Source organism: Ochlerotatus camptorhynchus, unplaced genomic scaffold (assembly GCF_037179485.1).
Source record: "Ochlerotatus camptorhynchus isolate MF236.1 unplaced genomic scaffold, CSIRO-AGI_Acam_v1.1 ptg000008l, whole genome shotgun sequence".
NCBI classification, from domain to species: domain Eukaryota; kingdom Metazoa; phylum Arthropoda; class Insecta; order Diptera; family Culicidae; genus Ochlerotatus; species Ochlerotatus camptorhynchus.
Genome location: NW_027040500.1, coordinates 3,637,870 through 3,770,539, shown reverse-complemented (window position 1 = coordinate 3,770,539; position 132,670 = coordinate 3,637,870). Strand labels below are relative to the sequence as shown.

The following is a 132,670-nucleotide window of genomic DNA, read 5'->3' as shown; positions in this document are numbered from 1 at the left end:
CCGTGCAAATCAAATGGAGAGTCACCTCACACGAGGTGACTATTGTCACCTCACCGGTGAGAGAGAGTCACGTGACTCGCAGAATAGGGGGGACTGATTTATGGATTTTATATTTTCAGGTATCTTGATTGATTGGATACATTGTCGTTCATTGATTGATTTGCCTGACGTACTGGTCTAGATGCGCTGGGGGCTGGTAACGCGAATCGGGGTAGGCAAAATTCCGACTGGGAAAAAGCAGAGGTTGACACATCCAGTTAACCGCCGCTATGCATAGTGCCATCTCGCAACCACCTGTTGGATGATGACTCTTTTACATCAATTCGATGCAATTCAATAAAAAAAAACTGCGGGGGAATGCGCTGTTCCCACCTCTTCCTCTGCCACTCTGCTGCAAATGCAGATTTACACAGATTGGCCATGACTCCAGGGGTTTTTGTCACCTACTTTCCTTTATTTTTTTCGACGGATATCCGTCGCGGGACACGAAGCTGCCGTGTACAACCTGGAGACACCGTTATCGTTCGTTTGTGTTGTTCATTTCCGGGTTTGTTTGCTCAGCGGCGTTACCTTCGCGATTCGCATCAGGTTCCTTCTCCTTTGATGGTGCGGCCGGTTCTCCATCGCCGTTGGTAGGGCTAATGCTTCTTGTACTGTAGGCGCTGCTAAGGTCGGTGTTTTCGTCGTCACTTCCTTCATGGCCACTGCTGTTGCTTTAGTCCGCTGAGTATTCGCTGCCGTCGTCATCGTGGCCCGTGGCAGCATCGACGTCGTTAGGCTTTGCTTCTCGCTCCGGTTCACGGTCGCTCGAATAACCCTCACGGTCTTCTTTCGGCCGAACGTACTTGCCGCTGTTTGGCATTGCTCGAACTCTGCGGTGATATCGCGGGGGGTTCGAAATGTAGCCTGCAATTGTGGATGCAACAAATGTCAGTAAAAAAAATACCGTAAAGGAAGTGATTGAAGAAATGTTATGCACTAGATTATACTGGTGAAATGTGTGCGGTAGTTTTTGCAATGAGGGGTCGTTTTGAAACGATTATAACAGATTTTGCAGTTTTAACAATGGCGTCATTTTAAAGTAAATGAAGCCGACTTAGCAGTTTTTTTTTTTTCGCGATAGCATCGTTTTGAAACGATTAGGCATATTGGCGTTTTTGTAACGGCGTCGTTTTGAAACGATTGGGGCAGTTTTCGCGGCAATGGCATCGCTTTGAAACGATTGAGGCACATTTGGCGTTTTTTTGTAATAGCGTCGTTTTGAAACGATTGAGGCAGCTTTTTTCTAGGCATTGGCATCGCTTTGAAACCATTTACGCAGATTTGGCGTTTTTTTTTATGGCGTCGTTTTGAAACGATTAAGGCAGGCTTGGTGGCTTTTTTCTCGCGATGGCATCGTCTTGAGACGATAGGCAGAATCGGCGTTCTTTTTTCCTCTGCAATGTTCTTTTTGCAATGCGTAAGGGCTGCGGTTATTTTAATCTGCTCGCTATTAGCGTGGTTTCTTTCAGAAAGAAAACCAAATCAGCTAATGTATAGAAGATTTTGTACGGCTTATTTGAATCTCCTGGCAGGATCGCCAATGTGTGACTTACCTCGTTGAGAGATGGTCCGAAAGTGAGGAGTTGTCCGTGCGTGTTCATTGAAGCGTTGCCATCGAGCTCGCCGTATAACTGGTATAACGGCATTGAACTGTAACGGCGCTGACATCGACGAGCTGGACGCACGGCTTGCTGACTAGTTAAGCGTCAAGTTAAGACCCGCTTACACTAGCTCTAACATATGCCACACAGTACCCTATTCTAGTTGAAATTCTATTACTACACTATGTTTGTTTTGATTCGCTATGAAAGTTTGACAGATAACATCAGGGGTGTGTGGATTCATGCAGAACATGCAGGGGTGAGTGAAATAGCTTGGGACTGCTTGGGACCGTTGTTCTGGTACTGAGTGAGCCAAAAATAATAATGATTTTCTTCGGGACCCAGTGGTCTTAGAGTTACCTCTATGATTGTACCACATGGCAACACTAAATGTACTAGAATGTTTTGGTTCTATCTCTGTCACTCTACTCTAAACTGAAATGCATAAAAAATTGACAAATTGATACACTCTTTGCGCCACAAACGAAGTGACAGACGACTAACTGGCGAAGAAATCCATTAAAATAATGTGGTTCACTGTAATAGAATTTTCTTGGAAGCTTGTGCCATCATCCACCAGATGGGTTAGTTTTTTTGTTTTGATTTGAACAAAGTTGATTTTGTGTACAATGATTCTTTGACAGTGTGCAAAGAGTGTATCATTTTGTCATTTTTTTATGCATTTCAGTTTTGAGTAGAGTGAAAGAGATAGAACCAAAACATTCTAATACATTTGGTGGAAATGCTAGTACAATCCAGTAGTAGTGTTGCGTGAAAACGCATCGGCTCACCCCTCACCAAGAACATCGCATGAGTCTAAGTGCACTATAGTCTATAGTGAGTGCTTTTTGTTTATAGGTAAGGAGATACCGTGCTTTCGCTACGATGACAACCTAAATAGAAGTGATATGGTAATTAGAAGCGAAAGTACGGGCGTAGTAAATAAGTAACTAATTGCGTTACTTATTCGCTATGAATAATCACTGAAGATGTGAGTTCTTTAAATTATAATTATCTAACCTATTATTTATAAGACCTTAATAAATTTTACAGCTTTACAGCGTTGGGCAACAGTAGGAAACTATGCGTTTTATTATTTGTCCCGCTAGAAGAATCGGTGCCCGTATCTTCGAAGCTTCTATTTTCAATACTGTAAAGATCTTCAAACGTAGCATGGAACTGTATGTAGAAAGTGTCTATAATTACACCAGCGAACTTAGAATGTGCTCAAAGATTCACGTTGCTAGTGTGAGTAAATTTACTGACCAACAGTTCCCATATTGTACCTGCTTGACCGCATACTTAACCTAAATCCTGCGGACCCAATGACGATCACACAGCTCATTGGATCACAGACACCGAAAATACGCACTCAACTGTGGTTTAATCATTACCTACACATCGAGGGATTGGACTCAACGGGATCCTGTGACAGCAATTCATCCAACTCAGTCGATCTACTCGCAACGTTTGAATATAAGCAACCCAGTGATCCTTGTCTCAAAGTTTCTCGCGTGTATATTACTTGGTTCAACAACACACTTGATGTTCTTCCGTCATCGATCTAAAGGCTGAGTGTTAACGTTAATATTGTTCGCCGAATGGACTGGTAAAACTTCGTGATGTTGAAGTGTTACGGGAGGGAGTGTTGCGTGAAAACGCATCGGCTCACCCCTCACCAAGAACATCGCATGAGTCTAAGTGCACTATAGTCTATAGTGAGTGCTTTTTGTTTATAGGTAAGGAGATACCGTGCTTTCGCTACGATGACAACCTAAATAGAAGTGATATGGTAATTAGAAGCGAAAGTACGGGCGTAGTAAATAAGTAACTAATTGCGTTACTTATTCGCTATGAATAATCACTGAAGATGTGAGTTCTTTAAATTATAATTATCTAACCTATTATTTATAAGACCTTAATAAATTTTACAGCTTTACAGCGTTGGGCAACAGTAGGAAACTATGCGTTTTATTGTTTGTCCCGCTAGAAGAATCGGTGCCCGTATCTTCGAAGCTTCTATTTTCATGTTGCCATGTGGTACAATCCAGTAGTAGTGGTGTTGCCATGTGGTACACTGAAAAATTGAAATAGCAGGTTAGTCACCAAAGTTTTCGAGCCGCTCCGTCTGTCACTTCGTTTGTCATATAACCAAGGGGGGGAGCTGGCTGTCAAATACGAACAATCGTCGCCTACCTCGCATAACTGGTTCCAAACGTAAACAAGCCATAAGAAACCTACAGCGTTTGTTTACGTTTGGAACCAGTTTCATACAAGATGATCAGTAGGCTGATTTGACAGCACATCCCCCCCCAGCATATAACCGATTACAAATATTTTACGTTCGGTTCGTTAATCGATTTATCGATTATTCGAATGAAAATCGGCCATCACTAGATGAATGTGAAACGTCATTTCAAATATAAGGACCGTACATTAATAATGAAACAATTTGAAAGGGACCGGGCTAATCACAAATTACGTCCCCACGGTAACTGAAATAAACACGAGTGTTCACCGGTTGGTACAATCCAGTATAATATAATAACAATTTACTATTTTTCTTTAAGATAATTCGACGAGATCACTGATTATAATGATTTACTACAGCCGTTAATTTATTTCCTCGCTAGAAGTCATTTGAAGTTGATGCAGAAGTCCTCTGTTGCCAAGTTAAAAGAAAGGGAATCTTTCGAAAACCGTGATGCGAGTTCAACTGTTTTTCTCTTGGCGTGACTCATTATACACCGACTCTGGTGAGAGGAACTCAATTTTGGGCTCATATTTTTCACCGTGTATGCAGCAACTCATTATTGTTAAAATAATTTACTCATTAATGAGTAAAGCCACTTTTATTGAAAATGGGTTAAATTTTATTCATAAAAGGGAAGTTTGTTTTCGTTTTGTTGTTTATTTTTATTTATATTTTTTTAAATTTGTTTTTACTTTTGAATGAAAGTTCTTACAGCAAACAAAAAATTTCTCACAACTAACAAAAAATTGTCATCTCACTAACACAATCAATCGCACCACCCTAATACACAAATACCATAAACGAACTGTATCCACGATGGGTAAACTATCCCACAAATGGTTTGGATGATACCCCGAGCACGTCGTTAAGCTATCTTTTATGGTTATTTTTATTTGGGTAATACGAACCCGCTTACAAAGTTTTTTTTTTTACAAAAGCGGATAGGCCTTTCTAAATTGTTTGTCTAGAATGTTGCAAATTAGCCGGTTAGCACAAGCTATATTGCTTATACAAACCCACCAAAACGTCAAAATTGTCTGCAGAAGAGAAGCCATGACCATCAATTGAAAAAGGCCTATCAGCTTTTGTAAACACAAATTTTGTAAGCCATTTCCTCATAAAAACTAAGCCACTAAAGCAAATAAACAGCATCAAAGGAAAGGGAAAACATTTCTCTACACGACGATGCCATTAATTTGCGTGAGAAGCATTCGGTTTGCGAGGGAAGGGTTTTTCCAAATTTTGTTTACAAAAGCTCATAAGCCCTTTTCAATAATTCAACTGACTTAGCCTCAGAAAAAGTGAAATTTTTTCGATCGGGATTAAGCATCAAGCACAGCTGCAATATTTTCCATTTATTTTGCATTTTTCCATTGCAAAATTTTTCGAATCATCTCCGTCCGGGTTCGGGGATCATGAGTGCAAAAAAGTATCTTAAAACGGTGCCTCCACAGCCACCAGCTCAACCTGTGGTCAAGACCGAAAAGGAGGAGCAACTCTGGAACGCCCTCAAGCGACACATCATGAGGGAACGCGAACGCAAGAAACAGGGTTTGTATTCATTCAAACGGGGAGAAAATTGCGTGTTTGAACTTCTATTTCCGCGATGTCCTTGCGTGTGTTTATTTTCAGAGCTGGAAGCTGAAGTCGAAGAGGAACGTCTCCGAAAAGAACGAGAGGCTCGTGAAAAACAAGACGTCATGACCCTGGGTGAAACCAAGGAGCAAATACAGATGCTGGAAAAACAACTGCAGGAGCTGCGCAACGAGAAGCAGCAGCTGTTTCTCCAATTGAAGAAGGTCCTTAACGAGGACGACAATCGGAAGCGTCAAATGAAAGAGTCCGTGTAAGGGTCACATTTTTGTTTTGGGAAAAATGGTGATGGGCAGTTTATGATTGTTTTCTTTTTTTCGGTAGAGAGATGTTTGCAATTCATAATATTCCACAACCGCAGATTTTCCTGCCACAACGGACGCCAACTGCTATGCCTCCTCATCAGCAGCATTTGATACACAAGGTCTGAACTAGTAGTCGATAACACGGAGGCAAAAGAATTTCATAAGACATGACTACATTTTATATTACTTATTTTAAGTTTCATAAGCCAAACATATGATTTCCTTTAGAAATCCTATTGTCGAACTCTAAACTGAGGCAAAGGAACGTCAGAATTCATACGTTTGGCTTATGAAACAGAATTCATAAATTAGCTTATGAAATTAAAAAAAAAGTAATTACATAAAATGTAGCATACCGGAATCGAATCCTGGAGTGTTCAGATTATTGACTCCGTGATTTGTTCCCACGTCTATCAACGCTTAGGAAATAGAATAGGTTAAAGGTGTATAAGAACCACTCGTAGTACCTCATGTATTTCGATAATCATTTATAAGTAAGGTTCATACGTCATGTTTTGTGGAATTCTTAAAATTATTTTGCCTCAGTGTACGATTGGGTTTGCATTGATGTGATGATGGATTTACTTTTAGAGCACACCACCGGTAAATGTGGCCAAACGCACGCACAGCCCTTCGTCGCAAGGATACTACAAACAGTCGAACGCTAGTCAAGCGTATCCACCCCAACAGCCTCAGAGTATGTATAACTTCCCTTGTCCCTTCTTACAATTTAGTTGCAATCGAGCAATACTGGTACATGAATGAAGATTTACTTATGATTGTAGAATACTTTTCGACAGCATTTTTCCTATATCAAAGATAAGACTTTGTTTCGGCTCTCGTTTACGATTCTCCCTCATTTTGTCTAAATTTTTGCAATCTTCTTTACTATACTAGTGTATACCTGATTTGAAAACTTTATTATATATTTACTTCTGCAAATCGTTTTCCTTCTTTTCTCGAATCCAACAAAATCATAAACTATTACATTAAACAATTTGATAAAATAAAACAGAACTCGAGGAGGGCAGACGAGGCCCGGGTGAAGTGGCCCGTGCCGTTCTGTGGAACAGTGAGTTGACTTTTTTTTGCTCTTTTTCTACCTTTACTTTCAATCTTTCTATGTAATATTGCTCTCATAACCCTTTTAATCTCTATCTTACCGATCTTACTACTCGTGGTATCTTGCTAATATTAAAACTGATTTACCTAAACTCTTGTTTGCCTTTCTTACACTGTTAGTTCGTTTCCTTTCGTCTACTGGCTATGTTTACTACCTATGTATTTATGTCTCTAGTTGAACGATAATTCTTTAATGAAGTGGTTTATTTCTGTATGTTGTGCACTGTTTTGTATAAAAATATGTATTTTAGTTATTATAATTTATAATTTTGTGATGTAGGGGAAATGGATGTAATGCCGGCCTAAATGCCCCTAAATTGGGCCCATACATAAATTCAGCAATCGACTAAATTTTCAATAGCGACCAAAAATATCCATTAGTACCGTCCCAATAACGCGTTCATCTAGATAACATTGATCAACAGCAGATCTTTAGCGATGGGGCCAATCTTAGATCCATAGGCCAACATTAGAGCCATTTCCCCTATGTGATCACTGCACTGAAGGTACAGGTTGTCTTTGCGTACAAACGATTAGATACATTAGAAAGGGAAGGTTTATAAGCACTAAAGATTGCTCCTTCAATTTTTTTTTAAAGTTCTTTTTTTTTGTGAACCTCTTAACGGAATCCCTTTATGAAGAGCTTTGAGTGTGTTGGTTTATTTCCTTTTAATTCCGTTATAATTGCTTATCTTTTGACAGATACGCGTATTTCGTCTACTACGTGCAGACCACTGGCGTTGAGTACTTTGCACTGATGAAATCTGCAAGTAGTAGACGAAATACGCGTATCTGTCAAAAGATAAACAATTATAACGGAATTAAAAGGAAATAAATCAACACACTCAAAGCTCTTAGTTATTTTATTGTTTACTATATTGTGTTGCTATTTGTTATCAGAAATTTTAGTCAAATTTTATTTCGTAATGTCAACCGCTGGTTACGTAAATTTAGTATCTATTCCAAGAAGCAATATTTATAATGGTAAATTCTTATCGCGTTCCCTGTGTAAATAGTTAAAATAAGTAGAAACAGTTGTGAATGCCTTGAACAGAAAGTTCCTTCCTCCTAGCGAACGAGTAACTAACCAAGCCGCAAACATTTAACAGGACAAAAAGGCTTTCCAAACCATAACGAATTTGTCGTCTATTCTGCTTCGCTCGTTCTTTCTAAAAGCTCTGTGCAAATGACTACTCTCGTTTATGTATGTTTTCAGAGTCGCAGTATTGCCCTCCGGGAACGCTTTTCTATCCGAGCAATCCGCCACCCCCGCCAAATCCGCAGGACAATCGTCAACCACAACCGCAAATCATCTATCCGCCCTATCAGGGCAACTTGGCGATGCCGATTCGTCAGTCCTATCACGTCGATATACCCCCACAGCAAGGTCCTCCACCTCCTGCTCCACAAAAGGCACCCGAGTTGGGAAAAGCAGGTCCTGGTCCAGGTAACGTGTATCACATTACGCTCGACCAGCAGGGAATGCCTCAGCCGCCACAAAATCCGGGGCCACCACCGCAGCTGAAAGCTATCACCATTGAAAAGATTTCACAGGATCGTTGTGTTCCATACCACATCGAGCTGAAGCACGATGATCGTAAGGATCTGCGTCAACCTCAGCCACCTCCTCAACAGCCGCCTCCACAGACGGGCCATTTGCCGGAAGGAATAGTCTACAATTCGGCTCTCCGCCCGGGAGGTATTCCGATGCACGCGATCGCTTCCAACCAACAAGTAAGCGCTATTGATTTAACGAAATATTGCTAGCATGGCTGCTTTCATTCACACGCTCATCACCTAATGCTTCACCATCACTGTAATTGTATTTCGCATCACCTTCCAAATGCAACGCAAAATTTCAATCCTGATTTATTTTTCGGTTTTGGGCTAACCAACTCACACCAATCGGCGAACATCCTTCAAACACCCGCTTTCAAACTCATCGCTTTTTGGCATTTTGCGATAAACTAGATAAATACGTTACTTACACATCATACCAAACGAGAACCGTGTATTTTGTTCTTTTGTTTTCTTCCATTATTAATCAACTTGAATGTACTTTTGCGGTACACTCAGATGCCGAAAGGTGGCAGCATTACACAGGGTTATCCGCCAGCTAGACCGCCTCCAATCTCCAATCCACAACAGCCACAACCGCCGCAGATTCACTATCAGAGACATCGCTACTAGATGGTAGGCCGAGGGCATGTGTGGTAGCATAAGATTAAAGATTATAGAGGTATACAAACGGACATTCGGATTTGAGACAATGATTTTACTAGCTAAGTGTCACTTTCATGGAGATTTAATGAATCGTGATTTTTCCTCCATGCATTCTAAAATTTCGGTTTCAATTGTTTGGTTAAAGATGACGTATCCATTGGGAAATCCGTGGAAAAGGGAGGTTATAACTTGAGAATAAGTTGAACAGTGAGAAATACCGAGCGATCGCAATGTGGCCTAAAAAGTGCCTTTCGCCGATCATCGTTCGCCGTTTATCGCCGATTGCTAGATTTTTGGGAAATTATCAAGTCTGTTTTGAGAACGGGCGCTCGACACTTGAGATCGGTCTATTATATTATCATTGCCATTTCATGTAACTGGAGCGATATGAGCAGTGCTGTAAAACCTCGACCATACACAGCGATATTGACAATACAGCTTTCGTTATTCATTCAAACTATAAATATTATCTTCAAGGAATATACTTAAGTGCCCTGGGTACCTCCAGTGCACACTGGGCCAGAAACGCAATCTAGCGGAGCAAAATTAATAACTCCGAAACGAAGCATTTCCGTGACTTGGTGTCCTGGGTAAAGTTTATCATCATAATAAAGACCATCTATTGACATAAACAAATAGTTCAAAACTCTTCCGCTAAGATGGCGCCACAATCTAACTTCTTTCTCTGTCGTTTTGGAGACTTTATGTCTTCAGCAAAGTTGTTTGCCTTGGCAAAATAAGCAACTCCTTTGAAGCCGTAAAATTTCCACAGCCTACTGATTCCAAGTTATGTGGACGAAAATATGGTTTTTTCTTTATGTTTCGGTTTTTTTTTTTCTGACAACCATATAATTTTATATTTTTCTCCTATGTAAATGCATTAAATAAATAACTTTTTTGAAGAAACATACTGGTTTAAGCTAAAAATTTTAAAGATATTGTTGAAAAACCGAAAAAAAAACAACAATTTTTGAACTTTAATATCTCCCAAAGTTCAAAAAATCGCAATCTGATATTTTCAGCAAAAATTAAGCAATACTCGATAAACAAAATATCAAAATTTGAGAGAGGTATGTTTTGGTGTTTTTGAGATTACATCATTTTAGTGGAGCATGTATTTTTTTTCTATAACTTTTTTTTAATGCATTGAAATGGCGTTTTGACGCAACACCAAGGCAAGATTTAAATAAAATGCTCCATTTGCAAAATAAAAGCATTTTAAGATTGCACTCGTATACTTCCCCGTGGAAAATTTTAAAACCAGCATCACTTTTATAGTTCTTCTATCCTCCACGAGTGCCAACTTTGATTTGCCAATAATGGGATAGTTTTTTCGATTGCCTTGCTATTGTACAGCAAAGTGGCCTTGTGGCAGTGTGCTCTCCCTAATTGGCAAATCAAAGTTGCCACTCGTGGAGAATAGACGAACTATGAAAGTGATGATGGTTTCAAAATTTTCCACGGACAGGTATACGAGTGCAATCTTAAAATGCTTTTATTTTGAAAACTGAGCATTGAATTTAAATCTGGTTGTTGCTACAGTTGTAGGAAAGCTGAAATCTATGCATACACCTAAAAATCTGAAAAGAAATTATTTTTTCTATATTATACATCTATTGAGTAGTCCTTAAGTTTTCTACTAACGTAGCACTAACCAGATTTAAATAAAATGCTCCATTTGCAAAATAAAGGCATTTTAAGATTGAACTCGTATACCTCACCGTGTAAAATTTTGAAACCATCATCACTTTCATAGTTCATCTATTCTCCACGAGTGCCAACTTTGATTTGCCAATAGGGTGGGGCATTTTTGCAACTAGTAAAAAGTTAAATATTTTTTTTTATATATTTTTTTTTTCATAATTATTTTTTTGAATGGTTGCTCGCATACAGGGAAACAAAATATTAACAACTAGTAGTTAAGTAAATTAATCATGAAGGTTATTTTAAAGTTTTTTTTTCATTTTTAAGCGATTGTGCACCGCTTTTGCGCAACACTTATGGCGTCTTCGGATGCCTACGTTGCGCGAACCAGATACTACCAACCGTCTTCAAAGGACCATGGGTTGTTTTTTTTCGGCCCAAAAATAAACCTTTGAAAACTCTCGACATTACGAGAGATTTGCTGCGAAAGTATCCGGGAATCTTAGTACACGTGGATAATTGTGTAGTTTAGAATTATGATTTAAACTATGAATTTTTTTTCTAAATAATTGAGTCTAATGGCTGCAAAATTTGTTTCAAAACTATTGGAATGTGGCATCACACAGGTACTACCTTTGAATTTGGCCGCCATTGAACGAGTGGCGATTTTCTTTTCTTTAGATCAAGACGATGAAGTTTTGAAGAAGGCAACGATATTAACTATCTGCACGCTGGATCAACATATAGCCATGATAGAGCGATAGAACATCATTTTATTTTCCTAAAAACAAAACCATCATAACAAATTATCAGCAAAACGATGTAGACGGAAGCGGTCGATCGGCGGATTATTGGTAAGAGGTGGCTAATAACAGAAGCGCGATTAAAACAGCCACAAGATTGTTCACTGTAATGGTGGAATCATAATACGAAGACTCGGAAGATACTCTCAGCGGTTCAAGTTAACCAGTGCCCTCACGGAGACACCCTTGACGAAATAACTCTTGGAGTTAAAAGTCAAGTAAATGTTAATGCCTAGCCTCAGTGATTCAAGTAGCAATGATCAACTGAACATCCCGGATTACATTATAGCACAAACGAAGTGACAGACGACTAACTGGCGAAGAAATCCATTAAAATAATGTAGTTCACTGTAATAGAATTTTATTTAAAGCTTTTGCCATCATCCACCAGATGGGCTAGTATTTTTTGTTTTGATTGATTTTGTGTGCAATGATCTTTGACAGTGTGCAAAGAGTGTATTGCGCATTTCACACCAAACTGGACTAATAAGCGCGTTTTCACTTATTAAAAAGTGTGATTAAAGTGCGAGCTTCCGTCTTGGTGTCTTCGATGCACTTATTTCTTATGATGCAAGCAATAAGTGCCCCGAAGACACCAAAATGATTTGGCTCAAAGGTGCACTTTTATAACACTTTTTGCATTTTTGGGGCCGTCCAATTTCAGATGCAATCAGCAATATAATTTTGTCATTTTTTTTGCATTTCAGTTTTGAGTAGAATGAAAAAGAAAGAACCAAAAGATTATAGTACATTACAAGAGCAAATTTTCATTACGTCGATAGTAACAAAGGTAAACAAAGTCGAGCTATCAGTGTCAATCGATTCTCCTGCTATTACACTATATACTGTCCGAATATAGGATCAAATCCCATTTTTAAATTTGTTTACCAGTCAAATTGCTTTTTGACGTAATCACCTTCCGATCAAAATAGTTTTCGATGTTACTTATGTCACCCAATTTCTATGGAGATGCCGTTTGACTTAAGTAACAGCGCTGAGAAACCCGTGAAAAGTGTACGTTCGTCGTTTCGCTTTCTCATTATTAAAGTGAATTAATCGAACTGTTTGTTGCTAAGATGATTTCGGTGGTCCTAAAATGATGAATGGGCTGCACGTAAGGAGACGTAATTGATAATTCTCCCGAATATCCTGGTAAATACACTTTGACTTAAGTAACAATAGGGGCCACCAAACGACGTATAATAACTTTTGACTCAAAAACCAGTATTTTTAGCATGAAAGCTAGCGATTTGCATTTGTATGATTAAAACCCTGCTAAATATGTTAAACATTGCTATCACTATGAGATTATATGTGTTTACTTGGAAATAGGAATAACTTTTCGGTCATCAAAACAAAACTTTATTTTTTCTCGGATTGGTGCGGAAATTTGCTCTTGATTTAGTGTTGCCATGTGGTACAATCCAGTACACAGCAAAAAAAAATTGTAATATCGATCAACGTAATTCAAGCTGATGTATGAAATAATGATGTAATAGAAAAAAGCAGATTCAATATTACATCAATGGATGTCATTTTGTTCGCAAAATCGATGTACATCGTACAATGTGATATTACACAACCGATGGATTGACCTGGTTGCAGCAGTTTCGATGTAATATTCAACAACTTTTTTTGCTGTGTAGTAGCAACAATCAATACGAAACTAACGATTTTAAATTGGCTCACTACTTGACTAGCCTATTGGTCCCAAGCAAACGATTAACGTACCCCATTCTAGTCGAAACTCTGGTACTACACAATGTTTGTTTTGATTCGCTATGAAAGTTTGACAGCTAAAATGAGGGGTTAGTGGATTTTCCTATGTTTCGAGGGGTGAATCGATTAGCTTGGGACCGAAGATAGTACCAGAGCTGAGCCAAAAAGTTGAGCACGTTATTTCGGGACCTTCTAGTCTTAAAGTTACCTCTATGGCTCGCTCTATGGTTATATCATGCCGATATAAGCATTAACATCTCCAGAGGATCATCACCGATCGTTTCAAACATGTGCTGCACATTGGTGGAAAATGGCAGCACAGTGACCAAAAAATAATCGATTCGTTGTTAATCGAGTAATTAAAAAATTGGACATCTCTGATTTTGGTGTGTTTGTTTTGATCAAAATGAGCGCAAAATTTCATTTCTACCGAGGGGGCAGCAAAACCACAAAATTACCTTGAATACGGGGGGTATTCATTGGATGAAAGGGACCGTGAAAGAGGACACTAAAATAGAAAGTTTTTCTTCCGACAGTTTCATCTTAGTATTCATCTTTGGTAGTAGTGCTTCCATTTATTAACGTCCTTTTAAACGAACCACCTTGAAGAGGTGGAAAAAGTTCATTCAGGACGAGGGGGGCGGCACATCTAAATCTCAAGTTTAGATGCTCAACAAATCTCACACTAGCGAATCAATCTTCGAAAAATCTTCTTTCATTTGTCGCATCTACTTGCATCGCCCATCATCTTCTTGCAGGAAATCTTCAGAATCGTCAACAATCTTCTTTCTATCTACTCAGCGTGCGTGCAGCTAGCCACAGCATAACACAATTTTTTCTGCATCGTAGATAGAGTCGTCCCCCTCGATTCAGGACGGCCAAGTCGCAACCAGCACCCAGCCGATTAGCATCCCCAGGTAGCGATAATCACAGGCTACTTCGAATTGGCTATAACCTATTTGCTCTATCATCGTCATCACCGGCACTAGCGACTTATAAACAATAGTACATTAGTGACAACAATGATCCCCCGTTCTTGTTCGCATTACTGACGGCAAATATCACCGCCAGCAACCCCACCTTGCACCGCGTGGAGGTAAGAATCGGAGTTCAGCTGCACAGGGGTCGCAAATCGCCGGTCAGGGCAGAACCCAACAACCATTGAAAGGCGTTCTTATGCACCTGCTTTACCCGGCCCAGTAGTAGCATAGAGGTAACTCTAAGACCAGAAGGTCCCGAAGAAATGTGCTCAACTTTTTGGCTCAGCTCTGGTACTCTCTTCGGTCCCAAGCTAATCGATGCACCCCTCGAAACATAGAAAAATCCATGAACCCCTCATTTTATCTGTCAAATTTTCATAGCGAATCAAAACAAAGACAGTGTAGTACTACAATTTCGACTAGAATGGTGTATGTTAATTGTGTGCTTGGGACCAATAGGCTAGTCAAGTATTGAGCCAATTTAAAATCGTTAGTTTCGTATTGATTGTTGGTAGTAGTGTTTCCATGTGGAACACTGAAAAATTGCAATAGCAGGTTCGTCACCAAAGCTTTCGAGCCGCTCCGTCTGTCACTTTGTTTGTGATTAGTAAGTATACTATTTTGATGTAGAACTACGTCTTTATCGACTATTCTGGGGTGCAAATCGAAAAATATGTGTAGGGAAACAGTCTTAGGTTTTGAACGCATGTAACTTTGTCATTTATAGATGAAATTAAAATCCAAATACGCTAATCGATAGGATATTACATAACAAATCAGATGAAACAATTTCTTTTTTTTCTCAATTTGTGTGTGTGTGTGTGTGTGTGTACAATCTAACCCCCACTGTCCGGCAGTGTTATTATGGAAGAAAACTGCTTTTTATTACCCTTAAATTAAAGCAGGTTTAGTCCGGGAGTTAGAAGGTGTTAGCTCTATTGCAGCTCCAGTGACCCATTTCAGAATGCCTGGTAATTCACCACCACTCCGAGGTCACTTTTACTTACAATAAGCCCCGCATGTTCACTCTACCTTTATCAAATGGATAATGGTATCATAAACACACTTCCAGATTTAAAAAAAAATTATTTCCAAATCTGGCACGTATATAGTTTTGAAATTTGTTCAACTGTATTAAGTCGATTTGAATGGACATTTCTTACCAATTTTGTTTCGAATACTTCTTGATTCATCTGCTGGCAGCACTTACTGGCCCTTACCGGCGACCAACTCGTATGCCCGCAAAAGCAACAACGCCTAAATCTCAAAGCTCTCCGGACGTCCCCTCGAAAATGCAATCGAGATATGTATAAGAACAATCTTCAACTGGAACGTACTCACCAAATCAATACACCCGGGAGCACATTCCCGATGCTTATTTTTCTCTCGCATGCCCGTCGTCGTCGAACGGCAAAAAAAGGGAACTCGGTGAGCAATTTTGTGATACGGAATTTTCACTGAACATAAACCGCAAATTTACGAATTTCACCACTCCCAACTGCGAAACACGTTCAGAAGCACTTTTGGTACACTTTCGATCAATTTCTTTTGAAAACAAACAAAAAAAAAGTTGCAATCGAGCCAACATCAACACCGATTGTGCCGAACTCTTTCATGCACCTTGCAGCGCGTAAATAAACTGAAATTAAAAATTATCACTCGCGATGCCACTAATTTCTGGTCCGGAAGAAAATCATCTTTTGATGCTTGGAAACGTGTTGAATCACAATTCCTTTTTTCTCAATTTTCCGTAAAAAAAACTTTTGAAAAATGTACAAATGCTTATTTTATCTCTGTTTTCATGAAATAAACGTTTTTCCCAAACCCAGTCGTCATAATCGAGTACCACTTGATGGCACATCGTTTTGCTTGAATCTGAAAAGATAAAAAACAGCGCTGCTGTCGTGCGTCTGCTCATTATCGCTTCGGACGGTGTGGCACTTGGTCATCTAGCAAGCAGGAGCAAGTCAGCGGTTAAAGGTGGATCACGGCGTGATCACCTTCTCACAACCAGCGATAAGGCTCCTCCCCCATATAACGGCAACCCGAAAAATACATGTACTTTGACGATCACGATGATTAGGAAGGACAAATATCATCAACATCACCCAACGGTTCTTTCCGAACAACAACATTAAACGGCCCTTTCAAGGGCCACAAATAAAATTGAAATAGTTGATTTTAAAATTTAATTGCATATATGTAATGGAAATTCGAACAGTCATTTCTACGCCAAAATATATAACGTCTTGTTTAGGACCCCACATTTGAATTTTCATAATTTATTACATTCCAGGAAAAATACTTGAACCACCCTAATAAAAATTGTATGGTTAATTTGCTTAACGACGTGTTCTGGGTATCATCCAAACCATTTGTGGAATAGTTCAATGATTTGGGAAATCGTTCGTTTATGGTTATTTTTTATTAGGGCAACATTGAACACTAACAAAATTTCAAAAATTGTTTTTATGTGATCAACAAATGATATCTATGTGTCGGACACATACTTAATATGTGTACATATAAACACTAAAGAGCCTAAATTTATAAAGAGGCGACATGTCAAAATTGGAACAATCGATTGTTTGTCAAAGTCATAGGAAAAGTCATTCCAATCGAGCAGAAGACCTGTCAAATGGATAAGATGTGGTCTCTTTATAAATTCAGGCTCTTTAATAAAAACCATGCATGACCACACATCAGTGCTAACATTTGAAAACGGCGCAAAAGCCATTTGTAAACAAATGGTTTGTGGGCCCTTTACTCGCTACCCGAAGAACGCCCACGCAAACCAACAGCATCGTCAGGAAGGGGAAAATTTCCCCTACCCGATGTTGCTGTTGTGTCGCGTGGGTGTACTTCAAGTAGTGAGTAAAGGGCCCACAAACCATTTGTTTACAAATGGCTTTTGTGCCGTCCCTAATAAAAAATAACCATAAACGAACGATTTCCCAAATCATTGAACTATTCCACAAATGGTTTGGATGATACCCAGAACACGTCGTTAAGCAAATTAACCATACAATTTTTATTAGGGGTTTTCAAATGTTAGCACTGACATATTATTCATTTGACGTATACGTTTCATGTGTACTTCTGAGTGGATTCTGTTTATGTGTGGGGAAATAAAAATCATGTGGAATTTCACATGGAAATTTGTCAATAAAAATGTGTAAATTGTTTTGGGTGAATCATAACCCTCGTCATAACCGAAACATTGAAAAACTTGAAAAATTTAAGATGAAGTATAACAGTAAAAAATGCATGACATACATCAATTTTGCGTGGGTTTATTTATGTCATACTGCGGTCGTGTCTAGGACACAACCGTTTAATTTTTTGTCTCTTCACCCTAGATCATCCAGTATCCCCTCGATTTGTCAGCTTATTCAGCCCACCATCGGAATCTTGCAGGGCTTCCTACCGATGACATGGACAGTTGTATGCATGGGGTGCGCAATGACATAAATAAACCAAAATAAATATGGCAGCGCGGCATCGATCGTATGTATACAACACACTCTATTTTTTGTATGTATGGCTATTATAGGTATATCTACCTACAAACTGTGCGGGTGAATGAGAATGCGACTGAAGAAAAGTCATCCAGAGCAAGTTAGGAGGGCAACACATTCGGTACAGTAGATTGCCATAAAGTTGGAAATATTTTGTGAATTTTTTAGAGTTTTCAACAGTTAAACTTTCTGGGACGCAACCCAAGTTCGAAGTTTTCAGTGCTTGCAAAAGAGTGAAGCAGTTATCCAAAGGAAGTTCCCTCTCCAAGTGTGGAATTTATTTGAATGAATGAACTAATCATTACACGACCCTAAGGAATAATCGTCATCATAATAATGGAAGGTAAGGCAGGCGCCTCTTTTATTCCTGTTTCATCCTTTTTGTTGAAAATGATGTCATACTATTGTTTGGTATGCAAAACATCTATCTTCCCATTCAAGAATGGCAAGGAAGTTGCAGATAAAAATAAGGTGTTTTTTTTTGCATTGACTAATTGCTCCATCACACTGCTGCATTCGAATGAGCCCCTGCAAGATCATTCACTCTCGAGACGGTAGCAAAGCACAAGATAGACGGATCGATACATAGAGACGACCGAATTGGGCGCGGGAGCAGAGTGGGATGGGTCATGGGTCGTACAACTCCCATTCGGCAATTTATACACTCTGTATCGAGCCCGACAGTAGTTTAGTTGATATACTCTCTGCCGTGCACGCGTTAGGGGAAAATGCGTATGTTTACCTTTGGAAAGTAATTTCGGTTTTCCTTTTAAAATAAACCATCGGGATTTTCTAATTTTAACAGCTACGTTTATCATTGAAAGAAATCAGTGCTTGCCGTCGTCTGTTGCTCCGGTTGGTTGGTCCACAAGTGCATCTGTTTTGTGGTGATTAGTGTCGGCGATGGTTAGAGTGTCGAATCTCTGGTGGGTTGTGTCTGTTGTTCGCTGTTTAAATGATGTAATATTTTGTGTCTCGTTTTTCGATACAACGTAGTATTACTATTTTATGACCTCATCGATGTCGATCTAAAAGTAATTGTAACTGTCGTTCTTGATTATTTATTTGGCAGCAACTAAGTTAAACAAATGATTAATTGTCGGACATAGCTACATGGCTTGATTGGTGCTATCGAGTGGTGTTGTATGAAGCCGAGGGTGGATCTAATGACATTCAGGTCTCATAAGTGTATACGAAAATAATAGGTAGCTAGTTAGCATAATTTGTCCTCTAATATCAGTTATTTCTTGTGACTACGATGCGGTAGTCTGTATTAAAGTTGTCATTTGATGACATTATTCCTAAGGTACTACGCTGCCGTTATACGCATACATATTAACATCTCCCAAGACGGCCCACAAGGATTGCATAGAACAGTTATGCGTATAACGACAGTACGTCCTTCAATGAGATTTTACCTACTACACAATGTTACGCCGGTTAACTAGGTTCGTGACCGCTTGTCTTCCACATTTTCTACATTTTTCTTCACTAGGTCTAACCAGGTGCTTCTTTTACCTGCCGAATTCGAGGAAAACCCCATATTTATGTTAGGTATTGTTTTCCGACATTCTCACAACGTGTCCCCCATTGCAATATTCCAGCTTCAACGGCTTTCATTGTTCTCTTCCATACCTCGCCAAACATGGCCCTAAACACGTTCGAAAACTCCCAGTGCATCTAGGACCTCTTTTCGTGTCCGTATAGAACCGGTCTTGTCAGCGTTTTGTACATGGTACACTTAGTATGGGGATGAAGTTTACCAGACTTCAATGTATCGTGGAGTCCGTTGTACGACAATAATTCGTCTATTATCACATGTCTGTCTATTCGAGCTACATTGCAGTCGGTTCGTCCAGCCAACAGTAGCCTTTATTTCCGTTTTAGACCGAACCGGATTTTCCATTCAATTCATTTTTTCTGTAGCTATATTGTCATATATATGGCTAACCCGTTTCGGTAGAGTACGGTATAGATGCGATTTTGTATAGGACCTATTCTGCCGCTCTTCGCCTGTCGATCCCATAGTCGTTTTTGTCAAAACTGAGTTTTTCAATGCTAATGGTAGCTAATTACGCATAGTTTCATAATACTGGATGAACTCATCAACTTTTTTCTGGAAAGGATTGGAAAACAGACACATTGGTTGCCCCATCACATAAGAAGCAATTGGTGTTGACGGCGACTCTGTAGCTCTTTACTCCTATGGTAAAATCTAAAGAGCCTGAATTTAGAAAGAGGCGACATCTTATCCATTTGACAGGTCTTCTGCTCGATTGGAATGACTTTTCCTATGACTTTGACAGACAATCGATTGTTCCAATTTTGACATGTCGTCTTTTTATAAATTCAGCCTCTTTAGTAAAATCCAAAAGCAAACGTCAGACTGTACGTGAAACATGGCGAACTTTGTATTATCCTTTCACTCCACCGAAAAATCCCATTAGAAACTCCCCCTTATTCTGCGAGTCACGTGACTCTCTCTCACCGGTGAGGTGACAATAGTCACCTCGTGTGAGGTGACTCTCCATTTGATTTGCATGGAGAGTCACCTCACACGAGGTGACAATTGTCACCTCACCGGTGAGAGAGAGTCACGTGACTCGCAGAATAAGGGGGACTGTAAATCGTTCCTAGAAGAGACGATTTTTCAACGGTGCCGTCAAAGCCAATGGTACGAAGCAACCTTAAAACGCGATTTTTTCGGCTTGCCGATTTTCGCTATGGGACGGGCATGCGAAGAGCGGCAGTATTCATCTTTAACACTCAGAATACCAAGGGTGCAAACTGAGTGTCAATGCTATGTGCAAGCTCCCTTCTCGGCAACGGGGCAGGCCTGCTGTGTCACTACATCGACACGCGGTTTGCACTCTTGGCATAGTGCTGCAAAATCTCGACAATACACGGCGGTATTTAAAATTCTGCTTTGGTCACTCATTTGAGCTAACAGTCATCGTCAAGGTAAACCATGTCAATTGTCAGAGACAATGCTGTCAGTGACGGACATGTGCAGATTTTTATTAGCTAAATGTGAAACTAAATTAAATTACTTGACACAGAATGCTCGAAATAAAACTTTTTGTTACCAGGAGAATCTTTGTCAGTGACGAAAATATGAATAAGAATTTACGCGATTCTCTTTTTTTTCGATTTTGTCCTTATTTAGGATAAGTACAGAAATGTCAATACAGTAACGCCTGGTAGATTACCTTTTCGTAGTGCGTTACTGGCATTAAGATCTACCACCGAAGCCTAGTGCGAACTACTTCTTAACAGGTGTGGTCGTAGGTACTACCATAAAGGTAACTCTAAGACCAGAAGGTCCCGAAGAAACGAGCTCAACTTTTTGGCTAAGCTCTGGTACACTCTTCGGTCCCAAGCTAATCGATGCACCCCTCGAAACAAACCTCACTCCACGAACCCCTCATTTTATCTGTCAAACTTTCATAGCGAATCAAAACAAACATAGTGTAGTACTGGAATTTATACTAGAATGAAGTACGTTAATCGATTTGCTTGGGACCAATAGGCTAGTCAAGTAGTGAGCCAATTTAAAATCGTTAGTTTCCACCGGTAATATCAACAATCAATACGAAACTAACGATTTTAAATTGGCTCACTACTTGACTAGCCTATTGGTCCTAAACAAATCGATTAACGTACCCCATTCTAGGCGAAACTTCAGTACTACACTATGTTCGTTTTGATTCGCTATGAAAGTTTGACAGATAAAATGAGGGGCTAGTGGATTTTCCTATGTTTCGAGGGGTGCATCGATCAGCTTGGGACCGAAGAGAGTACCAGAGCTGAGCCATAAAGTTGAGCACGTTTCTTCGGGACCTTCTGGTCTAAGAGTTACCTCTATGGTACCACCAATGGTAATGTCGGCCTACATGTCCCTAATTTGGGTCCATACATAAATTCAGCAATCGACAAAATTTTCAATAGCGACCAAAAATATCCATTAGTACCGTCCTAATGACGCGTTCATCTAGATAAAATTGATAAATAGCAGACTTTTAGCGATGGGCCCAAATTAGGGACATGTAGGCTGACATTACCTACATTTCCCCTATCATTTATTTATATATTTTCAATGTTTTAAACCTATTTTCATACATGCTATTTTTTCCTTTTTCAAATCAAGTTAAATATTTTTGGTTCATCTTCTGAATTAGAATACCTTTTTGCCGCTACTTTGTCACCAGCTATAGACACAAAACTGTGGAATTTCTGTGTGCCAGATATTGTCTTTGTGTTGTCATATAGTTCTTCAAGTTCTTCTGACATTTCGATGTACTGTTCAGTGGATATGTACTCGAAACGTAGTTTTGTGATATTTTTATCTGTTTGTTCAACTATAATTCTCGTGGAGTTGTTATGGTGTTTCCATAATCTCGAGCAAGGCTAGCTTTCTTTGCCATTCGCTTGAGAGTGCCACCAATGGCATCACAGGGACCTTTTCCATGAGACGTTGCAAAAAAATGCCATTCTGCTTCTAATCCATGCTTTGAGTGAAATCTACACAGACTAGCAAAGTTTATTTTTTTATTTTTGTATTGTGATGCTGCCCCATCTGACATAAAAGTAATTTTAGAAAAATCTATCGATTGTTAAAATCTATCATTTTTGAGATGAACAACTGAACTGCAACTGTATCGTGAGTCATTACTTCTGATATGATAATGAAGCTAACATTTTCAAGTTTATTGTCTTTCTTATAATAAACTTCAAATGGATGTATTGTTGCTTGAGAATTATTCCAGTGATATCCTTGAGCAGCGTTTTGGCTAATGAATGAATAATTTTCAAAAAAATCACAAATTGCTAGAATTTCGCCTTCTTTTAATGATTCTTTTTTATTTCTTAGTAAAAATGACTGTTGTTTGTAAATAAAGTCATGAGTTCTAAGTTTGTTAATTTTATCAATGATATACGGAACAAATTCATCAACAGGCTTGATAATCGTTTCCAAATTACAGCGATCAGTATTCAGCCACTGTTGAAACACAACATCTTGTTTGTTATTTGATTCTAATAGCAAAGTAAGTTCCTCTTCATTGGAAGCACACTTTTCGCAATCACGGAAAAAGCAATCAGTTGTTCTAGTGGAAATATTACAAAGCATTTTTTCTATTATTGCATCTTGTGACATAATTCTTAAACTGTTGATCATTAATTTTACATTTTCATGAATTGTACAAATACATACATTATGTATACCAGTAGAATCAAACAAAATGCAATGTTTTGGTCGCAATTGTGTAAATACAGTGAACAAAAATCATGTACGCTTCTTTGAGGGACATCATTAACAGGCGTTTTTGAACGTGTTCTTTTCGTCCATTTCTAAACTCGGAAACAAAATCATTTGTTCCGGGCATAGGTCTACTAATATCATTGTCATCAAAAAATTCCCTAACTAGCCCACTTCTTTTGTTGGGTGTGCTTAGAATACCCTGCTCATTAACAAGGCGCTTCACCTGCCTCACCATGTACGTTGGTGCGTTGAATTCTGCTACAACTTTATTCACGGACCAAGACTTTGGCAATACTGATAATACTGTTATCTGATCTTTTCTGTCAGCTGTAGGGGAATTGAACTTCTCCTTTAGCTGCACAATCATTTCTTCGTATGCCTCTACTTTGCTAATGTCTGCTGTATCTAGGCCAAATATATTTTTTCGCACTGCTTGTGTAATTTCTAGAGATTTTATTGAACGATAATCCATGCTCCTCATGTTCCTCGATGAAATTGGAGATAAATTCAACGTTTCCACAAAACCATTAAACTTCTCAACATTGTATGGGCGTTGCAGATCATCTGCTGATGGAATTGACTCCAATGATGGAACCGATGGCACTGTATCTGAAGGAAAGAAGAAGAAAAAATAATTAATAAGTGCAATTAGGAGGTTGCAGTTAAAAGTTGATAGAATCATCAGGATGACTGTTCTTACCTAGCTCATCTACGGATTGATGGCCACTCATTGATGGACCTGTATCATCACTATGCTGCTGCCCACTAGTTGACGGTTGGATATTTACTTCATTTCCAACCGATCGGCGTTTTTTCATAACTGGACTTCTATTATGAGATATCACGCTACGGCATGACTCATTTGTGAAAGAGCATTTGTGCTCATCGTTTCATCAATTTCGTGGTTATATCCCATAGAATGTATTTTTTCTACCATCATTGACGATATGGCCCGTAACTTATTTCGGTTGCATCTCGGATTATTTATATTTGCACAACATTTCAATCCTTTGAGCCTTAATTTACTACTTTGGTCCATGATAATAATTTTACTACAACTTGTCTTCACAACTTTCGTTATCAGATTGACTGCTGCTTGTATGAAATCAACCTAAGTTTTATAGTGCTCATAGGTAGAATGAAGTGGTAGGTATGTAATGTTAATGGTTTAGGTATAAATAACAGAAGGGCATATAGAATTATGATGCGATACGTTGACTTCCCAAATCGTTGTTGATTCGAAAGAAGATCTCAATTTAAATTTTATTCATACCTAATTCTTTATGCATAATTTGAGCTAAGAATTCTAAGTTGCTATAGGAGTATCGGATTTTGCCTCAGTAGTAGACAATATAATCAATTATATTATTTTCTAATGATATAAGCCCTTTTCATATGGAATTCTCGATTAATCCAAGTGATTAGTTGCTGATTAGACAAAATTGAATCACAAATGGAGCTTCATTGGGTTCTGAGATTATTTTAAGCTTCATTGGTTTAGTTTTGTGTAAAAATGGTACGTTAAAAAATCAGTTCAGACATGAAAAAGTTTTTGTAAGAAAAACTTTTTTTTCCTTAAAAGTGCCCATCTCGCGATGTAAAAATCGGCAGAAAAAATTTGGCCCTTCTCAAATGTTAGTCTAGATAAATTTTGAAAAAATGAGTATGCAAAAGTGCTTATTTAGTCAAAGTCTACACATCCAGAAAATTTTATTGAAATCTGAGAGGGTGCTGCCAGCTTCGATTCGATTTGGCGCGAAATGCGTCATAGTGGTATTGGTTTGCGTAGGCGTATTTCGGATCGCGTGGAAAGTGCCTCACAACTTTTGTTTACAAAAGCTTTTGTGCCGTTTCCAAATGTCACGCCTGAAATGCTATTTTCGTTTAATTAAAAAAAATGTATTGATCTCTACTTCTGCTGCAGATGACAGAAGTTTTTAAAAACCAATTACATTTTCGTGTTCGACTGAGTCTGACAGATCCTACGTCGTTTGATTATTCACCTATCAAACGACGTAGTGTTAAGTAAGAAGCTCATGTGAAATTTTGTTACTTATGAACAAATGAATCTAAACAGACCAACCCTATCTCAGAATCCACCACTTGTATACTCCTCCACCCAGAATTTAATTTTAAACTTCTCCCTTTTTTGGCTACTTGCCAAGTGCATAGAATTGTTAGCACCATGTGTACCATCCAACCAACCAAACACTTTCATCGGCTGTTATAAATTGATTCCGCACGGTTCACTAATCATCTAATGTCCTATTTTCTTTTTCCCACAGCTGACATGGATGAAATCATTGCCGGTTTGAAGAACGCCACCTTGGAGAAAAGTTCCGAGAGGGCACTGCCTCTGCTAAAACAGATATCTGATGCGGAAACCAACCTCTGTGATAAGTACGACATCAAAGCCGATCTACTTGATTTGCTCTCACTGGACAATCCGGCCGTTCGTGTTCAGGTGGCACGATGCATTGCCGAGGTGGCCAAAACCGAAACTCAGCGGGATAAGTTTACCAAAGAAGATATCATCCGGAAATTGATCTCATTTCTTTCGAGTGACAGTGAAAACAGTAAGCTGGACCTGAACATCCAAGTTTGTCGAGCCTTGGGCAATATATGCTACGCAAACGACGACGCTCGTAGTGTCATCAAAGCTATAGAGGGAGATGTGCAGATTTTCTCCCTGTTAGATCTGGATGTGGACACGGACGAGGAAGACAAGGATCAGTTTGTGAGGGTGAGATGTGGATTGATTTCCAACTATCTCCTCGGAACTGATGATATTGCGGAACGAGCAGTCGAGCTCGGAGTCATCGGTAAGATTGAGAAGATTCTTGCACGCTGCATTGCAGATGTGGATAAGTACGAGGATCTGCTGCTAAACACACTACCACCGCTGAGTATTCTGACTGAGCAGGTCAGTGATCTGTACTTTGAATCGACGCTCAACAAGCTGATTGCAGAGATATTGGCCAAATGTACAAATCCGGACTTGGCCGAGTCGTGCTTGGCCCTGTTGCACTACGAGGCGCAGAACGATGACGTAAAGCTGCTGCTGGCAGAGGAAGGTTTGTGCGAGACGATATACAAACTGCTGGAGAAGTACAAGACTTTCGCCAATACCGATGAGGCGCGGGTACTAATGAAGCTGGCCTGTGATTTGATTGTACTTATACTGACTGGAGGTAACTATGAGGATTTATTTGAGGATTCGTTTTGACGTGTGAGGGTTGGGGTAATTTTTTTTATCTTCTGGGGGAATTCCTAGATGATGCATATGTATGTGAGATACGTTTGAAATATAATACAATCCAAACTGTTAGTTTTGTGGTTTGATCATTCGCGGATTCTAAGTCAGGTTTAGCATTATTCTCAAGGCATTCTGTATTAAAATTGTTTGAACCATTCTAGATATTATATTATGTCAAGTTCTACTACTAATGTGCATCGAGGCTAGCTTGCGATGACTATCGTCATCGGATGAAAAATGGCAGACGAGTTTTTTTAGTAAGTCGTAGACGGTCGACTTGAATGACTCTTTCCAATATCAAGATTCCGACCAACTAGAAGGTTACTGTCTTTTTTCGCCAAAGTTAATCAGCAGACCTATTGACATTTCAGTTGAGGATTTCCACACTAGGCGGCAGATCTTTTCCTGGTGTGTGTGCAATTTGGCTTCCATTTGTTTGTTATAACTTGACATCTCGACTAGATAGAAGATTGCGGTCTTCGGCAAAGTTGTTCAGATAGATAGGCTGCTCATAAAAGCATAATTTTTGCACATCTTTTTTGCTTTATTAGAAAGGGTTGGTTCATCTCTTATTTATTTAAGATAAAAAGCCTTCTCTTGGTATTGGTATTGGTATGTTTCAAAATAAAATAAGAGTGACTTGCGGCCTATCCCGCTAGTACTACACCTAAATACAAACACCCATATTCTTGTTTTCGTTCGAACCGTATTTTCCATAAAAAAAACCTTTTTTTTTTGTATGGAAAATACGGTTCGAACGAAAACAAGAATACGGGTGAAAGTCAGTGCCTTCACATAAACGTGTTGCGACATGGCTATCGAATAGTGTGATACTGCCACTAGCGGCTAGAACTTTGGTTCTCTCAAGCCATGGTTCATCAGAGAAGGAAGGCTCACTAATCCACAACGCCCGCCCATGACGGCACACTGCCACGACATGAGCTAGAGATGCCGGCTATAAACCAACCGTCTCCAACGCCCCATTATGACAAGAGATTAAGCCATCCCACCAACGTCAAGGTGCAAAAACTAGCCATGAGGAGGGATATCAGACATATGTCGCAATAATTGACATTAAAATGAGTTTTCAGTATGATAGGAACTGCAAAGTTTAATATCGATTTGCTTTTATTTTGTTAAACAACTTTGCTCCGGTTTGCTACCCTTGATATCTTGACTAGATAGAATGGAGGTTTGGTAGGGTTAACTTCCGCAGATCTGCTGGTTCGTCTCTTTTCGGAAATTGGGAACTTTTATTGTACTAGCATGTCACAACATCATGTCGACGTTCGCCTTACGCCACATGACATCAACATGATGTTTTGACATGTTATATAATGCCTCATCGCCGGCACACGAGTGAACACCTGACCTCAGGGTAGGCGTTGGTTAAGGAGTTGATGGGTGGCCACGATCAATACAAGCTTTTTTTAAAATAAGTACGAATCATTAACCACGCAAGGAGGGGCGAGGATCTCAAGTCTCGCAATGCCGGCGAATATGTCTGTAATTAGATTAAATATAGTGAGTATACTGAAAAAAGCCTTCAACCAATTACTTTTCAGATAAATCGATGCATTACCTTTACACAACTCCGCTGCTAAAATATATGGAAGATTGGCTGGATTCTTACGATGTGGAACTGTTGACGACCGGTGTACTGGCACTTGGAAACTTCGCTCGTTCAGATAGCCATTGCATTTACATGGTGGAGAATAATATTATGCATAAATTGCTATGTAAGTAAGCTAAACATACATTATGCTTTGGTTTTACGTGAGTAAGCAATTTCTACTGAATTCCAGCTATCTTGGCTAAGAACAACGGAATCGACCACCAGATGACTCTGCAGCATGCACTTCTAAGCACATTGAAAAACCTAGTCATACCGAAACCGAACAAGGCTGCCGTCATCGAAGCCGGTCTGGTGGACATCATTTTGCCCATGCTGGAAATTCATCAACCGCCGGTAGTGTTTAAGCTCCTCGGGACGCTTCGAATGACCGTTGATGGTCAAGGTACGATTAATGTGCTTTGGTTGGCATTTTCTTATCTGTAATTTGATAAAATTTGTATTTGTAGAAAAAATAGCCCAACAGTTGTTGCAAAATGAGAAACTCATCAAACAGTTGGTACACTGGAGCAAGACGTCTGAATTCACCGGAGTACTCGGCGAATCGCTCCGGTTGATGGCGTGGTTGATCAAGCACGCGTACCATGCCAACAAGGATCTCACCGCAGCGGACGATACCGGATTGAGACGGTTTGTAGCGGTTGATGGCGCCGTTGCCAGTATGGTTGGTATGCTAAATTCCACTCATTTGGTTATGCAAAACGAAGCACTGATTGCACTCAGTATTTTGTCCACAATCTTGCCAAATAAATCCACCGATGGTGCGAAGCTAGATGAACTGCTTGTCAACGCAAACGTAGGGGAAAAGCTAGCTGAACAGATTACCTTGAATGGCGAAACAATGACGAAAGAGATTGTGGACAACTTACAAACATTTGTCAAACTTCTCAAACTGTCGCAGGCATGCACAGAAAATCTAAAGAAACATAACATTGACGAACTGTTGAAGTCTATTCCTAGTCTTGTAGAATACTGTACGCTTTAAGAGGGATTATTTACTTAGTGTTCAAGTACTGATTAATTTGACTCCCATTTGATCAGTATTGTTTTAAATATTCTCTGCCTCTATTTTGGCTTTCTATTGGTTTGGCCGCTGAGTATTTTAATGGGAAACATGGATTCCATCTACCTGGATTCGATCATCTGGCATCTGGCTTAACCTTGCCAAAACTAAGTTTCAGGATGTTTAATCCCAAATGTTGTTTTGAGCAGCATCCAAATCAAAATCGATCGGAAACCCCTGATGAAATCACTTCATTCTGCTCGTTGGCTACAACATTTCAAATCCGCAGTTTTATGCCAAAGTAGTGCAAAAGGGGCTTCAAATGAGAGCAGATAGCATTTCTAGTGATTTTTTGCAAGCAATTTTAGTGGTTTTTAATTTTGAAATTAAGATAACACATGCAATTACTAGTTTTAGTCATTGGCTGTTCGATCCTTTTGTACGTGATTTGGAAAAAAAAAATTCACATTAGTGTTCCAAGTAAATTTCAAAATAGAAAGAGATAAATAAAATACTACCGATAACTTAAAACAATCATTGAATTAATTAAAAATATGTGCAAAGAATTCAAAAACACTAGCTAAAAAAAAGATCTACAGATTCTATTTTGAACAAAAGACCCTCTCTCTAAACATAAGACTTAAATCTTTCTTTCCTAAACAAAAAAAAACACCACTCTTTCTAAATCGTGATGAATGCGAGAATGCACTTTCTTGTAGGACGGAAGAAAAATGCACAAACATCTTTTCTAAAATTAATCATACCGACTTAAAATCTTAAAGAAACATGTTGAAAACATTAAAAACCAAATATAAGCAATGTTTTTCATATTTACCGATAAGGAAATGTTGAAAAAATCTATTGAACAGTTCATGCCGCTCTAAAGCAAAAAGAGAAAATGGATCATACAAGATTGTTATTTACACGGACGCAGGAAGATACACAAATAAATAAAAATAAAAAGTTTGCTTTTACCGCATTCAACGAAAGGAACAAATCCTTTCAAGATGATAATAAAACGATTGAAACATCTGCGAATCTTAAACTGAAGGTATTACAACATACATTTATCATGCGCAAATTTCTATAAGTCTTTAAAAAAAATCAGATTACCTTTACCATACGCCAACGCATTTATATAGAGAAAGACAGAGCGCTAACGGCACATCGAATATTAGCGACATGATCGCAATGGGCTACCACGGACGGTAGCTGCCTAGAAGAACCTACCTAACTACACAATCCCGTAGATGATTCTGAGGCGTACACACAAATCAGTTTATTCGCATCTCTCAAACAAAATAGTCGTTAGCACGTATTCAACCGGATTTATGGTATTGATATAGGAAAATTTTGCAAAATAAAAATGCTCTGATTAATAGAGCTGTGTGACCTGCTAATCAACAATGAAAGAAATCCCTATTAATCATCTTTGGACATGCACATCGCACAATATGTACAAATCTAGATGAATTAACATTTTCAATACGGCCTATCTGCAGTAATCGACTTAACTGAAGTTTGATTAAAATGAGGTCTTATTTATTTATTTTGTGAATGATTGTTTGAACCAAGGTTGCAAATACTCATTTCAGCAATGTTTTAACAATGTTTTAACAATGTTTTTTTTTAAATTATGAAATAATTAAATGCTATGATCATATTTTGAATAGGTAAGATACAAGAAAAGGTTGCAAAGAATGTGTTTGACATATTAAACCTGTTTATTTCACTTCATGAGAGTCACAATCAGCGATTTTTCACACACTCACTCACTCACTCACTCAGCGATCAGCAAATCGCTGATTGTGACTCATAGAAATCAAAATATACAGGTTTTATGTTTCAAACGCATACTTTGTAACCTCTTCTTGTAAGTAACAAGTAAAACATGCCATCATACCATCTTTTGGTTTTATTATTCCGAAAAACATTATTTTAGCTGGAATGAGTATTTGCAACCTTGGTTTGAACGAATAAATTAAAAACAAAGGTCGAATGAATAAAATACATATACTAAAAACCAGTGTTGGCAAAATCAGAAATCAATTGATATTTTTCCGCTCTCATGCGCTCGCAATATCACGCGTGATATTGGAACAAAATATCATGCTTGATATTGATTTTACAAGCTCCTTTGATATTGCGAGACTATTAAAAATGTGCAAAAATCAAGCTGAGAATTGACTCTACACAAAAATGATTCCATTGCACATCGTTTTCTTAGAAAGAGAAAGCATAGTCAGCTATCTCTTTTTAATCTTCACCGATGGCAGGCGCGAAGGGACTGCTGCAAGCCGTTATGGAAGTTTCAGCTGCATTCGGGTGTAAAGCAAAAATCATTAAACTCAATCTCACCACAGTTTGGTGAGATTTGCAGCTGGTGAGTTTTGTTAGCTTGATATTCCGAGCTGCGATATCACAGCTTGCAAAATCAATCGCAGTTGTTTGCTTGTTGATTTTTGTCTACGAAAATCAAGAGTGATCTTGGGCGTTGGTGAGATTTGGTTTTTTTTTTTATATTTTCTCAACACTGCTAAAAACACAATCACTCTCGGTTTACAGCACCAGAGAAAAACGAAGCAAAACGCTGGCGAAGTTATCTGTCTTGGCAAGTGGAAGTCGAATATCGAAGAAACACGATTGAACATTCGCTGTAAACCGCCGATGCTAAACCTATAGCTTATTGCGACCTTGCGACGTAGTATCAATCTCAACATAACGGTGTTACCACAGGTGGTGTTACGCAGCACTCGTGGTTGGATGTTTACATTTATCTGCCCTGTGAGCGGTGCGAAATTAGAAGAGCCCTCGAAGTATATCTACAAATTTTAATAGGTTCTAGATCGATAGAGAAATTACTTATTATAAATTAGTACCTATCATAAATTAAGATTTGCTGGTTTACCAATTATTTTGGCTCATCCTGTATTGAGGCTTCGCTATTCATGATTCAGGGTTGTTGCAACTGGCGTAGAATTTGCGTTCGGCGTGTGTTTTTTTTTTATAATGCTCTGTACTGCCGTTATACGCATGTCCCATATTCTATGCAATCTTTATGTACCGTGGTCCTCATGCATATAACGGCAGTGTAGCGCTTAAAAAATTAAATCATTGTAAATTGTATTCATCAACTATCAATTAATCTTTTATTCAAGTGGTCATACCTATTAAACGTTTGTTGTTTAGCTCGGTTTAGCTTTATGATCGATATTGTGACGAATAATGAGTAATATTTAGAAGTTAACACATCTTTAAAAACTATTTTCGTTGATTTTTATTTTTAGATTCTTACAGCCACATTGTTATAACAGTTTATAACTATCAATATATCTCATCTAACTTACTAATTTCATTTAAAAAAGAGAATTGTTTGGACTATGAATAGTCAAAGATAAACCCTTGCGCTGAACTGGCCGGCTTGACTTGCCGCAAGGGCTCAGTAAGGGTTGCTAATTGTAGAGACCTGAAGCTAAGTGCTAGTTCCACAGTGTCAATATCACATAATTAAGTTTTCCCAAATTGTTGTACCACATACATCAATAACTGATAAAAGTTGATTGAATATTACAGTCATCAACATGATTTGTTCTCAAATTTTATGTACATCGTACAACGTAATATTAGAAACGGAATGACTAATGTGCAGCAGTTTTGATGTAATATTCAACAACTATTTTTTTGGGAATCGCCAGATGTGGTATGTGTCTCCAGTGGGATGCCTTGACCACTTATCATTTTCAAGAGCTGACATCTACTAACTAGATGTGAAAAAGAACTGGCATCACTGATAAAATTGAAATGTGGTGGCTTGCTTCAGTGGCGCCACCATGACAAATGCAAGCACATTCCCAACTAAAACATTATTTGCGATGAATGTGATTGTGAGTGTTATGTCTGTGGTTGTACTGACCCTTCATTTCGATGACTGTATGATTGCCGAAATGATACAGAAATGGGTTAATGATGTGATATTGTTTATAAAGGGTGATACGGTCAAAATTTGGTCAAGGGAAAACGCGTGTAAATCGGTGAAATCGTTTATTTAAAAAATCAAATTAAATTTCTTTTTCAAGTTCAATTAGTATAAAATTCAGGAAAAATATTCAGTTAGGCTTCCGCTTTTCCAAATCCGAATTGCCGGGCCTTACGCTTGACCCCTGCCATCAGATTTTGTACAGCCACCTTGTCCACCTTCTTGCCGCAGAAAGCCAGTTTGCCTTGAACTGCTGCTCGCCCTGAGCAGTTTTTTGGTCTTCTTTAGGTTCCGCTTGACAATAGCCCAGTATTTCTCAATTGGGCGGAGCTCTGGCGTGTTGGGAGGGTTCTTGTCCTTGGGAACCACCTGCACGTTGTTGGCGGCGTACCACTCCATGGCCTTTTTACCGTAATGGCAAGATGCCAAATCCGGCCTAAACAGTACGGAACAACCGTGTTTCTTCAGGAAAGGCAGCAGACGTTTATTCAAACACTCTTTCACGTAAATTTCTTGGTTGACAGTCCCGGAAGCTGCTTTTCAAGCCACAGGTACAGATGGCTTGCCAAACCAGATATTTCTTTGCGAACTTTGACAGTTTCATGTGCTTGAAAACATCTGCTACCTTTCCCCTTCCTTTTGCCGTATAAAACTCCTGTCCCGGAAGCTGCTTGCAGTCAGCTTTGACGTAGGTTTCGTCGTCCATTACCACGCAGTCAAACTTCGTCAGCATCGTCGTGTACAGCCTCCGGGATCGCGCTTTGGCCGTCGTATTTTGTTTATCATCGCGATTTGGAGTCACTACCTTCTTGTAAGTCGATAGTCCGGCTCGTTTTTTGGCTCGATGCACGGTTGTAGACGATACACCCAGCTTATTTGCGGCATCTCGGAGAGAGAGGTTAGGGTTTCGCTTGAAACTACCGGCAACTCTCTTTGTCGTCTCAGCGGCTTCCGGTTTTCGATTTCCCCCCGATCCAGACTTCCTGGCTGTCGACAAACGTTCCCCAAACACTTTAATTACATTTGTAACGGTTGATTTGGCAACTTTTAGCGATTTTGCCAACTTTGCGTGCGAGTAGCTCGGATTTTCGCGATGCGCGAGCAAAATTTTGATACGCTGCTCTTCTTGCTTGGACGGCATTTTGACAACTGAAGAGTGAATTCCAAAATCAAAATAGGAGCAACATTCTACACACACACACACCTTCAAAATGAGGGGTGTTCAGGTTTTTTAAATGCAAAATTGAAAGAAATATGTCAAGTTGATATTGACCAAATTTTGACCGTATCACCCTTTACAAGCTGAGCAGTGCGTGGGGTCGTTTGATCGAGTCTCTTTATCGATTTGGTCCTTTGTTAATAACTTTGCTATAAAACCGTTTCTTTTCGTGTTTTCCGTTTAATGTGCTAGATAATAGCTGCACACATCGAACTGTGTGCTGCAAATGGCTGAACATGTCTTTTCATGGCCGTGGGGATGCAGGGAGAGGATCGATGAAGAGAGTCTGTCGGTATCGCTTGGGATCTTATGCAGTGTTCCGCTTGTATTATTTTCTTTGTTTTATTGCTAATATTACGGTATTCTCTTTTTGTTGTTTTCTATGTCACATTACAAACCATATCAAATGTATAACGGACCGAGCGCTCTTTCGGAGAATTTTGTGTTCAAAGCCATTGTTTACGTTTGGTTGTTCCGCCTATTTCAATTGTTGGTCTTTGCATTACCTACACACCTAATCGCATTCTAAATGTTCGGTACTTTTTTTAGCGGACAATACTCGGCAAAACTATTAAATTGCTACACATTCGGTTATTTTCCATGCTTATACCGAAAATAGTAACGTGAGTTGCTGAAGAACAGTATTTTCAAAAATCATTTAGGGTAAATGACGGCTTCGGCAATACCTTATTCTATTATCGTCAGGGGTAAACAACATACTTGATAGCTCAATTCTGGCATGTAGATACATTGTGTTTCAGAGCAGCTATTGGCCAAATTTGAGTGCTCTAGGACTTTGTTTATCCCCAGAAGATAATAGGTTAAGGTATTGCCGAAGCCGACATTTCCCCTACTGTGTTTTGCTATTTTCATTACTGATATGTTCTGTAGACCTAAATTCCCCCTTATTCTGCGCCGCGATTGAGGTGAGGTGACAAAAGTCACCGCGAGTGAGGTGACTCTCCATTTGATTTGCACGGAGAATCACCTCACTCGCGGTGACTTTTGTCGACTCACTAGTGACAGCGAGTCACCTCACCTCACTCATGGTGCAGAATACGGGGGATTCTCCCCTGTGACCATCTATTTCGGTATTAACTCTTACTGACTTGTCGGTTATCATGCTACTTTTACTGAAATAAATACTAAATACTGTTGGTATTTATTACACGTGGAAAATCTGTCAAAAACTTCAAAAGCGCACCATTTTGTATTGATAATTTTTTCGTACGCAGTGAAAATTGAATTGTCTTCAAAGTTGTTTAAAAGTTTTCATTGATCTTCGTCTAAATAAAGTGAAAATGGGCGAAATTTTCGAGCGGATCGAACAGTGAGATGTCGGAGCGAAGGAAATTCTTTGTATGTACATTAATTTTCATTATATTTTCTCCGTAGAATACTGAGGCGGTAGATGATAGCATAATCTGTTGTTTTTTTTTTCTGCCGGCGATTGGTTCCCGGATACTTGGACGGCTGAGACCTGGGCTGGGACACTATATAGTCGCTATATTTATAGTCTGGCGGATGAAATTATGAACTATCAAAAAGCGGAACCAATTCATTATATTGTAGACCAACAATTGAAAAGATACAATTTTTCAACTTCAACTTCAAACGACTGGAGAGCGGCTTATGCAAAGTATCGAATAGTTAATTCACAGACAAACAGACGTAACACTTCATTGTGTATCTTCGTTCACGCATTTAACGGTTGATTAGAATATTATCAGTTCCGCGAACTACTCGTCGCAGCGCTGGCATCGGATCACTTTGACGTTTCTATACATTCTATAGAAATTTTATGCAATATTGTTTGCGAGTTAGCGAGCAAGCTTGTTTTCCGCGAGAAGCCCGAGAGATGTCGTTACTTAGGTCCTATGTTTTGAGATACTATGTTTTCAAGAAAAACTTTTTCAAAGAGTTACGTCTGTTTGTCTGTGGTTAATTCCTGGATTTGCTTTCATTTCGTTTGTTTGCCATGATAAAAATGCTTGTGTTTGTTAATACAATAAATAGTAAATATAAAAGTTAGTAAATAATAGTAATAAAAAACATTCTGTAATTGCTGAACTTCATAAAAAAAATACTGGGTTACTCAGCTATCGAATTTATATATTTTTGCTTAAAGTTTTTCAAAAAAGTACTGAGATGTCGTCACAATAAAGCAATCTTTTCGGTTATATTTGAAAGCTCGCAAGAGTGCCTTGATTACCGATTGCTCAGCATCTGTTGAAATTACCGAAACGATCACCTGGCGCTCAGCTCTTCTAATCTCGTCAAAAAATATAATGAGTTCGGTAAAAATAAGTTAGTGTGTACGTCGATGTTTCCAGAGAAAAACGCAACAATAGTGCATTCAAGAACGCATTGATAAATTACCATCTAAAATGATCACCCATATTTTTGTTTTCGTTCGAACCATATTTTCCATACAAAAAAAAAAACCTTTTTTTTGTATGCAAAATTCGGTTTGAACGAAAACGAGAATATGGGTGGATATCATTTTCGTTTGATTTAACTATCGCCGAGACTATCGTACGATAACAATACTTCCACCACATTGTTCCATGCAGTTAGAAAACGGCATGCTCGATTGGCTGCGGCAAGTGACAGTTCAAATTGGCTGCCGCCAGACTATCAATATAGTGACTATACTGCGACACTATATTTACTGAAAATCAGAGCGTCAACGTGTACTATAAAACACTTGCTATATAGAAGCTAGCATTTTACACTAGGGGAAGGTCCATTAATTATGTCACGCAAATTTCGCCCATTTTCAACCTCCGTCCCCCCTTTGTTACATTTTTTGTATGGACTTTAATTTTTTTGTATGGACTTTAATTTTTTTGTATGGCTCGTCACAGTTTCCTAAGCCCCCCTCCCCCATAAAGTGTGACATAATTAATGGACGATCCCTAGGGTATAGGTCTCTTTTCTTCATTCATTTTGTTTTCAAAAATTAAATGTCAGGATTACCTGGGATTTCTCAAATAACGTAAATATATACAAAGATGACACGTTTTTCAGAGGTGCTGCCAGGTTTTCAGGCAATGTGTTATTTTTGCCCCCTTATATGTAGTTGTATGTATGTCAGGGAATAACAATAACATTCCACAACCTTTTTTGTCTGTGTATGAATCAAATTTTGTTCCATGTTTTATTCCATCAACTCGGCGATTGTTCCGATTGTGCCCCATATTCCCCGTCGTTCAAAACATACGCCCGTCAGCACCAGCAGCGCTGTCACCGAGCGGGTGCGGTGCTACCCGTGGCCACGTAATGTTCACTGTCAGTTTGAGATTTTTCGCGTTCGGTCGTCATCTCGCCCGCAGTCGTTCGTCGTCGCGTAGTTTTTTCTGTTCCGTGCGTGCCAGGAAAAGTAGCCTAAAATCGTAAAAATTGTCCAAATCCGTGTCCCGGTTCGAGTGTTCCTGATCCGCTGAGGAAGGATACAATGTTTCACAGTTGATTGCAGCTTATTTGGTGCAAAAAATCAAGCGCAAGCTCGCAGCAGAGCGAGCCAGGAAAAAAGTTATCGTTCAGCCTTTGTGCGTTCTCTTGATTGAGTGTTCCGCAGTCGTGGTTTTTCAGTTCGTCCAACATAGGAAGAGGTGAGGAAAAATTGGTGTCCTGGGAGTGCAGAATATCTTGTATTCCGACGGTTATCACGTAGTGGAAAAAGAAGCAAAGTGTTTGGAAAATCATTATCGTAAAAAAGCTGCACAGAGGCACCGTTTCCCAGGTGAACCGAGGGAATTGAATCTCTGTTTTACGTCAAATAATGTTCAGCAAGTGGAAGCACCAGTGCCAGCCAGTGAATAATAATTCTCGAAGCAAACGTCATTGAGCAGGAGCTCCCTCCGTTTCATCCATCATCCGCTACCTGCTAAGTTTACACTTCTTACCACGAGAGTAGTCGAGCACGAGATTGTAAGGGGCAATAATTTACCTTGATGGAGAATATTCCCCTTGAATTGATTGCGTTGCAGTGCGGAAGTGGGATTCCCGGTCATTAGTGGAAAATCGAAAGTAACGAAAAAGTATGGGTATTTTTGGTGGTCTGTAGGAAGATAGAGTGCCTTCGTTAACGGGTTGAGTTGAGAGAAAATTTGGGTCAATATCAGGTGTTTCAGTGAAGGTACAAGTGTAAGGTATTACGTAGAAGCAAACCGTATAAATAGTACATTCCACGATGGAAGAAGATTGGATACATTCGTCAATGTAACTGCATTGCGTGGCTGTTGTTACGAGAGTGGTAAAAGGTGGCAAAGAAGAATATGTTACAGCAGACACCGATTTACGGTCATTTTTTTTTAGCTTTGTATGGAAGCAGGGTGGCAGATAAATGTAGTAGCAGACCTTGACGATTGATGCTTATATTGGGCTCTAAAAACTAAGTTGAAGAACAGACAAACCATTTTGACTGCAGTCATACCTGTAGAACGGGGTAATCCAGTTTGAATGATGTATTTTTATGCATCTTTGTATGATTTTCGCTCGCTGAAAAATCAGTTTTTGGCACACGTCGACCTTGACCTATTATTGTGTTCATGTGAACGTATAAAGTAGCATGAATTTTATTTATAATGTGACTGGATACCCGAGCAAAGTCTGAGATCAAATTGAAATCTAAATTTGATGTTGTGATTTCGCTGATAATGATTACTCATGTCGTTTTCGTTTTTGCGGTGTAGCTACACCGGTGCTACACTGCCGAACACCGAAAAAAATTAGGGTGTAGCTATCGGTTGCACCTTTGTTTACAAACAAATGATGATGAACTGTCAATGACTCGCACTTATTGCTGCTTACACTACACCGGTGTAGTGTAGTAAAAACGAAAACGACATCAGGTTGCTGTCGTTTTGGTCGTTTTAACGGTTAAAATATCAAAATTGAGAGTAAACATATCTTCCTGTGACATCACATTGAAAACTATTTCTGCTATCAGTGAGAGCAAACTGAAAACCAAATTTGATATCAATTTTTCCTGTTGATAACATAACAAGTATTCAATTTGAGGTATTGCTAAGGCAATGAAAACAAACCTGCAACAACATATTTTTGAAGAGCAAATGTATAGCAAAATGAAAACAAAATTAGCTATCAAATTTGTCAATTGCGTAAACTGAAATCAAATTATGATTTCAGTTTGATGTTGATATCAAAACTTGATTTCAATTTGCTGTCAATTTGATGCTGGATCTTGCTCGGGTATACCCCCCTCCCAAGTGTCCTTTATTACTTTATTTTTTTCTTATTATATTTTGTTGTGCTAAAGGATATTATTTCGGTTCTACGCTCAATCGTAATAATTGAACAGGCTATTAGTTCAGATACAATTTTATTCGAAAGAACCCATCGGTAATATGGAATAATCTAAAATCGTCATAATTTTGCAGGTCACTACACGTAATCAATACAAATCAACGTCTTCATAAATTATGCAAAAAGGAGGAAGTTATCGTTCTCTGTGATGCTCTAGAATACATACCCACGAAAGGAAGACCTTTGAAAATATAATCCAAAACCATTCAGTGTGTATAAAGAAACTTTCAAGCGTTTCAAATTCTTGATGTCATAGTTAACCAGCGTCCAGGTTTCACAAGCACAAAGGCATGTAACGTATCAAACGGTTGATGTCGGGTTGAAGGTCTTTGTTGATCATTACAGTTTATTGGGAGCAGAGCAACGGGTTGAAACTAGCATCCCCATGATTTATCAAGCCTGCTTGTAGATGAAATCGTTCAGACATCGACATTTGCTGATATTAGGATAGCATCTTAACAGGATTTATTCTCAGTGATGAAAAGCTAGCTGCTATGTTCTCGAACGTATACGTTGGTGTGCGAATATATCTTAGCTTGGTGCTCACCAATCGTTCAGGTGGGAAGTTTTTTCAACACATTAGCTTTGATTAGAAGCAAATTGAGGGCATCAATGACTGACAAAACGCTGAGCTTTCTTTGTTTGCTGAACATCGGAAGTGATATTCTTATCAGCGATTGGTTTAAAAAAACGTATAAGGGTCTTTTCTGAAGTTTAAATGTAGAAGACAATTACCGTTTAAAACCTCTTTAATGAAAAAAAGTGCAGGACTGTCATTTTATTTATTTATTTATTTATTTATTTATTTATTCAATTAAATCTTCAAGATAATGTTGTACAGATATTTTCTAGGCAAGGTGTCGAATTCTATGTCTGTAAGTAGACTTACTAATGTTAAAATCATATACATCAAACGTTTCATTAAACACACGACAGCACAAAGTCCACGGTTCGTTGAATCCATAGTTGGTCCGATGGGTAAGTTGCCACAGAAGCGTTTAACTACGTAGAACTCTGTGAGGAGCATTGATGTAGATTTGGCTCACAAGAGAGTTGCAATCCACGTCACCGTTAAGCAATCCAAACACGAAAAGTCGCTGAAGTAGTTTCCCCCTTGCTGCCAACGTGTCCAGGTCAATCAGCCTGCACCGTTCTTCGTAAGGCGGCAAATTTACCGAATCGTTGCAGGGCAGAACACGTAAAGCGTATCTTACGAAGTTTCGCTGAATGGCTTCGATTCTGTTAGCTTGAATAGCGTTAAAGGGTGCCCACACAACAACAGCATACTCTAGAAGACTGCGGACGAGAGCACAGTATAGTGATTTCAGCGCGTAGATGTCCTGGAATGCGTTTGTGTTTCGTTTCAAGAAACCTAATGTGGCGAATGCTTTAGCAGTTATCATGGAGATGTGCTCATTGAATCTGACTTTAGAGTCGATGATAACACCCAAATCCTTAACTGAAGAAACGAAGAGCAAACTACTGAGTCCTATCCTATAGTCATGTCGTAAGGGCTCGCGTGAACGGCTGAAAGATATTGCGCAGCATTTTGTGACATTAACCTGCATACCGTTCAATGTACACCAGCGCAAAAGGGAATCAATATCCTTCTGGAGTGCGCAACAGTCAAGTCTTGACTTAATATAACCCATAAGCACAAACGAAGTGACAGACGACTTACTGGCGAAGAAATCCATTTAAATAATGTGGTTCACTGTAATAGAATTTTCTTGGAAGCTTGTGCCATCATCCACCAGATGGGTTAGTTTTTTTGTTTTGATTTGAACAAAGTTGATTTTGTGTACAATGATTCTTTGACAGTGTGCAAAGAGTGCGTATCATTTTGTCATTTTTTTATGCATTTCAGTTTTGAGTAGAGTGAAAGAGATAGAACCAAAATATTCTAGTACATTTGGTGAAAATGCTAGTTCAATCCAATAGTAGTGTTGCCATGTGGTACAATCCAGTAGTAGTGGTGTTGCCATGTGGTACACTGAAAAATTGCAATAGCAGGTTAGTCACCAAAGTTTTCGAGCCGCTCCGTCTGTCACTTCGTTTGTGCCATAAGTAAGCTATTGGCATATTTATTTCATTCAACTTCAAAAACATAAGCGTACGCTTGCACCGTACGCTTAACTCCACTCATTAGGTTCTGTACAACATCTGGCTGCAGTTTCTTCTGTACGGAAACCCACTTTTTCTTCATGTCTTCCTCAGATTTGACCTCCTTGGGATGCTTCCGTAGTGCCTGCTTCATAATACCCTAGTATTTTTCGATGGGCCTTAGTTTCGGTGCGATGGGAGGGGGGGGGGGGTGTTCATGTCCTTGGGTACGGAACTGACCTCGTTGGTTTCGTACCACTCAAGAAAAGTGGTACGAAGCTAGACCCGACCAAAAGATGATAGGGAACTCGTGTTGCTTCAACAGAGGAAGCAGACGCTTCTGTAGACACTCCTTGAGGTAGATCTCCCCGTTTAAGTCCCGGTAGTCACGAACTCCGTTTGCCACATGATCAGAACGCTTGCCAAGTCATGTATTTCTTGGCAAACTTTGAAAGTTTCTGCTTCATTACTTCCTTCGGAACATCTCTCTTATGCTGGGCGATGAAGAACAGTAGCCTCGGAAGCTGCCGGAAGTCCGCCTTGACGTAAGTTTCATCATCCATGATGAGACAATGAGGCTTCGTCAGCATCTGGGTCAGTGGCGTCGCGTAACCTCACTTTTTACCTGTTCAACAACTTTGAAAACGTTATTTAGGGTCATGTTTACATTCAAATCAGTTTCAAAAGGCTTAGGGTCTTCTAGTTTCACTGTTTTTTATCCATTGAAACCAATATTGTTTCGTTTGTTTATGTTTTGAGAGTTGTTGAACAGGTAGATTGAGGTTAGGGCAACGCCACTGATCTGGGTGTACAGTTTCCGGGCCCGTGACTTACCCAACGTATTTTGCCGTTCTTAACGATTTGGACCGTTCTGCACTGTGTACGTATGCAGTCCCTCCCGGTCCTTCACTCTCTGAACGAAAGACTTGGACAAATCCAACTTTTTGGCCACATCCCTGACCGAAGCATTGGGATTCCGCTTAAACGCTTTCACGACACGCTTGTGATCCTGATCACCAATAGAGCATCAATTCTGATCGCATTTCTCCTTCCGGTCGATGTGCAGAGTTTCGTAGTAACGTTTAATCACACGACTCACCGTTGACTTCACGATTCCGAGTTGTTTTCCGATGTCCCGATGAAAGAGTTGAGGATTTTCCAGGTGCTTGCGCAAAATCAATTTGCGACGTTGCTTTTCGGTTGACGCCATTTTTTTCAACTTTCGAAAAGCTGACAGCGATAAAAATACAGTGTAAACTATACACTCTAAACTACTTCTACTCAAATTTTCAAGAAAAAATACCCAATGGGTAATTTTCTACAGCGTTTATTTCCGTGATGCAATTTGATGTGGGACACCCTGTAGGGTCTGTTCCAACAACAGAGTTTGACAGTATACAGCATACTGCATAAAAATTTTGAAATAAGATTCACTGTGATCAGTGGCGTTGCCCTAACCTCAATCTACCTGTTCAACAACTCTCAAAACGTAAACAAACGAAACAATATTGGTTTCAATGGATAAAAAACAGTGAAACTAGAAGACCCTAAGCCTTTTGAAACTGATTTGAATGTAAACATGACCCTAAATAACGTTTTCAAAGTTGTTGAACAGGTAAAAAGTGAGGTTACGCGACGCCACTGACTGTGATAGGTATTTATTTTAAAACAAATGCAGTCGATCATATTTTAGTTTTCGGACAATCATATTTACTGTAAGATGCAAAATCATTTGAAACACATTTTTATCAATAGATTTCATAAACTGTGAATACATTTTTTTCGAATATAAATTGCAAAATATTTCTAATGAACATAATTCATGTTATATTTTTCAATGCAGATTTTTGCAGACCTTCTGTCCATAAGTTCAGATTTCCTCAATGTGTATTTAAGTTATTGTATCGTATTTTTTTTAACGTTTACAGGCAGTTTTGAAGCCTCCTTTTTAAGCCATTTTGTGGGATGTTATTTTTCTTAATGACAATTTTGGCGTTAGTTCATGAAGTGATTAAGATATATTAAAATACGCCATACGCCAAAGTAAAAAAGCATGTCTTCTTGAATTGCCACGCGATGCACGAAAAAATAAGGGAATTAATTCTGCACACAATATATATATATATATATATATGAAAATCCAACATGGTCGGGGTGATCGCAATTGAGTTGAAAATGGCCAAAACTACCGTCTGTGCAGTGCTGAAACGTTTAAAGGAAGAGAGATGAACTAGCCTACGACTAAATATCTATAAAAAAAGCATTTAATAAAAAAAGTTTAAAGGAACGTTTGTCTGTTTCCCGGAAGGTGCAATCAAAGCGTCGAATCGGTAAAGTGGACCAGAAACTGCGTCAGAAGGCTTTCATAGCGAATCCAGGACGTTCGAACGATGTGGCCAACAAACTCGGTGCTGTTCGCAGTACAGTTCGGAATACACGCATTTGGTAAGGTTTCTTCGTGTATCGGGTTATTAAGCAACCGAACCAAAAGCATGTAAAGCAAAACATTACGGCCAAAACGCGGGCCCGAAAGCTGTATGACCAGGTGCTGACCAAATTAAACGGATGCATTCTTATGGGCGATGAAACGTATGTCAAATTGGACTTCAAACAGCTTCCGGGACAGAAATTTTATGTTGCCACCGGGGCCCCATCAAGTTTTCGCCGAGTGTGGCGAGTTGCCATTACAGTAAGAATGCGCAACAGTGGTATCGCGATAATGGAGTAGACGTCATTGAGAAAGGGATGAACCCCCCAAACTACCCGGATTTTCGCTCAATAGAAATGTATTTGGGGTATCTCGCGCAACACGAAAAAAATGCTTATCCTCGTTGGTCGATTCTCTTAATCGATTTTCTCTTTTGCGAATAACCCGACTGCAAATGAATTTCTCTTAAAACATGTATATTAATGTATACAATAACCTTTCGTGGACTTTATCAACTCCTGGCAGAAATTCAAGTATCCCACGAAGAGCGCGGTGGGTAGTGCGGTCCATCCTGAAAAGTAACAATGAAATAATAATAAAACACAATACATCCTATTGTTGACAATTAACCCTATTATAAATTTGAAGAGTATCCTCGTTTCATACAAGTTGAACCATCCTATAGCGATCGCCAAACTGGATAGGCTCGGTATAAACGGCAGTCTCCTACGATGGTTCGCATCCTATCTATCTGATCGTCAGTTGGAAGTTGCAATCGACGACTGCCGCCACTTCGGGTATTCCGCAAGGTAGCCACCTCGGCCCGTTGATATTTCTTGTGTATTTCAACGACGTCAATTTCGTCCTCGACGGTCCACGACTGTCGTTCGCAGACGATATGAAAATCTATCTCCGAATCCGAGCCATCGCTGACTGCCACTTTCTCCAACTCCTACTCAAAGCTTTTGCCAATTGGTGCCAACTGAACCGCATGGTTGTAAATCCAACAAAATGTTCAGTAATCACGTTCTCACGGAAGAAACATCCAATTACATTCAGTTATATCCTAGAAGACATTGACGTACCATCGTGTGAATCACATAAAGGATCTGGGAGTCATCTTAGATTGTCAACGCACATACAGCCAGCATATCTCGTACGTGATCGACAAGGCATCCAGAACGCTCGGCTTAATTTTCAGGATAGCTAAAAGTTTCACGGACATCTACTGTTTGAAGTCGCCATATTGTTCCCTCGTCCGGTCGGTGTTAGAATACTGCTGCCCTGTATGGAATCCCAATTACCAAAACAGTGTACAAAGAGTAGAGTCTATTCAACGACGATTCATCTGGTTTGCCCTTCGACGATTGCCTTGGAGGGATCCTCATCGCCTTCCAATCTACGAAAGTCGGTGCCAGTTAATTCACCTGGATTCTTTGTGGAATCGAAGAGGGCCCTGTTTGTGGCAGACATTCTACAGGACAGAATCGATTGTCCTTCTATTCAACAACAAATCGACGTTAACGTTCAACCACGAGCACTCCGTAACAACGCAATGCTGAGTATACAGTTTCGTCGTACAAACTATAGTTCATATGGTGCTGGGTTTTCAATCGTGTTGCTTCCTTATTTTATTTTCACTTGGCACGCTGCGTCAGAGATTCCGTGATGTATTTTTAAGAATTAGGAATTAAGTTGGACTTCACGGCCTTTGATGCTTGTTACTTCTTGACTATATTGTATTTCCTAGTATTGTTTAATCCATCATTAGGACTAAACCCAGTCAGTTGATGTAGAACCAAATAAACAAATAAAATACACATATTTTTAAATTAATAGGATAGAGAACTACTTCGGCCTAATCGCCCATTTTGGGCCTATCGAGCAGAAAACTTCAAATAAATCCATGATTTCAGAGTTAACAAGTCAATTATGCGTTTGGTACTATACTTTAGTTAATAAGCCACCAAACGAAGTAAATGAGAACGCGTGATATGAAGGTTTGCACCCATTATTCCCAAAAACAAAAGAGGCGCTCCGACCGATAGGCCGAAGTGAATTCATTGGCGTTTCAATGCGTTAGGCTGAGTTTAGAATCCGTAGGCCGAGTTTGGCGTCAAGAAGCAGTGTTAGACTTTTGACAATATCTCAACGATTGGTTTCTCTTTATCAAATCTTACGGTACGTACGGAAAGGTAAATAAATTTGGAAGCCATCAGTAATAATAACATACCGTTTGGTGCTAAACTGCGCTAGATTAAGAAAGACTAATTGCGGGTTGTGCTTAATAGTCCGGAAATGGGGTAGTTAACCCTATGGATCAACGGTTTACTATTTCCCAATAAGTTCCCTGGAGACAATAAATCATTAGCATTTCAAATGAGAGTTGTGTGCATTCTATTTTTCGCACTGTAAACCATTGTCAAGCAAAGTCTCTGGTTTTGGACTTTAAGACGAAGAATGACAAATTCGTGGCTTCTGTCCTAACGAACATAAAGAAAAAGAGACGTGATAGTTTGAGAAACAATTTTTTTGTGTGACTTTGCACTCCGGGTTCAATGGTAAACATCGCCAAATTGAATCACAAAAAATTGCATTTACGTCACATAATGGAGTACAAGATGAGTTTTTAATTTGTTTTGTGCTGTTGTTTGGACAGTAGAATATTCGCATTGGTAAAACTGTTTGCAATCAAGGCGCGTGAATCATATCAATGCAGTAAATGTTACTGCTGAGCAGCTTCACGCCAAAAGATGGATCGGTCTGACGCGACCTTCTCCGATTTGCTGGAAACTTTGCTTAATTTTTTACATTAATCATTAAAAATTGAGCTAAAATTCGGCCATTTTGAATCCTGAAAAAAAAACAAAATTGGCGTATTCCATATTTTTTACAAATCTTAGAAACGTAATTTCTAATCAAGATGACGCCTGAGGCAAAGACCCTTCCCTTGGCTAGTTTTTAACCTGGAGGTGGGCGGGCCTAATCTTATGCTTCATAGTGGATCGTTGAAGACGGTTGGTTTGCACGGGAATTATACAATTGAAATATTTCAGAAAGTGTCCAACAGTGCTCCTTCTATTTGCGTGACAAGCTTTCATTGTTGTTTTCATTGACATGGTATTGTAGCTAATCTTATATATGCTTAATTTTGGTTTGGGATACGTGTTTGAACTATGGCTGTGGCGTGCTTCTATTGTGACATACCCATACGCATTTTTGTCCTGCGACATAGTGGAAACGTGTGAGTGTAGTTGGATCATATACCCTATATAATTTAAAAATTAGCTAGGAAACTAACTTCAAAGTGAAGCATTTTAGTCACTTGAAGGTGTCACCTGGGTCGAACTAAGATATAATAAATATAGATCAAAGTCAAAAGTACTTGAAACATGTTTAATTTTAGATTACAAGCACAAGTGCAGGTACTTATTAAAGCATGGGCTATAATTGATTAGGTGAATTAGAGATTGAAATTATTTATTAAATTTGACTAATGAGATATCATAATCATCAAATGATCTTAAATAAGAAACTTCAGAAAGTCTAATAACATTCAGTAGATTAACAAAAGAATCACGATGCAGGGGGTCCGCTTAGGGATGCAACTAACCTTCAAAGTTGTAGAATAAATCTTCCTATTTAGTCTTGAACTTCAATAAGAAAACGCAAGCAGACCAATAGCATTAAGCAGATTAACAAGGAGAGGAATAGTTTAGGAAATAAGCCAAATTAGAAGTATTTGACAATTAATAACATTTTATCTTTTGTAGGTTTTGCTTTCCCCTGAGTTCATTGTACTCGATTACTATATTATTCTCTCAATACGCGATTTCAATAGAGTTTGCTGATATATGTGGTTAAAGCATTTGAGTTAACTTATTTTTTTTTGTTTTCAAGTACTTACATTTGTAAACAGCAGTCAATGTTAATCTATGAAATAAACCCTACGTGACTGTAAAATCGATCTTTCCTTATGTGGTATTGATGTATCGATGCATGTTTAACTTTTCGCGGCTGTCGGATTCAACGCAGAAGTGATTCGTAATTCGGTAGAGCTTGCCAAAAGTTTTTTGAGCTTATGTAGTATAGAATTTGATAGGTACGATCGTGCAATCTTGAAATGATTGAAACGTCCGTTAAATTAACTAATTTGATACAAAACTCAGCAGTAAATAAGTAGAATATCTAGGGAGGAAACCAAAATTAATCAACTTGTCAACATAGGCTATCACATTTATTTTAGTGGCACTCTTTAAATGATAACAAGCCTTTTTTCTCGCTTCGGTTGTTCCGCACGGGCACGTACAGCATTTTTCTATAACTATCTTGAAATAATACACACGGAATCCACTGTTCAAGCTGCCAACATAGGCTAGTCTTTCTGCTGTATTGTCAAAGATAGAAGCAAAATTTATTCAAATGGGTCAAGTCTTGAAAACCAAGCTGTCATGCAGCTCCGGCTTGATACCCGAAAAAAAAAGTAAGAGGTTGTATCCAAGACACGACCATAGATTTGACGTAGGATTACGAAAGGTAGTTTTGATGTCACAGTAAAAGTATAGTAAATATTAAATTGATTTCTCAACTCGTTATCAGTGAAAAAGTTCGATAGCTTGAAATTCGGAAGCAATTTGACAGTTCTGTTTTTGAGCTGCTCTGTGGATGTCCATGTAATACAAGCCAATCCTGGACGATATGTCTTGGATACAAGCTGTTATCGCAGTAACCTTGTTTGCCAACGTATAATTTTAGGTCTCTGGGCGGTAAAGGTTAACTTTTTATGTTCACCTTGCAACGTCGGTACACTGACTTGGATGCAACTCACTAGACTACGGCAATGGTCCACTGGTACTGGATTATGGTTCGATGTTAAGAAATAACGCGTTGATTGACGGTTTGAAAGATATATTTCACTTTTGGAGATAGATTGTAAACTGATCTTATATTGCAATCCTGGTCCGTTTTTATATAATTTCTCTCCTCATGGGTTCATATGGAAGCCTTTGTGGCGCTATTGTACAAATTTAAGTTGTTTTTCAACCTTCATCTGTCCCCTAATTTAAGCACAATTATAATCCATTTACATGTGCTCTTCTTCAACTGCCAATTTAATGCACACATCTAAACTTGTCTTCTTTCCTTTTCTAATAACTTGCATGCAATTTTTGAGTGTTTGACCGAGTGTGAACTCATTGTTAACCCATGTAACTCAGTCGATATTCATCTTATTTTACTAATACTAAACTACTACTGCTATTGTGGAGCATATATTGTTGCTGTCAACTCAGCAGAATCAAAACACAAGCTCTTACTCTTTAGTTAACTCTTTTATTAGTGATTTATGGTCCTGAAAAGGACCGATGGGTTGGAAGCTTGGAAATCAGTTTAGAACAATGCTGTGGATTTTTTTCCTCGATGTTCTTGAAGATGATAGCGGTGCGGAAATGAAATGTGTATTAAGGAAAACACATCAATCACAGAATCAGAGCATATCGGACCTACAAGATAACGCATTTTCGTGCGCTAAACGCACGGAATTTTTGGCTTATTCAATAGATAATACAAAAAGCGAAAATTGGTTGGAGATATTCGCAATGAATCATAAATTCAAGATTTTTTGATTTTTTCTAGCGTTCTGGAGAAAACCGTACGAAGTGTTTCTGGTTAATTGACATGGTCATGGACGACCGACCGGACACCACCACACACGGTGATTGAATGAGCACAGTTCAGTGAGATAGGATCGAATTCGATTTTTAAATCTGTGTTAGGGAATGCGCTGTTTGCAGGTAATCGGTGATAGTTTTGATCACCATTGCAACAGTTGGACATTTGTGTAATTTTCAATAGTGACCTATTGCAAATTAATAAAGTGTTCAATTTAGTAGATTCGTAGCAAAATTTCTAATCGATTCGTTTGTTTAGAATTAGAATCCATCAGCTATTGACTGAGTTATATGTGGTCAAAACCTGACCACTTTTTGTAATGCGGTCGATTTTGGTTTTTTGAAATTGCCCCCCAAAATGTTGCCGAAAGACGTAATCCTACGTCAAAAGAAAATATTATGTTCACCATGAGTATAATTATTACAGATCAGAACTTAACGCCGTCCCAGAGTGACCTCACAGCAAAAAATAAATTTTAATATTACATCCAAGAGGTGATGCACATGAATCATGTCGAAAATCTCATGTACTTTTTATGGCCACAAAAATAAACAAATGCAGTAAAAGCAGCGTAATGTCAGTTCATGCACTGTATTAATGATAATTTTGTCCTTTTTGGCAAGTAATATTACACCATATTTTTGACACGATTGATGTGCATCCACTTTGATGTGATATCAAAATTAATTTTTTGCTGTGCTCAACGGAAACCGGTCCAGAACCATGTATTGATCCTGACGGATTCAAAAACTTGAATAGATTCACGACAAAATTCAACTTGTTGGGCAGAAAAAGATTGAGGGATGCTGTTTTTAAAGCTAATTGAATTTTGAAATCTATGCAAATTTAGACGTTAGACACGCCATTTTGGAAAAAATACAGGGTCCAAAATTCCCGAAAAATAATGAATAGGGGAAATGGATGTAATGCCGGCCTAAATGCCCCTAATTTGGGCCCATACATAAATACAGCAACCGACTAAATTTTCAAAAGCGACCAAAAATATCCATTAGTACCGTCCCAATGACGCGTTCATCTAGATAAAATAGATAAATAGCAGATTTGTAGCCCAATCTTAGATCCATAGGCCAACATTAGAGCCAATTCCCCTACGTCATTTTGATTTTTTAGCTAGTTTCAAAATGGTCGAATTTTAACTCAAATGAATGATGGACTATAACAAACAATTAATCAAAATTTCACGTAAATCAGAGAAGGTCGAGTCAGATCTTTTTTTCTATTTGGCATGGAAATGCTCTGCTTATATACTTTGTTTTAATCTGTCCACGATTAAAGTATTATATTAGCAAACAAAAATGTATTTTCGTTTCGTGGTTGTATGCCGTGCACGGAATATTTTTCACAGTTATCGTGACTATGAACTTGAAATTAAAAACAAAAACTAACGATCGCGCCGAGCACGCGTTTGAGTAAATATAGATATCCTCAATCCCCACTACCACTTGGACACACGTATTCTACCGATGGACGCATAACTGTCCCATGTGTATAGGAAATCCTATAGAACATGTGACAATGATGTTTCCATTTGCAGTATTCTAGTGGGTATTCTTTAGCCTGGCAAGAAAGTGGCAGATAACAACCGGGTCAGCAAATAGGGAATGAAGTGTTCTTATTGTATTTTTAGATCATAATTTATAAACACACAGACACACAAAAGAACGCGCAGCCAATTTGTCCCTGCTCTGTTGAATGTTGAACTTGTATGGATTGGCATAGGTAGATTTGCATATTGCTCTGGATCTTTTCATTGTTCGGAATTTGGGGGTGGCATTGAAGATAACTGTTGAATTATCACTATGATAAAGGTATCTAGGTTTGATAAGGCGGTATTCAAAGATGCGTAGTTTTTCTATTACATTCCATCACTACAATTAACGATTCAATCATTAACATATTTCAGATTTGTTAGTAGTGAGAACTAGATTTCTATTGTTAATCAGAAGTGCCGTTGATTTAATTAATAAAAATTCAAATTTTTGTCTGCTATGTTATTATTAATGTGCAACATGCACGTAGAGTTAACCACGGAAAGAAAGAAAAAACGAAAGTTTCCATTGAAGGGGAAAAAATCGACACTCCTACGACTGCTGGAAGCGCTCACACAAAGTTCACTTTCAATGTCTTTCCCTCCGATAATGGTGCAGCGAAAAACGAGGTGACTGGAGCGCGAATCCCAAGTCGAAAGTTGTTCGTTTGTTTTGCAGCTGAATTCTGTGTCAGTCAGTCAGTTTGTGGTGGATGTGTAGCCAATATGTATGCATAAATTTAACTTGAATGGAGATTTGAATTTGTTTGTTGTTCTCTCTATTCGATGCCATCTTTTCCTGAGCGGGAGAAGGGTAATTATTGAGCACTATTATTTATTTGATTGGCGTATCTTCTCGCAGTTTGCGCGTGCCGGAGTGGAGTCACGTGATATTCGCGGTTCAGGTATTTCACTCAATTTCAATTTGCATTCTTTGGTGGTGTTGGTAGATAAAGCAAAACGTTTGCTTCCGCTACGGATTATGTCTTTGAATTTTGGAGATACTTTTGGATTGATTGGTTCTTCTTTTTAAAAGGTAATTAGGTATTACATATATGAATCCTACATCAACAATTGTAAAGGGAAGATCAACCATTTGTAAACAATGACTTTAAACGCATATCGAGGTATACCTGTATTCAATAAAGGAAATATGCTCTATCAGACGCTGGTTATCTTCTTCTTCTTCTTCTTCTTCTTCTTCTTCTTCTTCTTCTTCTTCTTCTTCTTCTTCTTCTTCTTCTTCTTCTTCTTCTTCTTCTTCTTCTTCGCATTTCAAGCTTATTGCATATCGCATATTAGCTTATTGCGTGCTCTCAACTTAGTGTTCTAGATGCACTTCCACAGTTATTAATTGAGAGCTTTCGATGCCTGTTAAATTTTTGCATTGGTATGATTGTGTGGCAAGTCCAATCATACTTCTATGCCCAGGGAAGTCGAGAAATTTTCCAACCCGAAAAATTCCTAGACCGGACCGGGAAATTGAACCCAGCCACCTCCAGCATGGTCTTGCTTTGTAGCTGCGCCTTTACCGACTGAGCTAAGGTAGCCCCCCCCCCCCGCTGGTTATCTAGCGTCAATGTATTTTGGTTCTCGAGAAATTTGCGTTTAAAGTCATTTTTTACAAATGGTTGATCCACCCTTTTCAATTGTTGATGTAGAATACATGAATGATAACCGAAACTTTGCGCTTTTATTAACTAACATCGATGGGAGTGTATCGGAACATGATATTCAGCAGAAGGTGTCTAGCGGTTTGGGTGCCTGTAGTGATACTGAACCCGAGCAGAGAATGAAAACAAAATGAAAACTAAAAAAAATTTGGTAATCTGAAAGTTTTGAAATCTGTTGGTTGATATCAAAATTCAAAATCAAAAAAGGTAAAAATAACTTTTCATTTATTCAAAATAAAAACAAACCTATATTTCAATCAGTTCTATCGATATCTATCTTATATCGATTAGTAAATTAAATCCGCAGGTAGATTAATATTAATAAATGTTGTAAAATATAACTGTACAAATCATATTTAAAGCTGAACATTGCATTAGGTCCTAAGTAAAATTGACAGATTCTCTTCGTCAACTTTCTCTTTGTATCTCCACGGCCATGAAAAAAACATTCCCAGGTATTTTCAGCTCACAGATCTGTAAAAGAAGATTTTATCTAGCATCTAATACGACAAACACAACAAGAAACGGTTTTGGGCTCAAGTTATTAACGAAAGAGAATGTCGACGAAAAGAATCGATCAATGTTACTTAGGACCTAATGCAATGTTCAGCTTGAATTGTCTTTGTGATGTTCATAAAAAAATAGCAAGCATGCTGACTCGTAAGAAATAAAAATGAAGGTTTCAGTGATAAACGTGGTTGATCTTTTCAAAAAACATCAAATGTTGTTTTAAATTATATTTTTTAGAAATATCAAAATAATATCAAAATATGAATTCAACTGAAATTAAAAAATAGTATATCAAAATATGTTAGAAATATGATTTCAAAAACATAATTTGATATCATTTTGATATTATTTTGATATACGACTTTCCTTGGAAATCCAATACCCGAGCAAAGCTGGAGATCAAATTGAAATCAAAATTTGCTGTTATGATGTAACTTATTTTGAATATTCCAGTTGATCTAATTTTGGTTGACTTAACGGTCAACACAGTAAAAATGAGAGCAAACTTTTACACTGTTGAATCAAACGGAAAACTAATCTTGCTTTCAATGAAATCAATTTGATTTCTGATTTTGCATTCATAATGTTTAACTAAATACGGGCCTGGCGTAAATCGTAAGCATCCATGCTTCTCACGCTGAAAGACTTGAGCTCAAATCTCACGCCGGGCAAATAACGAATGATCTAAAATGTGTTAAACAAAACAAATAAACAATAAGCGTTAGTGCAACGACAGATGAGCTTAAATTAAATTTTAAACAAAACGTTAACAGCAGAACTTCAAGTTAAGTTGCTTTAATTTAAAAAGTCTTGACTGCGTAATGAAAGCACAATATCAGACTAATGTCATGACAATTGAAATCTAAATGAGTTTTCATTATGATAGGAAATGAGAACTTTAATATAGATTTGCTTTCAATTTGTTATCCGACTTTTCTCGGGTAGCCCATAGCGTTCTATAGCAGGTTTCGTTTTAGAGGCTAGGTTACTTGACATTTCTATTTAATATGTATGGAACGCTTCGACTGGGAATTGATGTGTGTTGTGAATGGCTGTTCAGTCTCGACAAAATCAAAATACTGCTATTTAATTTTTGTCCGGACAAAAATTAAATAGCAGTATTTTGATTTTGTCGAGACTGAACAGCCATTCACAACACATTTCTATTTAAAACAAAAAGCTTGTTCAAAGCCATTGGTACTTGGAAACTGACAAACATCATAGAACAAAAACTGTTCGTCTGTTGTTGTTTGTATGTTTTTTTTTTTGTATATTTATTTTCACAGAAATTGATTTAAAATGTCTCAAACATTGTTTTCTGAGTATAAACTACGTAAAAATAGTTTAAACAAAAGTTAAAAAAAGACCAAAAGTACTTGTTCTACGATTTTTGTCAATTTTTAAGTTTGCATTTTTCATAAGCTTCTTCAAAAATCGGACAACGTAATTTTAAAATATTTAGACATTTAATTTTTTTTTAATAATTTTTACTTGAAATTGCGGAAAAAATAATTTTTGTATGTTTTTTCCAGAGAAACATCATTTTTCTCTACAACTTTGTCTAAGACGTCATTTCAATCAGAAGTGTCTTTTGAAACATTTCAAAGTCGCCATTTTGGAAATTTTACAAGATCCAAAATGGCCGAATTTTAGCCAATATATGTAAATCATTGCCCATAACAAACAATCATGCAAAGTTTCATGCAAATCGGAAGGATAAGTTTTTCCAATTCGTTTATGGCATGGAACTGCTCTCATTTGAAATATGTTATCGATTTATTCAGCAATTGAAAAACCCAGTAAAATATTACTGTCGCTTGTAAATAATTTTAGTGTGAATTATTGATAACGCCGAATTTCGGAAGGTTAAATAATGAAGTTAGACATTTTTGATGAAATTTTTTCGTAGTTATTCCTCCGTGATTGATCAGAACTAGTGCACTTGGACAGAGAACCACATAGATGGAACATGGGATTAGCTTACCATCGTCAATGTACTAGCTAGCTCACTAATTCAATTTATTTATATAGACTGTTTGAGAAAGTATATGCACACTTTCAAAATAACAAAAAAGTCATGTTTTTTATGTTTTAATAATTTTATTTGGCAAATTATGTTTGTATTTGTATTTCAAATGATATTTTACTCTCGTTTAATCAACATATCTAATCATAGCCAAGACTCCTAACTTTTCCTCGAACATGACCCATTAGCTTCTGCACAGTGGTACTTCCCACCATTTTGACCACTTTTGGCCAATCTTTTTTTGAATTTTTGGATGTCGTCCGCTGGTTTTATTAGTTTTCGAAGCTTTGCTTTGGTTAAAGCCCAAAAAGTCTCGATTAGCCGTGCCTCCGGGCAGTTCGGCGGATTCATGTCTTTCGGCACGAAACATACATTTTGACTTTTGTACCATTCTAAAGTGTCCTTTGCGTAATGACATGACGCCAAATCAGGCCAAAATACTACTTGACCTTCGTGCTGCCTGATCATCGGCAACAATCGCTTCTGGAGACATTCCTTAACGTATTTCTGAGTGTTCATCGTCTCCGTTGTGATGTACGGACTAGATGTTTTACCACACTCGCATATTGCCTGCCAAACCATAACCTTCTTACCGAATGTTTCGGTAAAAATTGCCTTCTCCGTTTCGGGAATGTCCTTGCCTTCGCTTACAGTACAGAATTGTGGTCCGGAAGCGTTTTGTAATCTAGTTTCACGTACGTTTCGTCGTCCATTATTATACACCAAGAATTTCGACACAATAACGAATCGTAGAGTTTGCGGGCCCGTGGTTTCACGGACGCGGCCTGTTTTGGGTTCCTTTTGGGTTTTTTCTGCTTCCGGTATGTTTTTAGCCCAAGTCTTTCTTTGGCACGCATGACGTTACTCGACGAGGTCCCTAGTTTTTTTCGCAACATCTCGAACGGAAGTCGCTGGTTTTCGTTTGTAAGCATCCCTGATCTTTTTATCGATATCCGGACTTACAGGACCGGATTTCCGGCCACTCTTCGGCGCATCTTCAAACGTACACTGTTCTCTATATTTTTTAATCGCAGTTCGTACCACTCCGACGCTTACACCCTCTTCCTTGGCCAATTTTCTCAAGGAGAGTCCGCTCACAGTGCACCATTTGTGCACGATACTTTTTCGTTGTTCCGGAGTAAGACCACGCATTTTGACAGGAAACACAAAACTGAGCACTTTTTTGATGCTATGTCTTTTAAAAATGAGCAAACAAAAGGACCCAGCCAAAACATGTTGAAATATTTCATTATATTCAAAGTGACCGTTAAAATAAGGTGTGCTTATACTTTCTGGAACAGTCTATAGATCAATAATAAGTAATATTTTTTGGAGGCGGTAAGCTTTCCATTAAAAGGAACACACTATTTTTAGAAGATTCAAAGCGTTTCTTTTTCGAATAGCAATCTCCCTGTTTGGATGATTTCAAGCTAACTATAAACAAAAATCTGTGGGCTTTGCGAGGAAAACGTCAGGTAAATTCTTTGGAGAATTCCAAGGGTACTAATATTAGGAGAATTCCATTGTGATTGTAATGAGATGTCCAGACGTATTCCAACGGGAATTCTGGGAAAAGGATAGTTCAAATTCCAAGAGATTTCTGACTACAATTTCAAATATAATTCTTACAAGAGATCCTAAGAACTTCTGATATGAATTCCAAGAGAATTGTAATAATAATTCCAAGTCCAAACAGTTTCAAAGAAACTATATGGAGAACCTTTTTTTGAAAACATACCAAAGGGATATTAACTAAAGGGTGTTCCACATCAAATTGAATCACGAAAAAAAAAAACGCTGTAGAAAATTACCTAGTGGACCGATCTTTTTCAAACTTTCAGACAATAAAATATAACCCATTAGTAAGGTTTTGGCATATTTATTTCATTCAACTTCAATACCATAACCGTACGCTTGCACCTTACGCTTAACTCCACTCATTAAAGGGTGATACGGTCAAAATTTGGTCAATATCAACTTGACGTATTTCTTTCAATTTTGCATTTAAAAAACCTGAACACCCCTCATTTTGAAGGTGTTTGTGTGCAGAATGTTGCTCCTATTTTGATTTTGGAATTCACTCTTCAGTTGTCAAAATGCCGTCCAAGCAAGAAGAGCAGCGTATCAAAATTTTGCTCGCGCATCGCGAAAATCCGAGCTACTCGCACGCAAAGTTGGCAAAATCGCTAAAAGTTGCCAAATCAACCGTTACAAATGTAATTAAAGTGTTTGGGGAACGTTTGTCGACAACCAGGAAGTCTGGATCGGGGGGAAATCGAAAACCGGAAGCCGCTGAGACGACAAAGAGAGTTGCCGGTAGTTTCAAGCGAAACCCTAACCTCTCTCTCCGAGATGCCGCAAATAAGCTAGGTGTATCGTCTACAACCGTGCATCGAGCCAAAAAACGAGCCGGACTATCGACTTACAAGAAGGTAGTGACTCCAAATCGCGATGATAAACAAAATACGACGGCCAAAGCGCGATCCCGGAGGCTGTACACGACGATGCTGACGAAGTTTGACTGCGTGGTAATGGACGACGAAACCTACGTCAAAGCCGACTACAAGCAGCTTCCGGGACAGGAGTTTTATACGGCAAAAGGAAGGGGAAAGGTAGCAGATGTTTTCAAGCACATGAAACTGTCAAAGTTCGCAAAGAAATATCTGGTTTGGCAAGCCATCTGTACCTGTGGCTTGAAAAGCAGCATTTTCATAGCTTCCGGGACTGTCAACCAAGTAATTTACGTGAAAGAGTGTTTGAATAAACGTCTGCTGCCTTTCCTGAAGAAACACGGTTGTTCCGTACTGTTTTGGCCGGATTTGGCATCTTGCCGTTACGGTAAAAAGGCCATGGACTGGTACGCCGCCAACAACGTGCAGGTGGTTCCCAAGGACAAGAACCCTCCCAACACGCCAGAGCTCCGCCCAATTGAGAAATACTGGGATATTGTCAAGCGGAACCTAAAGAAGACCAAAAAAACTGCTAAGGGCGAGCAGCAGTTCAAGGCAAACTGGCTTTCTGCGGCGAAGAAGGTGGACAAGGTGGCTGTACAAAATCTGATGGCAGGGGTCAAGCGTAAGGCCCGGCAATTCGGATTTGGAAAAGCGGAAGCCTAACTGAATATTTTTCCTGAATTTTATACTAATTGAACTTGAAAAAGAAATTTAATTTGATTTTTTAAATAAACGATTTCACCGATTTACACGCGTTTTCCCTTGACCAAATTTTGACCGTATCACCCTTTAGGCTCTGTACAACATCTGGCTGCAGCTGCTTCTGTACGGAAACCCACTTTTTCTTCATGTCTTCCTCAGATTTGACCTCCTTTGGATGCTTCCGTATTGCTTGCTTCATAATAGTGCAGTATTTTTCGATGGGCCTTAGTTCCGGTGCGTGGGGGGGGGGGGGGGTCATGTCCTTGGGTACGAAATTGACCCCGTTGGCTTCGTACCACTCCAGGACAACATTTGAAAAGTGGCACGAAGTTAGATCCGGCCAGAAGATCGTAGGGCCCTTGTATTGCTTCAACAGAGGAAACAGACGCTTCTGTAGACACTCCTTGAGGTAGATCTCTCCGTTTAAGTCCCGGTAGTCACGAACGGCGCACTCCGTTTGCCACATGAGCAGATCGGTTGCTAAATCATGTATTTCTTGGCAAACTTTGAAAGTTTCTGCTTCCATCAAAATTGTGCTGTGCGGTGAAGATCAGTAGCCCCGGAAGCTGCCGGAAGTCCGCCTTGACGTAAGTCTCATCATCCATGATGAGACAATGAGGCTTCGTCAGCATCTGGGTGTACAGTTTCTCGGCCCGTGACTTTCCCACCGTATTTTGCCGTTCGTCACGATTTGGAGCCTTCTGCACTTTGTACGTATGCAGTCCCTCCAGGTGCTTGCGCAAAATCAATTCGAGACGTTGCTTTTCGGGTGACGCCATTTTTTCCAACTTTCGAAAAACTGACAGCGATAAAAATACAGCGTAAACAATACACTCTAAACTACTTCTACCCAAGTTTTCTAGAGAAAATACCCAATGGGTACTTTGACTATATGTTTTAGTATTACTTCTGCGTGAAGTCAACGATTTACATAGTTGAAGATGCTAATTTCAAATAACAGACTGTAGTGGTAATTTTTATACGATAGATGGAGTAGATGAAAGTGTAGAGTTGAAAGTTCCGTTAGAGTACGGCAGTGTGAAAATTGCATATAGATAGTAGAATAGCGAGCTAGGACAACTTTTAAGGAAGGTACAAATCGGTTTTTTCATCTCTCTTTACCAAACTCCCCCTTTGGAGAGTTTGGTAAAGAGAGATGAAAAAACCGATTTGTACCTTCCTTAAAAGTTGTCCTAGCTCGCTATTCTACTATCTATATGCAATTTTTACACTGCCGTACTCTAACGGAACTATCAACTCTACACTTTCATCTACTCCATCTATCGTATAAAAATTACCACTACAGTCTGTTATTTGAAATTAGTAAACCCAATGGGTAGTTTTCTACAGCGTTTTTTACGTGATGCAATTTGATGTGGGACACCCTTCGGGGAATGTTGAGGATAATTCATGAGGAACAGTAGTAATAAGGTAGTTCTGACTCAGAATTTCTGAAGCGCATTTCACGAGTGTTGTGAAGAGAAGTCCAGGATAGCTCCGAAAAAACAACCCTGTGAAGATTTGTAACTAAATTGTTAAGGTTATTCAGATATAATGGACAGTGTTTCCTATTTCTGATTGTGGCAGACTTGGGTAGTGAAACGAGGCTGCACCGGACAGTTTCTGCATCCGTTTATTCGAATGATTAATGTTAAAAAACCAGTGTGATGAAGAAATTAAAACATTTAAGCTGTTTTAAAAAACCGTGGTGAATCGCGCGTTTTTGTAAACCGTGGTTTTCGTGAACCAGTGCGGCTCAGCATGGTTTTTGGGCAATGGTTCGTGTAAATAGTCCTAATTTCTTCGCCAAGTTAGTTCTTGAACATGAATAAAATATTAATTTCAGTGAACCGTGACCAAATTTGCCGCACACAGTCCTCGGTTCACTTCCTAAGCCTGATTTTAGGAGTAAGACTTGTGAGATCTCAAACTTGGAAAATTGTCGGTACGCTGGATAATAGAATAGAATCAACTAATAACAACTATAAGAAGAAATTAGCGTGGATCTGAGACAATCAAAAAAACATTTCGAGAAATCAGCATTATATTAAATTTCGAACTAAAGTAACCTGACGCTGTTCCGAAGGAATCTGTTCTGCCACGTTAGTGCTGCATATCGAACCTTTAAAAAGATGGGCCAGAACCAACGGTTTAACTTCCGTTCCGAGAGAAGACGTCAAAACCTGCTAGTTAAAGCATGAGTTAAAATTTGCGAGTCGGTAATATGCATTAATATCACCCTTAGTAATTAACGATCAATAGCGAATTAAACCGTCTATCGATGACGTAGCATGATTACACGATATTTTCGTATTTACAATTTGGATACAGAGAGTATCGCAGTTGAAATAACCTTTACTTTGATCATTGTTCCATTTTCTGCTCGTCTGAAATTGAAACCGTTCATATCCGCATCGTTTCGTTTTCAGCGTAGAATTCCATTTCACGGCCAAGTTCAACGTGCTCTGAGTTTACATTATTTGTTTGTCTGATCCGACCGGACTAATCACACATGCGTTTGATAGAAAATGTGTCAGTTTACTTATTTGCAGAGAGCATACATGTGAGAAGGTATCTTGTGTATACGTAAATACCAATCATCACGGGCACTTGAAAGGCATATGCCACACAAATGAAATAAAGCCTGTAAACATTCTCAGAGCGCAGCGATCGCGTGTAGCAGTTCAGTATGCACAATGAAGTTGTACAGCGATTCGTGTTTGTGTAAGACAGGCGTATAGAACGGGTTCATCTCAATTATAATCGCCGATGATTGCTACCCTCTGCGTTGTAAATTCTGCTGTAATGTTAGGGAGTTGATCGTTCTATGGGAGTCTGGGATGTTACCCAATCGATGACTTGACTGCACCAACATTTGATTTACGGTACAGGTTTTCCAATAAGCTTCTTTTTCCTACAATGCGTGATACTGCTAATCATTTTGCCATTCGAATTTAATGCTCACGTCATTTTTTTTTAATTTTAGATAAACCAGGAGGGACTAGCAGATGATGTCGAATCCATCTCAATACTATGGAATGGCGAACGGGTTTCCTCCAGCGACAAATGGCCCCCAACAGCAGCAGAACCATTTACCGCCAACGTCACAGCAGCAGGTTCTACCAGCACAGCAACAGTATCCCACAAAGAATGTCGTGATGAATGGCCCTTCGCAGTATCCACCAATAATGGCCGGTAGTGCTCCGCAGTATGTAGCACCTCCAACATCTGGGGCCACGGTTCCATTGCAAAATGGACCTCCGATGACGCAAAAACCACTATTCAATACTCAGTTGCCACAGCCGAACAATCGGGTTGCGAATCTAGTTTCAAATGGCAACAGTGCTACCTCATCGAGAACGGCGTCGCCAGCTCTAGTTAACAATAATATCCCAGCGTCGCAGTTGCCACCGTCGATCACTAACCGGGCAGGCAGCTATCCGACGCCGTCTAGTCAAAGTCAACAGACTGCTATGCCTCCAACTAATCACCATACTATGAGCTCTAACAATAACTGGACGAGTGGGATTCCAGCAAATACGGTTAATACGCCACCCAAGACCGCATCTGGCTTATCAACTCCACTAAATGCCTCCACTCCAACGTTGGGACAGGCCCCTTTGAATGGCCCGGTTAGCAATCTTACAGCCAGCATGCAAAACTTGAGTGTCAATCGACCACTCTCTGCTCAACAGCAGACAAATCAAGTGAATGGGTCAGGAGCTCCACAGCCACCAACATCTAGCAGTAGCTATACTAATCTACATCAACTGGGTCAATTGCCACCTGTGCAGCAGAAAAATGTTCCACAAACCACCAGCAGTATACCGCCAACATCGACAGCATATGCCCAGCAACTACCACTAACCAATCAACAGGGACGACCTATCAACGGCAACTACGTACCCAATTCGCAAATGCCTCCACAAATTCAGCAGCAGAATGTCGCCCCTGCAAGTAGTGCCGCACAGTCTTATCCGGGCATGCCTCCGATCTCTTCCGCCGCTCCCATGGCAACAGCGACTTCAGCCATCAGCAAGAGGCCTTTGTATCCCTCTCAAACAATGCCTCCAATGCCAACATCCCAGGCAAACAGCTACTATCCAAATCAACAACAACCACAACAACCACCAATGCCCGGAATGCATCAAAATCAACAATTCCAGCAGCAGCAGCAACAGTATCAACAACCCCATCAACACAGCCATCTTCCACATCAACATCATCACCATCATCAACAGCAGCAACAACAGCAGCAGCAGCAGCAACAGCAGCAGCAGCAACAATTACAACAACCATACGGTGCTAACTACCAACAGCAGCAACAGCAAACGGATCCGCAGCACAGCGTAGTGAGGAGTGGTTTTAACCGGCTTTGGGGTAACAACACGGTAGATCTACTCCAGAACCGGCATATCTTACCAACGGAAAAGGTTCGACCGCCACCGATTCATCTCAACCATCCGTTCCAGGAGGCGGTCAACTGTAATCCAGAGTGAGTTGTTTGCTTTCCTCTATTTGTCCTTTGGATGACAACTAACACCAATTCGCCACTCTTACAGTATTTTCCGATGTACACTAACGAAAATCCCGGAAACGAATCAACTGCTTCAGAAATCGAGACTTCCGCTCGGTGTGCTCATACACCCGTTTAGGGATCTAAATGTAAGTGGTCGTCGATATGAGAATTCGCTGATCTTGATTAATGAACATATCCCATTTTAGAATCTGCCGGTGATATCCTGCAATACGATAGTGCGATGTCGGGCGTGTAGGACCTATATCAACCCGTTCGTGTACTTTGTCGACAGTAAAAAGTGGAAGTGTAATCTGTGCTACCGGGTTAATGAGTGTAAGTAAATACATGTGTTGATTGTTTATGATATAGTGCAGTTTAGGTTCACAAGTAAATTTCTCATAAGTTGATGTAAGAAAAATCAATGCATCACAATCACTGCGTACTATATTAACTTCATCCGTCAATGTTGTCTTTATTAAAAATTTAAAGTTGATAATATTCTCTTCTAAGCATTATCAAAGTCAAACAGGCGTAACTCTTCATTTGTGACATAACACACGTATTTAATGCTTAGAACTCTCTCAGGGCTGGTAGCGATCCCTGATGTCAGAAATAGTTATTTTAGTGACCATGTTGAATAAATATGTGACCAAATAGTGACTTATAGCTGTAAAAATATTCACTAAAAAGTGACCTAAGAGAAGGCGCATCAAATAAATTTTTGATGTTTTAGGCTTATTCAATTATTATTTCATAAACACTTATGTACGATATGAACCATTAAAACGAAAAATTCAATAGAAAGTTTATAACCAAACACACGGTATTAGTCACGGTGTCTACTAACTTACAAAAACTGGAAAACCGGGAATCCTCAGGATTTTTTTTCCTTAAAATACGTGGAATTCTCAAAGAATTAAAAAAAAATCTTACTAAGAGTGTTTTAAAGCAAATAATGAATTTTAAAATACAACCATTGCATTTCTCTTGTTATTTTTATTCTCACTTTGAACTTTAAAGATTCACAGTGGAGTAATCTTCTGTAAGAAATAAATTTAAATAAAATAAATATTTTTTTTTGGTTTCTGAAGACAACTGTCCTTCTGTGAAGTTTCCGAAGTTTTTCTAAATTTATGGAACTTTATGCTCCCTCAATTTCCATGAAATTAGAACGAAATAATTAATAAAGTTCTATGATTTTCACTGAAGTTCTCAAGATTTTTCTGAAGTTCATAAAACTTCCCTTAAATTATCGACACTAATTTAAAACTTCTTCAATAGTCTAGACTTTCCTGGTGCCTAAACGATTACTGAATTTCTTTAAAGTTCTCTAGACTGCCCTGAATTTATCAGTATTTTTTAAGAACCAGCAACTTTACTGAAATTAACCTGAAGTTCTCTAAATGCAAATTTTCTGATATATATTCATAATTCCCTCACGCTTCTGACGTTTTAGGATAAATCATAGAATTCTTGGAATATCCTGTAATTTGCTTAAGTTATTGGAACTGAATATCTATATAAAAATATATAAATTGTAGTGTTTTGAGTATTTTGTTTTTGTGTGTTGTATAAAGATTTACGATTTATGGCTAACTGGCAGCACTGTGTTTGAGTTGTCAATCTCTGTGTTCTACAAGTCTGATTGCGCTTCGTTTTCCTGTATGCTTGAGTGTATGTGTGTAAAGTATGAATGTGGAAAGTAGGTACGAAAGCAAATTAGAAGGAAAGCCAGAGCGATTCGACAGTGAGCATGCATAAGGGCGAATACGCGATGATCGATTCTCTTCATCGATTCTCTCTTTGCATTGCTACAGCTAAGCGAAACAATTTTCTAGAATTTGTTCAATGCAGAGTAGTAACAGGTTGTATTGGCTATCAAAAGCAACAGCAAACGCACCGATAAACGTTCAATCTAGCGACTTATTAACGAAAGAGAAAATCGACGAAGAGAATCGATCATCGCGTATAGGCCCTTATGCATGCTCACTGTCGAATTGTAATTCAACAACCGACACGTTCGGACACGAATAAAAAACCGAAAAAAGTTAAAACCGCCTGTTTTGTTTCGTCATCCTCTCTATAAAATTTAGTTCTCTGGAATTTCTTGAAGATATCGCTGCTTGCTAAAAGTTCTCGCTTTTTTATTAATGAAACTTCGTTGATGTTTTCTAATCAACTTGGCTAAATTGTCGCATTTTTTAAAGTTCTTGAAATCTCCGTGATATAACACCCTTAAAATACTCTCACGTTTTCCGGATGTTCATAAAATTTCCAGGAATTCTCTCGGAGCTTTGCTGGAGTTTTCGGAAATTCACTGAGTTTCTCAAAACTTCTTTAATGTTTCTAATATTTCCTTGAAATTATTTGAACTGCCCTTTGATTCTCTGACCTGTCTTGATGTTCTCGAAGCTTCCATAAAGCTCTTAGTTCTAATGAAGATCTCGGTTCTGCTCAGAAATAAATAGAATTCCCGTAAACACATTTAAATTTCCCTGAAATTCTGGACCCTGGACTTATGTGAAGTTTCTGAAATATTTCTGAAGTTTTCATGAATTTTCTGAAGGTCTCTGTGCTTCCCTGAAATTCGCGGAACATCTTAAGGGTTCTCGATTTGTTTTTCAGCACATCATGGAACTATCTTGAATTTATCGAAATTAATGATTATAAATTTTTAATCTATCTAGCTTTCCTGAGGTGCTTAGAACTTCTTGAAAATTTGTACAATACCCCTAAAGTTTTCTTAATTTCGCAAGTTCGCTTGACACCTGTGAAGTTCTCTGAAATTCAAGGAACTTCATAAAGTTCCTGAAAAGTCTCGGATGTTAAAAGGACCTTCACAAGACGCGACGCGAGACAAGACACAACACTTATCGTTCTTACAACTTTAAAATAAATTAAAATTTACCTTACTGTCGACCGGTTTCGGGCGTGATGCTGCCCATCTACGGGACAATGTCCGACTGATTACTTGGATGTTCATACGTTGTTCCGTACACGTCCAAAAAGAAGAGAAGAGAAGCTACTGGATTCTCAGATTTGTCAGGTTGAAAAGGCAGGATATAATGGGGGGTTCATCTTCATTCATTAATGGTTCAGCAGCATTGGTGATGAATGATGATTCCCAGGCGTTTAGATGTGTAGTTTTTCTGACGGATTTAATGAGTTTTGCACCTTTCCAGTCAATGTTATGGTTTAACGTAATTGTGTGTACTGCCACAGCTGATTCGTTTGATTTTCTGTTGTCTACAGCATGTTTATGTTCCTTTAGGCGGACCTTTACTTTGCGGCGCGTTTGTCCAATATAGACTGAAGGACAATCCTTGCATGGAATTTGATAAATTCCAGACTGTTCATCCGGCGGAACTTTATCTTTCAAATTACACAACAGGTCACGCAAAGTGTTGTCGCTCTTGTGTACTACCTGTAGTCTTTGTCGCTTGAGTGTGGATTTGATTGGATTCGTAATTTTGGGATAGAACGGCAGGCTGATTCTTTTTACTTCCTCTCCCATTGGTTCTAGTGTGGTTATATTTTGTCGGTGCTTCTTTCGTTTGTGTTTTCGGAGAATTTTGTCCACGAACTCCTTTTCATACCCATTCACTTCAGCCGCTTTGTAGATACGAATTCTTTCCTCTGCAAACTCGTCATCCTCCATGGGTACATTGTAAACACGGTGTGCCATGGAATGAAAAGCGGCTTGCTTTTGAGCTCCAAAGTGGTTGGAATCGGAAGTAATGTAGCGATCGGTGGACGTCGGTTTGCGATAAATACCAAATTTCAGGGTGTCGTCCTCCTTTCTGGTTATCATTAGATCCAGAAAGGGCAATTTCCCATCCACCTCTTTTTCTACCGTGAATTTTATTGAACTGTGCCGGGAGTTAAGTAGACTTACAGTTTGTTCTAAGTAGCGCTCTTTCACTGGTGCAAAAACATCATCTACATAGCGCCTCCAAACACGTGGGAAAAACTTGTGTTTTTCAGCATCGGCTTCAAAGTCACTCATGAAGATGTTCGCCAAGAGAGGCGAAAGTTTGCTGCCCATGCTTAGACCAAACGTTTGTTTGTAAAATTTCCCTCTAAAAGTGAAAAAATTCTGGTTCATGCATACCTCAGCCACAAGCAGATAAGCCTGGATGTGATTGTGTGGCGCTCGACTGCGTTCTAGATGTTGACGCAGGCTTCTTAAAGCGTCGGCGATTGGTACGCTAGGGAATAGTGCTGCAACATCAAACGATACCAAAATCTCACCTCGTCTCAACTTGAACCCTTCTAGCTGCTCAACCAAATCTACCGAATTTTTAACACTTTTTCCATGCGTTACGGGGTAGTTCTTCATTTCATCTACTAGCCACGCTGCCATTTTCTCGGTGGGTGTGCGGATATTTGACGAAATGGGTCTCATTCCAACCGGATTTTTGTGGATCTTCGGTAGACAGTATAGCGATGCCACCATCGGATTGGGGACGTTGAACTTTCTTACAAACTTATCTTCTCCCATCAGACGCGCTACATTGTGCCGTGCAAAATTTGATTCCTCGATCATTGCATTGAGAGGATCTTTAGACTTGCCATTCTTAAATTTGCATTCTTCGTACGGACCGGAGCTAATCATATCATGGACGCGTGAGTCATAATCCTCCCTGTCCATGATCACCACGGCGTTTCCCTTATCTGCACGAGAGTAGACCACATCACGGGTTTTCAATAGCCGAATCGTACACCAAGTATCGAAGTTGGAGCGCTCTGTTTGGTTTTGTTTGCTGACCGTTCGCAAAATGCATTGTTTTACATTGTAACGGGTTGCCGATTTGTACGCTTGTTGGTCATATTGAATGGCACTTTCAATATTGTTAACAATGTCGGAAAGGGGAGCACACTGGGGGGCAACAGCGAAATTTAACCCTTTGTTGAGCAGATCGAGCTCTGCCTGAGTGAATTGCGTGGATGAGAGATTTACTACAAAATTGTCGATGGTTTGCGGTGAACATTTCTTTTTACCCTGTGTCTGTGTGCACTCAAGAGAGCGTAATTTTCGGCGGTGTCGCTGCTTCGTTTTGTACACACGTTTTTCAATATTACTATTCAAACTACACAGGGATATTTGCCAGCACTCTTTCTTTTCTTCTACACATTTAACACACACTCGGCTGAACTATGGTACTCGCATTCTTTCAGCAACTGCATATGAAGTGGGTATAACTGCTCTTCCACTAACGATAATTGCTTATGCTTACACCTGATTTCTTCAACGAGCCAGATCTTCTTAGCACTATTGGTTGCTCTTTCACTTGCTTCACTATTGGTGGATGGTTTTATATTGATAAAATTTGGCATAAGGCCTTTCCTTTTACAGCGGGTGAGGAATTGGATATGTAGCTGTAACATTCTCTTCTTTGTAATCAATCGGCCATAAAGGCGAAAGCACTTTGAGGTTGTTGCCTGCATTTCACTTATTTTTTTTATGTTTTGTGCTAACGTAAGAACTACACGACATTCACAAGACGCGACGCGAGACAAGACACAACACTTATCGTTCTTACAACTTTAAAATAAATTATTACCATAATAAAGATATTAAGTAGGGGAAAAGTTGGCTTCGGCAATACCTTAACCTATTATCGTCAGGGGGTAAACAACGTCATTGAGAGCTCAATTTTCGCATGTGGATACATTGTGTTTCAGAGCAACTATTGGCCAAATTTGAGTGCTCTAGGACTTTGTTTACCAACCCCCCCCCCCCCACGATAATAGGTTAAGGTATTGCCGAAGCCAACATTTCCCCTAAGCTATTAAAAAAAACAACATGGCGTACATTAAAGATGGTCACACAAAAGATGCGAAAATGAAGCAAGGCTCTGTCTACAATAAGAGAGGAGTGGATTCAAAGCATGAAACTATCCTCTGAATTAAATTTTCATGGAATTTTCCTCGGAATTACATTAAAGTAAGAAAAAATTGGGCAAGATTCTCAGAATTTTCATTGAATTCATTCCAGATAGTTTTTTTTTAATCTCACTCCTTCCCATGAAATTGTACTCACATTGAAAATCTCCTAAGAATTAATTTGCACCTCTTCTGACAAATTCTTTAGATTTCTCCTCATAATTTGTTTGGCAAACTCTCTTGGAATTTATTTTCCGATCTCCTCGAGTTATTATCTGATTTAATTGTAATACTCCTTTTAGCAACCCCCTCACACCCTAAGTATTCTCCAAAAATGTCCCAGGACTTATGCTCCGAATTGGTTTTCTCCCACAAACGTCATTAAATTATTCTCAGAATGCCCTTGAATTTTTCCTCTGAAGTTCACAGGAGTTCTGCTCATCAGAAATTACTTTGAGTTTTCATTAAAATTTACTTTGAATTAAATTCAGGGTTTTCTTGAGATTCTACTCAGAACTTTCTCAGGCTTTCAATGAAATCTAAAATTCCTCAGAACTACCTTGAAAGCAGATTGCACTAAAGTTTTTCTCAAAGATTTTTTTTCCCATAATTCCCTTGAAATGATGTGCTTCAAAATTATAATAAAATTCCAAAAGCCTTTAAAACTGTGCAAGGAAAATTTCCTGAAGTAATAGGGGAAGTTTCGGCTTCGGCAATACCTTAACCAATTATCGTCAGGGGTGTAAACAAAGTCCTAGAGCACTCAAATTTGGCCAATAGAGGTTCTGAAACACAATGTATCCACATGCCGAAATTGAGCTTTTAAGGACGTTGTTTACCCCCTGAAGATAATAAAATAAGGTATAGTCGAAGCCGTCATTTACCCTATAACTTTGAAGCCCATAATTTTAGAAAAATTGTTCATTTTTAAAAAAATGCAGTAAATTTGCATATTCCAGAAACAAACAAAATATAAGAAGGGTAAAACATTTCAGGCCTCTGATTTTTAAACTTTATTTGTTACTGAAGATTAATACACTCTGAATCTATAAAGTTCAATGTGTGAATGAAAATAACGAGGAAAACTAAAGGTTTGTATTTTAAAATGAATTATTTTCTTTAAAATATTCTTAGTAAGAAAATTATTTAATTCCCTGAGTAATGATGAGATTCCCTGAGACTTTCAGGTATATTCAGGAAAATTCAAATTCCCTGAGGATTCCCGGTTTTGCAGGATTTCCAGGTAGTAATTCGTGGGTTTGGTCTTAAACTTTCTATTGAATCTTTCGCTTTGAAGGTTCATATTACTTTTCTGCTCTTAGTTCACGTTTTAGTCACTGTTTTTACAACTTAGTTCATGGTCACGATATTTGGCAGTATTGATCGCTACCAGCCCTGTAAGTTCCACTGGACTTTCTAACTTACTATTAGGGTCTACTGGATTTGCCCTTGTGATTCTATGAAGTTTCCTTCTTATTATCCCATTGTGGCATTGGGTCATGCTCGTTGAGCAGCAAATTTTGCGTCGAGGTGCATCTGGATCATCTGGAGGTGCTTTGGATGTATCCTATAAAAGCTATTCTCTGTTGTATTGTTCTATCTAAATATCATCATTTTTATTCCATTAACTCCAATAAATCTGTGAACTGAGACTGTGAATTACTTGAACGTACATGATCGTTTTCTTACATTCTCTAGTACCGGAGGAGTTCCAGTATGATCCTGTCACGAAAACCTACGGTGATCCAACTCGTCGACCGGAGATCAAGTCCAGCACGATTGAATTCATCGCTCCTGCTGAGTACATGGTAGGGCTTATTAACTGCTGTCTACTTTTACAGTGACGACTTACTAACTCGTTCTTACATCATGCACAGCTACGACCTCCTCAGCCAGCGATATACCTATTTCTGCTAGATGTGTCTTCGCTGGCCCAGCAAACCGGCTACTTACACACGGTGTGCAGCACGTTAATCGAGCAGCTCGAGAATCTACCGGGTGATGCACGGACCCAGGTCGGCTTCGTTGCGTACAACAGTTCGATCCACTTCTACAACATTGCCGAGGGCTACAATCAACCTCACGAGGTTACGGTTCTGGATGTGGACGGTATGGTTTATTGATTTCCTATGCTATACATTGCTTACAAATTGTCAAATATCGATTGCATTTACCTATCCAGATGTGTTCCTGCCGTATCCGGATAACTTACTGGTCAACTTGAAAGAATGCAAGGAATTGATCAAGGATCTGCTGATGCAGCTACCGACACGTTTCGATCATGCTCACGATACGCACAGTGCGCTAGGTGCGGCGTTGCAGGTGGCTTTCAAACTTATGGTAAGAATTGACTCACTAAGTTGTTAATGGTTTACAAAAATTACTTCTTAACTTTGCTCTTCATCAGAGTGCTTGTGGTGGTCGAGTCACGGTGTTCCAGTGCTGTTTGCCTAACTATGGACCGGGAGCACTGCAGTCACGGTAAGTTGAACAGAGGGGGTTGTTGTCGGTTTATTGCTTCAACAAAATTTTACATTCTTAGGGAGGACCCCAACAACCGTTCTTCAAAGGATGTAGCCCATCTGGGACCAGCAACAGACTTCTACAAGCGACTAGCCTTAGATTGCTCTGCTCAGCAGATTGCTGTTGACTTGTTCTTGTTAAATAATCAGTACTGTGATGTAGCAACAATTTGTAAGTATTTTTGAATAGTTTTCTTGAGAGTCCAGTTAATGATCTTGATTCCGGGTTTCACAGCTGGAATAAGTAAATTTAGTGGCGGATGCATGCATCATATTCCGCTGTTTAGTGCTACGAAACCACAGCTAGTGAAAACGCTGCAGAAGTGTTTCGAGCGCTATCTGAGTCGTAAGATCGGTTTTGAGGCCGTTATGCGGGTACGCTGTACTCGAGGTTTGGCGATTCACACATTCCACGGTAACTTCTTTGTGCGGTCAACGGATCTGCTGTCGCTGCCGAATGTCAATCCGGATGCTGGGTTTGGCATGCAGGTAAATTATAATCATACTGGCGAGAGAGTCTGCAGGATTTATATGGCTGACTGTCCTTTTACAGATCACCTATGACGAGAGTTTAGCCGACGTCAAATCGGTGTGCTTCCAGGCAGCTCTACTGTACACTAGCAGCAAAGCTGAACGGCGCATCCGAGTCCATACGCTGTGCTTACCGGTCACGGCGAGTCTGTCGGAAGTTATGTATTCTGCCGATTCGCAGTGTATCGTTGGCCTGTTGGCCAAGATGGCCGTGGATCGTTCACTGACCTCCAGTCTGTCCGATGCCAGAGATGCCTTTATCAATGCAACCGTCGACATCTTCACTGCGTTCAAGATCGCACAGAATTTACCGCAGAATTCTGGTTCCATTGTGGCACCGGAGAATCTCTCCCTTCTGCCGTTGTATATTCTGGCCCTGCTGAAACACGTAAGTAGTGGAGTGTTAGGGCTTCGCGAAATGATAAAGCTATTTCTCATGTGTATTTCATTATAGACCGCCTTCCGGGTAGGAACCAGTACCCGTTTGGATGACCGAGTGGTTGCAATGAGCGAGATGAAGACGATGCCACTGGACCAGCTGATCCGGTATATGTATGCGGATTTTTACGTTCTCGACAGTCTGTTCCACAGTGCACACGAGGGAGCAGATGGCGAACCGCAACTGGTGGAACCGCCACGGTTACAGCTTTCGGCTGAGAAGTGAGTTCCTTATTCCAAATAAATGGATGAATACAGTAATCAATTATCTTATTACCACAGGTTCGATTCACGATCGATGTTCCTACTGGACTGCGGTCCTTACATGTTCATGTACGTAGGATCTAATGTACCACCTGCTATTCTGAACGATGTTCTCGGTATGTACAATAAGCGACTTGTTAGTCATGAAAAATATTACTGATCACCTTTGAATTCTTCCCCCTTTAGGAGTGAACGACGTTTCGGAGATTCCGGACTTTTGTATCGAGTTGCCCAGCAGGGAGACTCCCGCCAGCGAGGCACTGTTTGCATTTATCGACGCCATCAACGAAGAGAAACCGTATTCTACTTACATACAGGTCATCAGGTGCGTTTTGTATTTCGTGCGTTACTGAATTCGTACACATTAACCATGATCCAAATTAATTTCACAGAGATACGAGTCAATTCCGTTCGTTTTTCGTGGAGAAGTTTGTCGACGACAAAAACCAGAGTTCACTTTCGTACTATGAGTTCTTACAGCATCTTAGAACTCAGGTGAAGTAGAGTGGGTAATAGATATGTTTAACTGTTAGAAGTTGAATGTAGGACCGGGCGGAGAGATTTTTTATTAGGTAAGTACTACAGCAACACACATTGTAGGTGCATTAGTGGGTGGAGCGGTTGGGCCGATCATTTTATCCTTTTGCGGAAACAGGACATAAAGATGTAGCAAATGATGTATAATATAAAAATATAGCGAGAGTAATTAAAATAATCTAGCTAATCAATGGTTGCAAATGTAAAGTGAAACAATAAAATTATATATTTAAACTGAAACATTATCGTAGGTAAACCCAAGGCAATTCAACACAATGATTTTCGACGACTGCGAACGTTTACTTTCTATGATTGTAATAAACACTAGGGTAATGAAAGGAAATCAAATGTAATCAATTGATTGAAGCCGTAAGATGTATCCCCTAATATAAAGCAAATAAATTTACAACGTTTTCTATAGTTTACCTTTTCGATGCAAATCGCGTGTTTCGGAGAAAGTTATTTCAAAACAGTCTACCTTATCATCGAAAGTTCAAGAACCGAATTTTGAATTTGAAATTGCGATACTTTGAAATTACTCCAAAAAAGTTTTATCCCTCAGCGATAGAAACGCGTAGTTATAGACAAAAGCAAAAAAAAAGAGCGTTCACAACTTTTAAGCACCTAGGGCTTATCTAGTTTCTGCTTAAAGCAAATTGATTCTACCTAACTACGATAGAGGCATCTTCAAATTTTGTATTCACACTTTCGTTAATTGTAATCGTGGATTAATTTAGCATATCACAGTGTGCTCTACAGGAATAAAAATGTGTTAGAATGTACAGAACTATTTACATATTGTTTACATTGTGTAATAAGAAAAAGTCATAGGGTGTTGATCCCAACATTAAAAAAAAAACTAAAATGGACGCAATCGACGGAAGGCTACGCGGAACGAAACTTGCGCGAACGACTGGTGAGCTATCTTTACGAATTATGGGTAATGCGTTTCGATATAGGTTTTTGTATAGTTATTCTGTTTCAATGTCCCCTTACAACTTTGTTTGTGTTGTTTACCTAGGTACTATTGGAATAGTGTTTCCTATTTTGTGCTTGTACCATTCATTTCAGCAAAGAGTTGAAGGCATCGGACAGTAATGGGAGAATGAGAGAAAACTTGAAGTATTCCTGTGTATGCATGATGTTGATTATATAATCAATTCTTATGATATGAGTTATCAAGCATAATAAATAATGTATGACCTCAAAATATTATTCAAAATTCAGTTTGATGACATGTCCTCTACGCTCAAAATTCAGGATTTGCCATAGTTTCTGAATCCAGGTGAAGCATCGTAGATATTAAACTTCCTCCATCTCTAAGGGGTGGTTCTGGCAGCGAGTTAAGGTCAAATAGCACCCATATTCTCGTTCACGTCCGAACCGTATTTTCCACACAGAAAAACGTTTTTTGTATGAAATAGGGTAGAGAACTACTTCGGCCTAATCGCCCATTTTGGGCTTATCGAGCAGAAAACATCAAATAAATCCATGATTTCAGAGTTAACAAGTCGTTTGGTACGATATTTTAGTTAATAAGCTACGGAACGAAGTCAATGAGAACGCGTGATATGAAGGTTTGCACCAATTATTCCCAAAAAACAAAAGAAGCGCTCCGACCGAATCAATTTTCATCTTCAGCCGATAGGCCGAAGTGAATTCATTGGCGTTTCAATGGCGTTTCAATGCGCTAGGCTGAGTTTAGAATCCGTAGGCCGACTTTGGCGTCAAGAAGCAGTGTTAGACCTTTGACAATATCTCAACGATTGGTTTCTCTTTGTCAAATCTTACGGTACGTACGGAAAGGTAAATACATTTGGAAGCCATCAGTAATAATAACATTCCGTTTGGTGCTAAGCTGCGCTAGATTAAGAAACACTAATTGCGGGTTGTACTTAATAGGCCGGAAATGGGGTAGTTAACCCTATTTTCGAACCAAAACGAAAAGTATGGTATTGCGGATCACACGGAATACTGTTCTCTGGTAAAGGCCTGCTCTCAACATATCATCGGCGGTGGAATAGATTCTATACCGATACTCTTCCACGATTATTCGAAAACCTGTTCCCGAACGTCACTTCCTCTAAAAAGTTTCCACGAATGTACCGTTTCCCAGAAAGCGATATACAGGGCTTATAGCGGGACGAGAAGGAGGATTACACCATGATCATTCTGAGGAGAACTTCAAGATAATACAAAAGAGAAATCTAAGGACATTCTGAGGACAATTTAAAGAAGATTCTGGGACAAAAGGAATCCGGATCATATTTTTATGTTAGTTTTCGGAAAATTCATAGAGGGTATATGATGGAGGATTACAATTAAATATTAGTATAATTCCTATCGAACCTCAAATGAATTTGGTTAAAAATTCCAAGAAAGTTCTGACAAATTTTATGGAGAAATTTAAGAAGAACTGCAAGTTATTTTTAGGTGAGAATTTCATAGTTGTGAGTTGAATTCCAAGGAAAGGGGCAATATTCAACTGTAATTCCAAAATATATTCAATGAGAATAATCCCAACGGCTTTTTTTTTACGAATATTCTTAGAAAATTCTGAGCTTAATTTCAAGTGGATTTCGAGGAGTATAATAATTATCTGAAGAAAAAACACCGGAATATCCTTAGAATATATTCTAAGGATATTCCGGTGTTTTTTCTTCAGATAATTCAAAGGAGAATCCCAGCAGCATTTCGAAGAATTTTCGGGATTTCCTAGCAGAACTAAAAATTTATTCCTAAGATAATTCCATGAGAATTTCAGGATAATATTAAGTAAATTTTGAGGTGAACTCCAATTGAATTTTCAGGAGAATTCTTCAGGCAATTCCTAGCAAGAATTATTAATTTTCTCACACGCACGTCTCTTGCCGATGATATGTGCTAACCTCTCAGTATCTTCTAACTGTCGCATATAACAAATAAAAATTGACTTTCAGTCGCTAACCTAAATCGAAAATTAATTTGATGATATATCATCACTATGGCCCGGTGGTCGGAGGTGAGGCCAGCAGCTCATTGCTCTATTCATACTGCATTGGACATCCCGTATCCAACATGTGTGATGTAGAACAGAGACGAGTTGTGTTTGTTCACATCGACCGATACTGAGTGGTTGCGGTACAAGCACATATCGTCGGTAATAGACGATTGTTGTGTATTGAGAACGCTTGCGCAAAAATACTAAGGGAGGGAAACGGATTCGAAACTCATATGTCATTAGCCAAATACATCCGTAGACCATAGGTCCACCGTTGTATAATTGGCAATGCACCCGTGTACTGAATGGGAATTGTGGGTTCGAATCCCACCGGTGCCCTTAGATTTTTTCGCAAATTTTCTCACACGCACGTCTCTTGCCGATGATATGTGCTAACCTCTCAGTATCTTCTAACTGTCGCTTATAGTAGAAATATTCGAAAAAAACCTGAAAAACTCGTGGAATTTTATTAGGAAAAATGAGTAGACAATAAGCTATAATAATTATCAATAATATAAAAAGTCGTCGGGAATCTGGAATTCTTTTCCATCGTTTTTTTTTTTAAATTTCCCACTATATAGGGGAAATGGCTCTTATGTTGGCCTTTGGATGTAAGATTGGGCCCATCGCTAAAAATCTGCTATCTATCAATTTTATCTAGATAAACGCGTCATTGTTACGGTACTAATTGATATTTTCGGTCGCTATTTAAATTTTAGTCGATTGCTGAAATTATATATGGATCCAAATTAGGGGCACTTAGGATGAAATTACATCCATTTCCCCATAGTTTTAAAATGCAATTTACAACAGAATTTAACGATTAAAAAGACAAATAATCTGGAATTTATTAAAACTAAATCCAAAATATAAGGGAAATGGCTCTAATGTTGGCATATAGATCTAAGATTGGGCCCATCGCTAAAAATCTGCTATTTACCAATTGTATCTAGATGAACGCGTCATTGGGAAGGTACTAATGGATATTTTGAAAATTTACTCGATTGCTGAATTTATGTATGGGCCCAAATTAGGGACACTTAGGCCATTTCCCCTATCATATTCCCACATAGTGCAAAAGCTTGAAAATAATCGAAGAATATTAACAAATCTCCAAAGACAAGGCTTAGAGATCTTAAAACAAATGGTTCATTCAGGTACTTGATTTCCTTTCTTTAGTCTGACACCGCTCAAGTCAAAATATATTGAAAACTTTCTTATTTCCAAAATTGTAAGATTACTTGTCAGTCTGTCAAATGTCAAATGATCCAAAATCTCGTCAGGGATCTTGTGAATTGAAGTTCAAGGATTTTTATAAATTCCTGGTATCTTGCATAAACTATTCCGATCACTCGATATTTTATTCAGCATTTTTATTCTATTTTTTACCAGTTTAAAACAGTTTATAAGCTAAAGGTTGAACACGAAAAAATGCGGACGCATTTTTTTAGATTTTATTTTCAAAATTACTTAATCAATCTAAGAGTGTATAGAATCACAGTAGGCATTGGTTGTCAGGATAAGTTCATTTGTTTACATCATGGCTTCACCTGAACAAGCACGTTGCGATCCGATCCTGCGCGCTCAAAACGAAAATCCCGGTCTATCCGCTCTGGCAGTTTTCGATCAAATTCCTGGGCAGGAATTTCATACCTCGGTTGACCAGAAGAGTGCCCCAGAAAGCCCAAAGCCCAAAAAGAAATTTCAATTCCCCAAAAAGTTCCTTGTCTGGCAAGCAATCTGCAGTTGTGGAATTAAAAGCGAAACTGGGACCATGAACCTGCAAATTTTACCAGGAGGAGTGCCTACGGAAAAGAATACTGCCTTTTCTGGAGCAGCATGAGGTCGATTGCCTATTCTGGCCGGACTTGGCAAGCTGCCACTACTCAAATTCCACCAAACAGTGGTACAGCAAAAATGGTGTCACAGTGGTTCAAAGGAGATGAATCCGGCCAATACTCTCCGGAACTACCCTAATAAAAAAATAACCATAAACGAACGATAACCCAAATCATTGAACTATTCCACAAATGGTTTGGATGATACCAAGAACACGTCGTTAAGCAAATTAACCATACAATTTTTATTAGGGTAAGGCCAATTGAGGAATACTGGCCAATTGTGAAGCACATACTGATGAAAAAGGGTGGAACTACAATTGGCCTGAAAGATTTCAAGCGGAAATGGAACTTGGCAGCTAAACAAGTGGGGGCAGGGCTCGTGCAAAAGATGATGGGCCTTGTACAAAGAAAAGTTTGAGAAATAGCCTATGGTAAGAAGGAAAACTGAAACAATGGTCTTACAATAAGCATAATACTTACAAATGTATAGCTGCTACATTTAACTATGAAAAATAAAACAAATTTCAAACCCCCCACAAGATTTTCGTGTCCGGATTTTTTCGTGTTCAATTTTTATAATATCACCTTTCCAAGTCGACCAATGACTCATTCAACCTTCTTCGGTCTAGTAGATGTTCGGCCCAGTAGAATGAATAGCAACTTCTGTTGTAGAAGTATTATGCTTTTTTCAGTAATTCAAAAAAAATTAGATCTGGGTATCTATATCATTTAATATTTTAAAACGCTATCTCGACGTTTCATTCCTTATTTCATAAATAGTTCTAATAATTAGGCAATGTCTTCTTTATAGGTAACTAAGCAAACGTGGAGCACCTTCGTGATGCAAGTTCGCAGATCGCATAAAGATCATCATAGTTCATATCTAAAAAGCGTGACGTGTTAGAGAATAGATTTATTCTAGACTTTAATTCAGGAGACCATAAGAATATCAAACATGGTAAAATATCTCTGTTATTGAAAGTCGTGTTACACCGTGTTGTTAGTTTTTAATCTAGTTGTGCAAGATCTTGCAATGTAAACTTTTGACGAATGCGTACAGATACGAAATCAATGCCTACCTTTTTTGGATGACTGACAAATCAATTTGCATGATTCTATTTCTGAAAGTTTTCTGATAATGTTTAAGTCACATTTTGGTAACTTTGTAAAAAGATTTTGGTAATTTTTTATTCACTTTTTTAAATGATTTTATTAACTAATTCACTATTTTTGTTGCTTAACACTGCTATCAGCCCTGGATATACCATGCAACCACGATGCAAATGACCCTAATAACCATCAAGCCCGCTAACTACCCGATAATCGTCCATTTTGCGATATAAGGTAAATAAAGGGATTCCGAACTTTATATCAGTCGTATATCAGCCTTATATAGCAAAAAGGGCGATTAGCGGGCTTGTTGGTTACTTGAGGAGAGCTTTCGGTGCCAACAAAAGCATGAATGTGTATATTGTGTGGCTTTTCTAGCTTCTAGCGCAGTATCATCGTGGCATAGTGATGCACTATTGCCATGGAAGTCGAAAAAAAGTTCAACTCGAAAGATTTCCTAGGCCGAACCGGGCCTTAACTGACTATGTTATTTGGGGTGCAATTGATGCGATGATATAATGGGTACGAATGTTATTATGTACAAAAAATGATTTTAAGATATGTTCTCGCAAATTAATTGCAATGATATTTACAATATATTAATATATTACGAAGTTTTTGACCAACTCTATTGTAATAGTGATCACTTGTTAATGCCAGACTACAGAGTTATAACATGTTATAATAATTATCGATTAGAAAAATGTCATTAAGGTGGCTTATGCTATAATATGTTAAGGTGATACAATCCAGAAGTCCAGGTTCTGGTTCTTTTAACTTCGGATTCTCCAGGGGTTAATTATCAGCTACCTGAAAACATGCAATAACAAAACTGCAACGCAGCAGGTTAATGGTTCCACGGTTTCCGATCCTGATCTCAGTATCTATTTCGCCGAGCTCGCAACCATTGACAAGTATTATAACAAGTTCAAGCAGAAAACCAAGCCATCGACCGCATCCATCGCAGACTTCATCCACCTATTTCGCAACCCTACGGGAAGTTCTCAAGAACGCATACGACAGTGGTCTGCACACCGAGATAGTATCGCTCCACATATCAACACGGCCTTCAACAGAACGTGGACGCCCCTTGTCCTTAAGCAACTAATCGACTGGGGTCTTAACGGACCCATCGTTCACTTCATCCAGAACTTCTTGTCCAACCGCTCATTCCGATTCGCAGTCGGCAACACCAAATCCCGGCTTTTTCCCGAGGAAACGGGTGTCCCACAAGGATCGGTTATGGTGGCGATGAACGGAGTCTTCCGTCAACTACCGAAAAACATATATGTGTTCGTCTACGCCGACGACATCCTCATCGTCACTACCGGACCCACACCAGTACGTACAAGAATGAGAGCCCAAGCGGCAGTCTCCGCCGTCGCCAGGTGGGCCCAATCAGTAGGCTTTGAATTATCAGCCTCTAAAAGCATCAGGTGCCATGTCTGCCTTTCTCGACACAGAACTAGCGGACCACCGATCAAAATCGACGACCAGTCCATACCGCTGAAGAAGACCGTCCGAGTTCTGGGAGTTCGATTCCTCACCTTTGAACAGCATTTCAGTTCAGTCAAGAAAAATTGCTGCAGCCGAGTGAATCTCATCCGGACCATTTCCCGACAGAATAGATCGTACAACCGCAGCATCCGTTTTCACGTGGCGAGTGCAATTATCGACAGTCGCCTTCTATACGGGTTGGAGATGACCTGTATCGCAACGGATAAGCTTTTAGCTACGTTAGCACCAGTCTACAACACCTACGTCCGGATTGTTTCTGGCCTGCTGCCATCCACGCCCGCTGACACTGCATGCATCGACGCAGGCATCCTGTCTTTCCGCTTCCGTATAACTGCAGTTATCGCAACCAAAGCCACTGCTTTTATCTCGAAGACATCCGGAAATCAAGGGATCTTCCTCCTCGATGAGGGGAACAGACTCCTCCACACGGCTGCCAACGAAGATCTCCCCCAGTGGCCAGGATCCACTGGCATGTTAGGAGAAAAATACCCCACGCACATCGGTGAATACACGGATGGATCTCGCTCTCGGGCCGGGGTCGGTATCGGTCTAGCCGGAAACATCACACCAACCAGCTGCAGCTTACCGCCGCAATGTTCTGTCTTCTCTGCTGAAGCTGCTGCCATCTTCATCGCTGCTACAACGCTCTCCAACCGACCGGTCCTGGTCCTCACGGATTCGCACAGCGTCATACAAGCCCTGACATCCGAGGCCCCGACTCATCCCTGGGTACAGGCGACGATTAAGTTCGCGCCACCAAACACGGTATTCTGCTGGGTTCCGGGGCACTGCGGAATACCAGGCAACTCTGATGCTGACTTTCTGGCTGGGGCAGGACCATCAACGAAGTACCGTTACACGATGTCAAGCGCTGGATCGTGAGCACAGTACGGGAAGCTTGGGACGCAGAGTGGGCGCAAAACCGCTCCCTTTTCATCAGACGGGTCAAAAGGAACGACGAGGAAATGGACAGAACAGTTGAACCAGCGGGATCAGAAGATAGCGTCGCGTTTGAGGATCGGTCACACCAAGATCTCGCACAATTTCGGTGGAACGCCATTCCACAGGACTTGCGTCGGTTGTAGAACTCCAGCCTCAATCGAGCACATTCTATGCGTATGCCCTCAGTATCAGGACCTGCGGGAATTCTACGGGCTTCCAAATAGCATACACGACTAGCTGGGTGATGATCCCTCCACACTGGCAGCAGTAATGCGCTTTTTAAAGGATTCCCTAGGTAACTTGAAGCGGCAGTGTTTAAACGTAGTGTTGAGAAGAATTTGGAAGCTTTTAGTCATTTGCCTTTGTGTATGTTGGGACAACGGAAACAGAAGCGCATGGAACACTGCCTTTGAACCAAATGAATAGAAATTTAAATAAACGGTGCAAAATTTATCGTGTAAACAAGTTTTCTCTCGATCCTTTGTGGTTCTTTCAAGATGTTTGTGGTCCAGCGTACTCGTGACCACTATACATTAAGAAAATGATAACATCAAGTACATTCCGATACAGTCAATGAATCAAGTTAATCACGTTTTCTGTATTTTGTTAATAATATGTAGACCCCCATGGACACCCTCCTTGCCCAAGTGCATAAACATCTCGTTCCTACTCTCCAATTCGGCTATATGCATCTCACAGCTGATCGTCGCCAAGATGATGAGATTGTCATCGTCTGGGACGTTTCCACGTTTTTCTCATGCAGATCAAACCAGCCGGTGATGGTAGTGGGTTCAATCCCAGCCGAGGTCGGTTGGATTTGTCTGAGGCATAAACATCTCTGGTCACGTCTTCCTTCGGAAGCGAAGTAAAACCGTTGGTCCCTGCCCATGTGTGTTGATGAATGGGTACGATATCCTACGCAGGTGTGGAAGCTGCCTTCCTTGCACGTTCGATTGCCGTCAATGGATGCTAATCGATGTCCGTCGATGATTGGCACTAGATTGCGGAACAAAGGCCGACATTAAATAAAGGAATGAAGATGTACAGTGAAGTAAATGGGACTTATTTTGGATTTTGAATAAAACAGAGGATCACAGTATACATAAGTTATTGTTTCGGGCTTTCGGGGGGCATTAAAAAAAAAATTTAACTAATACTCTACTGAAGGTCTGTACTAGAATGATTTATTATTCCAAAGCAAAAAGTTACAACGTGGTATCTACTAAAGGGTTTAACGAAAAACGCTAAGTGCACGAATTATTACTTATATACTATCCATGTTTTGTCTTCTGCTGCTAACCGTCTCGTTGTCGCTGATGAATGGTCGCCTCGTGGAAAGGATGGGGAATGCTGATGCAGTTCTGCTGTTGTTGTTGTTGGTGCTGGAGTGTCTTATTCTTGCTGATATCGACTGGAGTTCCTGTCGATGGTGTCGTTGCTGTTTCTCGGATCTGTTTAATTGCTTATAGGTTTGGGTTATGGTATGTTTTCAGATAAGTGCTGTACTTAGCTCATAATTTGTTATATGTATGAATGCTTTAAGTACATATTTTTTTATATGGATCATCCAAAAATATCGTAACGCCTCGATAGTATTTTCCTAATAAAAAAATACCATAGACGGACGATAACCTAAATGGTTTGAATGATACGAATAGCACAGAATAAATTATTTAAACAGAATCTAAAGCAGCACTTTATGAGGAGGGGTAAGCTTTTTTTTTCCTTGTCGGGTATTTTTATCTCTGCGACCATTTTTCTGATCTATTGTGATATATGTAAGGAAAAGAGAGACGGACGACGAGTGATCGCAACGAAGTGATATGAGAGAGAAGTGTACCATAGAGGTAACTCTAAGACCAGAAGGTTCCGAAGAAACGAGCTCAACTTTTTGGCTCAGCTCTGGTACTCTCTTCGGTCCCAAGCTAATCGATTCACCCCTCGAAACATAGGAAAAACCAATAACCCCTCATTTTATCTGTCAAACTTTCATAGCGAATCAAAACAAAAAAAGTACTAGAATTTCGACTAGAATGGGATACGTTGATCGTTAGCTTGGGACCAATAGGCTAGTCAAGTAGTGAGCCAATTTAAAATCGTTAGTTTCGTATTGATTGTTGAGTGTACCGCGAAATCTCACAGCAACAGGTTGAACTTTAGTGTTGCTCCGTGTGAAGTGTATTAAATAAAGGAAATCCCATTTAATATTTAATTTTGTAATTTAAAATTGCCGAAATAAATCATTACTTTCTCACATATATTCCCCATTTTTTTTTCTTAAGTTATATCAAGATGCCGTATCACTATTATTAGGAGTGATCGCCATCGTTTCACTAATAGCATTATCCCAGCACGTCATTATACTTCGAATAAAGTGCACTGCCGTACTGGGAGTTTTTCTCCAAATGTCAAAGGGTTCTATCAGCCCCTTGTCGGAGAACTTACGCCTTTTATTGAAAATTTGCGGACAGTGGCATAGCAAATGTTCCGAGTCTTCCTTTTCTATGCCACAGAAGCGACATACATCATCTTGAAGTTTTCCAATCAGCTTCAAGTGATAACGGCTCGGATAATGACCTGTTATAAGACCTGCATATGCACTAAGATCTTGCTTAGAAAGTTCCAGGATTTTGTGGGTCACAGAAATGTTTGGATTAATGAATCGCTTCGACTGCCTAGCAATAGAAGTGTTCTTCTTCCAGTTTTCTCCACCTTTGAAGATTCCCATGCTTTTAGCTCCATTCTAAGTGTTGCAGTCGATAAGCCACAAAAAGGCTCTGGCCCGATGAACTTATGAGAAGATTCGAGTCTTGCTAGTGCATCAGCTCTTTCATTTCCCTCAATCCCGCAATGACCAGGAACCCAATATAAGTTGACTTGATTATGACAAGACAATTGAACAAAAACACAAAAACAAGTAGTAAGTGTTCATTTTTGAATAACAAATACTCATAAATTTGTAATATTTTTACTCATTTAATGGGTAGTAAGTTTGCTGATGTTCCCGACGGAGGAGGTTCCAGACGATTTCAGTGGAGATTTCAGATGCTACCAATGAAGGTTCCAGACGATTCTTACGAAGGTGGCTCCAGACGTTTTTAAGAGAGATTTTAGACGCTCTGTATTAGTTGAATCGTAAGTCTCTCCAATAAAGGAAAAAAAGTTGCATCGTAAAACTAATTATAATGAAAGAATAATCTACTTACTTCCGGTTGTGCTGTCAATCGTTTTGTATGCTGCCTTTTTTGGACGTGCTCCTGTCGAAATTTGGACTGTTCCAGCTGTATCCTGATCTGAATCCATTCAATGGAACAATTTACATATCGTGGCCTCCCATATTCTGGAAAATTGGCATATCATGGATGGAAAACAAACTGAATCAACCCGTTATTTATTCCTGGAACTACCTCCGTCGCTAACGTCAGAAAACTTAGTAAAAATCGCCTATAACTGTTAGCAGTATCTGAAATCTGTACTGCAATCATCTGGAACCTCTTCCGCCGAAAACGCCAGCAAACTCCATAGAAATGTTGTGGGATCTTTGTCAAACTCGTCTGGAATATCAGTCGGAATCATCTGGACCTGAAAGCTCCACCGAAATCGTCTGGAACCTTCTTCATCAGGAACTCCATCGGAATTATCTAGTACCTTCATTGGCAGCATCTGAAATCTCTCCTCTGGAAAGACAGCAAGCTCTGTCAAAATCGTTTGGAATCACCTAGGTCAATGAGAATAAGTCAGAGAGAGAGAGATAGTTTCGAGGGGTGCATCGATTAGCTTGGGACCGAAGATAGTACCAGAACTGAGCCTAAAAGTTGAGCGCGTTTCTTCGGGACCTTCTGGTCTTAGAGTTACCTCTATGGAGTTATTCTCATTCTGTCAGAGGCGGTGAGTGTCGACCGATGTCAATTATACAAGGTCTGGCCCAACCGGCTTATTGGTATTAGTGAAATGTGAAAATGTCTAGTGGTGGTCGTATTTCATCGCAATGTTTATCTTTTTACACGAAACAGTTGTTTTCTGTGACGACACGTCTGCTTATCGCAGTTGTGCATGTTGTGCTGCCGTGACATCGGCATTCGCTTGCTCAGCAATGTTAACAACATTTTTGCTTCTAACACTAGCAAGTTGCCTGTTGTTCCAGACCTTTTATGATTGACATCGAGTGTCGACTACCTGGAAAAACCTGGAAATTCAGGAAATGTCAGGGAATTCTATTTATGATCTGGAAAGTCAGGGAATGTCAGGGAATTTTAGTGTAGGTCAGGGAAAAAAATAATGCTGATCACATTGCAAAAAATCATGTGTGGAACACATAAAAACAATCTTTGAAATTTTATCAGTGCATGACGTCAAAGTTTTTGGGAAGATCCCGGGCATCAGATTTACTCGCTACGTTTATGGATGCTCTTGCCGGTATCTCTTCGAACAAGCTGCTGCAAGTGTCCAATGTGAATTGAAGCTAGAGTTACAAAAAGGTGGCGAGAAGCTGATAGATCTCAGCAGTATCAGTTAGGATGTTGTCAAATATTTGCGTGGTATCTACAATATCTTGAAAGATGTACCAGCAATGTACCACGATGTATTCTGGATCTACCATATTCCCGCTAAAGTTTTGCGGTCATCGATGGTTGGTAAATAGTGCTGCTGTTCAGAGGGCAATCAAAATTACTCCGCAAATACGAACATTTATTCAAGGTGTCCAGAAAGACAAAATCGAACCAAGCTTCCTACCAAGATGTTAAAAATTATTTGAATGACTCGCTGCTGATGGCTAATAGTACGTTCAGACTACAGATTTATAACATGTTATAGCACTATCTTGATGGTGGTTTCTGTGTTGCAATTATTTGACAACCGTTATAACATGTTATAACTCTGTAGTCTGAACGTGGTATTAAACTAGCTTTCTTCAAATCAGTTGCTGTCGAAGTTGAGCCATTTCTATGCAAATTACAGACGGACAACCCTATGGTGGCTTTTTTGTGCAACGCGATGTCTCAAATGGTTAGAGGCATTACCCAACAAACAATTGCCTATTGAAGAAACGACTTCTTGACGATTTTATTCCACTTGATGCTTAATAATACTTGTACTATTTTGAATAATAACCTCTGTTCAGGCTTTGTTCACACAAATCTGGAGAATTTATTCAACCGCAACATCGAAATATTTGGTGTTGAATAAGGTATGTCGAGAAGCTTTTATTCGACTTACAAAAGTTGTAACAGAGCTTATTCGATCAAATTTTTGATTATTCAGCGTTTATTAGACCATCTTGTTCTCCTTAAACAGCGATGGTATAAAGGGTATATATTATAGACGCTTGATTCTCATGTGAAATAATGTTTAATTATTACATCATTATACATTTATTAAACGATTATTCAACTACGGGATAATTAATCCGAAAATAAGAATGGCCGGAACAGGGTTGTTTTCGTTAGTGATTGGATGTGTCATTATTTCTGTCGAACTTATTCACACATACATACATACACACACATGTCGTTAAATGGGATTCGAACCATGACCTTCCGATCACCAGCCGCTTGCCTTGCCATCTGAGCTATCCTAGAATACATCATATTAGCAGCTAAATAAGCAATAAAAGCTTGAATCTGAGAACCTATCAGCACTTCCAGCCGTAACTCTAGCTAATTCAAGGAGATGTGAGAATGATTAATTCACTCATAGTTGTTTAACATTAGACCAACGTTACCTCTCCATATCTCTAATTTCGATGGAAAGGGTGCTATTCTTTTCTATAGATCTATGAATTGGTTGTCGTGAGTGATACGATTTATGATTACAATTCAAATTAATTAGGAGTAGAACATAAATAAAAAAAGGGTTGAGGCTGGGATTGAACTTGCGACCTTCTACTTGGAAAGCGGAAACGGTAACCACTATGCTATCAATTTCGTTTTGTTGTTAGCCTGAAGAACTGTTGTGCAATAATGAATGAATACGCCGTTTGTAAAGCATTTATAAAGCATGCAATTAAAACATGGACGCATAGTGGTATAAGAGCTATTATGCTGACTGTATTCACCTTTATTCAGCAATATTGTTAAGCAATGCAATGGAATCTAGTAATGGAGCTAGAAAACAATTATTAGAGGTATAATAAAGCATGTTATTAAATCAATTGAAACAGTCGGATTAAAGCGTCAATGTATGTGCAAATTACACTTATTCAGTATGTTATTAGATCAAACTTCTGGTGTTGAATCAGGAAGACAGTCATCGTTTGTATAGATTTTAATAAGTATATTAATCAAATCAGAGCAATCAGCGGAATAAAGGCGCATCATCGATCTCAATGAGGTTTTCTGAGCACATAATTTGACAACCCGTTTTATTCAGCATTGTACACTGTTATAAAGCATTTATTCAATCTATATGCTTATTTGTGACTCCAACTTGTTTTTGGGCAGTGATGTGGAATAATGAATCTAATACGTCGTTTATAAAGCATTTACAAATCATTCAACTAAAACATGGACGCATAGTGGTATAAGAGCTATTTTGCTGACTGTATTCACCTTTATACAGCAATATTGTAAAGCAATGCAATGAAATCTAATAATGGAGCTAGAAAACATTTATAAGACGTCTAATAAAGCATTTTATTAAAGCAATTGAAAAAATCGAATTAAAGCGACAATGTATGTGAAAATTACACTTATTCAGTTTGTTATTAGATCAAACTTCTGGTTCTGAATCAGGAAGACAGTCAACGTTTATAAAGCTTTTAATAAGTAAATTAATCATATCAGAGCAAACGGCGGAATAAAGGCGCATCATCGATCTCAATGAGCTTTTTTCAGCACATAATTCGACATCTTGTTTTATTCAGCATTGTACACTGTTATACAGCATTTATTCAATGTGTATGCTTATTTGTGACTGTGAATTGTTTGTTGGGTATGGAAAGGTTCATTAATATTGATCATGTGAAGAATATTGCACAGGTAAATGAACATTTGATCAATATGATCGCAAAAAGAAACGACTGGACGTTTTTTGACACAGGTTATTGGTCGGCGTATTCAGAACTATTGTTGGTTTTTCGGTAAATATGCAGAATATCTTTTTGAAAACATGAGGGAAGAGACATTGCGTTTGGGCCTTCAGTCGTAGCGCGACGTCAGATCTATGATGGTGTTACTCATGCAGGCGGGTTGGAAAATTTACAAATTTTTAATGAACTTATTCAGCGAGTTCGAAAAATCGCAGTCGCTTTCCATGTAGACAAAGATCGTCGTATGAAAGAAGCTCTCAAAAAGAAGCCGAGAGTTTGCAGGAGAAAATTGTTCTGCTCAAATGATAAACATTTTTGAAAGTAATCCTAAAATAAACACACATTCAACTTGCAATTTCTCGTTGTATTTTGAACTCACTGAGAGAATAAAATGTTAATGATAATTAAACTTAAATTATTTTGCCATGCCTGCGGTTGTCATATGGAGTTCCAAAGAGTACGAAACTGACTAATACATGAGCAGTTGCCAAAGCAAGAATAATCACTGCTCTGTTATTTTACAATAATTTATATGTTAAGAGAAAGTATCGTCTACGGGTTGATTTTTATTTGGCTATGAAATTATGAACACAAATTGAGAGCTTGGTGACATTGATTAAATATTCCTATTATTACTTAGTAATGAATAGTGAGCCTAGTTGGGAGCAGTAGTTATTTATTATTATACACTGGTGGAAATAAATATAAAGACACATAAAAAACCATGGCGCCTACCAAATATAAGAATCAGAGGAATTCTAAACCATGTATTTTTGGAAGCCACATTATCATGCTACAATATCACCCATAGAAATAACCAATTGCATCATGTACGCAGGGGAAATAAATGGAAATGTGATTTTCTCCTTCGGAAATAAATATAAGGACGCCATACAAAAATGTATGGGAAATTGGTCATTTTCGAAACATTACTAAGCATGTCAACAATTCTTGTAGCACCAAAATAACCAAAGAGTTAGTTAAAGTAATAATTAAACTTAATTTCTGAAACGTTTTAAGCAGATCCAATCGCTAGAAGTTATCGAAAATTACAAAAAATCATTGGTTGATCAGTGATGATTAATTAGGTGATACATACATTTAGGCGTTTTCCGAGTTAGAATGTGTCTTGAGATGTTCAAACAAATTAATAGAAAGATGACCTGTGTTTATTTAGTTACACTAAAACTGATATCTAGTAAAAGTGAGGGGGTGACGGGCCTACGCGCTCTTCCCATCTTCCTATTAATTTGTTTGAACATTTCAAGACAAATTCTAACTCGGAAAACGCCTAAATGTATGTAGCTCCTAATTGATCATCGCTGATCAACCAATGATTTGCGTACATGATGCGTACATGATGCAATTGGTTATTTCTATGGGTGATATTGTAGCATGATAATGTGGCTTCCAAAAATACATGGTTTAGAATTCCTCTGATTCTTATATTTGGTAGGCGCCATGCTTTTTTATGTGTCTTTATATTTATTTCCACCAGTGTATTATAATATGTATTTATAGCCCTTGGTCTATTCACATCCTTCGTAGGTAGTCGGTCATATGTTCTGTAAAAATTGTATTAGTATCAAGTTCTGTTGTACGTGCCACGAGTATACTATTCTTGATATTTTTGAAAGCTTACCCTGCTGCTCATTTTAAAAGAACTTTAAGGTACGGTACAATAAAGCACATCACGTTATAGCTTCTTAGGGCCTGTTCATAATCTACGTAGACAGAACGTTAGAAAACTTATTAAACGGTTCGTACGGTTAGCGACGGACATTGGAAAAAGGCTCGACTTAGGTAATGTTTTTCAAAAAGATGACGGTTTTTTTACAGTTTGTTTCCTTTTTAGCAAATGTTGTGCCATCACCCTAGTACCATATCTGTCAAAAGCTCTTCGAACACTGGATACTCATCAACTTCAATTCCGGGACGCATCGGGGAAGGCTCTATTGGCGTTGCATAATGGGGTAGAGTGGCACTTTTGTTGGACAAAAATCGTAGCGCTCCTAAGTAGTGTCTTCAGCAAAGTTGTTCAGTTAGACTATCTTAACATTTTTGTCAAAATTTTACCAAAGACGACAGTCACTTATGAAAAAAAATACTTTAAATCTTATACACTAGTTATTAATTGTCCAGTTCATTTTATTTGACAGCATACTTTATCATTACAATTTAAATTTTCCATCTACGATTGCAAATGCTGAACAGAAAAATGAATAAAAAGTGTATATTACAGAAGGTCCAGTATATAAGAGAAGAGTGGATTCTTAACAAACTGCCTTGGCAACCTATGCTTAGGTTATTTCTAGCAACACAGCCAATGCAATCAAAATAGAAGCTGCTCGATTGGCTCTGGCTTTGGCAGTTCGTTTGGCTCAAAATCAGCCAGTCCGCTCCTCTCTTATACTAGACTCTCTCTAGTGTATCTGATTAAAAGAATTTTAAGTGTCTACCCTAATAAAAATTGTATGGTTAATTTGCTTAACGACGTGTTCTGGGTATCATCCAAACCATTTGTGGAATAGTCCAATGATTTGGATTATCGTTCATTTATGGTTATTTTTTATTAGGGTATCTCAAGGCAAACCTGATAATTTTGGGATGTCAAGAGGAGACAACATCGAATAAAACGTGCATAATCTTGTTTTTGATGTGATTTTCAGCAATTTTCTATATAGGGAAAATGGATGTAATGTCGGCCTAAATGCCCCTAAGTGACCAAAAATATCGATTAGTACCGTCCCAATGACGCGTTCATCTAGATAAAATTGATAAATAGCAGATTATTAGCGATGGGTCCAATCTTAGATCCATATAGGCCAACATTAGAGCCATTTCCCCTAGTGTAACAAAAAACCCTTTTTGTGTCCGGTCTAGTTCTCTTCAGTGGGACAAATCGACTCCCCCGTTTAATTTATTTATTTTTTCTTGAGTAAACAGCACGTTTTTATGAAATATTCCAAAAATACATATCAACATTTGATTTGATTATGACGTTAAGCATCAAAACCTCAAAATTGTCTTAAAATCACATGGGACAGTTATGCGTCTGTCCACTGGCAGAAGGGATCAATAAAAAATCAGAAACTTTCCCAAAAACACCACAAACCCAATATCAAGTTTCCTCACTTAAGGTGAGGCTTTTTTGCCTAGCCAAAAATTTTAAGCGGCGAAGCAAATCTGCGCTATTAACGGCCATTTGTGGATTCTATCAACCTTTAATCTAAAACGATCACGTGGGAATTCTGTTCTAATTCTGCCAGCGATTATCCTTTCAACTTGAATAGTGCAGCATGTGCCAGAACGCTAAGCATGAATTAAACTCAACGTTTTCACCTCGAATAACCACATCCTACGGTAGTCCACTAGAGTAGCAAATTTCGGTTTAGTATTTTGGTCACAATAAGCCCAACAGAAGAAAACTTGAATTTACCCCGAACTGGTATGGATTCGCTCACCATGGGTCTCCATAAAACGATGAAAATGAAGGCAATGTCCCAGGTACCTATGTATATGATTTCAGAGTTAGGTAATGGAGAAGCATGGTCATCAGTCAAGTAGCAAACCCGTATGCTTTGTTGTTGTTTACTTATGCATACGCCGGGAACGGGGGCTTCGTCAAGTTTTCCACCCCAGCTCCCAGTGCGATGAAAGAGACAGAGAAAACTGAGAGCAACTGAGTAGCAGTGAGAGGCGCGCTTTTGGCGCCTGCAAAGCAAACTAAAGTTGAGCATCTCAATATTTTCACCCAAGCAAGATGTGAGAGCCAGCTTAGCTTGAAAGCTTTGGCACGGTTTTTGCGTAGGTACCTACCTATAGCGTGTATTGGGGGTTTTATGACTTCTAGTTCTGCTGAAGCTATGAGCGTGATTACACTGTATACCAACAGGTGCTTTGGATTTGTGTTCCTAGATGGAGTAGATGTGGATTGTGCGTACATAGGAACGAGGTTTCCAGTCGAATATCTGTCGATTGGTCATTATCAGCTTCCGTCTAGGCTTTGTTGGTTATGGAAATTTGCGGTTTCTTCTGGTAATCATGTCTTTATTGCCTCGAGCTAGGATTTCTCATTTGGTGATGATCGTATTGGATGAAAATGGGGATAGCAAAAGCAGGGATTCGTTTCGCTCCGTTGAGCTTGTGTATTCAGGTGAATAACCTTCGTGTGCAAGTATTTGTGGGTAAATTGTGCCTGGATTTTGGGGAGCTTGGTGGTTGCTTTTTTGAGCTAAATCTGGGGCTTCATTTTCGGCGCGGTGGTATAGCTCTGTGCCTACCTGTATGAATGCATGATAAATTGCGAAGTGAAAAAGAAAGTCACGGAAAGAGCAAACGGATGATGGATGTACGTAACTCATCTCTAAAACCTAAACATTCGTGGGCCCGGGAATTTTGTATGGTCTCCTGTGGTACGTGCTTTTAACGACAAGAATGATAGAAGCCACAAATGACCGCCATCAGGACTGAGTTTACAAGGCAAATCAGCCATGACAACGGCCATTTGTGGATTCTATTAACCTTGTCCTTAAGGATGATGCGTGTTTGCTGAAAATACTAGCGCGGAAATCAAATAGGTACAGCGAATCAGTCAGCGAAGCAGAAGGTTGCCTTTTAAAACGAACCGTATTGGTGCTGCTGCTACTGGCGCTATCTGCTCCTTGCAGCTCTCTTAGCACACCTGATAGACAGGAGTCTAGCGGGGGTAAAATAGCGTAGTCCCAATGGTATGTAACAGGTATTCACTTCGCACCAAGGCGACGACGTCGGTGTTCGGTATGAGGAGCGTGCTATCCAGTGCTGTGACTTTAGCCATATATGGTGCGAAGAGGATAGCACGTAAGACATCTGAACATGCAATGGGGGAATGAAAAATGTGAGTTCATACTTTCTATGAAAGCAAACATCGCAGGCATGAATGAAGATTTAATACGGATTATTGGAAATTCTTGCTACATCTCTCCGTTTCCGGATGAGCATGAATGATAAAAGAGGACCCTTGAAATGTTTTTAACTTTATGTTGGTGCGATTAACTTGAAGGTTTTTTTTTTGAGAAAAAACGTAGAATGGTTTCAGATGCATATTTACATTGACTGTTAAATTTAAGATAAGATTTTGTTCCGGAGTATACGTTCTTTGTCATTATCAAATTTTGACCTTTCTTGACAGTACGTCAAGGTGATTTAAGACATACCGTGCCGATTCAAATTTCGGACACTTTTAAAAGTTGATTATCTCGGACGAATATGATCCACATGTCTTGTAAATTTTAATTTTTTTTGACTAGTGCCCTCCACGATCATCTAACATTATTACTTTATTTCTAACTGGATGTAATATTTAATTAAAAATGAAAGTGTCCGAAATTTGAATCGGAACGGTACCCTAAAATAGAAGAGATGCCTGCCTCATTTTTTTTTAATTGTTTTGCTTACTATCAGGATTGTAATAGTAGTTACAAGTGATTATTAAGCAACCGTTAGTATTAGTAATGATTTTGACTGTCAATTTAAATTTGGTAAACGGATTCAAAACTCAAATGCCATTAGACAAATACATCCGTAGACCATATAGGTCCACCGTTGTATAATTGGTAATGCACCCGTGTACTGAATGGGAATTGTGGGTTCGAATCCCACCGGTGCCCTTAGATTTTTTCGCAAATTTTCTCACACAAACACGTCTCTTACCTTTTAGTATGTTCAAACAAATTGACTGCAAAGTCGCTTTGTTCCGTAATCAAAGTTATTTTCTATGTTCGAAAATCCCCGTGTTGTCGAACGACCGGTTTTCGAGCCACGGTTGTCAAAATTTAACTTCTTGTCTGTCAGAAATAACAATCCTCGGATAGCAGGGTTCATCGATAACTTTTCATCAGTCAAATTTTAACCAAAAGATTAAAAAATCGCCAAATGGTTCAGAGCCTAAGTCACACTTTTCGACAGGTGACGGTTGTTTGCTTACATCAGAAGTGAAGTTGAAGTGGAGTGTGGGGTGAGAAAGACTTCACTCCGCGCCATCTTCAACCTTACTTTCGATGAAAGTAAACCACCACCATCCTCTAAATGTTACAAAAAAATAACTTTTGTATGGTGGCAACTCTGCAAAACGTGATTTAGATGTAGCCTCAATGAGATTTTTTGCTTATAATCATTGCTTAAACAATATTTCCAATGCATCAAAATTTAGTGCAACTCTACCTTTTAATATTTTTTTTACACTAAGGGTCCATTCTAGGGGAAATGGCTCTAATGTTGGCCTATGGATCTAAGATTGGGCCCATCGCTAAATATCTGCTATTTATCAATTTTATCTAGATGAACGCGTCATTGGGACAGTACTAATGGATATTTTTGGTCGCTATTGAAAATTTAATCGATTACAGAATTTATGTGTGGGCCCCTATATGTGGACATTTTTTCATGGCCTGCTAAATGCTCGATTTTTCATGAAACTATTTTCGATTCTTTGAAATCACGCTTTTGTTGGTGCATTAATAGTGGATATCAAAATAATACCTACAGTCAATTTAATACAGCGTAGATATTGGCAATTCACAGAAACCTTAGCATGCTTCAAATTTTCACAAATAAGAAGAAGAAACATCCACAATTGTCAAACATTATAAACACTGATACAAAAACACAGAAAGAAGAAAAAATGGATGGATACGAACCAGTTCATTCCGAGGTTTATCTCGAGGATACTCTAGTGCTTCTGGATTTTAATTTCGACCATTTTTTGAGGAGGATTTGGATGAAGCAGCTGAGGAGGAAAATGATCATTTGAATTCGAGCTCTAACAATGCGCTGTCGGAGGTTGCTTCCGAGGTTATATTCGAAATTTCCTTCCGAGTCCGCAACAACATCATATCTTCGTTCATAAATTTCAGCATTGTTCTAGGTTCGAAAAGGACAAAATCAAGCACAGCTGCGGTAAACATACATTTCGTTTTTTTTTGTTTAATTTGAAAAACTGACTTGAGTTTAAATTTATAACAGATTTATAACAGTCATCAAAGCGGATGAAGAAATATTTTAACCTGCCTGTTCATCCGACTCGACATAAGTTCAAATTTAATATAAATTTCGCTCTAAAGAACTTCAAGGGTCAAAATCAGGGTGACCATGAGGTTTCCAACCGCTCAAACTTTATGACGAAGCAATATTTTATGATTTTTTTTTCGAGAACTTCGATCATGATAGGACTGTAAAATCTGCAACTTATTGCCTCTTTTTCTGATTTTTTTTTACTCTGCGCTGTCTCCTTAAGATATCTAGGTGGTTTATAGACAGTCCTTTATAAACTAATTGTCAATTCAATAGGATTCAAAACAATGCCGTCAAATCTATGAACAAAAATATTTATGTGCCTTGTGAAATCCTCCAATAAGGTAACGGGGCCGGTGGTGTAGTGGTAAGCGTGATTACCTCTCATCCCAGCAGGTCTGGGTTCAATCCCAGTCGGCGCCGCCGGGATGTTCTGAGGCATAACATCTCTGATCACGTCTTCCTTCGGATGGGAAGTAAAGCCGTTGGTCCCCGGTTCATGAGTTGATGGGTCGATAGGTAGGGTCCAGGTGTGGGAGCTGCCTTCCTGGCACGTCGGTAGCATTGGTGCTCAGCACGGAAAACAAGATCGACGGAAAAAACAAACCAAAGGAAAAAAAAAAAAATTCCTCCAATAACGTGATCCAGGAGACGTTTCTCAGTGGAACTGACAGCTAGAAATCTAGAGTGTGTGAGTGATCTGGTGTTTATGGTGCTGAAGGTAAACATAAATAAAGCCGAAATTCATATGATAATAAACTGTCAGTTCTACTGTGATCTGTCAAAAGTTCTTGTTAAACAAAAAAGTCAGCTGATCGCAACTGTCTCGTGGACAGCATTATTATTATTTTTTGTCAGTGGGATTAGTACCAACCAATCCTCTGCCAATAAGAAGGGTTGCTGAAGTCACCACCATCGGTGATGTCAGCACTGTATCCTACAGTATGAACATAGCATATATTTGCATTGACGACATGTATGCGTTGAAAAATCTTATGTGAATAATTATTAACGAAAATTTAATTTTTCATGATTAGCTTGCCTTATTTAAAAATTAATATAATACATATTTAATTCCTACATTTATGCGCTTGTAGCGTTGCAAAGGGCCAACGTGAAAGACTTCCATCCTGTGCGGCTGCTCGCTTTTGCCTTGACCTCCGCCGCCATGAGCCCCGCATCAAATCATACATATATGTGGACGGAGCATAATTTCGCAATGTTTGCATCAGCTGTCTTAGATTGACAGATAATCGAGCCAAAGAGCCAACAACTTTGGCTCGACCAAATGTTGCAAGCAAAATGTTGGTGGATGACGTTTCTGCCACCGGAGTGGTACCAACAATAAACTAGCCATCTACAGAAAAATAGCTCGATTGGTTGGCAGTCGGGATAAACCGGTGGATGGACCACCACTAGCACCCACCACGTATTTGAAAAGCGTTGAAATCGACTTGTTTGCCACGAGATTACTACACTGGGCCAAAAATGCCGGATGTATTTCCGAAGGAAATAACGGGAAGTCGAGGCGGAGTTCAATGCTTGAAAAAACAAGCTGTCCATGAAATGCACAATGACGACGGCTTGTTAACAACTTCGAACTTCTATTTTTCACAAGCATTGAGTTGGGTTGATCTCAGTTTATCAATTAAATAAACTGCTTGATGATTCGATTAAATACCGTTCTTTGTTAAGGCTCTTTTGATGGCTGAAATTGAGTGAGATTACCAGTAGGACTGCCGTTGAATTCTGTTTCCTTCACTTTGTTATTTATTGCAAATTTTCACCTGGCGTGCTATTTTTTTCAGGAAAAGGTTTTGGTTCAGTGTGTTAAAATGCCCTGGAAGTCAGTGACGATTGTCAAGTTCGACTGTCAAATCTGACGCCAAATGCTATTTTTTCTCTGAATTGGCAATATAAGAAATTTTAAGACAAACAACTTTGCCAAAGAGAAAATACGCCTATTGTTGCTGTTTAGTTATTCTTAATTTTCTGGAGAAAGGATAGTATCTCTTTGGTAGAATTGTCTATTTTTAAGCTGTATTGAATCGACTAAAGTTTTTTTTTAATGATATTATACGCACAGATAAACAGACATAACACATTGAATATTTCTCACTGTAAAACATCGTCGCAAAAACATTACCGGCATCTGACGCTGAACAGATGGCGGTAGTGTGTAAACGTCAAACGCAAGGGAATTGACTATGCGCGCCACAGGTGGCGGTACTACCAACTACGATACTTTTAAATTGACCGTTAAATGCTTGTTCGATGCACAACTTGCGAGTATTATGTCTGTTTGTCTGTGTTATACGCCTAAGTGTGATTTCAGAAAATTCATTAATAAATTGAGCATCTAGCGGGCCGTCATTTTTTTCTCAAATAGTATGGAACCTAGGGAATGTGTATAAAATTTAAACGGGTTGGGTTGCACTAAATTCAAAAATTAAATCGGTACATTAGAAATATTTGTTCAGCTATGACTATGGAAAAATTACTTTTTTCGAAAATCTCATCGGGGCAACCTCTAAATCACGTTTTTTTTGAGTTGCAGCCTAACAAAATTTTTTTCTAGCATATTTTTTCTATCATTTGGAAGGCGAGCCCTAGGTGTCCAGACAAAGTGTTATTTTGAGCCACCCTAATGCTCATGCTCATTAAACGTGAGAGCGAATGAAAAGCACATCTCAATAGCAAGGTTGATGCTGGGTTTATTTTTATTTCATGTCACCTCTCCCGTAAAAAAACTATAAAAAATCGAAGGGGCAAACAAAACAGCAGCCCAATTCACAATTAAAAATTTTCACTCTTTCTGAATTTTTCCTAAGACACAAATTACATGTTTTTATGAATGTTTTATTATTGTTTCTTATTATTTATTTTTTAATCAAATCTTAATTTATTTGTTGCCCTAATTCTCCCCCGCCTTGACCTATTTGAGTGATGACGGACGTTAAAGAAAATTAATACGTTTTGTTGTTTTGTTTTTCTGTGTACAATCGATTTAATGAATCAAATAAACCTCTTGTGCCACCCTGCAGTGCAAATCAATCAATCAAAGGTGGGAACTAAAATGATGATACAGGCATCTCTACCGATATGAAACATATGTTCCTTTGAAACACCACCTAAGATTTGTACCAGCAACGACACGGAAGAGAAGTTGCTTCTAAATAAAATCAATTAATGTTTTTGCTTCATTAGCACAATTGCTCTTTGCATACAAATCGGTACGAGAATCGGTACCAACGGTCCGAAAACGTAACGATTCGAAGGTCTTCCTGTATCTCTACTGCCAGAGTCTACCGAAAGAACGGAACAATCGAAAGGTAATTTTCTACCGTCTGCCAATGTTTCGATTCGGAATGATTCGTTTCTGTTCCTATCCTATTATTATACAGGGTTAAGGTTGGCTCAGGGAAATGGTGGAATAAGCCACCGTCTAGGGTCAACCTGTATAGCAAATGCGCTCAATGTAGGATAGAGCACTACTTTGGCATAGGGACCCATTTCTGTCACATCGAACAGAAACATCAAATATATCAATAATTCCGACGTGAACGAATCAATCATACGTTTGGTTCGATACAAAAGGGGTATTCATAAAGCGCATCGCAAACGTATACACCCTCGTTAATATGTAAACTTCGATTACACTTCAATGGACCCTGGTATTTTTACGATAGTATTTACACACTATTTTGATATTACTGGAAACCAGCAAAATATTGCTGAATTTTGCTGAGCTGTAAAACCAGCAATTCTTCCAGCAACATATTTTCGCTGAACGACCAGCAAATTGCATGCAACAAAATATACTTTTTCTGCAAGCCATTTAGCAATTTGTTTTGCTGGAACTCGTTTCTTAAATTTGGTGTGTACACAACTAAAACTCTGAAATGAAATTAAATTGTTTATATTACAGTGTTTTCCCGATTTTTTCTTCCCCTGATTTTGTCAGCTTTTTTCCCGATTTTGTCAGCCAGCAGATTTTGCTGAACTTTTTTTATTTTTAAGCATGAATTCTCAAGCATTTTGCTCCAAATGACACTGTTTTGTCACAACAATAACAGAGGTAATTCAAATAAACCTCAATTATTGCAACACTGCACAGCTGTATCGAGTCCCTCCCGATAAAGATAACTAGGTGGCGGATAGAGCTGGGATGGCTGCAATACAAGTTATGGGCAGATACCCCATTCAAGAAGACGGTTTCGTGATCGCCAAAATTAACGGAATATTCGTATGTAGTTGCTCTTGCGAAGCTGGAAATTAGGCTGTTCAATAAAGGCACTCCCAGCACTTTTCGCAGAGATGGCCGGGAATCCATTATCGACGTCACTTTATGCGGACTGCAGTCCATGGCTGGTGGAAAACATGAGGGTATACCCATAGTGACCATCAGACAATCCGATAAGGGGCATCGGCCAACGGAATCCTGTGGCAGTACAGAGGACGAGAACTTGGGACCTGAAGTGGAAGACGAGTTGACAGAATCATTAGGTAGAGCATGTGACACGACCATGCTGAGGAAACTGGAGCTAAATTACAGACGGCCTCCAGCTTACTGCTGCAACGAGGCAATTAGCACCCTCCGCGCTAGTTGTCTCAGAGCCAGAAAATGTGTTCAGATTGCAAGAACAGAAGCAGGCAGAGAGGAACGTAGATGAGTGGTCAACTGGAGCTGGGTCGAGACGCTGCTGCCACCGTGTCGTGATGATGAAGATCAGATGTCAAGTCATGCCCACTGAAATGTGCTTAGAGAACCTGAAAGTCATCGTGGAAGGACTTTTCTCGAAGCACAATCCAACGACCTGGCCACCTACTTCGTACGGCGACGGAGAGGGAGATAACGACGAAGTCACCAACGAGCAACTCGCAGCAGTGTCTGCTGGATACACTTGGAAAACTCTTGGAGAGGATCATCCTAAACAGGCTGACGAAATGCACGGAGAGTGAGCAAGGATTGTCGGAGAGGCAGTTCGGTTTTCGAAAAGGAAGTGCAAATGTGGATGCAATACGGACAGTTGTCGAGAGAGCCGAGAAGGCGTCGAAACAGAAGTGGAGTGGAGATCAATATTACGCCGTGATAACGATTGACTTCAAGAATGCGTTCACTGGAGCAGCTGGGAGGCCGACGCTACTTCCAGAACCGGGTTTTGATCTACGAGCCAGATGTGGGACAGAGATCAATTAGGATCACGGTGGGAATTCCACAAGGCTCCATCCTTGGTCCAACGCTCTGGAACGTGATTTAAAACGGCGGTCTAACGCTGAAGCTATCTAAACGAGTTGAGATTGTTGGCTTTGCGTCTTACCAAATATATCATATTAACAATATGATCCATTCATGCCTTTTCCAAATGTTGCAATGGTGACCTGCAAAATATTACTTCACGCACCATCTAGCGTTGAAAAAGGTCAGCAACATTCATTCAATTACAATCGAGGGGTGCGAACATAGCATTTATTACAAAAGTAAGAGTCAAATTATTTTCATTAAATACAATGTGTATATTATTTTAAAATTCGTCTGACATGCTACTGTTGTCATCAAATAAAATAAAATGCTGAAATACATTCATTTGAAATATTAAACAAATTTTCATTTGGTTTACCCCTTGTGACGATAAACAAATACATTGGTAGCCTTTTTGGCCACAGAGGTGCTTTCATCGCTAAAAATTCGGTTCGCCAGCTAAGCGAAAGAGTGGATCATATTGTTAATATAATATATTTGGTCTTACGGTAATAGACAAGACGCTGGAATAGATGGAAATGTTGGCGACCGAGGCGGTCGACATGATTGGAAACCTAATGCATAGAGCAAAGCTACATATAGCCCACAACAAAAGCGAGGTGGTATTGAGTAGTAACTTTAAAGCGCTGCAGCGGTCAGAAATTACCGTTGGGGAGCACGCAATAAACTAGCAGTGCGTGTTGAAATCCCTGGGAGTGATAGTCGACGACCGTATGGCTTCAATCGCCACGTAGAATACGCCTACGAGAAGGCAGCGAAGGCCATCAACGTGGTAGCCAAAATCATACCGAACATCTCGGGACCAAGCAGTAGCAAGAAACGGCACCTGGCTAGTATATTTACGTTGATACTGAGATATGGAGGTTCAGTCTTGGTTGCAGCACTGAAAACCAAGTGGAATTTAAGGAAACCGAACAGTAGGGTAGGATGGTGCAAAACGCACCGTTTAAGCAAAATTGTCAATTGCTGGCGTATGGAAGGTAAAATCAAGAAGAAAGTAATAGTGTCTAGTTTATTGGCATGTTTTCTACGAAGATCGAGTGATTTAGAACTACAAAACGATGATTTTCATGATTTTCAAGGTGTTTTATATATTGGTTCCAAAACGATATCGGGGCAAAATGCCTGCTTCGCAGAATGCACCACAACATTGGGGAAAGACGCACGTCAACAATGGCCAAAACGCAACACAACATTGGGGTGAAATGCACCGCATGATAACCCCTGCAAGTAGATAATGCAAAGGGATGAGGTATTTCAAATGATAATTCTTTTATTTATTTATTTTTTTTTCCTTTATTTAACGTCGGTCTCTGTTCCGCAATCTAGTGCCAATCACCGACGGACATCGATTGCCATCCATTGACGGCAATCGAATGTGCAGGAAGGCAGCTTCCACACCTACGTAGGATATCGCACCCATTCAACACAGATACACATGGGTCGGGACCAACGGCTTTACTTCCTTTCCGAAGGAAGACGTGACCAGAGATTTTTATGCCTCAGAAAAATCCCACCGACCTCGGCTGGGATTGAATCCAGACCCTTCGGGGTGTTAGAAAGCAGTCACGCTTACCACTACACCACCGGCGCCGGCGATAATTCCTTTATGTTACATCAGAAATAAGGTCCCAATAGGCTTTTTTAATGATCTTCCGGATTTCTAGTGTGTGAATAGTTGAAGTACAAATCAGTTCAGATCGGTGTAAAATCGTAAGGTAAGACAATTACCGATGGAAATTGGCAAGATGTTCAATGACAAATGCTTTAATTTGCGTTGTGAAAAATCCTCATTTTGATGTAAACAAATGGATTGGATGACATTTCCTCTCAAAATCGGCTAGCGCACTCTACATTGATAGTGCATGAAAAGAGCCTATAGAATGTATAGCGCTCCTATAGCGAATCGATTTTGTTTTGGCCATCGTCCGTATGCCGAAGTAAATCCAAGGACGTTTCAATAGATATCTCCAGGCACAACCTCACGAACACTAAAGTCAAACGTCGATAAAAAAAGACGAAGAAATAGAGCAAAAAATAAGAAGAACCAAGAAGGAACTCCGCGATATCACAACTACTTTAAAAAGATTCCTGCGGTCTCACGCTCACTCTTGTGCATCTGGAGAACTCTATATGTTTAGACGGGATTAAAACTCGTATGGTAGAATTGAAATCAAGAAGCAGTGTTAACATTTTAACAATATCTCAACAATTTGTAAAACTGCATCAAATCAAATGGAAAGCTGCATGAATTTAGAAGCTATTTTTGATTGAAGCATTCCATTTAGTGTTCAAACTCGTTCGAAAAGAGAGGTTGTGCTTAGTATGACGGAAATTAGATCTTAACCCTAGATGGAAAATTTATGAAAAAGAGGAATATGACTGTGTTGGGAATATTCAACTGTATAGAAAGCAGTGCAAGGAATAACCGGGCTAATTGGTTTGAATGCTTTTACAAATAGCAATGAAAGAGTGTTTTTTGTTTATTCAACGAGAATTTTGGACGGGCAATTTGTCTGCATGAATTTTGGGGGGGAAGATTTTTGTACAGTTCACAAATTGCTTTACAATCATTGTACTAATTGCATTTTTCGTACACCTAGGTGCAGCGAAAGGCTATAGTATCATTTGAAAAGCAGTTTTTTTTATCTATGGTCCGGAGGGTAGATGGTAGACATTATTATTATGGTGTGCTCAAATTATGGAATATGGGCATTCCAAAGCCATAAACTGAAACATTTCGAATCGATTAGTTGAGATGCATTATGCAAAAAGTCATAAAACTAATTTTAAGGTAGTCCTGACCAAAAAACATTTATATCTCGCTAGACTATGACGTAGAAACTTAGGCTGTTCGCAATGCTGAGTTTCAAAATTGTTTCAAACTACTCGAAAGTTCTAAAATTTGAAACTGTCAAAAATGAAACTGCAATACAATCAGTGCAATGCACAGTTTTAAACGGTGTTTGATGTATATGTATGCGTTTGCAAAGTTTGTTTGCTTCAGTGATTTTAGCACGAAAGGAGAAGGTTATTCTGATTCAAGATTGTTTCTTTGAACAAGATGATAACAACAACGTAATTCACTGGCAGGTAACGAGTTCGAATCACGAGAAAAGGTCCCGGAAGATTTTGCTGTCAAAATATGCGGGGTGGTCACTGAACCAGGATGTCTTGGAAAACATATCCACAGATGTGCTTGGAGACGTGAAGGCATTTATGCAAAATATCATGACACTCACGTGACACTCGTCTTCGCATCAACCGACTATCGCTGACAGATCGTTTTGTCACGCAGTGAGAGTTAGAGCCATGGCAAACAACAATCACCAGTACTGGTCGCTGCTCACAAGCAAAACGTTACACTCGCTGCTGATAATGTAAAGCACAACGAAAACAGTGAAGACTTCTGCAGTACGATCATGAGAAAAAGCGAAACGACAGAAGAAAATGGAAAAAAAAGCCTACGCATTCCAAGTTCGTCTCGGCAGGCGCGAGTGTGTGAGTTACAAACAAAGCAGGCAACATTAAACGGAAGCTGTTGGGCTCACTCACCAACACACTCACATAAGCAAGCAAAGCAGCAACTGCTTCTAAACGAGCACAGATGAGTGTCGTGATTGTCAGGAATGACCAGATCGGTGATGGATCACAAAAGAAGACAATTCACAAGTTGCTTTTTACTTCTTTCGTCAACTTGATGGATGGTCATGGAGAGAGCTTTGACGAGCACATTGATAGGAATGTACAAAGCGTTACTACCATCAGCTGTTTGATGATGGTGATTGTGATAGGTCGCAACTCTGCCTGAAGGTGTTTGCAATCATTTATGAGACACCTGGTATCACGATAGAATATCTGAGAGACGTTATTTGAATTGTTGCATAGTTGAATATCTACAGAATAAAAATTGATTATCCTGAAGTATTGAAAAAAATTAATGAGAAGTTATTGAAGACCTATGAGCACCTGAAGACTTTGCAGTAATTTCTGAGACACCTAGAGAATCTCTGATATTTGATCATCCTGCAGTATTGAGAAAATATCCTGAGAAGTTATTGAAAACCTATAAGCACCCGAAGGCTTTTGGAATAATTTCTGAGACAGAGAGTCATGAGAGAAAATCTGAGAGACGCAATTTGAATTGTTGGATTCCTTCAGAATAGTACCTATTTAACCTGAAGGCATGAAAGAATATCCTGACGATTTATATGATATGATTAGAGAATATCTGAGAGACGTGATTTGAATTATTGGACAGCAGAAGATATTCAGAATAATTGATCAACCAGAAACATTGAAAAAATATCCAGAATAGTTTTTGGAGATATTTGATCATTGAAAAAAAAAAAAAAATATCTGGTATCATCTGGTTTCCGTAGAGATGTCTATGATTTTTTTGGTTTATTAATTTATTTGATAAGGCTCAATCTTATTAACATAACAGAGCCCATGATTCTTATTCACTATACAAAACATCGTAAAACTATAGTCAAAAGGTACCACACAATAAACACTTCATCTTCCGCTGTCCAATAAGCTTCCTCCATCAAAACGGGATCCGCTTTCAGTGGTTTCATTGTATGGCAGTATCGCCAACGAGGGGCAGAGCGCTTCCATTGCAGCAATGGATGCAAAACGTAGTCATCACTCACACACTCATCACGAAATGGTTGCTTTCCAAAGTCGACGTCGCATCGACCGAAAGAACTGCTGACGAAGAACAATGAGGAGGACCACACAATAGTTGCTGCCGAGTAAGCAGACGATCGCGTGACACACATCGAGAGTGGCCTGCTTCTGTCGACAGCCGAGTGAATACTGGGATGTCTATGATGTAAAGCAAATTTATTTGCTCGATCAATTTGCCAACTCCGAACAATAACAGAATGAGATTTCGTTTCGTCAAACAGTATTCCGCCGTCGCCGGTGGTGTAGTGGTAAACTTGACTGCTATCTCACCCCAATTGGTCTGGGTTCAATCCCAGCCGAGGTCAGTGGGATTTTACTGTGGCATAAAAATCTCTGGTCACGTCTTCCTTCGGAAGGGAAGTGAAACCGTTGGTTCTGGCCCATGTGTGTTGATGAATGAGTGCGATATTCTACGCAGGTGTGTGGAAGCTGCCTTCCTGCACATTCGAATGCCGTCAATGGATGGCAATCGATGTCCGTCGATGATTGGCACTAGATTGCGGAACAGAGGCCGACGATAAATAAAGGAAAGAAGAAGAAGAAGAAGAAACAGTATTCCATTTGTGTTTCAAACTCGCTCAGAAATAAAACAGAATCGTCGAGTGGTGGCAAATATGTTGCAAAGCAGTGCTCGAATAATGAAACTGCAACTTAGTATTGCAACGGGTGCGTTTCTGTTCTAGTTTCAAATTAACCACTTAATTCGAGCACTGAAAATGACGTTTACTACCACTCGAACTTTGAAATAAAACATTATTTTGAGATTTTTTCTTCAAGAACCTCGAAAAAAGTAGCCAACATTTGTGCGTTTCATAAAAAAAAAATAGAAATTATTTGGTCCAGTTTTGTGAAATCGCTGGTAGAAAGTCACGCCAAAACTGCTTGACAAAGTGGTCAATTGAAACAGTCCATATAAAATAAAGCAGCATGGCGAACGGCCATAGCGTCCTGGGAAAAGTTTCATAACATTCATAGTTCTACACCTTTGCCGAAGATTTAAACCTGTTATCTTGTGATTTCAAAAAGGTAGTTTTTTAAGTGTAACACCACCTTATAAAAAATGTATATGCATAATCCAATAGATGCAGAATAACATTTCAAGAAACTTCTTCGAAGACACCTAAACGCTAAAACAACGGAAATGTGAGAAAAGAGTTTTGACCGGTTTTGAATGGCCCCACTGTGCGATGTTGATGAATTAACTTCTCTTCGTGCAGTGATGTTATCGTGTACGCACACATTATTTGTGTATTGATCCTACTCCCGATAATCCACCGGTGTCGATTTAAAAAGTAACGTCATTCAATATTACTGAACAAAAATTACGTGTATGTTTATGCAAGAAAGCCTTTATTATTTCCTCCAACTTTGTCTGGCATAACATTTCGATTAGTAGTGACGTTTCCGTGCTGTGATTTATTGAAAATTGAGTAAAAAGCAATTTTTTTTAGAATGTTTCAAAATGGTCGAGTTTAAGCACAAATTTAAATGATTGTCAATCATTTAGGTATGCGAATCTAAATTGATTGATGAGCGTTCTAGTAGAATAATTGTATACCTTATTGTGTTGTTTTTCCTTTTAATTCAACTACTGTTGTAGGTCTGTTGCTACAAAATTGCTGGATCTAACTAGTACCTGTTTTTCGGCTATGGAAGATAAAGCGCAGGTTGACGTAATCTATACGGACCTAAAGGCGGCTTTTGACAAATCGATTGGTGTCGTGGTTGTTATCGTAATTGACCTGACAGAACGCTGTACGTTAAACACGGATCTTATGTTTCATCGCCATTTGCTAGCACGTCCGGTGTCCCGCAAGGAAGTAATTTGGGACCGTTACTGTTTGTGTCATTTTTCATTGACGCTGCATCTATTCTTGGCCACAAGTGCAAGTTTGTATATGCTGATGATCTAAAAATCTATGTGGTGGTACGCTGCATCGAGGACTGCTTTCTCCTGCAAAGGTTGCTTAATATGTTCGTTCACTGGTGCCGCTTGAACAAGCTTGTCATCAGCGTCGCGAAATGTCATGTGATGACCTTCTATCGGTCCAAAAACCCGATAATTTATGAATACCACATCGATGATACTATTCTTAGCAGAGTGGATCAAGTGACGGATCTTGGTGTCGTATTGGACTCGAAGTTTTCCTTTCATTCCCATTATGCGTCGATTATTTTCAGGGTAATCGTCAACTTGGATGCATCTCTAAGATTGCCAAGGATTTCACGGATCCACACTGTCTAAAAGCATTGTACTGTTCACTCGTAAGGACTATCCTAGAAAATGCTTTGAGCCCATACAGGGCTCAAAACGATGCAACATGGAACCTAAGAATCGAGCGCGTGCTAAAAAGATTCATACGTCTTGCGCACAGAAACCTACCGTGGCGTGATCCTTTGAACCTTCCAGCGTATCCCGATAGATGTTGTATGCTTGATCGAAGACGTCAGTTACAGCAGGCTACGTTTCAAGCTAAATTACTCAACGATGACGTCGATTGCTCTCATCTTCTGTCACTTCTTGATTTCCGTGCTTCAGGTAGGATGTTACATCAGCAACCGAGCATTCATCGTACTCTATATGGCTACAACCAGCCTATTTGTGCAATGGTTCGTATCTGAGGGTTCGTATGTTTGTATCCGTCGAGTCCACGTTTGATTTTGATATGTCCTAGAGTTTATTCATTATTTAACTTTGTCAGATGAATTATTAACTAAATAAATAGCGAATCACTTTCACTTTCATTAATTCACTGAAAGGGTCGCAATCAACAAAAGTTTGAGGGCCTGTACTTAACCTATTCATAGTTGTGGCAATGCTCTTTGCAAAATTAAGAGCAAACAAAAAGATTAAGTTTGGATGTAATAGTTAATGAAACAGACTAGAACATATTTTGTTTCATACGGTAAGATTGGAGGCATTTAATGAAACTAAAAGCTTTTCAATAAGTACAATCATTCAATTTTGTTATAGGGATTCCATTACAGCAAAACGTATTATGCTAGCCATTCGCAGTCATCTCCACCTTACATCCGCATTGAAACAGTGATAACATTGTGTATGCGTCTAAAATAAATAAATCGCTAAATCTCATATTCACCTCACTTTTCCTACGGGTTCGTTTGTGCATGTATATTGCCATATTCGTGGCATGGTGAAGGAAGAATCGTTATGGCACATTTGGCGAAAAACAAAAGCTTTTCTGCGGAAGATAATCCATGCTTTCGTTTTGTAACAGCAATACGTAGAAGCCATTCTTCGTTCACAGGATCTGCTGCATTGTACCTACATATCAAATTTCGTTACGTCGCACATTGTCTCTGTGACTGTGATGATGTTGATGACGAACCGGATTTGCGGAAACCGGAAACCCAATGTTTCGTAACAATAGAGAAAAGTGACTTTGGTTGGAGGGGTTGGAGGGTATGGTAGGGATGTGAACTGGGATTTTATTGGAAAGCAGAAAGTTTCTCCTATGTGTAGCTGGAGTTGCAGAGAGTGCATAGATGTTGCATTTATGTATTGTATTCGGAGCCATAAATTGTCCTGAGGTTTCTTTTAGCAGGAACTCGATTGAAATTTTAACCTTAAATTTCCCAATGGAACTGTTTTTCCACCTAGTATGAATGCATATATTTAGCAGTAACACTCTGAGCATGTGGTACATAGAGGAACCCCTACTGAGCTTCAATTGAACAGAGCAAATCGTTATTGTGACCAATCTCCAAATCCTGATCTTTTCGTAATTCACCGCAAACACGCTCAGATGCTGCTTCCCATGAAATTCTAATCTTGTTAGGGATCTTCCATAAATGACGTAGCATATTTTTGAACACAGCGTATTTGGCTATTATACATGGCCGGTCACAACCTACCCCCTTACCCATCTCCTTCATTTTGTCTACCCCGTTCCAGGAATAAAATGCCAAACGATTTTCGTGTCGGACTCAATATGCCAGGGTGTAGAAATGTAAAAAGTGAAACGTACACGCACGAAAAAGATCGTTTACAATAAGCATCCTGTTATCGTACCTACACGTCTTGTTTGAAGAAAATCCTCGTCGACAAAAGATAGCCCACCTTGACCAAAAGTAGTCGCTTGTTATTGCTAGTCTTGTCATGTACAGCTCCCTTACTAAGAAAAATAGAATCTGGTCTTCCATGCTTCAAAACATTAATGTTGACCTTAATTGGAACATTGCTCGTGTTTCTTCATCCAAAATGCTAGCGGCTCAAGTTCGAAACAAAGAGGAAAAGGACTAAAATTCAACGAAAGAAACCAAACACTCTGCCAGACGGTTCTTTTCCACTCATACCGCAATCCTGACCTGATTCGTCTAGCCAATTCTTGAGCTGTCCAATTTTCCCACCGATCGATCCATATTGATTGTTGAGATTGTATCGGAAATGCTAAAAAATTATATCCTTGGGTTTCACATGCATCTCAAAGGGGATTTATGACGACTAGGCAGCTGCCTTTGCCATTCTGTACCGGATTTGATTTCAAAGCTAGCTGGAGACGAAACGTTGTTTAATGCATTTCGTTTGGTGTGGGTTGTAGTGAGAAACATGTTTTTCATCGAGAGGATTTTTCTTTTGTTGCCTGCACATAAGCTACTTTACTAACTGTTTGAGGGTGTCCATCAACTGTGAAACAGAAAACCTGCCACCTTATGGCAATTGCTCATACACAATAAGCCAATCAAGCCCAGAGTCATACCGATAATTATTGATTATTTGATTAACTATTACCAGAAAAATACAGCTATACAAATCAATCTCTCTCCTCATCGAGACTTTTGCCCTTCCATTTTATTTTGGCCAGATTACAGCGCTTGCAGGATAAAATAACGTGTGTGATTTTGAGATGTAACAGATTCACTTCCTCAACTTTAACGCTTTAAAATGGTTGTCGGTGATGCAAAGAATTGCATATTTCACTATGGTGTTCATTTTTAAAGTGGTTAACGATTTGCTGCCTCGATATTTGTGTGATCGAATTGAAAGAGGAATTGACTTTCGTAGATGTATGTATGTATGTATATACAATCCAACTTCCACTGTCCGGCAGTGTTTTTATGGAAGAAAAATGTTTGCAATATAATCTATTATTATTATACTGACCTCATTGCAAACAATTTTAGCCCGGAAGTTGAAAGGCGATAGCTCTGTTGAGATTCAGTAACCCATTTCAGAATGCCTGGTCACTCACGTCCATTCCGAGGTTACTTTCACTTACAACAAGCCCCGCATACACGTAGTACCGATATAAAATGTATATTGGTACTGCGTGTACACTTCCATCATCAAAGCAATTCCTGCTTTGTAGATGGCACGTATTTAGTAGGATGCATTTCATATTTTAATATCTAGTTGTAATCAGTTAGATCTCACCGCTTATGTATTGTGTCCTCGACGTGGAAGGATCGTAGTCTAATCTGCAAAATCATCTTTCCCAGTTATTGTCCAGGGGGCAGAACGCCAATACCAAATACGTAAAAAGACACGGCAAACGTTGCTTCCGGGAGTGGAAGCGTAGCACCGAAACACACTAGCACGACGCTACAGCAACACAACTATTCAAAAAAAATTCTAACCCGGGAATTTTCACAATAATTTACAATATTAAAACACCGATAAATTAATCATGATGAATCTATACACGGGAAAAAAAGAGTTCCCATATTCGTGAACCACAGCCGTGAACCATAGTTCACGGTGTATATTTGAGAAAATTTTGTTCTGGATAGCTGGCCGTGATTTTTAGTTCACGGTCCGTTCCCGTTTTCGGGAACGGATTTTTTTCCGAGTATTCACATGATAATAATGAAAACGAATTACTTTTTTCCTTGGTACCAGCCAAACAGCACGCGGAAAACACGGAATTTGTGACCGAGGAATTGACTTTCGTAGATATATTAGAAATGCGGATGAAATAAGAACACCACTTGTGCTTCACAAAATTCATTGTAATTTAAAGTCATAAATGTTTTCAATTCGATGGCTAGACACATTAAACGTGCAACTACACTTACCGAATTTAAGAGTCATTACATTTCACACGTTAAAGCTGTCTTTTGAACAGTTAGGGGAAATGGATGCAATATCGGCCTAAATGCCCCTAATTTAGGCCCATACATAAATTCAGTTATCGACTAAATTTTCAATAGCGACCGAAAATATCCATTTGTACCGTCCCAATGACGCGTTCATCTAGATAAAATTGATAATCAGCATATTGCCTTGTTAAGTATGCCGTGTCACTGTACCGCTATTAAAATGTGATTGTCTATGCAAAACAGTTATCACTAGATGCTATCCAAGTTTCAACAGTGAATTGTTAATGACATGACTGAATTTTCTGACCGTAGAGGTGATGGGAGTAAAACATGGGGTAAAATATTTACCCTAAGGATATTGTTTGTTGGATATGGTGGAAATAAGTGTATTCTCAGTATCTAATTAGATATAATACTAATTAGATATGATACTAATTAGATATGATACTAAAAACAGATATTAAGTTAAACATTGAAAATTGTTAAGAGCATTTTACGAGCAAAACGTGTGAAAACTGCTGTAACCGTTACCCATTTTCGAAAATGCAGGTCTTCAGCACACGGGAAAAAAAGAGTTCCCATATTCGTGAACCACAGCCGTGAACCATAGTTCACGGTGTATATTTGAGAAAATTTTGTTCTGGATAGCTGGCCGTGATTTTTAGTTCACGGTCCGTTCCCGTTTTCGGGAACGGATTTTTTTCCGAGCAATAAATCCACGACCTTTTACTAACATTTAGAAAATATTCTGACCGATGGGGTAAAATGGACAGATATGTGGATGAAGAGCCTTGTAAATGTGGAATATCATGACATTTTTTTTTGTTTGACGTCGCACGATGGGAAGAGTGAAAGCGATCGTGATCGAGGTCATCCGATGACCAGAAGGAAAATTTCCCAGATCAATTTCAGCTCCGTACAGCACAAGACCCGAAGGAAGTCAATCCGAGTCGCTCGAAGTAGTTCGGAGTGTAAGATCAGCACCACGACCGTGCCCGGTCAGAGGGGTATGGATCTGAATTGTATTTAAAATACACTATTTATATAACCTGGCTTTCCCGACAATTTGTTGAATTTCAGCTTTGAAGTACATTGATAAATACAAGCTCTCAATCCTCAGTATTTTTCCCAGTCCACTATCAACTATCAGGTTTAGAGGACAAGATATAACATTTATTATACTAACATATAATTTTTAATATTTTATGGAGTGTTTGTTGAAAAATGCAAAAAAAATCTTGAAGGTGCATTTATATTTTTACCATTTCAATTCCTTTCAAGAAAACCTGTTCCCGTAAGAACACATAGTTTTATTACTTTTCTCTAGATTTTTCATATTATTTAGTTTTATGTTCTCAATGTTTTAAGTGGGTTTACGAGAAGTACTCGAGGTATCAGAAAACCCACTAATTGCCCTTTTTGCATTTTAAGGCTGACATACAACTATTATATAAAGTTCTCTAGTAATACAAATTCATCGAATTATGTTGATTAAACTGCTTTACAACCAAAACCAGTCACACAAAGGATATTTAAACTGATGATGATGACCCACCACTAACCCCTGTACATGGGAATTTGTTTGGGTTTATTTATCTATTTAGATAATTGTAAAAAAGACGTAGTTTGTTCGTGTCTCCGTTGCGGGTATTGGTTTCGTAGCCGGTGGAGTTTTTTTTCCCACCATAGTGGTTTTTTTTATATCGCGCGTTTTACCTACCGTGGACGAAGTTCAGTGCCCAAGGCAACCGCAGTAAGCAGAGGAAGTAGCCACCTTTAGCGACGCTATAGGTGGACTATCATCTCGCCGTCATCATCTCATCACCACTCCAAAGCAGCAAGCAACAACAACAAAGCAGCAAACGGAGTGGCTGCACCAGCTCACACAGCCGGCACCGGCCGGTGTTAAGTATACTATACAATAGTCTTCTCTAGCCCATTGCCGCGCTTTTGTTATAAAATTTTGCGCGTGGCTTTGCCCTCTCCCCTGATAGGGTTGTGAGGGCTATAGTGGTGCAACTTCTTGCAACTAGTGAAAAGTTTTTTTTTTTTTTTTGATAATTTTGTTTTTATTTTGCTTGATTGTTTATACACTGGGCAACAAAATATTAACATCTAGCAGTTAAGTAGTTTAATTGGTGAAGGGTTTTTTTTTAGTTTTTTTTTTCCTTTCCTTTTTAAGCGGTTGTGCACCGCTTTTGCGCAACACTCATGGCGTCTTCGGATACCTACGTTGCGCGAACTAGATACTACCAACCGTCTTCGAAAGGACCATGGGTTGTCTTTTTTCGGCCTAAAAATAAACCTTTGAAAACTCTCGACATTTCGAGAGACTTGCTGCGGAAGTATCCGGGAATCTTGGTACATAAGGAGAGATTCAATAAACTGCGTGTAGAAGCACCGACTTATGATGTGGCAAATAAAATTGCTGAACATGAGCTGTTTAGTGTTGAGTACAACATCTACATCCCTTCTCGAGATGTGGAGATAGAAGGTGTGGTCTCCGACGCGAGTCTGAGTGTCGAGGATTTAAAACGAGCATCGGGTTGCTTCAAAAACTCGAAAATCGGTCAGCAGGTACAGATACTGGATGTTAGGCAACTGCATTCAGTATCTTTGCAAGATGGCAAGAAAGTTTATCAGCATTCAGACTCGTTTCGGGTGACTTTCACTGGTTCAGTTCTCCCAAACTTTGTCAAAGTTGATGGTGCTTTTTTCCGGTGCGGTTGTTTGTACAGAGGGTATATAATTGTACCAACTGCAAAAGGCTGGGACACTCAGCCAGCCATTGCGGCAACAAAACTCGTTGTGGCAAATGTGGTGAAAACCACAAAGAGGATTCTTGCGACAAAGAATCGGTAAAATGCGCTTATTGTGGCGAGAATCCTCACCCCTTGCAGGAGTGCCCGATGTACAAGCAGCACTCCGATAAAGTGCAGCGTTCAATCTCTGGACGCTCCAAGCAGTCATATGCACAAATGGTGAAGGCTGCATCAGCCGTCCAAGATGAAAATCAATTTTCGATTTTGTCAGCTGAAGAATCGGACTCTGACTCATCCGATGAGGGTGACTCTACGGTGGTACACGCACCTTTGAAAACGAACGGATCCTCAAAACGAAAATGCTCCTCCCCGAAAGTGCGCCGTAAGAAAACTAAAGTCACTCCCAGAGGATTGCAAAATTTCCAGGGTAATGGGGATGAAAAAATTAAATCGAAGGCTCCTACTGCTCCACTTCCTGGCTGCAGTAAGGATTTTCCGCCATTACCCAACAAAGAAAAGAAAAACAAAAAAGCTGCTCCTCAAACTTCTCAAAAGAAATCCAAGTCCGAACGCGGTTTGCTAGCTTTTTCGGACATTGTGGAATTCATATTAAATATGTTCAACATACAAGACCCTGTTAGAAGCTTAGTTTCTGCCTTGCTTCCAACATTAGAATCATATCTTAAGCAATTGACTGTTTCATGGCCCCTCCTTGCATCAATCATATCTTTCGATGGATAATTCGTCGAACGAGGTTGAAGATATGATCACTGTGCTACAGTGGAACTTCCGTAGTCTAGTGCCTAAACTAGACTCGTTCAAATTTTTACTTCACAATTCTGATTGTGATATATTTGCTCTCTGTGAAACATGGCTTTCTTCCGATAAAGAACTCAACTTCCACGATTTTAACATTATTCGCCTGGATAGAGACGATTCTTATGGAGGAGTACTTTTAGGGATCAAAAAGTGCTACCCTTTCTACAAAATTTCCCTTCCTGCTCTATCCGGCGTCGAAATCGTTGCTTGCCAAATAAATGTGAAGAACAAAGATCTTTGCATAGCTTCAGTATACGTTCCACCAAGAACCTCCATTAGCCGTAGTCAACTCTGGAATCTAGTTTCGATTCTTACATCCCCAGTATTAATTCTGGGTGATATGAACTCCCATGGTACTGGGTGGGGCGATCTATATGACGACAATAGAGCGGCTATTTTTTACGATTTATGTGACGATTTCAATTTGACTATTTTGAACACTGGTGAAGCGACACGTATAGCAAAACCTCCGGCTCGAGAAAGCCGACTCGACCTATCTTTGTGTTCAAGATCGCTATCATTGGATGGTCAGTGGAAGGTTATCAATGATCCCCATGGTAGCGATCATTTGCCAATCATCATTTCAATAAAGTGTGGCCCTCACTCTGCAGAACCATCTCGGGTTCCATTTGATCTTACAAGGAACATCGACTGGCAGAAATATGCAACGGCGGTGACAATCGGTGTCGAATCTATAGATGCGCTTCCACTATTGGAAGAATATCGATTCCTAGCCGATTTGATTTACAAAAGCTCACTGGAAGCACAAAAAAGAAAAGTTCCAAGTGCACCCTTTAAAAGGAGCCCAGCCACACCTGGTTGGGACGAAGAATGCACAAAATTGTATGTAGAAAAATCTGATGCTTTCAAAGCTTTTCGTAGACACAAAACCTCCACTTACTTCGAGGAATATTCAAAGCTTGAGACAAAGCTGAAACAATTAATCAAAGCAACAAAACGCGGTTATTGGCGCAATTTCGTCGAGGGACTCTCACGAGAAACCTCAATGAACACCTTGTGGAGGGTGGCTCGCAACATGCGTAACCGCTCATCTTTCAATGAGAGTGAAGAATACTCCAACCGATGGATATTCGATTTCGCTAAAAAGGTCTGTCCGGACTCAGTTCCAGCACAAAATATTCTTCGAGAAGCGTCTCCTAGCGGCGGCTCTATGGATAGACCATTCTCAATGCTGGATTTCTCTATGGCTCTTCTTTCATCGAACAACTCCTCACCGGGAAGCGATATGATTAAATTCAATCTTCTGAAAAATCTCCCAGATATCGCTAAAAGACGCTTGCTAGATTTATTCAATTCCTTGCTAGAAAACAACATTGTACCGCCTGAATGGAGACAGGTCAAAGTAATAGCCATTAAAAAACCTGGCAAATCAGCGTCTGACCATAACTCATACCAAGAGATGAACTAGCCTCAGGCTAAAAATCTCTATAATAAAGAAAAAAAAAAAAAAAAAAAAAACATAACTCATACCGTCCGATTGCTATGCTTTCGTGCATTAGGAAATTGTTGGAGAAAATGATCCTTCGGAGACTCGATCACTGCACAGTGGTTTGAATGCTCAATATCACGAACTTTTTTATTTGCGCCTTCAATGTTGGTTTTTTCACTATGATGTCTTTAAAAGAGTTTTTGCATAAATAAGGCGCAAAGACTAATGATAGGTTTTAGTTCGGAACTCCACCACAGGCGGCGCTGCAAAATCTTACTTTTTACATTTACAAGATAGGTATGTGATGTCTTCAGCAAAGTTGTAGATATTTTTACTACAAAAATCTTTGCTGAACACACAAATCCTCTATATTCCTTAGTTTTTGAGATACGTAGCGTTTAATATGACTGTTCAACAATTTTTTTTCACTTTTTATAACATATTTAAAAAACTATAGGTTTTAGAAGACTATAATGTTCAACAAATATATGTATTTTATCACAATACAAAACTTTGTTCAAGACGTCCAAAAGGTATCGATTACACAGACTGAGTTATTCACAAATTTAGTAAAAAAAATTACATATTTTGTGCCCTCACAGACAAAAATCCGGCAAAATCCGGCAGGTGAATCTTGAATAGGATGAAAGCTTGTTAAAAAGTGATATCAAATTCCATTGAAACTTTTGTCCCTTTTAGTATCCTCGTTGATTGTTTTGTATTTTTAAAAGGTCGTTCCGTAGTTTAGTGTCAGCGCGCATTTGTCAAATACTGAATCAAAGTAGGCTCAGTGATAATATAACAAAGTTTGGTCACACATTGATCGGTTTTGCAGCATTAAACGCATATTACTTAGAAAATGTGAAGGTTATTTTTTCAACATTTCCGTAGCAGATCCCAAAAGTGAGAAAAGCATGTCTTTCAACAATGAAGGTAAGTACAACCATGTAGTTAATAAGGTATTCAGTGTTAATTTCCAATTCATGATATAAATGAGTTATCTATGGAAGTTATTTGTTTGTGACAATTTCAAAAATAGTTTAAATTATAAGTTATCAAATAAAATTTCAGTTGAAATCGACAGGCGAAAGCTTTTTAAGCTGTGGAAAGAATTTAAGGGAAACGACATTGATAAATCAAACGTTGTGTCGAGAGAAGTTTTTGACTGTTACGGCATTGAAACATAATCAATGCCGTAACAGACAAAAACTTCTCTGGACACAAGTGGCAGCTGAAATCAACTATTTTGTGAAGGCGACATGCAAAAATTAAAAAAAAAACTGTGAGAAACCCACAACCGGACTATGCTTGAAAGCAGTCGTGGTTATTTTGATAGCCCCTTCAAACTACCACAGAAAGCTGTTGATCGTTTCCCTTGTACTTCTGGATCTTCCCGTCGTGGAAGAAAATCTTTGGCGTTCGAAGAAAGCAGCGAGGTTGTTAAGAGACGCAAGACGTCTGCAATGCGGTCTAACTACCCAACAGATGAACTTGCATTTGCAACCCAAATGAAATTACGTGAGGATGGTAAAGAAGATGCAGCGTTCATTGTAAAACAGGCAACGCAAACAACTCCGACAAGAGCCGTGAAAATGGGTTCGGCGCTGCAGTCATCCAAAAATGGTTTTGTACCCTATTCGGAGACGGAAGCTCTTGCGTTAATATTGGATCTTAATTTATCGAAAGACCAATACGAAAAGCTTCGTAGCTCTGGATCGGAATGTGCCTTTGTATCCGTCCTACTACAAAGTGCTGCAAGCTAAAAAGTGCTGTTATCCCAATACAGGGTTAGTAGTTTCGGAAACATCTGCAGAAGTGAAACTAAAGGATATCTTGGAGCACACGGAAATGAGGATTGATGATGCAAATGCGTGCATGCTGGAAAAGTTTAGTGATGACGAATTGGAGAGAATGACGATTAAGTGGGGATTTGATGGCACAACTGGATTAAGTGAACACAAGCAAGCACTTGACGATGATGACGGAACTAAATCCGATGCAAATATGTTTGTTGCATCCATTGTGCCGATCAAATTGGAATCAAATGGGAACATTTTCTGATCCTCTCATCAGCAGCCTTAGAGCATCTCGAGACAAGCGATGTGGAAGAGAAAGATGAAAATGTTTTTGATAACAATATTGTGTAACCTTTGTTAATATTTTTGAAATATTTATATATACATGCATACAATGATGTATAACGTAATACGTTAAATCATTTAATTATAATATAATAATAGCTAACTGAAAATTATATATTACCTTCAAGTAGACTACTGTGATGTATGATTATGGCAATTACTCTGATGTCCGTGGTCAAGACCTTTTTGAAATGCAAAATAATCAACGAGGATACTAAAAGGGACAAATGTTTCAATGGAATTTGAGATCACTTTTGAACATGCTTTCATCCTATTCAAGATTCACCTGCCGGATTTTGCCGGATTTTTGTCTGTGAGGGCACAAAATATGTAAAAAAAATACTAAATTTGTGAATAACTCTAACTTCTAAAACCTATAGTTTTTTTTAAATATGTTATCAAAAGTGAAAAAAATTAAATTTTGTTGAACAGTCATATTAAGCGCTACGTATCTCAAAAACTAAGGAATATAGAGGATTTGTGTGTTCAGCAAAGATTTTTGTAGTAAAATTATCTACAACTTTGCTGACGACATCACATACCTATCTTGTAAATGTAAAAAGTAAGATTTTGCAGCGCCGCCTGTGGTGGAGTTCCGAACTAAAACCTATCACTAGTCTTTGCGCCTTATTTTATGCGAAAACTCTTTTAAAGACACCATAGTGAAAAAACCAACATTGAAGGCGCAAATAAAAAAGTTCGTGATATTGAGCATTCAAACCACTGTGCACTGGGTCGAATCAAATAACTTGCTATCAAATACACAGTTTGGGTTCCGCAAGAGCAAAGGAACAAACGATTGTCTAGCGCTGCTTTCCACAGATATTCAACTGGCCTTTGCGCACAAGGAGCAATTGGCTTCAGTATTCTTGGACATTAAGGGGGCTTTTGATTCAGTTTCCATTGAAATTCTGTCAGACAATCTGCACAGATGTGGACTTTCTGGAATTTTAAATAATTACTTGTACAATTTGTTATCAGAAAAGCAAATGAACTTTTCTCTTGGACAACTGACAACTTCCAGAATTAGTTACATGGGCCTGCCCCAATGCTCATGTCTCAGCCCTCTTCTTTATAACTTTTATGTCAAAGATATCGACAACTGTTTGGCAGAACAATGCACGCTAAGACAACTTGCAGATGCCGGTGTGGTTTCCGTAAGAGGTCCACATGCCGTGGACTTGCAAGGACCATTGCAAAATTCCTTAGATAACTTGTCTTCTTGGGCTATGAATCTAGGGATCGAATTCTCGCCGCAGAAAACTGAACTAGTAGTGTTTACTCGAAAGCGGTACCCAGCCCAAATGCAGCTTAATCTTTTGGGCAGAAACATTACCCAATCATTGTCTTTCAAGTACCTTTGGGTCTGGTTTGATTCAAAGTGCACTTGGAATACCCATATTACGTATTTGAAGCAAAAATGTCAGCAGAGGATCAACTTTCTCCGTTCAATTTGCGGCACATGGTGGGGTGCTCATCCGGGAGACCTCATAACGCTTTATAAAACAACAATTCTCTCTGTTCTAGAGTACGGCTCTTTCTGCTTTCTCTCGGCAAGAAAAAGTCACCTAATAAAATTGGAACGAATTCAATATCGTTGTCTGCGTATTGCTCTAGGCTGTATGCACTCAACGCATAACATGAGTCTCGAGGTTCTGGCAGGAGTAACACCCCTCCAGAACCGTTTCTGGGAGCTCTCTCTCAGAATACTAATCAAATGCGGAGTGACAAACACACTTATAATTGCTAATTTTGAAGAAATTCTTGGGCTGAACACACAATCTCGATTTATGAGAATCTACCACCACTACATATCATCAGTCTTCCTTGTTATACTCCAGACCGTGTTCACTTCACCAATCGCAGTTCCTCAATTGAATATGATCTGACCATGAAACAAGCAACTCATGGGATTCCCGATCAACTTCGACCTATTATTATTCCGCGTATTTTTACTGAAAAGTACCAACAAGTCAATTGCATGAAAAGATATTTTACAGACGGGTCCCGTCTCAATGGATCCACTGGCTTCGGTGTCTTCAATGAAAACTCTAGCGCCTTCCGCAAACTTCAGGAACCTTGGTCCGTTTTTGTTGCTGAGCTGGCAGCAATCAACTTCGCATTGGGGATGATTTCCAACATGCCCGCAGACCATTACTTCATCTTCACGGATAGTCTCAGTTCGATTGAGGCTATTCGGTCGATGAAACAAGGTAGGCACTCATCTTATTTCCTTTCAAAGGTAAGGGAGCAGATGTATGTGCTGGTCGAAAGATCATATATGATTACCTTTGTATGGGTCCCCTCACATTGCTCAATCCCAGGCAATGAGAAGGCGGACTCTCTCGCAAAGGTGGGCGCGCAGGAAGGCGAATTGTATGACAGGCAAATTTCACACGATGAATTTTACCATTTAGTGCGTCAGAGTACCTTTTCGAGTTGGCAAACCGATTGGGACACTGGAAATCTTGGACGGTGGTTACATTCAATTATTCCTAATGTTTCTTCGGGAGCGTGGTTTAAAGGCTTGGGCTTAAGTCGTGACTTCATTCGCGTGATGAGTAGACTTATGTCCAACCACTACTCGCTAGATGCTCATCTCAATAGAATAAACCTCGTGGACAGCAACATCTGTCGGTGTGGAAACGGTTACGATGACATCGAACACGCAGTTTGGAAATGTACGGATAATGACGCCGCCAGAGAGCGACTTTTGAATACCCTCGAGGCCCAAGGAAGACAACCCTATGTTCCTATCAGAGACGTGTTGGCCACCCGTGATCTCTGCTATATGCAGTCCGTTTATGTTTTTCTTCAAATGTCTAGTATAAGAATTTAATTCCTTTTGTCTTTTGTCTCTCTTTATTAGTTTTTGTTTGCCTTGTCCCCCCGTCTCGATAAGTCTCATCGTCGCCCACTGGTCACCCACCATAGCCAGTCGAACTCCGGACGAAGCTAGAACAGCACTACCGTTCATACTGGCGACAACGCTCTGATGAGACAACGAAACCCTACCCCAAGCTCCTCCCCTGATCCTATCCTTCGAAAATGTACCCTTCTAATCTCGAGTAAGCCGCGAGTAATCGGCCCAACTCCTACTAGACATAGAATTAAGTGAATTTTGTTACACACAGTGAACAATGAATTATCGGCTCCGTAAAGCTAACGCGATTGAGCCTTCCAAATAAACGAACTAGATTAAAAAAAAAATTGAAAAAAATTCAATTTGAATTTAGTCATTGCATTTGTATTTTTGTATTCCCATGTACGTCCATCATTGTCCTTATTATTTTTTGCCAATTTTGAGAACAGGGACCCATTTGGGTACTGGGACTACTTTGGGAATAGTTCCCTACACATATGAGTCCAATATTGGGTTTTACTGCGCCCAGATCACGTTCCTTATGTAATACAATGTCAATGTCCAAGACGTTTATTCTATTTGGTTTCATCATCACCAGTGACTGTAAAATGTCACATATACACTTATTACAACGCTAAACTACATGATATTATCCTTCACAAATGACACACATTTTCTTTTAAAGACGTTCACACTATTTTCTTCTCGTAGGTCCCTAGGTAAGGAGTTGTACGGCTTAACGCCCTTGTAGCGTTAGCGTTAGCGTTGTTATGATATACTTCGTAGATTGGATACTAGCGACACTCACGTCTCTTCTGAAATTCTCAGTTAGACTACTTTCAGGAATAATGCTGAGGAGTAAACATTGGTTCCAATCTAAACAAGAGTAACAGAAGCATGACTGTCGCTATTCCCGGCCACGCCCATCTTTACCATAACTAGGGATAGGGAAGGAAATGTTGATGTAGTACTTACTTAACGAGAGGCCACCGACTTAGCGACACCCTCATAAGTGCTACGGAGTTGGAGGGTTGGGTAGGGTATTCGGTTAGGATTCACCTCAAGTTAGCGATGCAACCAAAAGTATGTATTGTTTATTTGTTGTTTATTTAATCTCTCGATAGCCGGCTATCGAAAGAACATATTAATTTTGTTTAGTGATAATGAATTTTAAGAGTCATGATGAAGAGCTTGGGATTAAACCCATGATTTTCTGCTCAGTAAACAAAAACGATCCCTCCAGGGTCATCGAGCATCTCAGAACCATAACGCTTCGCGACAATACAGGACTTGTACGGCTTAACGCCCTTGTAAAACAATAACTATGAATGTCTCTGCCACGTTCAAGCCGAGATGACAGATACTCTGGTGCAAGTCCATTAGCTATTTTATGCACCAACAACAGGGTTTGGTATGTTACACGCTGCTTAACGGAGAGCCATTCAACATTTGCCTTACCGATGTTCGCTTGTTGCGTCTCATTACCTTATTTTGCAATTTCTGAAGACGGTACATTTGTTGGTTGCTGGCCAGATATATTATCGACGGGCAAAAATCAAAATGCGGTGATATCAGTGCACACTGGTCCAGAATGCAGATTTAGGTGGAATGATATGTTTTGAGCCTGAAATTGAAACTTTAGACTAAAAGTCTCTTCTACAAAGTTGTAGGGTGGTTCCTATTATCATTTAAATCAAAAATCTAACTTATTTGTTTGAATAAACTAAGGTATACATTCTTCGGCAAAGTTATAGCTGAGCTAATTTCAAGCAACTTTTTAGAAAACAACTTTTTTGTATCTCTTAAATTGGCCGATTTAGAGCTGTTTTCTTGAATTGAGTTAGGGTGGCTCTAAAAAAACAGTTGTTTTGCTCTAGTTTTCTTATTTCGAATTTCTCAGCGAAGGTGTCTTCAAATAACTTTTAGATCTTAAGAAGGCGCAAATTTTCCCCACAAAGCTTGTCAATATCTTTCGCCGATCAACAATTATTGACGTTTTTATACTAAAAATATGCACTTTTCAAATGTTAATATCTCTGGTTGGGGTAAACAAAAAAAAAAGTTTTTCTACGGCATTTGAAAGGGCGTATGTTATTCTCAATAGTATGAAAAGATTGGAGGTATGTTATTTTTTAAACTCGTATAAAATCAATTTGAATTTATTCATATTTTCACTTTATTCGGGTATATCTTTTTTATTAGAAGAGGTGCAGACAACAAATTTCGCTATAAAACATTCGTCTTAAGGAGTTTTAAAAGTCTCTAGAGGATGACTTTCATAAGAAATTTCAAATAAAAAAGTTATTGGCAAAACATGGATTTTGGCAAAACATGGAACATGAACATTGAAATTTGCCGAAAAATGTATACCCTAATTTATTCAAACAAATAAGTTAGATTTTTGATTTAAATGATAATAGGAACCACCCTAGAATTAATTGTCTTAAAAATGAGGGCATAGCTATAAGGAACAACTTTGTAGAAAAGACTTTTAGTCTAAAGTTTCAATTTCAGGCTCAAAACATATCATTCCATCTAAATCTGCATTCTGGACCACTGTGCAGTCCTTTATACAGGAAAACCATACTCCACTGTGTCAACTCATTAGTAAGTCGACAAATAACACCGTATTTCTTCGCAATCTTTTTCACTGTATAGTCAATGTAACTTTTGAAACATAGCTTTTCATCAATGATAACACCTAAATACTTAAACTCTTTGACACATTCCAATGGAATTCCATTTATATTTACATTCACCCATTCATTATTCTCTGGTTTATTGGATATTATCATGTACTTTGTCTTTGCTACGTTTAATTTGAGTTTTTTTTATGTTTTAACCATTTTGATAGCTTTTCCAGATCACAGTTCAGTTTTTCAGTAGCAGCAATAGCATTGTCGAATGCAATAAATATCACAGTGTCGTTAGCAAATAAATTAATATCACAGTGTTTTAGTATTCTCTTCAAGTCGTGGATGTATAAAATAAATAAAAGGGGCCCCAGTACACTTCCTTGAGGAACACCCGTTTTTGTTTCTTTGGCACTTGATATCACATGTTTATATTTAGTTTTTTGGTATTGGAGATTTAAGTAAGATGAAAACCACTGCAGTACAGTTTCACAAACACCATATTTCATTAACGTTTGTATTAGTTTGCTTCTAGAGATAGTTTCAAATGCTCTCTTTAAGTCTAGAAACACAGCTATCACTTTAAACCGCTTTTCAAGAAGAGTTTTCCACTTTGTAAGGACAAGGTTCAACGCACTTTCACAAGTATGATTTTTACGATACCCTGATTGTTCTGAATTCAGAAGATTATTTTCTGAAACATACTCCAAAAGCTGTTCTTTCACTGTCAATTCCAGAAATTTTTCGTAGAGTGGCGGCATGTTCACAGACCAGTTCTCTTCAGCTTTAATAGTTCTTGGAACCTTTTCAATAGGAACTACTAAAGATTCCTTCCATGAATTAGGAACAACACCAGTCATTAAGGACTCATTTATTATTTCTAGTAAAGTGTTCCCAAGGGCTTCGAAAGCATCCTTAAAAATCCTTGTGCTTACTTCATCAGATCCTGATTTATCCTCCAAAGACCACACTATTGACTTCAGTTCTTCCCTAGTTATTGGTCTGAATGCTGAGAACTGATTTTCTGTAAACATTCCTTCGAGTTCCGTTAATTCTTTCTCTTTATTGATCGATACACTGATTTCTTCAATACTATCTACGAAATATTTATTGAACTTTTCTGCAATTTCGGCATCATCATGTAATTCCGTTTCTTCGCATGTTATAGTCGGTGCAGATGTACTTTTTTGACTGATCATACCCTTAAGGATACGCCAGAGCTCCTTCGTGTTGGTTTTGTTGGTTTCTATGGATTGTTGCACGTATTCCCTTTTTGTTCTTCGTAATGTGCACGCGTATTCGTTACGGTAAACTTTGTAGATTTCCCAAGCACGGTTTGTATTTAGCTGCACATGTTTTGTGTACGCCTGATCCCTCCTACGCTTCATTTCCAGAAGCTCTATGGTGAACCATTTGTTGGCACTTTTCACTTGCTTAAACTTAACCACAACCAATTTATTTACACATTTTTTTTCAAAACTCCTACCAAACAACTTGCTTTTGTGTGAATGTCATCATTACACATCATTCCACTACCATTTTCTCTTATTAATTGAAGGAGTGCAGATTGACTGTACTTTTTCCAGCACTTTATTTTCACTACTGCTTCGCTTGGTTCGTCGGATTTATCATCAAAAGACATACATAAAGTTTCATGGTCAGGTATTTTAAAATCGTGGACAACACAAACGTTCATATCACAGTTCGTATATATCAAGTCTATCATTGTGCGAGTAGTACGTGCTATGCGTGTGTATTCATGCACAAGTTGCTTAAGGCCATGTGTTTCAGTGACCAGCTTTAATCTAGATGCATCGTGATTATTCGACCAATCGATGTTAAAATCACCACAAAGCACGTTAATCTTGGTTAGATCAATAAACTTTTCCAACCAAGTTTCTACGAGCACTTGTAAAAATTCAGTGTCACTGTCCCCTGGTGAATGATACAAAACACCGTAATGACCAGGTTTCATACCATTGCTGACATTTATGGCCAGGAACCAATTTCTATTTTTCTTCTCATTTTCCAACACTTGATATTTGATACTTGAGTGAGCGTATATCATGACACCACCTGTGTGTCTTGAATCAGAGTAACAAGTAATAACGTTGTAGTTTGCTATTTGGAAATGAGAATCAACCAAAAGTTTCGTCACATGTGTTTCTGTAAGCATTACCAGCTTTGGTTTAGATGCTTCAATCAGTAAACAAATTTCAGTGAATTTTGTCGAAAGGCCTCCGCAGTTCAAGAACAGCACTGGATAAAAAGCTTTTATCTCTTTTAATTGCTAATCATCGCGGTTCATTCATTGCTACAAGTTGTTTGTAAACCGCACAGTCATTGCTATAAGCATAATGATCGGTTTTCAAACTTAACTTTCTTGATTTGTTAACCCGATCACAATTCACACAACACACCAACTCAGAGCTACATCCATTAACACTGTGACGCCCGGCACATCTGGAGCACACTTGGTTGTTTTGACAACTCGTACTCTTACGGCCAAAGTTGCAGCACTTGTAGCAACGTATTATTCCATAACATTCCACAACCCTACATCTTTCCCAATCAACGTTAACCCATCCAGTTTTAAACATGGTTTCATGCGTTTACTGATCTACTTCCACGATGAAATTGAACGTTGAGAATTCTGAATGTCCTTGCTTGTAACGAGTCACTACCTTGAAATATGTTATTTCTAAATCATTCTGCTCTCTCAATGATTGGATAAGCTCTTCTTCACTAAATTCTTCTCCAACACCAATGATTTTCAGACGTGGTTTCATAGATTTTGGTACTGAGACTTCGTAATCTTCCCCACATTTGCTTCTCACCGAAGCAATGACGTAATCAATGTCATCCATATCCTTCACTTCAAGAATTACTGAACCACCTTTTCCTTCCCTGTTATAGAACGTGTGTGCTGCTATGGTTCGGATCCCTTTATTAACCTTTTATTGCAAGAAAGAAAATTAGCGCGTTTTTTGGTTAATTTGGTACTTTCGATATTTGCTTATATTGTCAAATCTCAAACTTGAGATAATTTTCCTACGTCATGGATTGCATAGTCTCGTTACCATAAGAAAACTAGCTGACCCGGGTAACTATCTTTACACCAACGGTGTTACTTATTGACAAGTGCCTGACAAAATAAAGCAAAACAGCTTTTCTCCTTCACTTTCCCAGGTTTAGTTCTACACATCAGATTCCTAGAGTCTGAGCAGTGGGAAGAGAGTTAACAGTGCGGTGTCTGGTAAAACGTCAACATCTTGACTGCAAAGATACAACCATATACACCTTCCCAACGCAAAGGACTGTTTGAAGCGGTTCGCCACTCATGGCTTCACTGTAACCTACTGTAATAAGTTATAGTTTTATTAGTCTACGGAGCATCGTCTGTCCGTACACGATGGCGACACACGGTGAAAAACTCCAACCTGGTAATGCATACATATACCACCTTCCGTCTTTGCGCTTCTGTAATAATACGTGTTTATTGTTTGCGTACATTCATTATTCAGTATGGTTTACACTGCTTATTAAGACGATGAAAAACTTTTTGTGTGTGAAGGAAAGCTGCTCTTTGGAGCATAGCAAAGACTCCAAGAAAGCGATAGGTACAGGATCACGAGGGGGTGGTTTGATTTTTTTACCATTGCGTCAGAACAAATCATTATATTTACTTTTGTCACCCCATCCCCAAAAAATCTGAAAATCATGAGGGGAAATAAAACCAAATATGAGTGAAATTTTGTGCTCTCTCCAAAATTGTAGCACGTTTGATCGCTTGCTCATAATTTTATATTATTTTACGTATAGTTTTAATGATATTTAAATTATTAAACAAATACAAAGATTATAAATATGTATATGTATATATGTATGATTTTTAATCGTTTTCCTAAAATCTTTACCGTGCTCATCATTACGATAATCGGGTTGTGATTGCTCAAGTAACGTAGCAGGTTTTATCGAGATGTTAAAGCATTTTTTTTTTCTATAATTTGCGTTCCGTTGATCTTGTTTTCCGTACCGAGTACCAATGTTAACGACGCCAGAGAGGCAGTTCGCACCCTAGACCTATCGACCCATCAACTCCTGGACTAGGGACCAACGGCTTCACTTACCTTCCGAAAGAAGGCGTGATCAGAGATTTTATGCCTCAGAAAATCCCGGTGGCGCCGACTGGGTTTGAACCCACGCCTTTTGGAGTGGGAGGCAATCTCACTTACCACTTCACCACCGGCGCCGCTGTTTTAAAGCATTCTACAAATCTAAATCGTGGTCTACATAACTCGCATAAAACCCATTTGGGTACCGCTCACAATTTTCAAACATTTATTTTCATAACAATTTTAAACGTTCCATAGCCTACACGTCACACACCACTGCGTCCTAGCAAGAAGTACGGTCGGCTTGTTTCGCGCTCCGTTAATTTGAAAGTTTTCTCGCTATTATCTGACGTAAATAATCAGTTTTTCTCGCTTAGTGATTCCTGGCATAATTCCCGATAAATTTATCAAAAAGTGAGTTTTTTTCTGAGAAGAAAGTGTGTTTTCGGCATCATCGATAATTGGTTTTGCGATTGGCAATTCGCCAATCATTTTGCGCACCATCGGTGACTTGGCTGAGGAGGGAGTTTCTTTCAGTTTTCCGGAAGGTTCTGCACGGAAACGAAAACGCATCCGTTCGCGGAAAGTTGCAGATAAGGAACCCCAAATCAGCTTGCCCAAATCAAGGAGTGATGGAAAAAAGGAAGTTTCAACTCCTCCTGGTTTCCGCAGAACTGACTATAACCAGAATTTTCCATCTCTCCCGGGGACATCAAAAACCCCTGATGGCCCATTTTTAAGAACAGAAGCCCCTTCTTCATCCGGGTTGTTCTCATTTGATAAAATTGTGGACGATATTCTCAAGTACCTCAATATTTCTGATCCTCTCAAAAGCATTGTTCTGGCAATGCTTCCTTCTGTGAAGGCCCTCTTGAAGCAATTGACATTGAAGTGGCCCCTCATTGCAGCAATCATTTCCTTCGATGGATAATTTTCCAAACGAGGTCGGGGATTTGATCACTATTCTACAGTGGAATTGTCGAAGTCTTATTCCTAAATTAGACTCTTTTAAGTTTTTAGTTCACAATAATGATTGTGATGCATTTACTCTTTGTGAAACTTGGCTCTCTTCAGATATCGATCTTCCTTTTTATAATTTTAACATTATTCGACTGGATCGTGAGGATTCGCGTGGAGGAGGGGTACTTTTGGGGATCAAAAAGTGCCATTCTTTCTATAGAGTGAATCTTCCACAATTTCCAGGTATTGAAGTTGTCGCATGTCAGGCTATTATTAAAGGTAAGAGCCTTTGTATTGCTTCTGTTTATATTCCTCCTAGAGCCGTTGTTAATCGAAAACAACTTTCAGATATCTGTTCGGTACTTCCTGCTCCACGGTTGATTATGGGAGATTTTAATTCCCACGGTACAGGCTGGGGGGAACTGTATGATGACAACCGTTCTACTTTGATATATGACCTCTGTGATAACTTCAATATGACAATTCTTAACAATGGAGAAGTAACACGTCTGGCTGGTCCATCCTCAAATGGAAGTAGATTAGACCTCACACTTTGCTCTAATTCATTATCGTTGGATTGCACGTGGAATGTGATCCAGGATCCCCACGGTAGTGATCACTTGCCGATCAAAATTTCGATTGCCAGTGGGTTCAATCCGTCGGAATCCGTTAACGTCGCGTACGACCTCACTCGTAATATCGATTGGACAACGTTCAAGACCGCGATAGATGAAGCCGTGTCGTCGGTAGAAGAGCTTCCACCGTTGGAGGAATATAACTTCCTCTCCAATCTGATCTTGGACAGCGCGCTTCAAGCTCAAACTCGGCCGGTTCCAGGAACGTCTTTCCGTAGGAAACCTCCTTCCCCTTGGTGGGACCAGCAATGCACTGAGGTTTATCGTAAAAAGTCCGACGCGTTTAAGCTTTTCCGGAAACGTGGAACACCCGTACATTTCGAAGCGTACTCGGCTCTTGAACGCGAACTCAAGAGCCTCATCAAAGCCAAGAAACGCGGATACTGGCGGCAATTCGTGGACGGTTTATCGCGCGAAACGTCGATGAATGCGCTTTGGAACACGGCGCGAAGGATGCGTAACCGGTCTTCAAACAACGAGAGCGAGGAGTACTCGGATAGTTGGATTCTCAAGTTCGCGCGAAAAGTATGTCCTGATTCTGTGCCGGCACAGATGATTCCTCGCGAAACGACGAATTCGATGCTGGAGCTCTCACTCGCGCTCCTTTCGTGTGGCAATTCGGCTCCGGGGGCTGATAGAATCAAGTTCAACTTGTTGAAGAACCTCCCAGACGTCGCTAAGAGGCGCATGTTGAACTTGTTTGGTCAGTTTCTGGAGCTAAATATTGTTCCGGATGATTGGAGGCGGGTGAGAGTTATAGCCATTAAAAAGCCTGGAAAACCCGCGTCAGATCACAACTCGTATCGTCCCATTGCGATGTTATCGTGTATTCGAAAATTGTTGGAGAAAATGATCCTTTTTCGCCTGGACAAATGGGTTGAGTTGAACCACCTACTCTCAGATACTCAATTTGGTTTCCGTAGGGGCAAGGGAACGAACGACTGTCTCGCGTTGCTTTCCACAGAAATCCAGTTGGCTTTTGCTAAAAAAGAGCAAATGGCTTCTGTCTTCTTGGATATTAAGGGGGCTTTTGATTCAGTATCGGTTGAAGTCCTTTCAGACAAACTCCACGCGTGTGGCCTTTCTTCATTAATTAATAACTTTTTGTACAATTTGCTGTCAGAGAAACATATGAGCTTTTCTCATGGAAACTCTACAGCTTCACGATTTAGCTACATGGGTCTCCCCCAGGGCTCATGTTTAAGACCCCTTCTGTATAATTTCTACGTCAGAGAAATTGACAATTGTCTAAGGGACAACTGCACGTTGAGACAACTTGCAGATGACGGAGTAGTGTCTATGACAGGACCCAGAGAGGCCGACCTGCAAGGACCCTTACAGGATACCTTAGACAATTTGTCTACTTGGGCTATCCAGCTAGGTATCGAATTCTCCACGGAGAAAACTGAGTTGGTCGTTTTTTCTAGGAAGCATAGCCCAGTACAACCGAAGCTTCAACTTTTGGGTAAGCCGATCACTCATTCCATGTCTTTTAAATATCTTGGGGTCTGGTTCGATTCCAAATGCACCTGGAGATCCCACATTGAGTATCTGAGACGAAAATGCCAACAAAGGATCAATTTTCTCCGAACAATTACCGGAACGTGGTGGGGAGCTCATCCGCAAGATCTTCTAACGTTGTACCGGACAACGATTTTATCGGTTTTAGAGTACGGTAGTTTTTGCTTCCAGTCGGCGGCTAAAACGCACATCATCAAACTGGAACGGATCCAGTATCGCTGTCTTCGTATTGCATTAGGATGCATGCACTCGACTCATACGATGAGTCTCGAAGTGTTAGCGGGCATGTTGCCACTCTCTGATCGGTTTTCGGAATCATCCCTCAGGCTCCTCACCCGTTGTGAAATTATGAACCCACTGGTGATTGCAAACTTTGAGAAGCTTCTTGAGCTAAACCCGCAAACTCGTTTTATGTCATTGTACTACGTGTACATAACACAGGATGTCAGCCCTTCGCAGCATAATCCCTATCGTGTTTGCTTCTCCGACTTCGACAATTATGTTCATTTTGATTTATCGATGACGCAAGAGATTCGCGGAATCCCAGAGCATCATCGTTCCATGATTGCTCCGTCAATTTTCGCTGCAAAGTTTGGCCAAGTTGATTCCGCAAGATCGTTCTTCACAGATGGATCACTAATAGAGGAGTCCGCTGGTTTTGGTATTTATAACGAATTTCATAGCGCCTCTCGAATGCTTCATGCTCCTTGTTCCGTATATGTTGCTGAACTGGCGGCAATACATTATACGCTAGAAACGATCGCCTCACTTGCACCAGATCATTATTTTATTTTTACGGATAGTCTCAGTTCTGTCGAGGCTATTCGCTCCATGAGGCCGGTAAAGCACTCCTCGTATTTTCTCATGAAAATACGAGAGCTTCTAAGTGCTTTATCTTTAAGATCTTTTGTCATCACCTTTGCATGGGTCCCATCTCATTGCTCGATTCCGGGCAATGAGAAGGCGGACTCGCTTGCAAAGGTGGGCGCTAT

General features: G+C 39.2%; 3 protein-coding genes across 5 annotated transcripts; all 3 read left to right on the top strand.

Annotated features, from left to right (window-relative positions):
- Window positions 1-5,226: 5,226 nt before the first annotated feature.
- LOC135698160 (basic salivary proline-rich protein 2) lies at window positions 5,227-9,192 on the top strand. Of its 2 annotated transcripts, XM_065218056.1 has the most exons (7): window positions 5,228-5,448; window positions 5,530-5,743; window positions 5,815-5,914; window positions 6,387-6,492; window positions 6,811-6,867; window positions 8,134-8,651; window positions 8,994-9,192. In XM_065218056.1, the coding sequence occupies exons 1-7, from the start codon at window positions 5,313-5,315 to the stop codon at window positions 9,105-9,107; spliced, it is 1,245 nt and encodes a 414-aa protein (XP_065074128.1). In that variant the 5' UTR covers window positions 5,228-5,312; the 3' UTR covers window positions 9,108-9,192. The 2 variants fall into 2 exon arrangements, with proteins under 2 accessions (XP_065074135.1, XP_065074128.1); XM_065218063.1 differs by lacking the exon at window positions 6,811-6,867 and having other exon boundaries at window positions 5,227-5,448.
- Window positions 9,193-17,915: 8,723 nt separating this feature from the next.
- On the top strand, window positions 17,916-30,337 carry vimar (visceral mesodermal armadillo-repeats). Of its 2 annotated transcripts, none has more exons than XM_065218168.1 (5): window positions 17,916-18,147; window positions 25,350-26,255; window positions 27,886-28,059; window positions 28,126-28,338; window positions 28,403-30,337. In XM_065218168.1, the coding sequence occupies exons 1-5, from the start codon at window positions 18,141-18,143 to the stop codon at window positions 28,936-28,938; spliced, it is 1,836 nt and encodes a 611-aa protein (XP_065074240.1). In that variant the 5' UTR covers window positions 17,916-18,140; the 3' UTR covers window positions 28,939-30,337. The 2 variants fall into 2 exon arrangements, with proteins under 2 accessions (XP_065074240.1, XP_065074247.1); XM_065218175.1 differs by lacking the exon at window positions 17,916-18,147 and adding an exon at window positions 18,463-18,555.
- A 7,123-nt stretch (window positions 30,338-37,460) lies between these two features.
- Window positions 37,461-74,503, top strand: Sec24AB (Protein transport protein Sec24AB). Its single transcript, XM_065218345.1, has 15 exons — window positions 37,461-37,765; window positions 61,583-63,091; window positions 63,159-63,261; window positions 63,322-63,448; window positions 70,700-70,809; window positions 70,879-71,110; window positions 71,184-71,341; window positions 71,409-71,482; window positions 71,544-71,695; window positions 71,759-72,012; window positions 72,077-72,442; window positions 72,509-72,714; window positions 72,775-72,872; window positions 72,943-73,081; window positions 73,149-74,503. The coding sequence occupies exons 2-15, from the start codon at window positions 61,605-61,607 to the stop codon at window positions 73,258-73,260; spliced, it is 3,618 nt and encodes a 1,205-aa protein (XP_065074417.1). The 5' UTR covers window positions 37,461-37,765; window positions 61,583-61,604; the 3' UTR covers window positions 73,261-74,503.
- Window positions 74,504-132,670: the final 58,167 nt, after the last annotated feature.

Bases quoted from the DNA above. Each gene is read 5' to 3' on its own strand.
- vimar (XM_065218168.1), top strand. The intron at 26,256-27,885 runs GTAACTATGAGG...ATTACTTTTCAG, and splicing joins TGTACTTATACTGACTGGAG to ATAAATCGATGCATTACCTT. The intron at 28,339-28,402 runs GTACGATTAATG...TTGTATTTGTAG, and splicing joins AATGACCGTTGATGGTCAAG to AAAAAATAGCCCAACAGTTG.
- LOC135698160 (XM_065218056.1), top strand. From the start codon at position 5,313: ATGAGTGCAAAAAAGTATCTTAAAACGGTGCCTCCACAGCCACCAGCT. The intron at 6,868-8,133 runs GTGAGTTGACTT...GTATGTTTTCAG, and splicing joins CCGTGCCGTTCTGTGGAACA to AGTCGCAGTATTGCCCTCCG. The intron at 8,652-8,993 runs GTAAGCGCTATT...CGGTACACTCAG, and splicing joins CGATCGCTTCCAACCAACAA to ATGCCGAAAGGTGGCAGCAT.
- Sec24AB (XM_065218345.1), top strand. From the start codon at position 61,605: ATGATGTCGAATCCATCTCAATACTATGGAATGGCGAACGGGTTTCCT. The intron at 63,262-63,321 runs GTAAGTGGTCGT...ATCCCATTTTAG, and splicing joins ACCCGTTTAGGGATCTAAAT to AATCTGCCGGTGATATCCTG. The intron at 72,013-72,076 runs GTAAATTATAAT...GTCCTTTTACAG, and splicing joins ATGCTGGGTTTGGCATGCAG to ATCACCTATGACGAGAGTTT.